Below are 144179 nucleotides of genomic sequence, written 5' to 3' on the forward strand. Positions count from 1 at the left end.
TTCATTAAAATATTTTTGGGGGATTAATAGAGCTATACACAATACCATAACTGGGATGATCAACAACATTCAACCAAAGTTACATTTTTACCTTCTGCTTCCTTCCTTTCTCTGTTAACATACCATTTCCCTACTAAGTCTGATAATTTGTCATATCATAGAATCATAGAATATCCTGAGTTGGAAGGGACCCTTAAGGATCATCAAGTCCAACTCTTGACACCGCACAGGTCTACCCAAAAGTTCAGACCATGTGACTAAGTGCACAGTCCAATCTCTTCTTAAATTCAGACAGGCTCGGTGCAGTGACCACTTCCCTGGGGAGCCTGTTCCAGTGTGCAACCACTCTCTCTGTGAAGAACCCCCTCCTGATGTCAAACCTAAATTTCCCCTGCCTCAGCTTAACCCCGTTCCCGCGGGTCCTGTCACTGGTGTTAATGGAGAAAAGGTCTCCTGCCTCTCGACACCCCCTTACGAGGAAGTTGTAGACTGCGATGAGGTCTCCCCTCAGCCTCCTCTTCTCCAGGCTGAACAGGCCCAGTGCCCTCAGCCGTTCCTCGTATGTCTTCCCCTCCAGGCCTTTCACCATCTTCGTAGCCCTCCTCTGGACACTCTCCAACAGTTTCATGTCCTTTTTATACTGTGGTGCCCAGAACTGCACACAGTACTCGAGGTGAGGCCTCACCAGCGCAGAGTAGAGCGGGACAATCACCTCCCTTGACCTACTAGCGATGCCGTGCTTGATGCACCCCAGGACACGGTTGGCCCTCCTGGCTGCCAGGGCACACTGCTGGCTCATATTCAACTTGCTGTCTACCACGACCCCCAGATCCCTCTCTTCTAGGCTGCTCTCCAGCGTCTCATCGCCCAGTCTGTACGTGCAGCCAGGGTTTCCCCGTCCCAGGTGCAGGACCCGGCACTTGCTCTTATTGAACTTCATGCGGTTGGTGATCGCCCAGCTCTCCAAGCTATCCAGATCCCTCTGCAAGGCCTTTCCACCCTCATTCGAGTCCACAACTCCTCCAAGTTTGGTGTCATCAGCAAGTATATCATTAAGTATTTCTCCTTTCCCCAGACACATGCATGAATGTCCGGCATGAGTTAAACTCTGGGATGGACTGTGTGCTATTTATTTGACAAGTACATTGTGAAGTTGTAGATAAGAAATTGGCATCCTAGAATGTGTATTTGGACAAATCTTAAAGTTTTCAGTGCTTCCACTAAATCTACTCTGTTGGGTATCCAAAGATGAAATCTCTTGTTAAAGTATTTGATAGTTATACTAATATTTTGAATAAAAAAATAGGAATGTTAATTGTGGCACACTCTAAATACCAAATTTGATCATTACATTTTAATTATTCTGTGAGACTTTCACAGATTTCCCTAAGCCGATGCCTAATTTTCATAAAATAACTACTACATGTGTATCTGTGTTAGTGTTTTGATTCACATCAGAAGTGAGTTTTAAAATGAAAGCCCTGATTTTCTCCACCTGCTGTATTTGGGCTCGTATCATGGAATGTCCCCTGAGACCATAAATTAGATTGTTTTTCATATAATAAAATCAGAGCATGCTTTTCAGGAGCGTACTTAATACCTCTTAACACCTTAGGGGCAATGAATCCATGGGACCAGTCTGGAGTTAGTCTGAAGTTAGTTCCCCTGAAATGTGCAGAACTGGTATTGCTTCACTCCCCAGATCCATCCAGCTAAACTTTGCAACTTGCTCATGCAGTCATGGGCAAGGTGCTAAAATGCAGCTGGGATAACTCTAGCTGGCTTTTGATTTTTCTTTCTCGGTTATTGAGGTAGCGGTATTAGCAACATAAATAACATCGTGCTCTTTAAATAATATTTTCATGTGTTGATCAAGACATCATTGCACCACAGCATTATTCTTATTACGTAGCTGGAAATCAATAGGATTAAGGGATGGAGTGATAAACTGATTTGTAGGCCATATAAAACTGGGAGTAAAAGTCAGGTGTCTTGTCATGCTGTTTAAAGCTGTAAGTGCTCAACCACATTTCATAATATCATAATGGATACCAGGGGATCTGTTAATGTCATCAGCTTCCAATTATTCTCTTGATTAACTGTTTATTTAGTCTCATTATACAGTTGGATGTTCTGTCTTGCTTTGCTGCTTACACATGGCATGGGTGTCCAATGATCACTTGCACCAGTAATCTCATCTCATACTAGAAAGGCATTTTAGGCAGTCATCTGTAGTTCCTACCAAAATAACTTCTTTCCATACCAGAAGCATGCCCAGCAAGAGGAAGCTAGCAGCTTTGGGTGGTTTCTGGTTATGGTTTTAATGTAGCTTGTACGTTACTAGTGGCAAACAATTTTCACAATACAATGAAGAATGAAAGTCTCTGTTGATATACCTTAGTCGCATAAAGTTAGCATTTTCTGTTTTCTGTTGTTACTCTTAATGCTTGCAGAACTCTTCTGCTGTTTGATTTAGGATTAACACCTAGTCATAATTTCACCTGCAAAGGTTCTCAGAACAGTTCTTACATGTCTAGAAAGACAGACTTATGTTGTAGAGTGAATATATCAATAAAATGCAGCTAAATGTGAAGGAAGCTGATATAAAATCTCTCTCTCTGTATGGATGTCAGTTAATAACACCTGAAACTTATCAGAGTCCTCTTAAGAAGGAACTTCAACACTCATGTAGTTTGGAGGATTTGATCTTTACCAGGTGAAGCTCTTAGTGCCATTATTATATTAATATATGTACAGAAAAATTGATCATTGCAAGGGGGAAAAAAACACACCTCAAAGCCATTATTTGACAGTGCTGAGTTTTGCTTCACCAGTCACTGTGATTTCAGCTTAACTTTTGATACAAAAATGCAGTCTTTTTAGGAAGTGAAAAGTTCCATCATAAAAATCAAGGTGTGTGTGAACCTGATATGAAAATGAATACAGGAACTAGATCAAGGATTCACTTAACCCAACATTTCATCTTCTTGTGTCCCAATGCAGATACTCCTGGAAGTAATACAGGAAAAATAATATATATATATATTTTTTTTTCTACAAAATATTTCTCTACCATCCAATAGTTAGCGCCTCAGGGATCTTCTGATCCAGAGGTGCATCTTCAGATCTGTGATTTTTTTATGTGATCCAGATTCCCATTTCTCTCCTTTTTTTTTTTTTTTTTTTTTTACCACTGTACCCTGCTGCAACAATGTCCACAGTTTAACTACATGCTGTGTTACTACACCTTTCTTTTCTTCTGTCTCCTTTTTTTTTTTTTTTCAGCCCTCTCCCTTTATTGAACTAAAACAAGTTTTTCTTATTTGCCCTTCCTATGTCACTCATGATTATACAGATATATGCTGTATCCTCTTCCAATTAGTCTTTCTAGCCTATTTTCTATTTTGGATGCTTGTAAAATTTAAACAATAAGTCATTATTCAATTGTGTAAAGGAACAAGGCTGTTTGGTGTCATAAGCAACCTATAGATTCAATTATTCCAAACATCCCTGCTAAAGATGCTGGTTATCTCAGTATTTGGTACTGCCAACAGGAAACAAACTCTAGAAGAAAGTACCAGCGTAATAAAAATATTCTCCAGACTTTTTGTAAATATGAAGATTTACTAATATTTATGTAAGAAAATGCATGAAAAAGTACCAGTAACATTGTTTAAGTTAGTGGCTGTTTGTGTTTTGCATGTGTATGGGATTAAAAGAATGCAGTGCAGAGAGGGAATAAAAGTCATGTTGTCTTCTAGACTTGTTCTCTTCTCAAGACAAGTTCCTCCATTCCTCTTTGTTTCTGTACAAAACTCCTCATTTTTTCCAAACCCAGGATTCTGTCAGATCATATATATGCACATATGAATACACATATGATCTTATATATATATACACTAATATATATATACTATAATATCTATATATACACACACACACACACACACACACACGTGTGTGTGTGTGTGTGTGTGTGTATAGATATTATTATTTTTTTTTTTTCCCAAAAGAGTTGAGGGGCTGGAGAGATTGAGGTAAATGTCACTTCTATAGCAGGGGAGATTTGCACAGATCTTCTCTTAAAAAAAAAATATATATATATATGTATATATATTTAATCTGAATGAACAAATTATTCAAATTATTCCTAGAAAGGGGGAAGACACTGAGATGCTATGATGTCAGAGCACTTCCATGTGTATAGGCAGTGTCGATGTGTTAAGTTCGAGACAATCAATTAGATCTGAGTGCTAAAACTACATTGCTCTTCAATTAGTCCAGAAAATAGAAGCCTAGAAAGGTCAGTTAAGAGGGGAAAAGAGGGGTAGAAAATGCACTGGCTAACTAAATAACTATGCATTCAATTATTTAATTTATATATAGAAATGTAACTTAATATATAGAAATTATTCTGGTATGAATCATTTTTAACAGGTTTATATATAAAATTTATCAAAAACTTTTTTCTTTTTTTTTTTGTTTAGTGACATAGATTGACCTATTGCTTCCTTCTATTTATACAGCATGAAGAAAATGAATGAGAAAGTTATCATTTATATGTAAATAGGAATTTTCAGCCATAGTAGTTTTTATTTGTGGGTAAGTTTTAATCACATTTTTCCCCAGAAGGATGAGAAGTGCAAATTCTACAGAAAAAGTGTAATTTGTGTTCTCATTGCAGTTTTGGTGAAATGATGAGACTTTAAAAATGTTACATTACCCATAGACTAAGGTACAAAAATGCTAATTTATTGCTAGACTGCAGTGTCCAATTTGCATTCCAAATCAGACTGCAGAGCTCCCCAAATGAGTAGGTGCCCTCACAGTGTATTTAACCTATGATTTTCCTGAGTAAATTCATAACTGTGCATATTTCTATGTGCTTCCTCATGTACACTCACACATGTGGTGCTTCACCATTTTAAGAAGGTTGAATTTTTTAACAGGGAATTCAAGTGTTCGGATAATTTTGGATATTAGCAATCAGAGAGAGAATTGGTGCAAGCGTTGTTTTAAATCTGAGCCACCGAATTCCTTTTTATTGCAACATTGATGACAAATAATATATGGAGTGCATATAATTTGCGGTGATTAATATTGTATTAAATTGTGCTTGCATGTGTGTATAAACACACACATGCATACAAAATGGTAGTCTTATAAAGAGGTTTTCTAGGATATTAAAATAAAAGTGTAATAGTGTACATTTGTTGTTAGTTCCAGATGATATCGATATGTGAGAAGGGGGAAATGAAGAGTCATATTATTCTTAAATGTGCTGATACGGGAGGGGAGAGGGAGGGAGGGAGAGAGAGAGAGAGAGAGAAAGACAGACAAGTAATACAGCATAAAGAACCCACAGGCATCTGGGCTTTCCCACTTCTGTAGCAAATAGGGGGAATTATGGGTTGGTGGTCTGCTTCACATTAAGAGGGCACCCCTCCATCTGTTCTCAGTACAGTCTGTTTCCAATTTAAAACACAGATTTCAATGCAAACCTCAATCTCTTTTCTCCATTTTATATGCAAAGTGAGGTTTACAAATCGGTGTCATTGCCATAAGGGCTCAGACCAAATTTCCCCCCAAAATTCACAGGCTGTTCATTTGAATACCTGCTTACAGTGGTACACAATGGGCAGCTTTGAGAAGAAAAATTGATAATCTTCACGGAAGAGTAATTTGAATGAAATTACACTTGACAGCCCGTCTCCAAGCAAACAAGGAGAGTGAGGGAGCCTTAGCTAAGCTCTGAGGACTTGCCTAAGCCTCTGCTGTTGGAGCTTCCCAGGGAAAAAAAAATCCACACTTTTTCCTACATCTGACTGAAGCTTTTGATTAATTCTGTGTAGCTGTTTCTAGTGAAGAAAGGTAGCCATGGAAGAGAATATGGAAGAGGGACAAACACAGAAAGGTATTGTGATAAAATTGCTTTCTGTTTGTGAGGAGATAATTATTTTGCAGTTCCTTGTTTGCTTTAGCAGCATGCTGTAAGGTTAGTGAATATCCTTATGTGGCAGATGGGGAAAGGTTGCCTTTTTTTTTTTTTCCCCTGTATCACTTACGTTCATTTATCTCTCTGCAGTAGCACCTAGCATTAATATAGTGATTGTCATCTTATATTTAATATTAAACAGATCTAAATATCAAATTTCACATTTATACTTATAATTTTGCAAGCATTTGGTGCAGACTGCCTGCCAGACCAGTCTTTGTTAACCTTCATTTATTTCATGTTTTCACGCTTGTCTGGCTGGGTCAAGGGAGCCTAGTGTGAACTATGAGAGAGCTACTCACACAATATTTGGAGCTAGTTGCTGTTGAATATCTAACAATGTAACCAGTATTTACACCTTGAATGAGAATCCAGTCTGAACAAAGACATGGGATATATGTTGTATATAGTTAGGCAGTACTGATATTTCTCTCTGCATTTTTTCCACTTTTGTTTTACTATGTGTTGAAGCAGCTTTGCTATTTACATTGTGCAAATTTGGATCTTGTTGAATTTCATTTTGCACATTGCAGCTGAAATTGCTTTAGCAAGATGTACGTAGCACATTCAGAGCATTTCTGTTCTAAGGTTTCTAGTCAAGTTGATAATAACTGAACACAAGGGGATGTTAGCACTTAAAGATGCAATTTAAGGTTATTGCTGATTGTTTATTAATTGGTGAATCTCTGAAAAACAGTGTTCATAATGTCACTATACTTAAATGCTATTCTGTACAAGAAGCATTACAGTCAAAGGAATCAAGATTTTTTTTTTCTCCTTTCACTTTAGTGCAAGCACAAAGGGTAATCCTGATGAATATTTGCTACATTAAATCATGTATGCTCTTCATTTTACATTTATTTCCATTTCTGAGAAGGATTTAAGAACTCACCAAGTTGGTTAATGTAAATTGCCTGCAAAGGCATATTTTTCTGAGCTGATGACATACTCTGTTTTCTGCTCCCTGATCAATCTGCTTGCTACATGTAAATGTCATGCTTTCTCATTATAAGTGACCCATTTATACAGAATACAGCTTTGGATTGTTTATGCTCTTAATTTTGTCTAGATGCACAGTACATATAAAGAGAACACTAAGGGTAAATCTGCACCCTTGGTGTATGCATACTTATATATAAATAGATTAGTATCTGCAGGTGATTTCAGCAGTTCCTTTGGTTAAATTTTATTTGCAAATAGCAGACTTAACAGGAAAATAAAACTTTTCTGCATATAAAATCGGTGCTTTCATTACATGTTTGAATTACTTAGGTTTTCATTTAGAAATTGAAGATATGCTTTTTTTTTTTTAAGTCTGAAAGACATTTTTTTTTTCTCTTTAGAACAAGTAAATCCAACTGTTTGATCACTGAATCAAAATGTTTCATTGTTATTGCCTGAATAAACGGTGTGAAATGCAAAATTTCTAAATCTTAATGGGGGGAAAAATCAGAGAAAAAAAATGAATCAATTTGTATATTAAAAGCACATGTTATTGATGAACTGTGTCCTCATTGTTCATATGGTAAGCAGTTGAATGACCAAATAGCCAGGCAAAATGGTGTGATTAATAGTGTGATTACAACAGCTAACACTACTTATTCTGCCTCCCCCCCCCCCTTCCCATTTACAAAGCCATGTGTTTTGCCTTTTTTCCCCTTTATTGGTACCCAGCTGTCATCATGGACAGTGACAAGAGAATGATAAGAGCTGACAAATTATATTTCTTCTTCCTTACTGGTGTGGAAGGGGGTACTGCTTAGTTGCTGTCACCATATTTGTGAACCTGTCATTTCAACCTGTCGTGTTCCTACTTTGGATTCTGATGACTTTTAAAATTTATTTAGAGTTTGAAGAAAATGTATGGTTTAGAATCAAAAAGAAAAATTCCTGAGAAATAAATTTTGGGGGATGCTTGAATGCAGATGTTGGAATTTTAGCAAAGTATAGGGGATGATCATGAAATCATGGATCCCTTTAAGGTTTGAACTTTTGTACTTGAAAAGTGTTGATTGTTGTTGACTACTTGATACTCCCCTCTCATAGTGCCTGTTTTCTGCTTTTACTTAGCCTAATCTATCTATTATGTGTTTTACTGATATCTTCAGTATAGTTCCAGACTAGTTCTTCTGACTATAGTGCCCTAAGAACTTTAATTCTTATGTTCTAATTTTCATCTTTCTGCCATTTTGAGTGGAACTGTTTGTTTCTTTCTTCCTCCTCTGCTTCCTACAAAATCAATGGGAGTGTAAATTGCCACTGCTTACTAACTCCTGTGCTCTTCACAGCAGATGTTTTGAACCTCCCACTGAACAGCATTACGTCTTCCTAGCAGCCATGATGAAAGTGAATAGTTTGATGCATTTCATAAATATGATAACGATAGTCCTAATAAGAGCCTTGCAGTTTCAGGAGTCTTGTTATTTTACAGTATGTTATGCAATAAGATATTGATATGTGAAAACATAATTCTTACCATAGTGATTCCAAATAATGATTTTCTGTCTTACACAATCTCTGTACATTCTAGCGTTTAACACTTACAATGTGTTTATGGCTTTAACTTGTAAAATTGTCAGCCGGGGAATGTATCACATCTTGTTTCTGTAAATAATGCACTACTGGAAATTATACAGTTCGAATAAGGATCAGAAATGAGAAACTGACCTATTTTTTTTCCACCGATATTTTCTTATATTGGCCTTGGAAAATGTTGTCTTTTTGCATCAGTATCCTTCATTTGGTAAATGGAAATAATGCTGAAATAATGCTGTTGTCCAGCAGTTTTCATGTGTGAGACTGTTAAAATCTAAACCACGTATAATCTGTATTTATACTTCTGCTTTAAAGTATTGGATTTTTTTTTTCCTTTCCTTTGTTGGTATCATGTTTTTTTGGTTTGTAAGACAGTGCAGGTCAGGGAGGACGTTTCAAATATATTTCCTAGTCAGCTATCTGTAGCTGTCCAAGAAATGAAGGTGCATAGAAAGTCTGGATGAACTGTGTGCTACAATATGCTAAAAATGCTAAAATATTCTAAGAAAGTAAAAAGTCACAACATCTCAGAAATATCAACTTGTTAACAATTTCCATAACACTGACATTATGCTTCATGCCTAGGAACTATAACTTTGATTGCAAATTTGCTGTCTGGATAATCCAAGATAACTAAAGCCTGTAATTTTGGTGACTGGCTTATTATTCAGAAATGATCAGGTCGACTTAGAAGCATAAGTTTAAGTCATGTCTTTAGGGATGCATGCTAATTTTGAAAATCTCATGCATAAATTAGCATGTGTGTTAGTGGTAGGTCTCAACTGCCAGTGTCTGAAAGACAATGACGTCAAACTGTCAGCTATGCTATGTGGAAAAAGCTCCAGCTCCTGCAGAACAGGTCCTCCCTCCACGAAAGCACTGAGTGCAATGATGTCCCCCACCCCAGTCATTCACCATGATAGAAAACTTCAGAGGGCAGGCACTGTAATTTTTGCATTGTGTGGGACTTAGCCGTGTGGAGTTTAGAGTTATTCTCACTACATATCTATTTCAGGAGAAAAAAAAATCTATAGCACAGCAAAATATACACCACTTGAAAACAAATATGCTTTTTATGGCTCATCCATAACTTTAGTAGTTTGAATTCCTTTATAAAATAAACTATTGGGAATGGACAGAGCATCTATGTTTGAATAGCAGCAAGCACAGGGAAGAGATGATTTTTTTTTTTAGCTCTCTTGGCTGTAGCATACCTGACAAAGATGGAAAAGGTTACACTGGTAGCATAGAGAAGAAGTACATAATCTTATTGTGACAGATAATGGTTGTATACTAGAATTAGTGAGTTAGCATTTGGTCTGAATTAGTGATCTCAGTGGATTTGTAGTCTATTACCAAAGCTCTTTTGGTTTGGTCCACAGCATGCCAGTGAAGGAGAGCTTTAAGCAGTTTCAGAAGAATGTCATGGAGTCTAGGGTGCTATCTCATTAGTGTGTACACACATACTCTGTTTCTTCAGTCATGAGAAAGAGGTTAACTGCTTCCTTTTACTCTGGTATATGGAGTGAATTGGTAGGATAATATAAACATGCTGAAAGTGACTTTTATTTCCTATTCAGAAATAAAATAACAGTAGAAATAGTCAAACCATTGCTGACATCCTTTGCAAGTTAGTCTTTTAAATCTTTTTACTTCTGAAAGAGAGTTGTCATCCAGTTTTTCATTTGACTACTGCTCTTAAATAGGTTAAAACAAAAATGAACAAATCACAATATTTGGCACTTAGATTTTTGTGGGTGCCTATATTTGTAAATAAAACCAGAGTTAATTTCCATCCTGTAATATAAATGCTAAACAAGTGTGAGCCACTCTTCTATCTTCAGTTAGATTCTTATGTTATTAGCACTCTGTTTGGCCTTCTAGGACCTTTGAACTATAATCAGTTTTACAAGTAATTTTGAAACTTTTATATATATATATTTTTTTAATTTGGTCTTATAAGTAGCAAGTACAAGAATTTTTCCAGGTGATGATTTCATTCAAAACGGGGATTTGCACTGCTTCTTGAAGAAAACCTGATGGGCAGAGGTCAATATCTCTTTCCTTTGGAATATGTTTTAAGATCTAAGCTTGTGTTCAGGCTGGATTTTTACAGGTTCCTTCAGAGTAGCATGGTCTAAACTTTCAACATATTTATTAACCTGCTCTTAAAAATATATGTGTGTGTATAGTAAGAGTCAGATAAAATACTCACTTGACAATTGCAAAGCCACTAACAGAGTAATTTTCCTTCTTAATCAATGTTAAATATAGAAGAAAATTTTAGCATCTGGCAAAGTCTCTCATTATATTTCTTGATTAATACTCCTTAGTGGTTAATCAATTATTTTTATTAAATAAAAATGCCATGACATCATTCAATATGAATTTGGAATTAATTGTTCTAAAATTGTACGTTATTCTCCTTTAATGTAATAACTACTGGATACATTACTTAAGATTCTTATGTTAGGAACTGTAATTTGAATATCTGTTGTTATTCAATAAATTGTGCTGTTATCCACAGATAATCAATGATGCAAATAAATTTAGTCTTCCTTGTTTATTTAATCTTTAACATTGAAGTGTCTCTCTTAATAGCAGAAAACAGTATTTCTTATTGACTTAATGTGATACTAGTCATAGACATGAAAATCCAGCATTAATATGACCTAATTGTACTTTTCTATGAATTCTTACAGGGCAAAAGTATTCAAATGAATCTTTCTTTCAATGTGTGAGAATTTAAGACTTCTTGGTAATTTTGACACTTATGTGTCAACTTCATAAATAAGCTATTTTAGAAGAAAGTTCTTTCATATGAAAGATATGCAAATGTTTAGAAAAAAGCGTCAAATGTATTCCAAATGTCTAATTTAAACCAATTGTTTAAAATATATGGTATCAAAATAGTACTATAAATCTGTGCAAAACTTTGCACGATTTTGCACCACAATTGGGGGAAAAACAGTATGCTCTTTTTCTAATTACTCTGAAAAAAATCAGCATTTAATTATGACAAAATTCTTCACATATACCAAAAATAAATTAGATTCAGTTTAGTGGTTAGGCGCTAAATGGAATTGATACATCTAAAATTATTTCTTTTATATTCTGACTATGCCTTCATTTCTGATCAGCACTTTAAACAATTTTGCCAATGTGATTTTTCAATCTGTCTTCTGCAACTGGTGAGAATCTGGTCTTTCCTGTTAGGCCTCATATGGTGTAGGAAGTAGAAAATCATCAGCTACTACTGAGTACAAGAATTTATTTTTCTGTTTGCATTTAAAATACTCCTGATATTTGCACTTGAACAGTTTCTGAAGAATTTTCATTTGGTTCACATTGTAGAGGTTTCTAGTAGTTTTGTTTTTTGTTCCCTGGTGGTGATAACAATACATCAGTGAAATAAATGAATTACTAAAGTCAGTATCAATTTTAGCAAAAATCTGTCATTTTAACTGGGGTGTGAGGGAAGCTATGCATTTGCTGCACTTGTGACTTCAGACTTTTTAGCAGAAGGTGCATTTGCTGAAGTTTTGGTATATACCTTTGCAGGAAGGTGCTACTGCTGGAGTATAAATAAAACTCAAAGTATAGTATTTGCAGCTCCAATAAGTATCCCTCACTTCTTAGTATCTTCCCATTTGTACCCCAAAGAATGTTTTGTTTTTCTTCTTCCTATTCATAAACAAAACCAAAACCAAAGATCTTTGAGGTTACTGTCCTGCTTTTCTGTTTCTGTGGAACCCTTTTCTTCTTACCATCTGGAATGCATGGAAATGAAATCCTACAGCGTCTTGTATTACATGTTCGCAGAAGAAATCAAAACAAGTACTATACGAAGGACTGAAGGAGAGGGTTATAATAAAGTACAAGAATCTTAGGTGATCTGGAGTTTTAATCTTTATTAAGCAAGTCATAGCTGCTCACATCCCACTCCTCTAACTGCAACAGGGTGATTTTTCCATAGGTAATTTATGAAGGTAATCACACATTATGGAGAAATATGAAGGAAGACAGTATAGTAGCATAGCAAAGTGATTTAGCAGGGATTGCTTTGTATTAAGGCACAGTGGGGAAAAAAGAAGAGGTAATTATGCTGGTAGAGGTTAAAGTGAGGCGGTATGATGGAAAAAGGGAAGGAAAAAGAGGTATGACTTGAAACACCTTTGAAGGGATTCAGAAGCTTGAAAATGCTATGGAAAGATTGGAAGACAGTATTTGACTAGAAAGAATGAAAGATACATTTAGTCTTTCAGACCAGATGTGTAGAAGACCATAATGGGAATTCTGGTACATTATGCACAGAACTTGTGTTTTGATGTGGTGTGTTTTTAAATGGCTTCCAAATCTTTACATTTTGTCTTTGAAGGAAAAAAAAAAAAAAAAAAAAAAAAAAAACAACAAACAAAAACCTGTTAAGGTGTTGATATCATATATCATATTCATTAATTTTTAGTACAAAACAACACAAACACAAGCATTCTGATCAGAGATTAGATTGACATTTGTGGATTAATGTTGGTAAATGAATCATTTGAGAAGTTTTACACACAAAAAAGTTAGAAGCATAAGTTCAGATTTTCTTTTTAAAATAGAGCATGTGTAGCTTAACAGTTTTTGTTTGCTTGTTTGTGTTTTCCTTCTGAGAGTAACCTGTAACATGCTACATTCATGGCAGCTGCATATATGAATAATATTGTGACAGTAAGCAATGTCTTAGTACTTTGAATTGATGCACAGGTAACGAAAAGAGGGAGAGCAAATTTGTTTTTACCTTAACTCAGAATTATGAGAGATAGGGAAGACTTTCTTGCTTGGAAAAGGAAGGTATATCACTTAACTTCCACAGTAATGTGATCACAGTTGACCTGTTGGCCTAGATTCTCTGGGGAAGGAAGCCAGCCTGCACACCCCGCCTAGCAAGGTGATGTAGCCAGTGTGGGAGGTTCCACACTGTAGTGGCACCATCTACTACAGGTGAATCAGCTTAAGCTTTTTGTGTGCAATTCATTAAAACTTGCCACCCCCTGATTTTCCACCAAATCTTCTCGGACTCTGTTAGGCTATATGCAATAGCAAGCAGCTGGCACAGTTTTAGATCAATTTAAAAGCCTTTAGAAATCTACCATGGGAAGAGTCTGGTGTCTCTTTACAACTCTTAAGTGAGCTGTACTGGAACATGTTTGGCTGTAGCTAAAAATTTAGGCTTCCAAATTTTTATACTGGAGGGAAATAGCAGAAGATCATGAGATCATGATGACATGGATCTGGTCTATCTCAGGGGATATATGAAGTCTAACAGAGCCAGGTCCTCATGCCAATATTTGGATGACACAGTGCTTCGATTCTTGCCTTTCCAGAACAAAATAGCTAATGCATACATCTTGTCATGTTCTGCTTCCACCTACCAAATCACTTGCTTTCCATCTTCTCTAACTTTCTACTAGAAATCTCATCTCAGACAACCCTTCACCTTCAAAAGCTCTTCTACTTTTATAAAGTGCAGGTTACCAACACTATGTTGGATGCTTTCGTTGTACTTAATATTTATAGGCTAGAATCTGCATGCAGAAGTTTGTAGTGGATGCTGTCATAAGTTTCTCTGTTACCACAAAGAGAATATGGACTGTGGTGGGCAAGACATTGTTGCAGCTACTCTGAGTGAATCCTCCAAGACTGTACTGGAGGTTATGGAAAGGCTATGGAAATCTGGCACTGTTGCTAGTTCTCTTACTTCTGTTCTGTCAGTAATTAAGTCCTGACTCTTAGGGATATTCCTTAACATTTCACATTAGTAAGCATCTGCAGTTTGGGGTGTTTTTATTTTCTTTCTGATGGTGTTTTTATTTCTTTGTGGAGGTTGAGTCTTTTCTCAGGGATGCTTACACCTGATATGCTCCCTTTTTAATAGGGAGACAGGGAACAACTGAGCAGAAGGTGCTACAGCTATTTTGAACAGACCCATGCTTCTAGACCTTACCTGAGTACAATGTTAAATACGGCAGATAGATGCTGTAGAAGAAAGGGGATGTAGTAGCTGCTACTGGGCCATTGGATTGGTCCATTCTGGAAAAACGTTTAACTGAGCAGACTTCCCTGAGCAGATCTTTATAGTTATTTTTACTGATAATAATAATGGTAAATAATACCATTTTGAATCCTACATGTGGCATAAAAGAACTGACAAACTTTTAAAGGATAGTGTTTAAATAAGGGTTATACCATTAACAAGCACATACATGTTGAATTTATGGGGATAGTAGTTTGCTAAGTTAATGTAAATAGTAACAGAATATGCATAGATGAGGATGGAAGTAAATGTTTGAAATTGCCTTGAGAAAAGGACCGCTGACTACTGGCTGCTGTTGTTCATAAAGATATTCATTTATATTATTGAATGGTGTATTATTGATTTTAAAACAGAGTAGCTTTAGCAGGAAATGCTTCCCACTATATGTGGTTTGCTTGCATTCATGACTTGCTGATTTTCCACAATATATAGATAAGGAAGCTTACATTTCTAGCTCAGTGGTACAATGATACAGTGATTTACTTTCTTGTGAAATAATCTGAGCGTGTTTGATTTATAAACTGTTTTTCCTATTTGTTGGGGTGCTTCAATATAGCAGTACATTTGTCTTCAGAGATTTCCCAGCCTTGTGATTTCTCATTGAGAGGTTATTGGCTACCTCTGATCAACCAGTCATTCTGATCCTTCTTAAACTCTTTCAAAATAATAAACAAGCATATCCATGATCTTTCCCTGCCTTTCCTCTTCATAGGTTGTATTTTGTTATAAACCTCTGCAGATTCTGTTTGTAGTTGTCATGCTCTTCAAAAGCATCTTAATACCATGTGGCCTAACAAGATTGCTGAACTAGACTGGAAGAGGGAACAATCTTTTGTCTTCCAAGTGTTCCTTCATAACTGGCTTGAGATCTTCTCCTTTTCAAGCCATAAAACGCTTCTTCCATTTTGTCTTGACTGCATTTGCTACATAATACTTCTCTTTTTGCTGGAAAATTCATGGTCCTAGTACATATTAAGGAACACTTGGATTCACACTACCCAGCACTGTTGTAAAAATGAGTACCATTTGATTGTAGATTCATATATTGCTCTTGATTTTAGTGTAATGTAATGACACTGAAATAATAGACCTAAGTACCTTCAGTATCTGGAAAATCAGTAACCAGGGCTCTGATCCTAAGACTTACATATATGTTTTTGCTGTCATGCACTGTCAGTAATCCCATAGTTTTTATGCAGATTATTCACTTATGCAAAAATGAAGCATGTGCACGGTTTTAAGATTAGGTCCTAACGTTGCCACAGAGTAATTTACATGTAGCTGTCAGGTTTTTGGCAGGAAATCTGTGAGAGGACATGGTGAAGCAATTAAATGGGGTCTGGGAGGAGACTGGAAGGAAGGCTGAATGGAATTTGAGATTTTAATATATATATATATATATTTTTTTTTTGCTTGTTTGCATGGTATTACAGTAAATTAATATGCTTTGAGGTCTACAGGGACCATCTGTAGGTTCCAAGAAATGCTATTCTTTTTCTCTGGCTGGTTTAATTTTTGTTTATGTTTTTCCTTTGAATTACTAGACGTTGGACACACTATTGGGCAGAGTAAAATGGACCTTCTAGCAATATTGAAATGTTTTGCTGGTGTATCTTGTTCACACACTTAGGCGAAGCTGATCATCAAATTTACCATGCAGATGGAATTCTGCCCAAGGCAGGCTGCTAGTGACCTTCTTTTTACCTTTCTCCTGTAATATGGGAATGGTCTGCTTTCTAAGATTATCTGGGAGCTTAATTTCATAAAGTTCATGCTGCTAGTGCAAGCACATGCAAAACTGGTGTTATACTTCTTATTATCCTGTAATGCATTATAAGTGAGACTTTCGGTCTTTCAATGCAGATCTGATGCAGCATGCTGGTTGGTTGCCTGTGCTTTGTGGGGAAGAGTGCAGTAGATCTTTGATTTTAAAGCCTTCTGAATTGAGTGTCTGTTACGTGGTTGCCTGTGATTAGTGGACTCTGACATCAATGTCTGATGTGAACACAGAAAATGGATATTTGAGATTTTTTTTTTTTTGCCATGTTAATTAACTGTCCTATTAAAATCTCAAAAAGAAAAAAAATATAACAAATTTCAACTATTTGTAGAAATAGCAATATAAAACTTCTAGTTTTATAATGCCATTCTATTATGCAGATAAAATTAATCAGCAAAAGATGCTTGTCAATGTGGCTAACCAAAGTTTAGTAAAACATGTATCTACAATCACACCCAGGGCGTGTAGTGCCAAGGCCAGAAAATAAAAGGAAATTTATTGCAGCTGTTCAACAAAATATGGAGGCTACCATTTCTCAAAGATGTCATCTTTCAAAATTATTATAGGTTTATGAACAGTGTTCACTAGTGAAAACACTGGAGTAATTATAACCTAGTGGTGAGTAGGCCTGTCAGGTCAGCTGTGTTTATGCTAATGGTTCAGACAAGATATGTTTTTTGCCTAACCCATCTGCTGCAGTCATTAAATATTTAAGACACAGGGGAACCTGTTATGTATGTTGGGGGTCCTTTATCGGTTTTGTGGACGTGTTTGCACATGGGGGACTTTTGCTGTTAATTTTTTTCTTCATTTTGACACACGTCCCATACCATCATCTGTACTGCCTGTGCTTCCAACAGATATCTTTCTGTTATTACCTGTCATACCCCATGCTACATGAAAACAGGTATTTTCTTAAATATTTATTAACAGCCTTGTTACTTTCAGAATCCAGCTCAAGCACCACTACCTTTCATGAATGCATCTGAAATATGCAGGTTTAAAGATTTTAAAGTACCTGTAGCTGTCTGTTGATGTATTTTGTGAATATTACAGATGTTCAGAGAGCTGAAATATTCTGTTCTCTATTCCTGAGAGAGGAATGCAGTTATGTACATGTTTGTGGAGTTCTCTTTTAACTTACGGTTATTCCTACTTGTCTTCCTTGATTTATTTCTCATATAGTTTTATTTTTATTATTATTACCTTTTAATGTAGACTCAACTAGATTTGACATAGCTTCTGCAGTTACTAAATCTTGTGATGTCCTCTGGGATCTCATTTTTCTATTTTGGTTGTTCTTGCCCTCGTAATTCCTGATTTGTTTTGAGTGTGTACAAACTCGGTACTTTAAGTTGGAAAGACTGTCTACTACTAGAGATCTGAAGGTACTGCCATTCAAAAATAGCTGATCTGTAATCATTCCTTTAATCTAATATCCTACCAATGCAATAGACTTCAGAGTTGCTGCAGAATGTGGTTGTTTTATTTCTAAAGGGATAATTTTACTAGGCTTTTTGTAGTCCTTCAGGGACAATGAGTTACACAGTGGTCCAGATGTAACAACCAATATAAGAGTAGCAGTCATTAAACTAAATTACTACAGTCAGCCTTACTGTCCTTAATTTTTATTTTTTATTTTTTATTTATTTTTTATTTTTTTTTGTTAAGAAAAATTGAGGAAACAGTGGTCTGTTTTCTAAGTGCCTTTGTGGTTGTTGGGATAGAATAGCAGTTGCTCTGTCAGTGTCACAGTGTTTATTTTAGTCTCTGAATTAATTTTCTTGGTTGCTAGGCAATTCTACTTCATAGTTTTAATGGAAATGACTAATTCATTCTCCCTCTTCTGCTCTCATTCCATAATCTGCAATGGTTTGAAACTAGATTTCTCTGGCATAATGCTTGGCAAATACTCCTGTCAATGTACAGTTTTAGGACTATAGTTAATAAAATATGTCCAGCCCTATATTTCTTGTATGTTCCAACAAAGCCATTATAAATCTAAGGTATTAAATAAAGAAAGAACTGGGCTTTTATGGGTAGAGGATAAATATCTGCCCTCATGTCTGATGTTTTAGAAAGTTCTAAGGGGTGGGTTGTGTTTGCAGCTGGTACCAGCTGGTCCTTTTTACCTCCAGTGGTGATGGTGTAATATCTGCAAGCTAAGGAACTGAGATGCTCAGCATTTATAATCAGCAGGTCTTGCTTATTACTTAGCAGTGCAGGAAGGTTCAAAAACAGGTATGAATATTCAAAGAACTGATAACCATATTATTAAAGAAAACCTCTAAACAGTTCACAGTTCCAGAGCTATTTTTTGTACTGGAAAATATAACACCTTAGGACAGTTTGTTTAAAATATTGTTTTCTGATTCTTTAATCCTATTCTTATTAACAGCAAATATGAAGGAAAAATAGCTTTAAATGAAACTTTAGGATAATGCAGAAGCTGGTAGACTGCAACTTTGAAATGATTGAAATCCACCTCACTCACCTGTAGCAGGACAAAAAGAATCCTGTGGCCCAGAATGTCAGTGGCATCTTCTGTTGGGCCCTGTGCTCCTGACATCGGTTCAAGGTCTGGCAGCTTGTCCAAAGTATGAAACCTCAGTAAGAGTAAACTATTAAAAACATTACAGCAATAATTTCCAGCGTGGTTGATAATACTCACTGAATGAAATCATTGCAGTAGTGATACAATAATACAATCAAAAATTGTATTATTGGATTAAAAAGTAAGCTAGTAACTTACACATTACTGTTTTAGAGATAATGGTGTCCTAAGAAATTTCACAAAATGTTAAGATACTGGATCAAGATATGAAAGATTTTGTTTGTATGGATTATGGCTTATGTATGTTCAGCATTCTTCAATTTGACCAATAGGAATTACTACAAAATTGTGTCTTTGAAAAAAATCTCACTGTGCCTTTGTTTCCCACCTGTCAAAAATAAACAGAATTTTTTTTTTTTTTCTTCCACCTCTTCTATGATTTGCTTATTGCTTTAGTAGGTCATAATCTTCCCACTTCTACAGTGGGACTCTCATTTTAGTTGAGGCCTCTACATACTACAGAAAGATAAAGTATGCAAGGGAGCACTTACTGATTTGTTTAAAAAAAGTACAGCCATTAATTAGTGTTCTTTTTGTATTAAAGGTGAAATAAAGGGTAACTGAAGTATCTTGTCTGGACTGTCCCACTTTAGAGTTTCTAACCAAATATTGTATTCAATTGAACAAAACTAAAGGAGTTGCAATCATTATGCACATGGCATATGTGTCGTTAAAATGAAGAGTGATAGACCTTGATTTTTAGCAGAGACATAATCTAAGCAGAATGGTGTGATATACATATGGCGGATGTCTGTTCAGTATGCCAAAAGAAGGAACAGTTCAGAAAGTTGTAACTTTCAGTTCCCTTTCAGTTCCCTTTCAGTAGAACTTTATTTCTTAGTGATAATAGACATGTGATATGAAAAGTCCAGAACAAATATGATCAGTGTATCTTTTTTCTCATTTCATGGAACTGATGCATGCCTAATGGTGACAAACGGGCCCATGTTGCTTGCTAGTTTGTTTAAATAATGCATTTTCTCAAGAATATTTTTCTCTTTACAAAGGTGATTATGTTTTTGTTTAATGATGGAGAAGTTTGTTTTGTCTTTAGCAGCTGAAAACATACATGTAGACTCTCTGTTAACACCATGGTTGAACTTAACATCAAATACAAAGAAAATTTCAGACTGAAGGAGATTAGCAGACCTAACTCATTAGAAATATCTTCAATAGACTGTTTCTTGTATTCAAAGAAAGTAGGTAAATCCATTTGGCACACTGCCCTCACCAGAAGGGACTCTTAAGCATCTTCCCCAGCTGGGTACAGGATGAGTGCCCCATCAGGCCGCCATGACGGCAGCCTCCACCCAGAACCCAAAACAATACCACCATCTAATTTATCTTAGTGGATATACTGTGTTGAGCTCTGTAGTGTTAGAGCAAGATTTGTTTTTGTTCTTTAAGCTATCTTGTTTAAAGGTTGTTTATACATCTTTCTTTAACACTGCTGTCTAACAAGATGTATGCCTAGATTAAGTGTTGAAATAAGCAGCCTTCTGCACGTCCTGCCCCTCGTTTTGTTGTAAGTCTGAAGTACTCTTAAATAGCAGCTCTTGAAGTCGCATGATACGAAGAAAATCTTGGCAATTTCATTTTAAAGGCAAATTTCTGCAGTTCAAGTGTGCACTTCAAGACTTCAAAGGAAAAGTTGTTCTTAAACTTATGTATGTACCTTATTCCATCCATGGGACACATTATGCAGAAGTTTTGACCATGCTGGTTAAGTGCATATGCCCTATACTTATGCTTCGAAATAACTTGAAATACTGTTTTTGTTTGTTTGTGATAAGTGTAGTTCTCAGGGTTTTGGATTTTAATTTAATTTTAGGGCCAAAGCACGTGATGGACCTAGCCTTTGCAGCTAAGACACTGTACAACAGTGACAAACAATTCTACCTTCCTTGGGGTCTGATTGCATACAGTAAGTGTCAAGAACAGAATGACTGAAAACAATGTCAAACTATTATCAATTTCCCTAAACACAGAAATAAGAAGGTAGGATTTATTACAAAGGAAACAGTAGAAATTAGGTCTCTGAAATTAGGATCTCTAGTATGAGGGAAAAGAGGATGGAACTTTGTTTCAATATCCAGTCAAGAATAATAAAAGCAGAGGAAACTTACTGGAGAATATTAACAATAATGCTAACCAGTCAGTCCACTAAATCACCAATTCATGTGCCACATCCCAGATGTGTATGTGAGGACTGTGTATGTGAGTCTTGTCTCAACACTATTTCCTTATGCTCTGGAAAACAAAAATGCTTTTTAAAGGTACATCTTTCAAGTGGGAGACAAGGGAGGGGAACAGCTGTGTGACTTTGTTTCTGCTGGTCAACTGTCTTAGAGTGTCAGTGGGAAGTGGCTTCCCGCTGTGATTTTCGCAGAAGGAGTTAGAATTCTTCTCCTTCTGCTGTTTGATGAGGACTGTGAATTTCCTACATTTGTAATTTTATTTAGTCCATAAGCATTTGTTTCCTTGCATGATGGGGAGGTAAATTTTAGGAAAAACAAACAAACAAAAGAAGTGAATGGCAGAGCTTTTATTATAATCCAATATCTGAATGTAGACTAGTCATAATATATTGGCGTATTTGCCACTGCTTGTAATGATTACCTGAAAGTTGATCCAATCACTTTCAGGATGAGCTCTTTGAATTAGTATTCTGGTGACAGTAGAAGGATGTGGCCTTTTTAAATCCTGTAAATCACAAGAAAACATGAAGAAATTGCTATGCCTGAAAGGCAGATTACCAAAAGCAAGCAAAAGGAAGCTTTTAAAGTTGTGAACTTGGAATGGTTCATTGCTCACAAACAGTAGAACCACAAGTAAGTTATTTGGTCATGCTAGATCATTTTGAGTAATGAAGTGATATTCATCAGCATGTTATTCGTCAGCAAATACTTGTTGATAATCTTGCGGAATTGTCTCCTTTCTGCAAAGCCAGCTTTTTTCTTTATCGATACATTTTGTTTTGCTATATGTTCAACATCTTAGACATCTTAGATTACAGAGATAATAAACATTTCCTTAAGGGGTCTAAAAAGGAGGTTTTGTAACACATAAATTGCAGTGGCCTTTAAATGTCAGTACCCTGAAATACTGTACAACTAAGTACTTGATTCTGCTAGAAATGTGAAGGAGGAGAATGGGAGTGGCAAAAGGACAAAGCAAGTGGAAAAATTGTTTTTCCAAGTATTTCCATTTTTTTTTTTTTCCTCAAGAACTCAAAGGAAAGCTTTGCATGAATTTCATATAATTTTGACACAAACCTACAGACTTGTGTAATTTGAATTACTTTTCGTAATTCAAAAATTTTGGAAAAACACAATTCTCTTAGAAATTCTATCTAATCTTATGGCAGTTTCTTGGGAAGGCTGAAAGTTTTATTTTATTTTTATTTTTATTTTTATTTTTATTTTTATTTTTATTTTTATTTTTATTTTTATTTTTATTTTTATTTTTATTTTTTCCTGCTGTAAGTTCTGTCTTTATATTTTCACACACACAAACTGTTATTTGTCCATAAGTAAACACTGCCATTCCTGAGAGACAGATACATTGCAGAAAGGGGCAGTAAATATACAGCAGATTGGCTTAGTCATAAAAAAAACCAACAAACAAACCAAGAATGCTTTTCTGAGCAGAGGTATATATGAAGGTTTTCAGAATAGAAATGTAATATGGGCCTGCGGTCTTTCACCTAGATATGCTAGGTGAGTGGGAAGTCATGGCAATTTTATTTTTCATGCACCTTCTGTCTCCCAACCAGTAATATATAAACATGAAATAAATTTTCCTGGCTATATCAAAACTAAGCAAGGATGCACCCCTCATTTCCTCAAATGCCTTATAGGAAGCTAAGGGCCCCATCCATAAAAGTTACCATATTTAACAGGGCTGTGGAACAGGTGTAATGTAGCTGAGGTCGAACCTCCTCATTTCTGTTCTCTGAAGGCAATGCTTTCTAGAGAGTAGCAGCTTTGCACACTCACTGGATAGCAAGTTTAAAGACAGGTTGTTTCCGGCTGAGGCACAGTGGGGGTGGCTTAGCTGGAGCTTCTCATGAATGATCTGGAGATCACAGAAAGAAAGCAGCTGAAGGGGATATGAAAGAAGGAGGATGGAAAATGAGGAAGAAAGGTGGCTGTATGTGATGGTAGGCAACAGAGTTTAATTGGTAATTGGGAGATGAGATGAGATGAAGGCTCTGTTCAAAAGAGACAGAAAATGTACTTGCTAATAAAGATCTGGGAAGGGTTTCTTATCTGCTCTGAAAGAAATAGCAGAAAAACAACAACAACAACAACAAAACCCACAACCCTTTGTCTTATGCCTCATAATTTTGAGGTTTTGGGGATTTCAGTATTTTGTGAGACTTTGTTCATATCTATCAACAAGGAGAAACTGTGGTTTAGTAGATCCAAATAGTACTTACTAGTACTATACAACTAGTACTATTAGGCCCTATTTTTTTTTTTTTCTATTTCTCTGACAGATTTTATACTATGTGGGACAGGGATTACATTAATGTCCTGACTTATTTTACACACAGATTGTTATCTGAAATTGTTTAGAGGTGACTACATGTTTATTACATGTCATGGCCTGGATTTCTGTTTACTAATACATTTTTTTCATTAAAGGAAACATTCTGTACCTCCTTGGTGATAAAATTACTTGGTGACACATCTCTTGAGTCATAGTACATGTTAGGTTGTACTAGGTATGCAGTAACTATTGTATACCATTTTGTAAATACTGCAGTTGCCAGAAAAGCAGCATGCACAAGTTTTTGCAGAATATTTTTTTTTTCTAGATTCTGTGGTACCAACTAAGTCCTATAAATGACGATGAATACACCTTTAAAAAAATATTTGGAGGAAAAAGTGCATTTTGTAGAGTACCTGCCTTTCTTGTGAACCAAGTGTTACATGTTTCAGAGTTGTGATATCGAAGAGACCAATAAGTCTTTCTCTACTAGCAGCATGCATAGAGCACAATTGATTGTTGGTATTTCTTGCCAAATTAAATTAGGAGAGAGGAAAATGGAAAGTGATCACAGCTTTCCCATGCTCTACTGTTCAGCAAAGCCAAGTAGGTCTGGGGGTGAGCTAATCTGGAAGAAAGAAATGATTGCCATTATTCATTGCCACTTGAGAACAAAAAACCCAGAGTGAATAGGACTTCCATCATGAGGAAATTTTGAGCAGCTATGCAGCACACAAGGTGGCCGCTGCCTGGAGTTGTACGGCATGGCTGCTTAAGTTTTCAAAATTTCCAAGTAATAAGGATTAAATGCAAATATCAGTCTTATTTTCAAGATGTTTTCTACATTTATGACATTATGAAGCAGATGGATTCTGAAGGCTCAGGAATCAGAAAACAAAGAGTACAAGTAACCTTTTCTTTCATTTTCAATTAAAAAAATGTTTTGTTTTAAGTATTCAGCATCCACTTTGGGGATCTGGGATATGGAGCCCTGGTATCTTTACAGTTTATGGCAATTAATGTAGTCTTACACAGATAATTAGTCTACAACAGCAAAGCTTGTGACCCTGCTGCTGCTGCTTGGGTGAGAGCTGTCCTTCACTTGTTCCTTTCACTGAGACACGGACTTTCTGGCTCCTAAAGCAGGTAATAACAGATCTACTCAGAGGCTGTGTGTCTGTGGGAGCTGTAAAATGCAGTGGGTGGATAGATACTGAGCGTATAACGTTAGGTCATTATATCTGTTCAGTGAAGACCTTGCAGCCGCTGGAAAATGAAGCATGTCTGACAGCTCAGAGACTGCCAGGGTTGTATGGTGTTATATGGTTGAGAGGGAGCTGCTGGAGTTTCTGACATAAATAGATGGCTTAGAAGTGTTTAATGTAAAAATAGAGCCATTAAATTAGAGGGTCTCTTGTCTTTTATTCTGTGTCTAGGGGATGTGATAGGATATCTACATGATATTTTACTCTTGCTATTTGCTATCAAAGCACGAAGCTGAGAGAAGAAAGCCAGAATCCCTCTTCAGCTAGAAGGCGTTTCTGTAGCAGTTATGCTGAATCTGTGCAAAGCTGTGTCGGGGGCGGCACTGGCACTGTGACTTTAGCCAGAGAGGAAGCCTTGAGGACTTTAGCATTTCCCCTGGGCAACAACAGAAGAGAGAGAGAAAATGCTACGTCTGCTTCTAGCTGAAGAGTTCCCATGAACTCTTGGCCCTGTATCACTAGTTACCTTGTAGTGCTGTGTAGGATGTGCACATTAATTTTTATAAAAGCATTGCTTTGCTTTGAGCAATAAGTCTTAAACATAGTCCAATGATAAAGCTGTTCTTTGGTGATACTTGCCAAAAGCTGAGTGCAGCATGTGCAATCAATCATAAAGTGTTCCTCTAGTACAAAAGAGTAAATTATCTCATTTTTACTGCCCTCAGCCTTTGGCTTTGGGAAATGCAGCACAGTGTCAGAAAGCATTTGTTACTGGTGAATGTATTTTCTGTGGTTTCTCATGGAGATTGGAGGCATTGGATTGGGATCTGCTGGGATTTCTCCCTGAGCGGCTAACTAGGAAGACGGGTCAGAGTTGCATAGGGGAGAGGAGAAAGCTACTTAACAGTGAAAGCAGACAGAGTCTGATTTTCCCTTCTACATGGGGTTTCAGAAGTGGAAAGAAAGCTGTAGTACCTTCTTCCCTTCCCAAGTGCTTCTGTGAACATCAATGCCAAGCAAAATTTGTGAAGCTTTGTTTCCATGGAGGCAATCAAAAATTCTGAAATCATTCTCTCACACTGATTCTCATTTAGCGATATGTTGAAGGGAAACCAAGGTACTGGCTTTTAGTCAATGGCAAATTAAAGTAAGGTGATCTTATGGAAATATGTAGAAGCTTCACATGCAGTCAAGGACAGCAGACTGTGCTGCACAAATTCTTACCGAATCAACAAGAATTGGAAATCATGGTGATTTTTTTTTATTTTTTATTTTTTAATATAAACTAGCAGATACTCCCTCTTTACCAGGGCACCATAGGCTTTGAACATGATGCAGTCAGTTCAGGTAATTCTTCCAGTGCCCAGTTTTGCAGAGATGCAGGAGAAACCATGCTGTGCCCCATCTGACATGGACTGGACTCCTGACAGAATTTGCACAGACACAGCAAATCACTGCTGGATATTTGTGTGTGTGTACCACAAATTTCATGGACCAATTCCAAGGCGGTATTTAGGAATGCTTCAAAGAACAAATTAAGTCTGTCCTATTGCTATTTTCAAGTCCCTCCTGTTATTTTTTTTTCCTTTCAAAACTAAAGGAAGTCCTAAAGTTTTGAAAGAAAAGCTTGCTAGGCTTCCCACCCCGAGGGCAAATTAACGTGTTTTCCTTTAACTTCACTCTTTGGAATAGCAGGAGGTTTTTTGGCTGAAACTTTAAAGACTTTAGCCTAGGGGGATACCCTACATAAACAGTTTCATCCTAAATAATTGATTTAGAAAAACGACTAAATAAACTCAAGTGTTTTACCATGGAAAATATTGGCAGAATGATGGAAGTCCCTAATTCTGAGAGAAGTTGAGCATAAAGAAGCGGGCAAAAGGCATGGGAATAGCAAATTAACATAGGTATGTATCTGTATTGCTGGTGTGGAATATCTGTGAAGAATGAGAGGTTATGGGTTTGATAAAATATATGTTGTGTAAACTATTAATGTGTATAATGTTATAAAGCACTATAATATTTTGATGTTCTGAACAGCAAATATGGAGATGAATACGCTGTGTAGGGAACAAGGCAAGACTGTAGACAAAAATAATCCTCCTGGAAGCCAGAAAGGAGAGCCCATGTCTTAATTTTGCATGGCATAGTAACATGGGCCTAGGGAGTGTTTTCAAGATGTAACAGTGTGGATTTAATTCTGGAGGAAAAAAAAAAAAAAGAAAGGAAGGAAGTCAGAAGCACAGAGGAAGGACTAAATGCTCACTAGTGTTGGATCCAAAGAAAGGTGGCTGGAAGTGAAAGGATTGTGAGTGGCTTGCCGTCTATGTCAACTAACTGAACTGTTAGTGCTGCAGGAAGATTATGTAATTGTGGTAACATCAGATTGCTGCAGTATGCGTTCATGTTGTCAGGCAACTACGACGTATATGCAAAATATTAGGAATAAATATGTAAATAAACCCTCAGTGGTTTAAAAAATAGCATGCTCTACAGAGACTGCAGAAGGCTGCAGCTCTGTTTTGCTCTCTGCACGGCTCCTCAGATGCCACCAGTTACTATACGGAATTAAATGCCTCCAAAACAAAACAAGAAATTGCTGATTTTCATTTAAAGTGCCGGGGCAATATTGCTAAGAAACTAAAGAATGTAGGTAAATATATATTAAATATGTATCTTTGCATTTGGCAATATGCCATTATGTACATTTCTTTCTCTTGATGGTTGCCAGTTTCATAAAGCAAATTATTTAAATTGAACAATCTGGATGCGGAGAATGGAAGTAGCAGAAGGCAACAGGGAAACGATGGGGGAAGCTTTAAAGCCTAAACACGCCTGTGGTAACGTGCCTGTGAAGGTGCAGCACACCATGGGGAACACGTAGCTAACCCGCTAACCACAGATCGTTTTGAAATGTGAATTCAGGGCGCAGTATTTGTGCAGTTTTTGAGGCCCCAGTACTGTCGTCCCCACCCGCTGCAGGGGCCGGGCCGAGCCGGGCCGAAACTGGGTCAGGGCGCTGCGGCCGGGCCCTCCTCGCCGCCCGTTGCCGCGGCAACCGCAGCGCCCCGCCGCGCATGCGCGCAGGCGGCCTGTCCGTCCGTCTGTCAGGCTGTGCGCGTGTTTATCCTTCCCTTCTTATGTTTACATCAATATATGCTATTGAAATGGTATTCCAGAATAAAACTGAAAACACGCCATAAAGCTAGGACTGGTTTCATCTTCAGTGTTTGTAGTAGTGTGTTCTTGATATCCTTAGAGACAGCAGCTAAAACACCAGTTAAATAAAAATCACTTGTGTAAAGCCACCTTTAGTAAGAGGCAGCACAAGGTGGACGCTACGTGTCTGCATGGTGAAATATAAAGACGGGAGCTATGTAGTATCTTTGCTTAACTGAAATAGGTTTGGAATCTGTGGCTCCAAAAATCTCAAGCAAGGAGAGAAATTCCTTTGTATCTTACTGAAGAGGAATCCTCTGTCCCAGCAACATATCCAAAATTAGTTAAATATTTCAGAACCATAATAGATAAAATACTTACCTTCCTGAAAATTGCAGGTTTGTCAGTATTTTCAGAGTCTCTTGTACCAGTTTAGAACTTAAATGGGCAGAAATGCATGGGAAATGCTCTTAAACTGCACAGTGCAGATCACAGACTCACAGAATTGTAGGGGTTGGAAGGGACCTCAAGAGATGCATCGGGTCCAACTCCCCTGCCAAAGCAGGTTCCTTAGAGCAGATTGCCTGGGTAGGCGTCCAGACAGGCCTTGAATATCTCCAGAGAAGGAGACTCCATAACCTCCTTGGGCAGCCAGTTCCAGTGCTCCATCACCCTCACCATGAAGAAGTTCTTTTGCACGTTGGTGCGGAACTTCCTGTGCGCCAGTGCCGCTTGTCCTGTCCCCACAAACCACTGAAAAGAGGTTGGCTATATCCCTCTATCTCCCACACTTCAGGTATTTATAAACATTAATAAGATTCCCTCACAGTCTTTTCTCGAGGCTGAACAGACCCAGGTCTCTCAGCCTTTCTTCATAGGGAAGATGCTCCAGGGCCTGTATCATCTTTGTGGCCCTCCTCTGGACTCCGCTGGAAAAGAGACACTTGTCTTTTTTTGTACCGCAGATGCTTATCTCTCCATAGGTTAAGCATCTTCACTTGCAAGTGAAGATGAGAATTAGTAGTGTTGTTCATTGCTGTTCTAGTTGCTTTTCTCAAATGGGTAGAAAATTGCAAAATTCTGCAAAGGTAATATAAGTTGCTAGCACTTTCTATTTATTATTAGCATATTTATTAATACTATAAGCTGAATATTTTGATTTAGCTGGAAAAGCCCAGTGTAGAAAGAACTGCCATTTATCGTAATCTTTAATATAAGATAATTTAAACAAGGCATCCAACGTTCAAAAGCAATTGGCAATAATTGAATTCATACCAGTTTCCTAAAAGTAGTTCAAGTACAGAGGAAACTGATTTCAACATCCATAAGTTCATAGCTGATCAAATTAACTGATTTCTACAGTTGAAGATTAAACTTGAATATTACCACTAAAATACTTTGCAAGAGAAGGGCTGTGAATGGAAGCAGAAGGAGGTTTGTAATTGAATGGAGATTGAAATCTTTCCCTTGACCAATTCAAGGCATCAATGAAACTCTCACATCTACAGGAAGCTGGCTTTGTTAATGACATTGCTCCATGGACTATGTGTTCATCTGCTTCAGTCGAGTTGCTGGTAACTGGAGGAGCGGGTATTACTGTTAATTTGACAGGCATTGGTAAAATCAACTTAAAAGTATTGTACTAAGCTGAGGGGCATATCAGGTTCTGTAGTTATATATTTTTTTTAATTTTTATTTTTTCTTACTTGTTTATTTAAAAAAATAAAAAGGAATTGCCACTATTAGTTTTGCACTGGTTACAGTAGCAGCAGCTTGCAGCTCTATTTTATCATTACTACTGGCGTACGGACCCAGGCTTTCCTATACCTTTTGCATAAATCAGCTAGTCCAAGCCACTGGGAAATACAGTGTGGTAATGTTGCATGTCTGGACCTTACAGAGCATGTAACTCTTGTCGCCTTCGCAGTGCTTCCTTTTTCTATCAGCTTATCCAATATCACTTATTTTTGCTGAAGAGGTAACCAGCATTCTTGACCCTTCACACCTGCAGATGTTTTGGAACTAGCATAAAAAATACAGTTTGGAACCCTGTTTTATATAAACAAAAGTTGAAACTACTGGGGATTTTAGAAGGGTTTTAAAATATTTCAAAACATCCATGCTTATAAACAAAGAGCACACTGGACAGCCAAGAAGTAGGTAAGCTCCAATTCAAAATATCTGAAAATTGAGAGTGAGAAAGATATTTATAAAACTTAAGAACTGAGGGTGGATGAACACCAAGTCAATGCCACTGGTGCAATGCCACTTCATGCTCTGCATATACTTTAGGCAAAAGGGAATGTGGAGTTAACAAGTTTTGGGCCACTCAATACTTTTTTTTAGGTTCTCTCTCTTTTATTTTCTCAGAAACTATCCCTGTCTGACTTGGTTCTTGCTCTGCATAGTTAAATAAACCCACCTTTTAATAAAATAATTTTAAAATTAGTTGAATTTTTTTTTTTTTTTTTTTTAGTAATAGACAAGGTTTAGGGAGAAGAACAGGGCATTCAGATTATTATTATTATTTTTTTTTTTTAACGTTATTACGGTTTCTAAAGTAGTTAAATTGTCTATTTTAACCTTTCACCTTTATTGCCTAACTACTACCTAGCCTATTTAAAACTTCTTAATTAAAAAAAAAAAAAGTATAAACAACAATATATAAGCATTTTTATACCAGTATAAAAAGGCCAGTATACACATATTAACTAGTCTATTTGTTTTCCTTAGTCAAAAGATCAAAGAAAATTCTTCTCATTCATTTTGGGTGCATGTTTGGAGGAACTCCATGTCATTTGAAATAATTACGTATTCCTTGAATAAGTGGGCGGAAATCTCTTCTAAAAACATTTTCAGCTTTTGACTACCACTTTTTTTTTCTCTTTTTTTTTCTTTTCTTTTTTTTTTTTTTTTTTCCCACTATTATGTAGTCAGACCTTAAATAATATGCCTCTGCAGTGCTTTGAATTTCTTTAAGGCCAGGAATAAGTACATTTTATTTCATTGGAACAAGTTAAAGAATGGGAGGGACAGAGCTGCAAAAATGACAGGGTCAGTAAATAAAACAAGCCACAATTCCAGTTGTTTGCAGGAGGGCCTCAGATTTCTGGAGGCCATGCTTAAGGAGTTTATGTTCAAGTGGGTGCACAGGATAGCACAGGACATACGGCACAGTCTTAAATCTCACAGCTTCTCTCCCTTTTATTTCCTGTTTGTAGCTTCATAACTTCCAATGCGTTATGTACTTCCAAAATGAACTTTTGATTTACAGAAGATTTGGGAATTTGATCTTGTTCACCTATAGTGATGCATTGTCCTCCTTCAGTTAGCATATTTAGAGATGACTAGTACCTGTAGCAAGATGTATATTCAGTACTCACTGAATATCTTGTTTTAACAGATGGACAACAGTGAGCATACATGAAGGTGATACCAGCTCCCAGCTAGCAAAGTGTCTTAGGGACAAGGATATCATTAAGAGGTTAAGGAAAATAACTTTCTTCTTCAATAAAAATGCCCAGGCCCCCAAACAAAATAAGCCTAAAAATCCTAGCACTTTCAATTTTGATGAGTGATTTGCTGTATATTTAAAATAATGCATTCATTTTTTCAGGAAAAAAAGGTATTTTCAAATTAAAATTATATTTTTTGTTAAATATTATTATTAATATAATTTTATTTATTTTTTTTCTCCTGGGGCTGGTTGTAATGCCTGTTGAATAGCTTACTGGAAGTGAAAGTTAAACCAGAAAGAAATTTAAGGCACTCTAGAAGAGATGTGAAGACCCTTTTTTCCCTGTAGAGCCTGAGATCCCGTAAGGCAGAACTTCTTACAGTGTATTTTCCAGTTATGTTTAGTTGGATTGGTGGTTTTGAAAGTGTTAGATATGACTTCTGCTGTATTCTTGGAGAAAGAGCCCATAGCCTAATGGATTTAAATATCACAGGGTCTGTTTACGTTTTTCTGTATTTTGAGATATTACTGAAGTTAATGGAAAGCCAGTAATCATTTGTTTCCTCATTTCCCATTTTCACGGTAGATATATTATTGGAACATATCCTACAGTAGTCTTCTATTTTTCAAGTTTTCTTGGAAACTCGAAGTTCCTCTTTTCATTTCGCTTCTGTATCAGGACAGAATTAAAAATGAAGTAAAAAATATGAATGGAATAAGAGGAAGAGTAGTTTTTCTTTTTGAGATAGCTTTCTGAAATACAGATGCTGGGTTTTGACCATAGTTTTGTCACAGTTCATATGAAAGTAGAAATATATTTGCATGTATGCAGCTTTAAACCACAAATATATTAGTTGTAAATCTTGACGTTTTCTTCCACAAGTTACTCAACTCTGCTCCTCAGTGGTTTACATCAAGTGTTTGCATGTTTGACTTCCAAACAGTCTAATTTTAAAGCATATCTATGATTTAGGATAAATGAAAGCTATTTCTACTCTATGCAAATGTGTGAATATAAGCTATCTAATACCAACAAGAAGATTTAAAACCATTTGATTTATTCTTTTCCTTCTTCATCTTCTCCAAAGGCTCCAAGGTGCTTGTCCACAGAGTGGTATCTGTGGCAGTGGTTCGTGTGGCTATGGTGGACAGTAGCTCTGTATTTTCAGGTTCTCAGCTCAATCTCTTGCAGTTGTTCATGTAAAACACGTGGACAATTCAGGACCCATTCAAATGGAGTTAGAATTTAGGTTATGTGCATTTTAAACTTCTCAATAAAGCTCACAAAGTTTTGCCTAATCCTGGAGGCTTCTAAAATCTGTATGTACCAAAATATTTAAGCTACATTAGAGACATCCTAGAGGTGGAACTGCCAGTAACTAGCTTAGCAGGTTTCACATCTTTAGGCAGTTCATCTGTGTGCAGGGTGTTGCTTTGCCTGTGCTCACTTACAGGTTTTAGCCTGTGAAGTGTGATCCAAAAATACATTGGGGATGGGGAGTGCTAAGTTAATGGCTACAGAATGTGCTTTACATGTCTTTCTCACCCGCATGTTCCCTGTCCCTGAGTATGTTCTAACAATCTAGCTGTAGGTCAGCTTGCAGTGGGACTCCTTCCATCTCTACTGATGTTGGATTCTACTGAAAAGGACTGTATGTAGATTCAGTGGATTAAATAAAATAAAATAAAATAAAATAAAGAGTATGGAGCTGTAGAGAGCATTATTATGAAGCCTAGTGTTTGCATGCATGTTTTAAATAAACTGTCCCTAAATTAATTTATTGAAATAAGAATTTCAAAGTTTGCTTATTGTGCTGGGCTCTCCGATGGTGATATCCCACTTCTGATGCTTGTAATTCTTGCCCTAGCCCTCTGTAGGGAAACTGTATCTTCTGAGGATTTCAGGGGTACTGTAAAAGAGATGAGATACCAAGGTTCACTTTGGACGTGTATCTAGGTATATCTAAAACAAAAGAATCTGTCAAGTTCACTTGTAATGTAGAAATAGTAGTCACTGTGTATCATAATAAGTGTGTCTTGAGGGTTGTGTTTTGTTGTTTTGTTTTTTGGAAATGTAATATGATAAATGTGAAGCCCTCTAAAAATACAGCTAATTACTCTCAGATACTCAGCTTCTGTGGTTGTTACTCTTTTAAAATCTTTAAAATGGGGTTCAATTAGCATGCACACCTAGTTTCAGTCTTTTCCATCACATTAGAATACACTGGACAAAGCACTCAAGATCTTAATGGGTGCATTTTGTATATATTATTAAAGCACTTTCACTCTGGCTAAATATATAATAAAACATAACCTCTTGCCTAAACAGCTTAAATCTTAAATGATACTGTAAATGAAATATGTACTCATCTTGTTGACACTTTCCCCATGCAAATATTAGGCATTTTAATATTTAATGTATTTTTTCCTTTGAGATGCAGAAAAATAAAAGTAGTAGTTCATAGTAGTTAATGGAAGATATTTTAAGGTGAATATGCTGGGGGAAAAACAAAGTTCATATAACGAGTGAGACATAACAAAGGAAACTGAAAAACATTTTTTTCTGACATCTTCCATATGAAGTTGGTTTATTTATAGCTCATTGTTAAATGAAGTATTCATAAATGAGGCTTGAATAATTCTGTGAAATGTGATAAAGTAACAAAGTTCTGTAAAGTTTAAATTGTTGTTTGTTCTGTCATTTTCTCTTTTCTTTTTATGTAAATGCATTCCAAATCACTTTAAGATTCTTTTTTTCAGTGACTGGTATTAAATAGGATGAGGAGACTGGAAGAGAATGGCTTTGTTAACATCCAAAATAACTCATATTGAGCTTAAAAAGAAAGCAAACCAACATGGAAGAAGGAAAATAAATATTTTTTGTTTGTTTGTTTTTAAATGATTACTATTACAGCTATACTTACCAGTCTTCTTATGGTCTGAGTAGCTAGTTCATTCCAATGTAGTCCTCACTGGGGTTCATACCACTGTTCATGACTTTCCTGTGGTCAGAATTTATTTTCTGTCTGTCTGGATAAGTTCAGCTACACTGATCACAATTGATCATTATTTTCATCAGTAATAGTAAAAATAAAGCCTAATTTTACTGACTGTCCAGAAAATATGAAGCAGTACTTTATGTTAATTGAACTGAAGGTGCTTAGTTTGCCAGTAAAAAATACATTATTATGATTGCATAGAACAATTCTTTCCAAGTGCAGAAAGATTTAATATGCACTGAAGACAACTTATTCATACCTTAGCCTAACGTAGCAAGAGAAATATTAAATCAGAGTAACAATCCTTTATGTGCCTAGGGTGGCTGCCAGGCTGTGTGTGTATATATATATATACACACGCACATATACACACACATGTAAATCTGTAAACAAACTGTGCAAAAGCAGTATCTGCTATAACACCAGCATAATCAACAGTAGTTGTGACTGTCATTATTATGTCCAGATTTCTTATTAAATTCTGTTGTTATGAGTAGTTGCACCTCTGTTCTATACAATACTTCATTACAAGTTTTCCTCCTTGTTCTAGCATTATCTGAATTTGCTGATGTAAGCATGCTGCAAGATGCAGCTTGCTGCAGTGAACTTTGATAGCTGGAAATAAAAGCTTAATTCTGTGCACAATCTGGGTGTCCTCAGTTATTTGCTAGTCGTATCTTTGCAACCTTCACAAATTTTCAAAATATTTTAGTTTTCCATCATTAAATTTTATAGAGTTAGTTTTAATATAGAAGATTGTAGAAATGTCATGATAATAAAAAGACTTTAAATCACCTTCAAATCACACATACCCTTCAAAAATAGGCTATGTATATGTATATTGCTTTGCTTCATTTGTATATATGTTGCTGTTATTAAAAGTTTGTGTAAATAAAACAGGGATCAGTAAAGTCTGCCTAGAAGTTGGCCTTTTAAGCAAACAAAAAACTACTAGAAACGATCAAAACTGGATTAAGAACCAGTCTTGTATATACTTATATTTTATGTTATTACATGAAAATTTACAAGAATGTAAGATAAATACTGATTAGATTGCTCCAAATACATTCAATATTATTTAACTGGTTAGGTCTACTTAGGTTTCAATGGTTTGAGCCAAAGTTATGCAAGTATATGACTGTGCCTCTCCCAGACTGTTGAGTAATCTGTAATTTTAATTCCTTCACTGGTTGATTTGTTCATCCAGCATTAGCGTTGCAGTGGTGTTATGTTTACTGGCATGCTTTATGGAGCTGGGCTGCCAAAGCAGATAAGTTTCTCAGGAATTTATTCAGGACAGTAGCTAGCGTGGTGGATTTTTTTTTTTCTTCTTCATTTAAAATTCATTTCTGAGTTTCAGTTTCTTGACCTAAGTGTCAACTGATACAAGAAGCTAGTGCAGAAAAGCATATTGCCCTTCACCTCCTGTAGAGTCCATTGTTGCACTCTCTTTGGTGATTTAATTTCTGCTGCATCAGAATATGAAAGTCCCCAAACTGTTCCTTAATCCAGCCTTAATAGGAGAGCCTCTGGTGAGAGCCATGCCACTGATCTAAGAAGGAGATCTCTCCTTTTCTTTACTAACTTAACGTGGATTTCTGCTTTTCTTTACTAACTTAAAAAAACCACAAGGCAAATAACCTTAAGCTTTGGACATAATCAAGCTGTGGACCTAGACTTAAATTAGTCTGAAGCTGGCTAATAGAGATACTGGGTAGCTCTTTTTATTTTTTATTTTATTTTATTTTATTATTTTATTTTATTTTATTTTATTTTATTTTATTTTATTTTATTTTATTTTATTTTATTTTATTTTATTTTATTTTTATTTTTATTTTTTTTTAAATTTTGGCCAGTACACGTGGAAATAGTAATAACTGCTCAAAAATACTGTGGTTGTCCATCTGCAATCTGGACCTGGAACTCTCTCCGTAATTGTATTGATTTCTTTTTCTTAAGTATTTTTAGTACTTGGTATTCAGTATTTTTCATCCAAGTATATGATTCAATTTAATTCTCTGTAAATATGCTCGCAGTGCAGAGCTGTGATAGACATATTGACATGTAGATTGACGTGCTTGCATGCTGCTTGTTGAGCTGTCTTACTGACTTCCGGGTTTGCATCTTTTTTTTTTTTCTTTTTCCTAAGAAGCTTGGATTGTCTTTTTGACAACTGACACTCCTCTTGTGCTTGCCATTGTAAAACTACTGCATGTGATGGTGACACTGCTGGTTTGTACTTCCAGAGGAAGAACCAAATACAGTTCTTCAAGTTGTTTTTCTTGTTGAAGAAGCACAAAATACAAAAACAAAATAATGTTTATGAAATTGTTAGTTACAGGTACCTAACATTTGTCTTTCCCAATTAACTCTGTTTATCCACTGTCTTCCTCCTAGAAATCTTGTAGTTAACAGTGATGATGACAGGCTCATCTGGTGATGAACCTATCAGTCTGCCATTTTAATGACAATAAAGCAAACATTTAGTGCATGTATATTAGCGTTAGACATTTATTTCAGCTTTTGGTTGGGATGTCCATTCTATCTATTTATCAATTGCTGGTGTTTTGTGTCGATCTCATAATCAAATAATCAAATATTGTTTTTCTATGAGTTGTGGTTTGATATACATATATGTAGTAGTTACTTACAGCAGACAGTGATGTACTTATCACTTTCAAAACACTACACGTTAAATTTTTTAGGTATGCAGCACTTACTAAAAATTTCAGAAGTAACACGAAGTTGCTCAGCATGTGCATTCTACGTTTATTGTTTTGAAATGCTGGCCTGATAAATTATTGAATATATTTATCTGGATTAACTCTTTAGGGATTACTAGTAAAATAAAGTATTTTTTTACCTTAAAGTTGCTTCACACTTGTCTTGCTTTTCTAGGGAGGTTTTGAAGGCATTCTGTATGCACAAAATACTTGTGATATAATCCATTTAAGTCCTGTCTATTTAATTTAAACTGTAAAGTCAAGTGCTAGTCTGCTCTTCCTCTGCATTAGCATGTCTGGTATTCTATCTGCATTAGCATATGGTAAAGCTCCTATTTTGCATAGATATCAGAAGCGTATGGGCAGCAGCTCATTCAAGACCAAATCAATTTGCATTTATGGCTGACTTTTTAAGAGCTACCTCTTCATGTTTTGTTCATGTCAATAATCCTTACACCGATTCTTCTAAGACCCATAAAGAAGACTTGTCTTTGTAAATACCACCACTGGTGCCATGCAGCTGCCGTCCTAGTTGTTGGCTGCGTTCTTGGTCACCTTTTTTAAACACACATAGAACATTTTTGGTCATCTGGCAGGTATTATTAATGCAGTACTCACTAGTGATTATTTGCTAGAATCACCTTTTATATGAGTCTATGAATTTTAGAATATATTAGCATCCTGACTGGATGGTGTGCCAATGTTAACTAAGTGACCTGAATAAATTATGTTGAACTCCCCACCCCAGGCATGAATTCTTAGCATGTGAAAAAGATAGGTCTAAATAAATTGTGAAAGGTGATGGTTTTGGGAAAATCTGTCTTTCACTTCACAGATGATAGAGATGAACATATCAGTAATTAACTCAGCTGTGATTACCATGTCGTGCTAGGACACTAAATGTTATAGCATATATAGTTCTTGTCTAAAGAGGATGAAAACATGAAAACACCAAATTACAATTGAATACTAATACTCCTCTTCTAGTAGCACTCTTGTACTACTCTGATGTTGCCCATCTCAGAGATTTCCAGGATGAAAAGCAGTAGGTAGAATAGTCAATGTATTCATACTTTGCCCTTGAAGGAAAGGCTGTCTGTAGACTAATAAAGAGGATATTTTATTCGAGGACACTTATTTAATTTTATTTTTTAAAGCCCATCTTTGTAATGTTCCTAGGGTCAGTATCTGAATAAGCTATACATAAACTAAATTAAGGCATCACAGAGAGATTTTTTCACATCTGACTCTCTTTGGAACCAATCCAAAATTTGGTTTTCTGAACTGTGCTAATTAGTCTAAATTCCACTTTTTTTTTTTTTTCAGCTGCATCTGGATTCACCTCTTTTGTGCTCTCAAGTAGCTGAGTCACTGTCTGTATGCCAAATGTTATGATAAATACCCACTTTGAATGAGTTATATGAAAAAAGACTTGACATGATTTTTTTCATTTTTCTTTTGAAATTAACTACTAGTTAATATGCAAAAAAGTCATTTTCTTGCCTTCTGTTACATACAATTGAATTATCATTAATACAACTAAACATTTGCCACAGAAAATAGAAGTCATTTAGAATATGGAAAGAGTATTTTTGTACTTTCTTAAAGATACATGAGTTCACGAAGATACAGACAAGCATACCTAGATTTGCATTTGCATTCCAACAGAACAGATACATGGCCTTAAAATTAAGATCTTCTGTCTTTCTAAAAAGACTTGGATACCGTTATTGTGGCTTTCAAGGTTTTGCATCATGGTAGCTTTGAATTTTGGAAATGAATCTGTTCAGTGCTTTAATATAGCTTAAGTATGCCTTCTTGAATAAGAAGCTTTAGACGTTTTATATCTTATAAGTGTGTAAGCAGTTCCTAAAATACACAATAGTAGGTGATAGGGAATTTCGCTGTTCAGTGGTATTCCAGGAAACAATACCATCTGTGCTTCTCTCTGGATTTTGCTAAGGGAGTTCAGATTGCAAAACTTGCTCATATTCTGGCCATCTTCAGAGAGGCCAGCTTCAACAAGTCAAAATGTTTTTTATAAGAAAAAAATTCAGTATATTTTAGCTGAAAAGTATACAATTCCCCGTGTTTGTTTATTTTATTTTATTTTATTTTTTCACCAGCAGATGAAATTACTTCTGGATATTTAACTAACCTAAGCATAAAAGTCCAAGCTATATTTTCAAGCATTCAGATTATTTTCTTGGTTTTCTCTGCTTTCCACAAATAATTACTAACCAGTGAGTGTACCATTTAAAAAGATCTCTGAGCTTTTTAAAGCAACCAGGTTAAAAGGTCTTAAAAAGTGTTGGGCAAGTGTTCTTGATAAACTGTCATCCTGTGTACAGCATTCCTGTAATAACAGTTATTGGGACAGAGACCACATAGTACACATGTTCTCTGATAAAGACATTACAGCATAGTAACATCTCCACCATTTCTCTCCCTTTCTTAATTGTTCTGTTCCATCCAAGATTTTTCTCCTTGCAGCTTGTATAACAATATCACTTCCTTTACCTTGCCTATTTTATGGGTTTGTTACTGCTGCAGTTTCATGTTTTAGATAGGTGTTTGTATTGGAAAACCATCATCTTGGAAATTAAAACTAAAAAAAAATACATAAAATCATTGCTAGATTATGTGCCAGGACCCCAAGGCTGGGAGATCTGTCTAATGAAGATTACATTTTCAACCTATGTGGAACAGTTTCTTTCTGAACTAAAATGTAGTCATTACTAAAACAAAAAAAGGCTTTTGCCAGCACTTAACAACTGAGTAATATCTAAGATGTGCTGGTTTTATACCTCGTTTTGAAGTTGGGAAACAATTTTTTATTTTTTTTCCTGCTTAAAAAATAAGCTCAGAAAAGACACAGATGTAGACATAAAATCCAAGTACAAGCAGCAATAAAAGTACAAGTGCATGTTTGTTTCTTGTTGTCCAATACTTCCAGAAGTACTATTAAAACAAAACAAAACAAAACAAAACAAAACAAAACAAAGCCTTATTGTACCGTATTATTTTAGTTTTTTTTTTTTTTTAATTTAAATTTACTTTTAGCCCTAAATCATAAATAATACATAGTGAGTAACCTGTGATTCTAAAATTCTCCTAGGGTATACAATTTGCACTACTTTCTCACTGATATTGCTTGTAAAATAAGACACTACATTATTATTTACTCAGCTTATAGTTGTTATCAATTGGCTGACTGCAGCAAAAAACTGGTCGATTTTTCCTTGAAGAATGCCATGAAGTATTATACTTATTTAAATATATTTGCTATTACCAAACTTATTTTGATGTCTATTTAAGATATTTAGTGGCAGTAACTCTCTCTTTCCTAGTTGTAATATAGTATACCAGAAGTAAAGTGTCAGCTCTTAATGAGACACTGATTTGTATGTAAGAGGAAGAGATGATAAGGCAAAGTACAAATGCATATATGACCAACACATGGATGTAAATGTTTATTTCAATAAGCTGCAATACCTGTGTTAATGTAGTAAGCTGTTTTAAAATAATTTGGAAGTCTTTGCACATGTGCTTTTAAACTTTAACTTATTTTTTATTTAGCTTTTTCTGGAAAATCTTCATATTTCTATGTATTAGAATATTCTATTCCTTTAAGTAATAAATATTAAGACAGTGTCTTTGAGATACGTATTAGCTAGTTACAGCTCTTAAAGCTTTGTGTTTGTGATATTAATTGCCATTAATTTGATCATATTTTGAAAATTAGAAGAACGGACATTAGGTGGCTGAAATGTGGCCAATTCTCAGGGAGTACCAGTTTTCTGGCACTTGAATTTCATTTATGATAAGTGTAAATTGCTCAGAAGAAAAGACTTTAGACCTACTATTTAATATATTCATAGCTTAGAAACAGTAAAATTTAAAAATATTTCTTTTGTTGCTATTTCTTCTTGTGTACTTAACCACACAACAGTCATCTGCATTGTCAGCAAATAGAGGAATGGCATTAGCAAGATGTGCTCCAGCCGTAGTTTTGTTGCTATAGAAACTGTTGCCTCTTTCTCCTATATCTAACAGCATTCTAAGCTATGTAGGCAGAATGGTCCAGTCAAATCAATGTAGTGATTTTGTACGAATACCATTAATTTTAAACTCATTCTTATGGACAAATTACGGACAAATTCTTCTGAACTGTAGTTACAAACACACTGTTTGACTGGAGAGAGTTAACAGAGAGGACAGAGGGGAAAAGGGGCAGGACTGCTCTAGTGAGATTTCCATTACCTTGCGCAAAGCATAGAAAACTAGGGAAAGGAAAGACCAGAAAACCCTTACCTTGTTTCCAAAATGTTTATTTTGGAAACAGGTGCCAACAGCAGGTTGTAGAGGTCATGCCATAGGGTCTCTGGCCTGAACTAAACATGGACATTCATAAAATTATCTTGAATAAAAAGGTTTACTTTGATTTCTGTGCAAATAATCCAGAATGTTTAAAAAGCGTAATCCAGTGTTTAAAAAGTGGATATTCTGATCTAAAACCTTTGGGAGAAAGGGGTTTATTTCAGGTTCTATTTTAATAACTTTAACATAAACAATAATTGGGATATACCTCATGTTTATAAGCAATTTGTAAATTGCCTCAAGTGCTTTAGAAATGAACTGCATGGCAATGAAATTTTATTGCCAAATAACTAAAGGCACTTGCCCTTTGAAAAATAATCTTGGCATATGTTGTTTAAGGAAATTGCATTTTGTTTCCTTTGAATCTTTCTAAAGGTACATGATTTTTCACTCAGAAAATAACATTCTTGCTTTAGTTAAATGTCTGAGCATTCGTGTAGGTAAGAGACATAAGATTCTTTTTTTTTTTTTTTTTTGGATGTATTTAGTAAAGGTGTCATATGCCTAGTATGCCTAGTTGTTGAAAAATCTTGATTTTTCATAAAAGTTTTATGCATTTATTTATTTATTTATTTTTGGTAATACTATTTTAGCCTTGTAAATGAAGTTGTGGAAAAAAATATTTCATTGAACTATATATTTCAGGTTGCTTCAACCTTCCTGTACAAACAATATCTTTCATAGTGGTCACTTTTCTCACACTGGGTGTCAAAAGTTTAGGATATTGAGATTTGTAGAAAAACCTTTATTGCAACATAGGTCCTTATTGTACAGTTCTATACTGCCTTGTAGCCATTAGAGAAGTAGTTCCCAAAGTTTGTCTTTTGGGGACATTGTTTTCTTTGTCACATGTTATGGTCCATGATGGATCTCCCTGAGTCATCTTGGCTGTGTTGGAAACCAAGACAGCAGCTGAGCCTGGTTTAGATGACACCATCTTTTAAAGCTGCCTGGAAATTTTCAAATGTATGGATTTTAAATCCGTGTTGAAGTGAATACCTTGTATCTTCTGTTGGATCTTCCCCATAACCTCATATTTCAAGTACAATTGGCAGTTATTGACAGCTTCTCTTTTCAAACTGGTTTATTGCACATTTCCTTATAGGCACGCCGACCAGGCTTATTTCACAATGAATTTCAGGATAATAATAGACCAAAGGTGATAAAGCTACTGAACCTCTTCAGGGATCTTCATTCATTCTTCAGGGATGTTCACTTTGAACACTTTCTTTAATGTGCTATACAAGCATTGTAACTCAAATTGAGAAAAATAAAATTCATGTCTAAAAAATGTTTATTCTGAATTTTGGAATTTGTTAATTTAATTTACTATTACAATAATGGATAATTAATTTTCTGTATGTGCAGTATAATTCCTCTCAATGAGACTTCTTTCCATATGTTAACTTCATGGAGACTTAGAGGAAGCTTTTATGACAGGTACCTATTTTTCTGTTTTCTATGCTCTTCATGTTCATAGGAGATACAATATATGCTGGAATAGTGTGTTTATCAACAACAAGTTATACTAATTGGACTCTAGAAGTTTTGAATTTAAACAGAAAGTTGATGATTGAAGCTTTTTTTTTTTTTTTTTTTCTTTCTTCTGCCTGCTGTATACTGCATGAAATAGTGATATGCAAAGGAGGCAGTAAGGCTGTTTGTTGTAATGAGTTTATGGATTTCTCTGGAAATTTGCTCAGTGACTGAGTTGTTGTATAAGAACTCTCCAAATTTTGCATGTTTTGGTTCTGTACTGTGAGTACAGTTTCTTGCTAAGAGAGAATTGGTAAGGTATAAGCTTCATTTAATGGCCTGAGGCATCAAGTTTATTCTCTCTGTGGAGCATAAGCCGTTGCTTCAAGGTCATTTGTATGCTCTTGATTTTGAGATGAGTTTGGGTACATGCAGTACCCATTGTTTTTTTCCTCGGTGCTCTGAAAGAAAAGCAAGTAACAAAAGCTGCATATTGAATCCAAGTATCTTAAAAACAGTATTTTCACTTAACTGGCTTTCACATAGGACCACTTATGAGAAAGGCATTTTATTCTTACAGGAGATGTGAAATGGGTACCTGGGGAAATAGCTAACAGAAGCCTACAGAAGTAATGAAAACCAAAGAATTCAGAATGAATTCAAAAGGTGATGATGCAGAGCAAAAAACCTGTGATAATAAAAAGTCTGCAGTGGGGGTGGCTCTATTAAATGATTTTAGTTTTTCAAAAGCTATTTACCAATTTCGTGTATAGCTCTTCTGAACAGGAAAGGATTTGATGACTATACTGAAAGAGTTTACAGGACACTGTTAAGAGTTAGATGGCCATCTGGGGACTAATAATGTCTCTTTGTGAGCAGTGAGATCCACATGTGCTATAGGGTTCCTACTTCTGCATCCTCTAAGAGCATACAGTGGCTTCTAAGTAAAAACACATTTATTAATGTTTTCCAAAACAGTTTTATATGCTGTGCCACTGAATCCTGGTATAGAGGTTTGACCTATTGACTAAAGATTTGACCTACTGGTTAAGGAGGGAAATCTGTGTGTATCATCTAGAAGTGGCACAATTGAATCAGATTGAAATCTGGTTTTGTCCTAATGGGAGTTCTGTGTATTACTGCAATAGAAATGTCCCACAGGAAATTATGGTGTTTTTTACTGTGAAATTTTTACAGGTTTACACACAGATTTCTAAATGCTTTTAAAGGATTACACATATTTAAATCATATTTAAGTCATAATTACACATATTTAAACTTTTAGGTAGAGGGTTTAGTGTACTACACATGTTTAAACAGATTTTTATTTTTATTTTTTTTGTCCCAGGCTATTTTGTTTGCTTATTTTACTTTTAGTTTAGAATTGTCACTACCTTCACGTAGGCTGAAAATCCCAGCTGCATTGTTGCATGTGATGTTGGCATGCTTAGATTTTGTTTCACCTAGTAAAACAACACGCTGCTGGAAGTGTATTATTTTATTTTATTTTATTTTATTTTATTTTATTTTATTTTATTTTATTTTATTTTATGTTATTTTATTTTTTTAGAGAGGAAGAGAAAAATATGGGGTAAAAAAGACCTTTTTTATTTTTTTAAACAGTGTATAGGCTTAACAGCATGTTTAATACATCCTCTTAAGAATAAGATAGTTCCTTTTTAGGATTTCTTTCAGCTTTTGCACTGAAAAACAGGGGCTGGAAATTTTGATAAGTATCTTCATACAATACAGGCATGTTCTTTTCAGCCTTATGACAGTTGGTGAATGTGCATTAAGAGATCATCTTCCTGTCCCCCACAGGAGATCACCTCCACACAACATATGCAGCATTTATCTGCCAAAATTCAGAAGTCTTTTGAATCAAGCTTTTCAAAAAATTCTTCCATCTGGAGCTCTTAGTGTTTTCAAGAGACTTCATAAATACTACCAAAAGAAATTCCAGAATGTTTCAGATCCTATAGTTAAGCCGAAATATATTTTTAAAGGAGAACATCCTCTGAGCATTGTAAGATAAGAAGCACATAATTTTAAAGCTCTGTATATATGTGTGTGTGTGTATTTCTGTGTTTTTATACATCAAATGATCTTTACATTTAAAAGAGGTCAGCGTCATGAACTAGCATCAAAAAATAAATAAAAATAAAAATAAAAAATGCTATATATTCCCTTGGATATTTAGTTTGTGATGATCTCAGTACATCATTCTATTTATTGATAGCAATACTGATTCCAAATTTATAGTATTGGCAAGTTACAACTTTATGCTGATTTTAGATGTGAAAATTTGAAAAAGACAAGCAAAAATAGGATGACAAAATTGCAAGCCCTTTATATTTCTTAGCCTATTCTCTCTGGCTTACATATACACGATCAAAGTCCCTAGCTGCCTGGACAGGGTAAGGAAGGAGAAGAAGTGATATTATGAATACTAAACAATCTCTTCAGTTCAGCTTTCTGGCTGGGAAAATTGTAACCTTTTTTTTTTCTTCTAGCTCTGCAAAAGCATGCTTTCAGTTGTGGTGCTCAGCACTGAAAATTAGTATTGAAGAAGAGTGGGAAGGAAAAAGGAATAGCTGAACTGCTGTGATTTTATAAATTCCCTAGAGTTTGGACTATTTACGTTCAATGCTAATAATTTGGAGAATGACAGTTGTGGACTGTGATAATGGTCAGCACTCGCAGACTTGAAGTAGCTTTAAATGAAATTGTGAAATAATTTGAGAGTTACATCATATCAGCTGACTTCTTTTAGCCAAAGGCTCATTTTATAGAGTTCTTCTTTCCTAACAGGTTTTGACAATCTGATTTTTACAAATGGTTGTCTTGGTAACCCATTCATTTTGCTTACATCTATGAAAAAGCAAATGAGAAAACGGTAACCTGACTAGAATGGTTTCTTAAATCTTCAATGATTTACTTGTTTTTATGTTCACGCCAGATAACACAAAACCTGGAACCCAAAGTAATATAAATATGTAATATGTAACACTGAATAATGCTGTCTGTGTAGCTCACAGGCAGATAGATGCTCTACCCTCACTTACTCAGTATATAACTCACAGGGGTTTTAATTATAAGCTCTTCAAGGCAGTGACCTCATTTTCAAAGACATCTGTAAAGTGCCAAGCACAGTAATGGTGCTATCTGAATAATAACAGAAAAAATCTACAAAAGTAGTTTGTGAAGTAGAAATTGAATTCTTTTATTTTTATTTTTTAAACAAACCTTTCCTTTATTTACGTACTATTTAAATTGTTGTCAAATTTGTTTGAATTTTTATTTTTATATCATGTTTTAAGTTTATGACATCATGTTCTCAGCATATGGTAGTAGGACTGAATATTTGTAGTATGATTGAACATTTGTTTTTTTACTCTTTCTTTATTTTAAGTTACAATACTCTAGAGGGGAAGGGGAGATTAAACTTCACAGGAAAATTTTATTACAAAATATGTAAATAACAGGCAAACTATTGAAAATGATCATAAAATAAATTCTTATGGATTACTTAAACAACATGAAATTAGGACATCTCTTAGCTTTTACAGTCATCTTGGATTCAACCTAAAAGCAATTGCTATAATAACAAATAGTCACACATAGAATCTGGGAAGCAAATATGAAAGGCATTGAGGAATTCAGTTAGTAAAGTGAAAAATGAGAAAGAAAATTCTGCCAAAATGGAACACAGTTGAGCAGTCTTAAAAAGCACACTGGTTAAGGCATGACTGATCACATCTCTAAGTGAACAGAATGAAAGAAACAGGAAAAAAGCCAAGTGCCTTCATGATACACTGTTAGAGATCTAAGGCTGAGAAAAAAATAGCTCCTGAAAGAAAAGGAAAGCAAGCAACAATAAAAATAATATCAGCATGAGTTAAACTGGAAAAGAAAAAAATATCAGGAGAGCATAAAAGCAAAATGAATTCATTTTAGTGAAATGATAAGGGGAAAGGTAAGGGAAATAAAAGCTTTTAGTTAATTATGAAGAGATAAAGAGAAATTAGAACTGATATTAAATAGGTAAGATTAATGATGTTTAAAAAAAAAAGGATGAGAGCCAAATCCTAAGGTGTTAATCACTTGAATTTTGCATTGTCTTTTTCTTGTGGAAAATTGAAACAAAATTTGGTCTTGAATTTTCTCTCCCTTTTCTCTCTCTTTTCTCCACCAACTCCCACAGGGATGATAACTCTTAAAATTAAAAAAGAAAAAGCTTTTACATGTGAGTGAAAGATTTGCTTTTGGTTTTATTTTGGGAGATGCAGGGTTTCATGGGTTTCATTTTCCACACCTTGTTTCCTGACATGTTATTTGAGTGAGTTGCTCTAAAAGCTTGTTGCAGAGCAAGAGTTCAGGATATGCTTTTATTAACAGTCATGTATTACATCTTACCTCAGATTTCTTTATTATTTTTTCTTCGTCCTTTTTATTTTATTATTTTATTTATATTTTATTTTATTTTATTTTTTCTAATAGAATGGACTGAGATTTTTTTTTTTTAATATACCAGTATTCACCTTCCAGTTCCAAACTACTGGAAACCAGCAGAAATTGAGAAAATGGGAAAGTCTTGAAGAAATACAATTTGAACCAATTTAGTCTATTTTTTGTTAGTTATATTATTAACTTATAATATGCTTTCTCTTATTCTGGATATGGCATGCTGATGTCCAGAAGACACAAATTCTGCAATTCATTGCTGGAAAATCTGTGGTAGTGACCTTCTGTGTAGTTCAACTCATTGCAGTGGTTTGTGGACCGCTTACCCCTTACCCCCATTCTGTTTCTGTTGTACTTGAGATTCAAGGATTTATCTGAGCATTTTATTGAATGCCAGTGTGTCTCAAACCTTACCCAAGTCTCTTTTACTTTTGACCACTGCTATATCAGCTTTTACATGGCCTGTGCAGCTCCAGTGGGGACCTGCATTGTTACCTAATTGATACTGTGGAGGATGTGCTGAGGATATGAGGGATATATTAATGTTTTCCAATATCAAGCTTATAAGCTTATATCCAAACATCCAAACTCTTTTGTGTGAATTTCCTTGCTATTATCTATTCCCTGAAATCATATTTTACTCAAACCAAAGTAAATAAAAAGGCAAGTATAAGCATTTATTTATACAAACTTAAAACAGGCAGAAAAAATGATGCTTGTGTACAGAATCATAACAAAAATTGCTCTTAATCTATTACTGTAATGGTATATATGACTCTTCCTCTTCATTTTTCATCTTGCTTTGTTTCCCTCCTGACTGTTAGCAGATGTTTTGGCGTTTTTTCCATGCATTTTTATTTCTTGAAGTGTTTAGATTTTATAGCCAATCACTTTCAAGTCTTCTCAGGGATTTTGACTGATTTAATCTTTTTTTCCTGAAATTCTTTCATGTGTTTCCTTCAGGAGGAGACAGTTGCCATTTAACATGACAAGAAGTTTGAGTTGCTTTCCCAAATTCTTCCTTTGTTGAAAAACTCCTTCCACTAGTGAAAAACTTACTGCCAGTAGCATTGTCACAGGAGGGAATTTGTATACCCTCCCTGTTTTGGTATGTCCCCAGAAGGCATCAGCACTTAGATTGCTGTGGGCATACAAGTCATGCATGAATGCTGAGTGCCTGAAGTCATTGGTCAGTGGATTTGCTGAACAGAAGGTCCTGGTGCCTGGGCACATGGCTGTACATTGCATTTTGGGTAGGCAAGACCTTGACTTTACACACACAGAGTAATGTGAACACATACATTTTATATTTTAGTATTCATAAAATAATTTTAAATCATAAAATAATTTGAAAACATGGGACATAAAATAGAAGGTGACATGCAGTGGGTTAAACATATGTATTTAGAAAGATCATTAGTGCTTTGTAAGAGAGCATGCTGACAGTTTTTACATCACTACCTCATGCATATATTATCTCTTTCCTCCCCTTAATGGAACAGATTTTCCAATGGAACATTATTTTTGTGAGTAATTTGAAATGGAACTGTAATTCCTCTCTGCTATGTAATTTTTGTTCTAGAAGGCTTTTTTGGCATGAGTTTATGTAAGACATCTTGAAAGTAAGCCTTTACTTTCTTGCTTGCCTTGTAACTATACAAAGATCATGAGATATGAGTATTTGTGTTCTTCCCCCCTCCCCCCCACTTTTTTTTTCTCTATTGTAAATTCACTTGGCAGATCAGAAAAAATATCTTTATGAGAGAGATTAATTGCTGAATGGGGAAGTCAAAGATACCTATACATTCCTGACACTCTCCTAATGTTTTGCAAGAGTTAAAGTTGAGTTGAAATGCTATCTGATTCCAATGATTTGCGATGAAGAAATTTGATGGGAGCAAACTCAAGTTTAAGTTAGGTAGATATGGACGATGCAGGCAACCTCAGGCAGATTTTGCTGTGTGTGTATCTAATAGCTTAAACTTTGTATATACTGAAATGCTACTGTGGACTGTTTATGGTTTCAGGTGGTCTTTTGTGGGGAAAAATAAATAAATCTTGCAACTTCCATTTAAATAAGCTTTATGCAAGGCAGAATGAGTTTCCAGCCTAGTCCAACATTATAATGCATCACTGTTGGCTCTCAATTACATGGCTGTCATCTGTTGAGAATATAGAATCGCAGCATAGTGGATGCATCAACACTCTCCCTTAGCTGGCATACACTTCACATGCAGAGGGGCCTCCAGGGATGCCTCAAGGACAAAATAGTTGCCTTTCTGTAATATCTGCCCTTGAAAATGCATCCTGAACTGGCTCTCTATTATTTGATTGAAATTTCTCTTTACAAAGGTCTGCTGTTTACTGGATTGGGTGGACTTCTCTGCCATGCCCATATGTCCAGGAAGCCACCAGCCTCACAGGGCTGACATTTACAAAAGGGTGCCCTGCATCCTTTCCAAGAGATTCAAGATACCTACCACTGATTTTGTAGGCAGTCCGAGCTTACTCAGAACGACATGGAAACTAAGCACTAGCCCCAGGGGTACACACACAGCACAGCTGGTTTCTGGAAAAGGGCTGGCAAATATGATTGCCCACATCACCTTACTGATTAAACTGAATCTTAGTGTGAGACCTAGAAATGAAACTTTGCTTCTGAAAATTTGCCTCTATTCTCAGAGGCAGATTTGCCTTTCACTCAAAATGAACAAAGGAACTAAGGAACTAATCTGTTCATTTTGTTGAAGGTTCACAACATGGAAGAGTTTGACCAAAGTGTTTTTTTTTTTTTCTTTTTTTTTTTTTGTAGACCTAAGCAAAATTAATGTTGGTCCAGGCTTTTAGGTCAGAATTTATAAACTGTTTTTTAACCAAACACTTCTCTGTATGTTTAGATGGTGCTCACAATCTTTTATAATCTTAATTGTTGTAAGTTTGCTCCATCTAAATCATCTAAAGGCAATGAGAAAGTTATTTTAATTGCAGTGAGAGTGTCACTCACTCATATTTTATTACAAATCCAGTACATGCTGGATTTCACAAATTCTGATGTGCGTTGAAACTGAAGGTCTTTGGAATTGAAATGAGATTCTTGTGACAGTGAGCTTATATAGTATAACATAATGAAGCATGATGCAACTGTGATACTTTATTTAAATATTGTGTCTTTGATATTTAATTCTGTATTCGAGTAATACATGGCTCTATCGGTGTTTTTGGGTGTGACATTAGTTACGCTTTTCAAGGAACATTTTAAAGGGTCAGCTATGCAGGCATTTAGAGGTGGGCAAGGCATCTCTTGCACATGTTTTTTAACAAAGCCCATCATTTCAGATACCTGCTGTCATAAGTCCCTATTATATTTGCTGTTGTTTGAGCTGAATGAGACAGTGGTGACTGATCAGAATAAAAAGTAAAGTGAACAGATTGATATCTACCAGCTCACTTAGCTGGCATACATTTTGTCCCCAGGCTCATCCAGTAAAAGTATTCCCCAAAGTAAGCACATCATTTATATGAAATAATGAAATTTATATGAAATATGAATTTGTCTGTTTCTTCTGTTTGAAAAGAGATATTTTTTGTTGGTTGCTTGTGTTTGGTTTTGTTGTTGCTGTTTGTTTTGAGTGCCTGTAGATATGCAGTAGAAAGAAAAGCGTTCATCTGAGATATAGATGTCACTGTCCCCAGATTAGTCAGGAGCCATTTAGATATTTTGAACACCATTAATCACCAGCCTTGAAAGCAAAGTCAATTGTAGTACCAGAAATATCTTCCTCCCAGTAGCCAAAATCACTGGAAATAAAAATATCTTTCCTGACCATGATCTCAGGAAGCCTGAGCCAGTTTTTTCCAGAAGGCTTTCAGTATACTCTGGTTGTACATTGTGAATTCCTGTGCTCTTCTAAGCTCCTGCAGCTGTGAAAATCTGCAAATGAGGAGCAGGAGGGCAGAGCAGCAATTGTTGTACCTGACTAGAATCCTGATAAGGCTTGGATTTTAATTTTCCCTGAATTTCTCTTGTTTTTGTCTTGTTTCAGGATGAAATGTATATATAAAGGGAAAATTGGTAAAGAAAGTATAATTAATATAGTATGGGACTAAAATGCATTTCAATATTTACTTTAGTAGAATTCCCTGGTTGGTAAGGCAGAAAAACCCTATGAAAAACCCTTTATTTTATGTCATTTTACAGTTCTGGTTATGTCCATTTGTAATTCATATCAGAGTACATGCTTTGTGTTTTTGAAATTACTTGCATTTAAAAAAAAATCCATAGATTTATACTCATGTTACTTGAAATTGATATATGAGTATATGTTACTGGTATAAAGACAGCTCATAGTGGATCTGAGTACCAGGATTTATTTAAGAAACAGCAGGACTAGAGCTTTTCCCATGCTTTATTATCTCACACTCTCACTCAGTAATGTGTCCACCCAGTAATGAGGTCCACCCCACCACCTCCCAGCACAATTTTCAGTAAATCTCAATTTCCTTGTTCAAAGGTTGCTGCTGGCCCATCATGGTTGGGCAGAAAGTTGTGCTGGTGTCTGTGTTGCCTGCACATATATATATTGGGCATCATAGACTGAGGACCCTGAAAGTACCCCAGCATTTGCCTTCATCCAGTTTGCTGATCTCCTGTATCTTCTCCTATTTCCAGTATCTTTCCTTCAGCCAGAATCTTCATCTTTTCCAGACTTCCTTTTTCTTTTTGACCTCCTTTTCTACCCACAATCCCAGGACCCCAGATTTCCCAGTCTAAGCAGCCATTGTGCAAAAACCCATGGTGCATGGGGTCAACCTCCTAATTTGTGATAGTCTCATATGTGTAAACACTGGAGGATTTGGGACATGCCACTTTTAGTCCAGGTGTTATCAAAATTTACAATCAGCTGGTACTGACAGCAGCTGGCAAGTTGCAAGCTTCTGCCTAATAGTTCAAAAATTCAGTTTTGGACATTGAACCCTCCCACACAGATACACCCAATTACGTGCCACCTGTTAGTGTTCAGTTTAAGCAGAAGGATTTTTTTATTATTATTTTTTTTCCACCTAGGACTGGTAGTGGTACTGCTAAGATTGTACCACCTGCAGTCTGGCCTAGACTCGCACTGATTGCTGAACCACTGCTCCACATTTTTCCCTAGAGTTTCGTGGTGCAGACTCTCTCAGGGCTCTCTGCTTATGTCATGGTCAGGGTGGTGTGGTGTTGGCCATACACTCACCTTTTGCCTATAGATCAAAACAAATCTCAGTACCCTTCTGAACAGCGTGTCCAGCATACAGATGGATAAATACAACATATGATGGGTGAAGAGTTAAGTGATGGATCCATGTGTATGGTCCCCGTGTCCCAGAAAGGAACACTGAATGTAGAGCAGTGACTTGCTAGAAGTCTGTGTTTCCCTCAAGGGGAACTAAGCTGGGGTAGGCAGACTTGTAATCCTGCAGAGCCTGGAGTGAGGAGGAAGTGTTGTATACACATTGTATAATCTTGGAACTATCAAGCCCCTTAGTGAAGAAATACAAATGTTCACACACCTCTGGCCCTAGAATATATGGGTAGGACAGTTCACAGTGTTATCACTGTAAGATTTTTTTTTCTTCTTTTTTCACCTTGTTAAATGGTAGTTGATGAAGCAAGAAAACATTTACATATTTTGTAATGATAATCAAAACAATTAAGACTATTTTTTCTAGTTTCTTATAAGTGCAAAAATGTGCTTGGAAATAAAATGTTGCAGTTTCTCTTTTCATGTTGCGTGAGAAATACGAATATTTAATAAAATACTGGTTGTATATCAATGTCTTCCATTGAGAGTTACCAATCTGCATTTATCTCAGATACAGTCTTTGTAAGGTACAAATATCCTTTGTATCTTATAACTGCACATGCTTGTGTATTTGACAATGTGCATTTATAACCTTTTTATAGACGCTTTGGTGCATTAAAAAGATATCTGATGTCCAAAGAATTACGCAGAAAAGCCTACTGACATCGAGTGAGTGTATAAGGATCTTTGCCACCATTTTTGGCAGTCAATTAGCAATCTCTTGTTTATTTATAAACCTTTATTTTTTTATTACTATTTTTAATTTTGTTTGTTTATTTATTTTACCACTGTTCTATAATACACTTCCAAATTCTAATTTTTAAGAAAAAGTACTCCTACAGGAAAAATTCATACAAGTAGGTTGTGTTAGAGAGAATTAATATTCTGGTCATATCCCCAGTGGCAGCTGAAATGAATCCAGTCAAATAATTTCAGGCATAAAGCTGTGTTACTTGCAGCTTGTCCATGATTTTAGCCATTAAGTAATTATGTATAAAGAAGAGTATCTACTGCTTTCGATTTTTTATATATCAAGCATTAGAGGATGATGTATTTCAATAAATGAGCATGAAAAAATAAATTTATTTATTTATTTATTTATTTATGATTAACCAGAATTCTTCCAAACTCTGCCTAGGTTAGTGAACACTGACTAAAAGTCTGATGCTTGTCTTGTCTTCTGCCTTCACTGATATGAATAAAAACTTGAATGTTTTTCTATGGAATTTATATTTCATAAATTGATTACAATATCAGTATAGTACATAATCAAGTTTCTAATATTTCTTTTTTTTTTCTCTCTTTTTTTTTTTTTCTCCTTAATGCTGAATGTAAAAAACAGATTCTGTTTTCAGGATTTCCATCATAGCTTGCTATTTGCAAAGACAATTGAATTTGCATGCATATTATCATGAGTAATTTTTGTAAACATCATGACTGTTCAGGTTTTTTTATGCATGATAATAAAACTACCACCATTACTAGGCCAACTCCTGAATTAAAAAAAAAAAAAACAAACAAAACAAAACACAACCAAGTATGTTGATTTCAATTTTGTTCTTCCTCATTGCCACTATTTCTGAAGGTTCCTAGTGAACACAAATCTTTATGAACACTTTGGGAGGTTTATTTTGGGTTGAGGGATTTTATTTTGTTTTCTACAGATTTCCTTGGATACACTGCATATCAGATAGGCACAAGCAAGGAACAAACATATTCAGGGAAAGTTATAGCAGTATCTGGGATTATGATTGGATATTTTTGAAGTTTCTTTAAAGCTGTATTTCCAAAAAAAGCTAGTTGCAGAAATATATTGATGCTAGATATGTGAATGATTTGGTGACTTGATGCAGTGAAGGACATTAAAACAGCTGGTAACAAAGTATTCTGGTTGTGTTGGATGCCAGGTTCCATCAGTATAACAAAAATAAAACTGGCTGTTGTAACTCTGAGCATTCAATGATTTTAGATAGAAATGATTGGGGCAGAAAATGAAGGAGTCTGATAAATGAATGGATTTTGCAGCAAAAGCTGTTTAAATATCCTCAAACTAAAATATCTGAAGTTTGAAATACTGCAGTGTTCCTGACAGTTGAGAAAATACCTAGAGGTTTTTCTGACTCTTCAGGAACTGTTTACTTAAGTTCTGCAGTGTATTTGTAGTAAAGTAGGTAGCATTGTGGTTTATTATATTTTACAGAGTGCAGCCTGAAGTCTTCAGCTTCCAGAAATATACATTTTTTTTTCTAGTTTGTACTTCTCCTGCTAAAGAATTATTTTTATTTTATATGATTTAAATACCCTGAAGTACAAATAAGCCTTCTGTACTCTATACATACTATTATGGGCTTGATAGAGTTCTAAACTTCCTAGAAGGACAGTAAATTACTGAACTGTGCATATTGCCAACTTGCAAAAATCCAACCCACATTATCCCTTCCTCTTGAAGAATTATTTCTCTCCTAACAATAGATGTTTAGGAGTTCTCATTCAGCATTTTACAAAGCATTTTCACATTATTCTGCTAGCAGATTTCCCTGTAAGTGAGTGAACAGCTGGAACAGAATTGTCCTGTCTATTAAAGCCTTTTTCTTTCTAGGTTGCAGCTGTAGAGACCTTAATAAAACAGCTCTTCCACTGCCCCATTTCATTGGACTGTGCAAGTGAAAATATCTGCACTCTGTGACCTTCTGGAAATGAATGTAGGTTCCAGATCTTGCCTTGCAATTAATGTGTACTTTTTGCAGGCAAAGCTATTGCTAAAATTTCAGTTGTTGCATCCTGTATCTTACAGGACAGAGTAGTGCTTATACCACCCTTGATATCATCTAATAGGATATATCTTAAATGGCATCTAATGCAGAAGGAGAGCTTTGACGTATCTAGAATTTAGGTGTCAGGAGGTTGTTTATTTATAACATTTCAGCTGAGAAAAGCACAAGAGCTTTCCATTCTGTTACTCTCCAAAGTACATTCAAAGCCTTCATGTATTTTTGTTGTAATAATGACACACTAGTAAAGAGTGATAGAATAACATTGACCTTCAAAGAATTATCTTAATTCTTGCTTATCTAAAGTTAAGTTGTATTCCTACAGAACATTCTTTATCATTTCAAAATCAGGAAGGTGTGTCACTGTTATGTTCATCTGTGATGAAGAACCAGTTATTTAACTGTTCTAGATGTATAAATATCCATGAAAATATTCACATGAAAATATTTTATTGAATTTCAAGGTGTGTGTTTGTTATTAGTTTCCACAAATGTATTTCATTGTTGATTTGTAAGATCTTGGACATTCAATTTTCCACACCAGGAACATCCTTAAATTAGTGGATGTATAAATGCTGACAATGAAATATTTGCATGCTTACAGAAATTGTTTTAAACATGAAAACTTGTTTAGTGACTTATTTAATCAGGAAATGGTCTAGATGGCTTCTGGAGGTGTATTCTTTCTCATTTTCTATCTTATGATAGAGTGAAAATCTCCACATCCCAAATATTACTATACTTAGTGTAGATGTTCCAGACAGCTCTGTTGTTCCCTTCAAGGTTAGGGAGTAAAGAGAGAATCAGCATATTTTACTCCTTTTATACCTTTCTCATGACATCTAGTAGAGCTTTACAACTCTGTGTCATCAGAATGCTAGCACTGGAAATAACCTATATCCCATACAAGCTTGGTAGGTCACTATGCTTCTTTTAACTGTGTGAAAAAGTAAAAAGCTAGTACAAAATCTGCTCTTCACAGTTTGTGAAGTGCCAGGAATCTCTTTGTTTTTATAGCTGCCATAGCTGAGAAAGCAAAAAAAACCATCTATTCAGACATAGCTGTGTAGTCCATGCTCTGACCAATAGAACTGTTTTGAATGATAAAGCTGTTAAATCCTTTGAACAAGAAGAAAATTAAAGAAAAAATATTCAAAACTAAAGTTTGATATAATGATAGTGTAGAGGTTAGAATGAAATCAGATTTACAAGTAAGAGGCAAGATTGCCACAACTAGGAATCCATAAGGGTTAGAGTTTGAGCTAATTACTCAATTGGAAGCCCTGAGATACCTTTAAGCTATTACCTGTGAAATCAACATCTATCATACTGATCTTTGATGGTCAGTGAGAAATGTAGTGTTCTTCTGTGGTAGAAGATGTGTAATTAATTGTCCCAAGGCAAATAGTATGTCGACTAGATTAAGGGAAGGAAATAATTAGTATAGCAAACAAATCTGACAAACACTAACATTTCTAATAAGCTCCTTTACTTGTAGGAGAGCACACCCATACTCCTCCCCCCCCCCCTCCCGAAATGATGGAGATGGACTGTCATTCAGGTTCTTTTCTTGTACATGTCTTTGTGCTCTCTTTAAAGTTTTGTATAGACTACCAGAGGTTTATATGACAATGATGTCAATGATGTGTCTTACAGTTAGCCAAACTCTGCAATGACCTGGTTTTGCAGTCATCAAGACATAGACGTTTTGTGGAAAAAAAAAATCAGTAGATAAGGAGCTCTCAGATTCAAAAAAAAAAGTTGGTGGAATTTTGCTAAAGCATTAGTGTCAGACCATTGGCTGAAGACTGGAAATAATGCTCAGCTAAGCCAGCTCATCACTTAATCTTGAATACAGCAAATGCTTTTATCAAGATCAAAAACAAAAACCCTTAACTGTCTTCTTTCTTCAGCTAAGGAAGAGAAGTTACTGTTATCATCTTTAGAATAAAGTTACTGTTTTATTTAATACTGTTCTTTTTAAAACAGGGAGAAAAATGCTTATGCTTTTGATGTCTTCAAAATAAGATTTAAGATTCTGTATCACATTTATGGATGCCAAATAGGTCCTGGAAAGTTGTATTCTTTGCAAACTTCCAAGACAACTAGATTTATGAAAGATACTGACAGAGCAGACTCTATCTTTAAAGAAATACTAAGCCAGAAGAAATTTGATAATGATCCATGAACATAATTTACCTGTTAATACAGAAGTATCATCCTGTTAGCATGAATCTGTTACCCTTGCCTAATGAATCCCTTAGCTGAATATTGATAATTTTGATAATAAGTATACAAAAATTTGTCTTTCCCTTTACTCCTTGAAAGTTGCTTTGTAAATTGTTCCTTAGGGTACCTGGTTTTGCTCTACTTACTCTTAGAGTTTCCATTAGGAATGTTTTCAATATTTTTGTAAGGTAATGGTCAATTTATTTTGACCATTGCTATGATCAAAATAAATTATAAATATGGAGTGCTATGAGATGCACAATTATTTTCTGAATAAACATCCATAGGAAAAGAAGTTCTTATATTAAATTTTTGATATATTTGACTAAATTAATCTGCTTGAATGAATAATCAGAACAGACAAGGAAGACTGCATGTCTCATTACTAGAACAAAACAGGTAATTAAAATAAACTTTATATACATATTTTTAACTGCAAATTAAGGGAGATGTTGTACCACTTTTTTTTTGCTATCAAAGGTTGTTTCTTTTATTTTTTTATTTTTTTATTTTTTAATAAAGTAATTTCATTTTTCCTTCCCCAAGGAGAATAATGAACTCATGACTCAGTTCTGACATAATCATTACTCGGTGTGTCAATGAAAATACGCTATTTCCTATCTGTTTAGTGTTAGTAGGAGTGAAGGATCTCAGATCTTTCTATTAATTTATTTGCACAAATGTATATGCACTCACTTTGGCTGGTTTCTACTTGATTCTTTGTCTTATAAAGACAAATTATTGACAGCAATTTTGACCTGTGCTTCGTTGGGAACAAATGTTTTGGCAACTGGCCATTGTAACAGATTTTCTGGGTGATAATGCACATTCTACAGTGATCATGCCAAAGCCTGGCATTTCAGATAGCTTCCTTTTCAAGAGCAGGTGTTCATTTATTCCACATCATTCTGCAACCTTGGCAGATGAGCAAAAAAAATAAAAATAAAAAAAGTAGCTTTGATCCAGCTCCATAGAAAGAAAAGCCGAATGCTTAGGATAGTGGGGGAATAGGGAAGGATGGGAAATTATACATAAATGTACTACTTCATTAACTTGTCTGGGTTCTGCAAGTTTTAAATATTGTAATATTTTGCCTACTTAATTACTTATTTAAATCATTTATGTACTGATGAGGCTTGTCTGGACAGGAATCTTAAAGTATCACTAAAATTCACTTTACAATTCCTCCAACCTTAACAACACTGATCGAATAGTTTTTTTTTTTTTTTTTTTTTTCCCTAATTGCATTAGAGTTCTTTTCTTTGTTACAAATAACATTTACTAGTTCTGTTCTCTTAGGAAGTACAGTTTTTGAATATCTGGACTTTGTCAACATTGTTTTAATTACATATAGTGTAAACTGTCAAAATTCATCATTAATGCAAAACATAACACATGTAAATGTATGAGGCCTGCTAGGAAATCTATGCTTGAGAACTGAACATACAATAAAAAATACCTACACTGTATCAATAGAGAACATTCTCAGGCTGTGCAGTTCCATGTCTATCATACACTTGAGGATGATAAATATTTGATGAGTTTAATTCTGTACTATATTATTTTCTACTTATTTAGATTGCAACCATCTCTGATCCTTTGCATACAAAATAGTATATATTTTATCTTTATAGCATTCCTTCACCTTTGTACAGATGTTTTCTGATACAGATGTTTTCTGATGTATTTAGAAAATACCAAAATTAATACCAGACTGGCAGGATGATGGAGAATAAACTTAGATTTATTGAATTTGTCAAAATAAATTTTAAATGATATGGAAAATTCAGCAATGTCAAATGTAAGGCAGCACTACTGACCATGCAAATACACGGTATTAAGCAACTGACTAGAATAACAGAGTTCTGTTAATTTGTATGTGCTTGTGGGTCACTAAACAAATACGAATTTTTGCTATCATGTTCTCTGGGGAAAAAAAAAAAAAAACAACAAACAAACAAACAAACAAAAAAAAAACCAACACAAAAAATAGGTAAACTCCAGAGTACTAAAGTACAAAAGAAGAACATATAAGGTAAATAACTGTCACAAGTTATCTTTGAGAATCTGAGAATGGACTTAGTCACTTCACAAGATCCTTCCTAGAGTGGTGATTGCACTTTAGGTAGTTCATGACTTCTACATAAAATACATATATATAAACTTATATATATACATACATATTTATTTCTGCTAAATGTTTTGTGACACAGTCATCACTGACTCTTTAAGGAAAAAGCATAATTTGCAATATCTTACCCTACTCAGCATATTTTGACTGTTTATTAAAAATCTGATTTTCATGAACCTGTCTTTAAAAACAAAATGAAACAACGGACACAAAATTATTTTCCCATAATTGTAAATAATTGGGCATATAGCTGAGTCCACTGCTAGTGGCCTAAATTTTCAGATTTCAAAGTCTGATGAAAAAAACTGGTGCTTTTTCATACATGGAAAAGCAAATATATATATATATATATATATATATTTTTTTATCTTTGTATCTTTAGCTGTATAAACCTCCTGGCATGAAATGTTGAAACAAGGATAAGCAAAGGCATGCGAGAAATTATGTAACCATGAAATATATTGCTTCCAGCTTCCCTAAGTGTTTGTGTGTTCAGTATGGAAACTAGTTGGTAGTGTCTGTTTGGAGACTTTATCTGGGATGTTATTTTTAAGGTAAACTTGTAGCATTGCTGTTTCTCTAAATATTTTCCCTTTAAAAATTCTGTGCATATGTAGCTGCCTCCCTGACCATATGTTCTGCAGCCACACTGAGACTTGCCCACCAGGAATTGTGTAGCTATTCAAAAAGTGACTCTGCTCTGGGTGTTCAGTGATGGAATCGTTTACCACAAATTGACTTTTTTTTTCCCCATCATCTCTTTGGGTGAATTCTGCTAGGTCAGGAAACTGATGAAATCCTTGGAGGCAGCTGAATTCTTGTCCCCGGTGTGCCTGTGGCTGTAACCAAGCCCAATTACAATTAATGCATGATTGAAAAGCAATTTGCAAAAACCTTTCTGCTACTGCATATAACTTACTGGATATGCTCCCTGAATTAAAATAAAATTGAATATCAGATTCTAATTTTTATAAAAATGTAGTGGAATGACTAGCAGTGATCTGAGCATAATTTTGAAAATTTCCAATGATGTTTATCTGCAGCATGTGGAATTATAGTCAACTCCACTTGTTACAATAGTAGTTAGAGCACTTTTCATAGTACTCCCTGGTGATGTTTGCCGGCAGCACATGCAAATCTGAAATCCTTGCTTAGGGAGAGAGATCACTGACTTTGGAGAGAACTTGCATGCATTCTTCAGCACTCAGGTGCTCTTAGATTTGGCTGTCTGTAATGAAAAAGACATTGTCTTTAGTAAACTGTGGAAACAAACTTGTAAGTCACTGAAAGTCGTTGTTATCAGCAAAGAATGTACAATTCAAATATTCTTTATCATAACACTTAAAGCATGAGCTGTTTGCAATTTGCTTGTGTTTTGTGTATCTTAGCAAACAGACATTTGCAGCTTTCAATATTGGATAATATCCTGTTCATACAATGTAAATTCTCAAATCAACAGTGTTTCAAAAAAAAAAAAAAAAAGTAGAAAATGTGTGTACTGGTTTCTGTTGTCTTCTCAGATGTCTTGTTGTAAACTGTCAGTCAGAACATGAATGCCATTAACTTGTCTTTTTCTCTTATGCATATTTAGTATTCTGCTTGTTGGCATGCTCTCAGCGTTGTTGATATCTAATCAGAATAACTACAGTTCACTGAAAATTCAAGACTGTGTTACCTTTAAAGAACCATTCCCTAGACAAATCGACAAAATACTGATAGTTGACTTACCAGCAATTTCTTGAAGGTGACATCTAACATGATGAAAACTATTAGCTCTTTTCAAAGGTGAAAATTCTTTTCATCATTGGAGAAGATGAGGACTAAATTTCAGATGTTGTATTGTTGCCCTGCTTGAGCACAGTCTCTGCTTTTTCATTGCATCTGGGGCTTAGCTTTGTATGTCATTTATAAAATGAGACCTGATTTTATTTGTTTCCTTCCACTTGCAATCATTTCCCTTTAGCTAAAGGGATAAGAATTTGACTGCAGAGCACGAGAAAGAAGGAGTTGCCTGTCCTGGGAAATATGTTTGTAGGTGTTAGCAAAATGAAGAAAAATAATGAGTTGTGTTCTGAAATAGCATGAATGACAATGGCACCGATAAATTTAATAAGAAAGATTTCTACAAATTCTGTTTCATTTCCCATGTGTATAGGATTTTATCTGCCAGACAACCCTCTTCCAACTTCTTAAGTACCTCCCAATGTGAAGTTTAGGGCTCTGTTCTGTGTTGCCCATTCATGGAAGATGGAGTCCAAGTATTAGCAAGTAAACTAGAACAAGCTTTTCTGAGATCCAGCTAATGTGTGTAATTACAAATGAGAAGTTCAATACCCTTCAAGTATCTTCACACAGAACAGGTAATGGAAGAGGCAAAGTAGCAAGGTTATCTTAATTTTAATACTTTGTTTTATAAATCATCAGAGAAAACCAATAATACATACTTTCATAATGTCCCAAAATCTGTTCCCATAGTGTTTTCTCAGTGTCTTAAAATAAAAGGAACAGGAGAACAGGAGTTGTACACCTCATATAAAAATTGTATGTCCTGAAAGACAAAAGGTCTGAAAAACATCTTAACATCATATTTTTCCCTTCAAACTTTTTTGTTTGTTTGTTTGTTTGTTTGTTTTTTAATATTTTCTGGAGTTTTAAGGGGTGGGGGAAGGTATTGAAATATCATTAAATATGGACAGAATTCCTTCTTGCCAGACTGTATGGCATTATGAATATCCCCTCACTTAAAAAAAAAAAAATGTCTAGAGGCAGTCAGGATAAGAATATTCTCTAATTTTGGTGTGTGGGGATGATATTAGGCAGAAAAGCCTTCCATTTGCATTTTTCTATTTGCAAATGTGGGTGCCCTGACTGTATCCTCTTGGCACACTGCAGGCAGTGCAACATAGTTCTTTTCTTGTGCACGATGAGTTTCCCATTCCCACAAAAGGTGTGTGCCTGCAGTAATGAAGAGGCATACTCATAATCCCTGGAGGTAGGATTCATCCTTGTGTTCCCAAATCTAGACCTAACAATTGTGAAGTCTTCTTGCTATTTTTCCTTGAACAGCAGTGACTGTACTGTGACCTTTTATGAACAGATTTTTCAAGAGTGTTTGCACCAAACCTGCATAGGATTTTACAGTTTCTATCCATTACTTTAAGGAACAAGGATGCAGAACTTGGCTTCTTTCCTTTTCTTCTGTATTTACAGTGAAAAAAAATACAGATCAGTAAATTAAGGGCCACATTTTGCATAGATGTTTATCTAAGTCAAAACACCAAAGTCAGTTAAGGACAGAATTTGACCTTTGCATTTTATAAGAATCCTGTGGTATTATGAGCACTATGTCTCTGCTTTGTTATTAAATATAAAGGCAGTTTAATTGCTAATTATAAATAATGCATTTTAATGGAAGAATTTCATATGGAAGTTTTAAAAAAATTAACATGAACAGGAGGTGAAGAGGTTAGCCATAGAAAAAGCTGAAAAAGAAATAAGGAGGAAAAAATGAAGCTAAAAGGACTGCCGCAAAGGAAGTCCTGATGAAAATATATTCTGTTTATCATCAATGGTAAAATGGCAGTACTCTTTGTAGAAGAAATACATAAATAAACAATCTGTAAAATACGTAGTAATTGAGTTGGCATGGAGAATTTGACAAAGTTATATAACTGATGCCTCATTAATATTAGTTAGAAAAAAATCTATGGAATTAATAAATTAAAATTTTGTTTGAGTCTTAAAAAAATAATTAAAAAGTTTTTCCTGTGATTAAACTTTTATATCCTGTCTTCGATAGGTCAGTATTTTGGATTACTTAGTTTCATTAGAGCACAAAAATGCTACAGCATAAAAGACACACATTCTCTTTGTTAAAAATACAATTTAAATTATGTAGATATAGGTAAGTACGATAGTAACAGATATATATCTTTTACTTTAAGAATTTTTTTTTCAAATATGCTTATCTTTTCATATTTTTCAAACCTTTCTGTCTCATGACCTTTTCACTTTTTTAATTTTCCAGAAAAATTTTCCAGTAGTAAAATATACTACTATTAGAATGGTGTTGAAGAGACTATAATACATGATCTCAGTAACACTTGAAGTTTTTTGTTTGTTTGTTTGTTTTTTCTTTTAAAATTGTTTTTACATAGTGACTTATACATTTTTAATTTTAGGTTAGAGAATTATATATTTTCCTTTCCACTAAACAATTAGTCTTTTCAGGAAATATGTATACATATATATGCCATTGATTTTTAAAATTTTAAAGTTTCTGTTTCATTTGTCTGCTTTAATTAAGCTATACATAATATTAAAATTATATTTTAAATAGGAGTTCACATTATTCAGTTTGTGATTTCTGAATAAGTAAAGACTTATAAAATGTAGATAATACAAATGTAATACTCATCAAGTACTGGTTGACCGTATTCACCGTGGGGCTTGCAAAAACATTGTTAGGTAAAAATCACTGCTGTAAGAAAGAGAAATGTCTGTTATTTTTTTTATGGATGATAAAAGCTATGTATTCCTAAAGCAGCTGTTCACTTTCTGTAGTGACCTTATTTTAAATCACCAGTGTGTTTGATGGGATAATATATTACATTAGAAATCTTTTAAGCTCAAACCTTTTGAGAGAATAAGCAAAAGTCATCTGTACCTCAAAGGCAGACTGGCACACTACCTGGAAATTTTCTTTGGTTTACAAATAAATAAATAAAAACTTTAAAAAAACTGAAAATGTTTTAAATAAGGGAAATCTAATGCAGATATTACACATTATTAACAGAATTTAAGACTGCCTCTGCTCAAGTCCTAATATTTGTTTCATTATACCCCTGGTTTTATTTTGCATATGTCTTGATTTTTGCTTAATTTCTTTTTCTGGAATTACTTCAATGAAATAATTTACAGGAAGGTAGGTATGTTTGGCTGTGAAAAGTGAGATTAGAGAGCGTCCCATAGCAGTGGAATAACTGTGAAGATCTACAGAGGAAATATGCTGTATAGCACATCAGTGGAACAAGAGATACATGGTAAATGAGAGCTTATGCATCTAGTTATAATCTAGGGTTATTTTCCTTGATACAGATTTTTATACACTTACTCTTTAAAAAATGTCCCTTCACTGAGTACTTGCTGAAATTACTGTTCCTGCTGGAGTCAGTAATAGATGCTGTTTAACTCTAGTGAGATCTGGCTTAGGTTTTATATGTATTGTCTGTTTTGAAGCCAGACTTAACTTATTTCAAGATCTTGGTAGAGGAATTGGTCAATAATGACTCAATTCAAGTGATTTTTTTTTGAGGTTAATATGATCATTAGAGACTTTGGTTATGACCTGTATGGTTATAGTTGTTATCACTGAAAAAAAGTGAATGGATAAATTTGTATTGAGTAAATCATACCTTTAAGTTGTTTATTCTAAATTCATTGCACTTTGATTTCTGTGTTTTACTTGTCTGCAAAACTGTTTATTGATAGATCCAAAGGTTTGTGTTAAATGGGATTAAAGAATTATTTGCCATATAGAGAAATGTAACACACATTCAAAGTTTCACACATTTTCACATACTTATTCTGAAAAATAGACAAAGTGGCATTCATTAGTTTTATGGAACTGTTGTCCTTAAAACTGGTCAGGTCATGACTGGATTATTCAGACAACACAGAAGGTTGACAGTTGTCAGTCCCATCATTGTCTATTCCTTCATCTTTTTTTTTTTTTATTATTATTTTTTTTTCTTGAGGTGTTGAAATGACAGTCATATATAAAGTTACTTAATGCTTCCATTAAAAGACTATAGTTTTATTGCCAGACCTAAATGTTCAGAATATTCAAAATTTCAGACAGGAGCTTTCTATGCTACTACTTTTTTTTTTTTTTTTTTTTTTTTTCTTCTTTCTGTTTTAGTTGACATTATTCTGTGCTTTTGGATAATAAATAAAAACTGTGTGCATGTTTCATTGAGGAGTATCTCAGTGCTTCGGAGAGGAGTGATGGAATTAGGTAGGTAGAACAAAGGCTGGGGGAAAAGAGGGAGATGAAGCTGCATTTCCACCACTCATCCCACAGAGCAGATGATCCTGCTCTCTCTCAGCTTTGCAGAGAATGAGCACGATTATCTGTTATGGTTGTTTCTCAGGCAAATATGTGTTCAAAGGGATGAAAGTAGGGTGGAGACAGTCTGCAGGTAAAGGGAGCAGATAAAGTCAAAGAGATGATTTTGAGATAAGAACAATGGAAAATAGGAGGATATAGGATCAGAAATTGCCCATGATGTGGAATAAAAAGCAAGGTCTATGTGATACCAGATGAAAGAAATTCTCACTCACTACCACATCCAAGAGCTCAGTATTTCTGAGATGCAGCATTTCACTGCTATCAGCTAACAACTGCAAAACCTACGTGCACTATCAGATTTAGTAGTGGAAAAGTTTATAAAGAATTAGAGATCATTTAAAGCAGCTGAATATTTGGTATTGTCCTTATATACTTATTTCCTCTATGTCCTGAACAGCTGCTGAGAACAAAGTACTCACAAATCCTCTAATTGCATTTTCATTATTTCTGAATGTTAAGCATGTACAACTGTAAATGACATCAGTAAAGTGTGATTTGATCACATAAAGGTCTTATATAAATGTAAGTACTGTGAAAAATCATATTCAAGCTATCCCCATCCCTGGACAGGCTGGATGGGGATCTGACCTAGTGGGTGGCATCCCTTCCTATGGCAGCGTGGTTGGAGTTAGATGATCTTTAAGGTCTCTTCAAACTCAGAGCCATTCTATGATACTATCATGAGGACTACCATGAAAAGTCATTTGCTAAATACCCTATTTGTTCCTCTATTCCACCACCTGAAAGAAAGGGGAAGTTACCTTCTCTAAAAGTTGTAATTTATGAATACCACTGAAAGTTTATAGAATTTTCTACTTAAACAGATAAATGCACAGAAAATTCATGGAAGAATGTTCTCTGGATTGCAAGATCTGAATAATGAGCTAAAAAAAAAAAAAAAAAAAGTTGCTTAAAGCCCAGTGGAACTCAGCCTGTTTGTGAATGAGGAAAAAATAGTGCAGAATCACACATTTCAGTACATGCTACATAGTAGTTTTCCATTTGGGAGAAATAGCTTTGTTCAGGGATGAGGAGGTGGAATTAGTTCTATGAACTCTAAGTGAGAGGGATGAAAAGAATACTTATTTTCTAGTTTTGTGTTCCATAACATTGCCATTCACTTTATAATGAGAATACAATTCTTAATGTTATATAAAATTAGTTCTCTTACAAATCGTTATTGTTTCCAGCGGATCAAAAACATGGTTATAGGCATCTACAATAGTTTCAGTCATCATCTATGCATTACTGATACATATAACAAGTTTTTAACTTATTTATTAATAACAAATTGCCAATTTATTCACCACACAAATCTAAATTACATGATATAAAATGTAAATGTAATGGGCAAAGCATTTTAATTGCAATATTTTGTTAGTGTGAAACTTTGTTAGTGTGAAAATTGGACCAAATTGTTTGTATCGCATTTTGAGGAATTACTTTCCTTCATTCCCTTTAGCTTTAGAGTGATTTTGAAGCTGACAATTGTTGTGTGTTAACTCAAGCAGTAGTATTTTTTAAAAATAACATAGATTGACCATGTTATAACCTATGGGCTTGTGTGTCAGGAGGGGACTGCTCTGTGTCCCTACCTTGAATGCTTATGAACTGTTAGTTTAAGATTTGACTCATTAAACAGCAATAAACCTAATGTACTGAAGAGTATATAACAGCTAATCACAATCCATTTTTTTGTATATTGTCACAATTGTCAGTGTCCCATAAATATGAGTCTTCATTTATGTTCATAGATTAATTCAAAGGTGTGAGTGAATACGTTTTTATATGTATTTACATCAAAGATTTGAATTAGTACTTTCTCTGGAAATTTTGCATTAATTCACACTGCAAAATATATTTGTCCAGGTATAAAAAAAATAATGAAAAAAAGAAAAAAAAAATCTGAAGCATGTACAGATCCCTACGTCACTCTGCTAAACCATCAGCAGTCAACATTAAGAATAAATTCTGTTGAGCTGTGATTTCAACATCATTAATATTGTCACTATAAAACAGTATCATTCTAGAACCATTCCATCATTCAAATACATATTGTCCCTCAAACAAAAAGTCTACCATAGAGCCACCACTGAAATTGCCTGTAGTCTTCAAGGCATTATTAAAACTTGAGCTGACTGCCTGAAAAATCTGGAAGGAAACAGAGGCAGAGACTTGATTTTGATATTTTGGAAAAACAAAATTAGGGTTACAGTTTTTTAGGCCTCAATTTTTTCAATTACAACTCCAGGCACTGAATAAAGAATGGGAGTCACTCCTGTTCCTTCTCTGAAAAATAGAAACAAGACAATTTCAAAGCACAGTTCAGATCATAGGTGAGCTCTGAGCTACACAACAGTTTTCATTAGCTGGTAAGTACCTGGTAATAATGGAAGCGTCCTAATGTGTTAAATATGTTAGGAAAAGTCCAGATTGTGTCCACTTTTATAATTATTCTTTATATTTTATTTATATTCTTTATATTTATTCTTTATTCAGGTTCTCATTCTTATTAGATTTTGCAGCTACTTATACAATAAAACTGTCAAATAATATAAATAGGCTTAAGGAAAAGCAGCTAAGATGGTGGCAGTTGGATAAAAGGACAAGGAGATAGGAAGTGTTTTATAGGGGCTTTTCATTCCAATAAGTTTAAAAAGAAAGAAAAAAAAAGTTATTGGCATAAAAACACTTACAAACTAGTACTGTTTATTGTCACTTATATTTGTGGACTTTAAGTGTTTTCATAGGTGATTACTAAAAAGAACAATTTATTCAAGGATGAGGTCATACTATTTGGACATAGTTGTGATATATATCTGTCTGTCTCCTATTCTGATATCTGTCAGATATTTGTCTCCTATTCTGTCTTTTATTGAAGTTATAGTGTTAATTTGATTTTAAGTTGATGAGACAGGCCACATGTTTGCAGTCAAGCTCATTCTCAATACCTTACCAAATGGAGGTTTGTGTAGTCACCTAAATGGTAACTGAGCCAATTTCCTTGACAAGCTGTGAGATGTGCAGCCAGGAGCTTTCACTTATTTAAGTTCTTTGTTACAATTACAAATGACAGGGTTGGGAAAGGTGGCACTGGTACCTTAAAGGAAGCATACAGCATGTAGGATGATCATTTACCTGTCAAATAATATGAAAAAAAAAAGTGATGAAAAGAAAGGCTAAATTCCAGTTTGACTAGAAAGGTTGATAAGGCATTTTGCTTTAAACATGTAGTTCCAGTCAATTCAAGACAGCTTTCCCATGTTGCCAAGACTTGTGTAGTAGAAGAGGTGCAGAGAGTGGCTCTTTGTGATGTTACCCAGCTAAAGCTTCAAATGCATCTTCACTACATGAAATCTAGGCCTTTGGTCATGACTCATGATGAACCTCTACTGCCAAATCATTGATTCTCTGCTATCACAATAGCTTAGATCTGTGTTCTGCTAAGAAGGGCAAATCATGTAGCCTTCTCTTTTGTTGACATTTTGGTATCTAGTAATTCTTATCATTTTTTAGAAAGATGTCCAAGTACAAAGAATACTTTATCAGAGTACTTTGGTGCCACAGAGGAAGCCAGCAAGGTATTTATTCTTAAAACATCTGGCCTGATGAAGGAGTACAGGCTAGTGTGACAGAGTATGAATTTTTGTATTCCCAACATTGATTATTGCTGGAATATGGCTAAGATGAAAGATCCAGTGAAACTGTTGTATCATAAAATGGCTTGCGTTGGAAGGGACCTTAAAGGTTCAAACTTTTAAGGTCCCAACCAGTTCCAACACCCTGATATAGGCAGGGACACCTCCCACTAGATCAGGTTGCCCAAAGTCCCATCCAACTTGGCCTTGAACGCCTCCAGGGATGGGTCATCCACAGCTTCTCTAGGCAACCTGTTCCAGTGCCTCACCACCCTCATAGTAAAGATTTTTTTCCTTATACCTAATCTAAATCTACCTTCTTTCAGTTTAAAGCCATTACCCTTTGTCCCACCACTACCCTCTTTGACAAAGTGTCCCTCTCCAGCCTTCCTGTAGGCCCCCTTTAGGTACTGGAAGGCTGCTCTAAGGTCTCTCTGGAGCCTTCTCTTCTCCAGGCTGTATAACACCAACTCTATCAGCCTGTTTTTGCAGGAGAGGTTCTCCAGCCCCTTGATCATCTTTGTGGCTCTCCTCTGAACTCATTCTAATACTTCCATGTCCTTCCTGTGTCAGGGGCCCCAGAACTGAACACAGTCCTCTGGGAGGGGGTTGAGAGGTGGGGGGGCTCAGTATGTACTTGTTAATCCCTATTTACTTTTGTAGATATATTCAATTCAATGTGTGTGTATGTATATATATATATATATATATATAAATTTATTACTATTCCATGTTGAAAATTATGATAGAACTATGTATATATATTACCCATATCCAAATCTGTATCAGTTTCCCAGGAAGAGAGACAGTCATTTTTTTTCAGATTTCAGTATAGTTCAGGAGGATGGAACACAACAGAAACATGTTTGTTATCTCTGGGAGAAGTAAAGGCATATACGTCACTCCCAATGTAGGAGAAAGAAAGTACCTTTTATTACTTGCTGTGTAAATTGCCATGCTGTGTGCTTGGTAAGAATTAAAACCATGTTTACTAAATTTAGGTGTGTCTTTAATATTAGTTGAAAACTGTCTTTTAAATATCTTTTAGCCCAATTATACATCTTTAATTTGTCTTTGGAAGTTTGTTATATCAAATGATGGTAACACAGAAATTATAGATCTCTCTGACAGGTGGATTTGCTAAATATAGTTGTTTGAACAGCACAGTTATTCTATTGTGGGCTTCTTGAAATAATATTTCTTCTTTTTGACTGGGAAGCATATTTCATATTAGTACCACTGTGCATTAAAACTGAATTATTTGGAACCCATTTAAGCAATCCATTTGAGATTTAATTACCCTGAATATAATTGAACAAATATGTTGAAGGCATCTGATGAAAATGCAATTCTAATTTATACTTCTGATATAGAATGTACTGTGATAGATTATTAATGATCTTACTGGTCTGGGTTTTTTTCTCTAGCAAATACTTTTTTTTTTTTTTTTTTTTTTTTCCAATGTGTAATTGTAACTGGAATTTTGAATAGTTAATAAAAACAAGGGACAGTTCTGGATGAAATTATAGCTAATTTTAAGTAGTGTACAAAAATAACAAAGTCTGTTGCCCTTCTTACGTTTTAGCTGCCATTGTTATCCATGTCTAAGAAAAAGAGACTATCAATATGAGTTGAGGGAGTGCACTGGTTTGTTTGTTTGTTTTGTTTTGTAATAATTACACTATTAAAATGCTCTATAACCTACAGTTTCCCACACTTTTCAATGAAAATAATAGTGAACAGAAATAATGTCACAATCTGTACATGCACTTAGAATTAAAAAGGTAGTCTTAAATTGGTTTGCAAAGTAATTCTTTGAAGGTTGTGGTGATGACTGTGCTACTGTTTTCCCATAGAAAAAAAATGCTTTCCAATATATTTTTCCCTTTTAACTATTGTTGGCACTTTCACAAGGAGGTTTTGCAAACGTAAAAGAAAATTTAGGAGAATTAGAAATAGAAAGAAGAATAGAAAGAAGAATTAGAAATAGAAAGAAAATTATTTGTCGGTTATATATCCTGCACTGAGGAGAAAGAGTTCACATATCACTCAAGCACAAGAAAGGAAATGATTGTGATGATGCGATTTGTGTGGATAATTAGCAAATCACAATCACAGCTTCTGCTTCTGCTCAAGGTCTGAATAATTTCTTTCCTTAATGTAGAAAAAAGATCACATAAACAGATGAGGTCAAATTAAGTTTGGCTGGTGCGCTTGGAGGTACGTTAGAATACTTGCACACATACACACAAAAAGTGTAAACTAGTAGCATAGTGCACAGATTTGTCTAGGCAAAGACTGTGTAAAGAACACTTTACAAGCCTTTTAAAACAGAAGTTTATATACCTATACCAAGAGTATTACTAACAACAGACAGTAAAGATTCTACTAAGAGGAGCTGAGGTAGCTGCCTATGAGATCTTCTCTGACTGGATAATGGATGTATGCAATGAAACATTAATTTTGGTAGCTAAATATAGCCAGTATTTGGAGTTCAACATTATCCACTTAAAATAAAATTCCTTGTCTTGTCAAAAACTATGTATTTCGCTATTACATTTTCTCTGTGGAATGACATAAAAAAAATGATCAATGCAGTTCTTCCTGTTTCAAGTACCAAAGAAGAATGGTACTTTGAATTACTTCCTATCATTTGTGTAGAAATACACAGTCCCAGCAGATCTAGATTTTTGCCTGAGGAAAAATACTGGTAAATTTAAGAATAATAAGTATAAATGCTGAACTGTATGAGGTTAAATAGGCTCATTTTGCAGAGTAAAAAGTTTGAAAGTACTAGTGCCAGAGGAAAACAAGCATCAAAACCCTATACAATTTTAAAAATCTTTTCTAGCAATTATTTCTGTGTGTTGTAGCTACCTTGTGAATATGGTGTTCAGAGCTCTGAATGGCTGTCACTGTCGTACAGACATATACATACATGGTACAGCTGAGTCACATTCTGTACTGGTGGTTCAAAAGCATTTTGCTAGTTAAAATAGCATTTCTTTTGTTCTGTTATTAAACAGCTATTTTCCCATTCTGAACAGCTTAAAGAAAAGAATTGGAGCAAATGTTACCTACGGCTCATTACCTTTTGTGGTTTATGAATGATACGTGATATCCATTTTAAAATCTGATTTGTAAGATTCATTGCTTTTCTTTAGTTTTGTGTTGGTTTGACAACACTGAAAACTCTAGAATTACTCATTAAGTAAGTAGTCAGTAGGCCTGTGGAAGAACTAAATAAATGATAAACGAGTATTTACTCAATGCTGTCTGCTCTACCTCTGCCACAGGTTCCTTTTTGTCTTTTCTGTCCTTCCAGAAGGTAATAAGAAGGGCTCTACAGGATGTAAAAGTTGTTATGGAACTGGAGAGATTTGGTAGAGATTTGGTAGAGTGCCAGAAACCTGAGCATGCATGCTGGGGAGAGGGTTTGTTGTGGAACTAAGCATCAATTTAGAGATCGATGGCTGGAGGAAGGGTTGTCCTGGTCTAAATCAAGAGCAATTGCCCTCACTTAGTAAGGTAAATGAGTGGCAAGAAAATTCAGCTTCTACAACTGTTTCTTAATCTGTGCCATTTGAGTGCATATCTTCATCTATTATTGTGAGGTATTCCAGAAAGTGAACACTTAGTTACACCCTCAAAATGGTACTATGGGGTGGAGAAATTCTGTTGTCGGTATTTGCAAATGAAAGACATGGAGTGAATCTATGGTGATGGAAGGAATTGGATAGGATACTCTCTGTGGTTCCCTATTATTGAGGAACCTCCTCAGTAATCCAACAGCTGTATTGTGAATATTGGAATAGCCTGGAACTGACACTAATCTGCTCTGAGAAAAAACATGAAACTGTACAAGGAACTCACTATTTAAAATTTCATGTTAATCAGCTGGTCTTCTACATTTAATAGGTCAAGTATCAACTGAGAAAACTCAGAAGTTCAATTAACATTTGTCCTCTCACAGATTTTTCTGAAATGATGGATTATTATACCTGATCAAAACTCTCTTCACTTTTCAGAAGCATTTCTCAAAACAAAAAGGTTTTTTCTTTTCTTTGTCTTTATTTTTTTTCCTTCCTTGTTATAATATGTTAACGTACAACTTTCTTTTCATGTAGGGTGCTTTGAATGTTGCATCAAATGCCTGGGAGGTATTCCCTATGCATCTTTGATTGCTACCATCTTGCTGTATGCTGGCGTTGCGCTGTTCTGTGGTTGTGGACATGAAGCACTTTCAGGAACTGTCAACATTCTGCAAACCTACTTTGAGATGACAAGAGTTGCAGGAGATGTTATTGATGTCTTTACCATGTAAGTTAATACTTTATTTTATTTTTTTCCTTTTCTGTGAAAACTGCTGAAAAATTCCATGTGGCATATAAATTTAACTCAAGAAATTTTGTTGTAATGAAAATTGTAGTATTATTTAATGTTGGATAAGCTCAGATGAAGTTTTGATAGAGCTGATTTTTATTTTTTTTTTGCTAATTACAAGCAATTTTTAATGCAATTTACTATCATTTAATACTAAGAGTACTTCATATATTGACAGACCTGTTCCATACAACATGTTTGTTTTTATCCTGTGATAATTATTTGCTGAAACGCGTAAAATTTTCTACTCTGCAGTCCAAGAAAATGAAGCAGGAGTGTATAACAAGTAACAGATCAGTTTTGGGAATAAATGCAACAGGGAAGTGACTGAAGTGTTGTGCAGAACCTTACTGCTTGTAGTGTCAAACTTTTGTTGCCTCTGGTTTTCCTAGAATTCATCTGTTTTGAAGCTTTCATGCTTTTCTACTCTTGAAACTTATTTATGGAAGGCCTTTGTGAAAATTTTTCAATGTTACTTTTGTTGGGAGTCTCCTTCACTTAAGTAAATTAATAGCATTTAATAAAGAAGTTTACTCTAAACATTATCATCGTATTGTCTCGCTCAAATGTGATTTTCCTGTGTATTTGAAATCCAAATTCCTATCTGGCTGCTAGTATTCCTAACTAAAGTGGAAGAATCCTACCCACACTTTTGTAAGCATTTTCCTTATATGGTTTTTGGAGAAGTGATTTGATCATCCATCAAAACATTGATATCTTGCAATGGATACTTCCATATAATCTCAGGGCTTAGCTGTTGTCAAAAGTCAAATCAAATACAAGAATTACTGGGAAAGTCATAGAGAAACAGAATTTTATAATGGTAAATGTATGGTATAAATCCATCTTTCATCCATATCCTGAATACTGTGCACAGTTCTTGTCCCCCCAAATCTGATACACCACAGAAAGCAAAAAAGAATGATTAGAGTTCTGTAATAGAGGCTATATGGTTAAACATTAATTACACTAGAGCTAGAGAAAAGGTGAGTAAGAGGTCTGTAAATGTCCTGAAGGAAGTAAGGATGTATTGTCTCTCTTCCAGTACAAGAAGTAGGAGGTATCGGAGGAAACTAGCAGGTGTCAGGATCAAAAGGCAGAAGAAGTGATGTTTTTTCAATTGTATAGCAGACCTGTGGAACTAACTGGGTACTGTGGATGCCAAAATCTTATATGGTTTCAAGGGAAATCTTGGAAATAATGGATAATATTGGAAAACAAATCCATTGACAGTTTCTAATGGCATATAGACTTATCCAGCTCAGGAAGTCCCAGATGCTGAAAGAGCAATGCGGAATTATCCTATTGTCTTGCCAGTTCTCACTCTTTTATATCCGTTGTTTCAGATAGGAAATTGAATAAGAGATGTGTACAGTCTGACCTGGTTCCACTGTTTTCATGATGTATCACATTTCATGAATCTGAAATCTCTTGACTTGTGCAGTGCTATGTCAACATCCTTCACAAAGCTTCTTTGTGAACCCTAGCAATATTTGTGGAACTAGTAGCCAGAAGGAGGGATTTACTAAATAAGTACATGACTGCTTCACCACATGCAAATTTCTTCTGTCTAGGACTGAGGAATTTAAATGTTCTTGTATGATAATATATCAGGTTGATGGGAAGTATGTGACTTCTGCTTTGAGCTTGTCATTTAAAATAATGGGTCTGACTTGACTTGGCAGCTAAGGTTCATTGTTATCCTGAATGAAAGATCAATCTTCTTACTAGGCTCTACCTTATTTTATTAGTCCCTAGGAAGCCATTAGTGCAGAACAGCCACAAATTGATGCTTTCTCTTTACAGCAAGTTTTCTAGCTTCCCTCTATCAAATAATGAAAATATCAAACTGGAGATATTGTTCAAATTTCACTGGAAATGATTAACAGAGCGTAAAGGTGATTTTTTTTTTTTTCCTTATCATTTAGTTATTTGGCATTTCCAGGAGCTTTTTGGTTTGTCCATTTGTTTACTTAAAGACTTACTAAAACAAAATATTTATTTGAAAGATATACTGGGATCAAAAGATCAGTTTATTCATTTGTGAAAGATATCTCTAAAATTGTCTTAAAGGGAGGAGAAGGTAGTATTTTTAAAAGCAGATGAGCCATTTTTGGTAACTGGATAAACTCTAGGAAATATGCAATTGTCAAATTTTTACCGGCTTAAACAGATAGTACTCTGCTTTATAAATAGTACTGTAGGGTGATGCAGTGCTTGGTATTTTGTCATAACTCTTGATTAACAGTTGGCAATGCAAAAGCCCTGCAGTAACTCTATTCTTTTGAAAGGCCGAAAAGTAGAAACAAGTGGTGCAGTTTCTACATTCTTAAAACTATGCATACTTAAATGGAAAAGCAACATTTTTTTTTATTTTTTTTTCTGTTTACAAATAATAGGAATAAAAAGATCTAACAGGTTGTGATATTAAATTACACTTAGGTTATGTAAGCCATTTTGTCTCTTAATGTTTCTGCTGCTCTGAACTGTGTCAGGCTGACCTGAAGCCCGTCCCTCAGTGATAAACGTGTGAGAGAAATGCTGCAGTGGAGTGAAGCGTGTTAGATTCTGTTTCATCATGCTGATGGTTGCTGTCTATATATATTTATTAGCATGGTGGATTTCAAATGTCATTCAGTATAAAAATCAATCCATATCTGAGAACTACTTGTGCAGGTGGTAAGAGATAAGGGCTTTTTTTAGCTGTGACCACAACTGTGTTTGTTCTGAGCTCAATAACAGCTCACAAAGCATCCTTTATCTTTGTCAATATAGTTACTCATTGCAATTTAAAAGAAGGAGCAGAACCCTATAGAGAATGGAGCTTCTCTCTAGAGAATAAGCAAAGGAGGTCTGAAGCACACTTTATGTGCCTGGAAAGAAAAGCCAAAGTACAACAAAGCATTCAGAAAGGTCAGTGTCACAGTAACAGCAGCAAAAACTCAGTGTCAGGGCCATGAGGGCCCAGCCTCCCTGTACCCTACCCATTTCAACACAGCCCTTGGTGCCTCACAGGGACACTTGGTGATGGGGCTAGGGCTGCCCCCAGGAGGGGTGCTGGGATGGGCCTTGGCCACAATCCTGCCCTACCAGCCCCATGAGAAGCAGCTCATGGCCCCCATCCCACATAGTATTCTGATGCTTGGGGAGGGTGGAATTGATTTAAAACCTATAATGAGGCCTTCAAGTCCCCTTGGAGGGACCTGCCCTTGAGGCTTCAGCCAATAGCAGCAGCCCTGTGAGGCAAAAGAGGCAGTCTGAGCACTAGCTCAGCAGAGCATACATGTTTTTTCCTTCCAGATTCATGAACCCTCAGTCAGGTTGTACATATCAGCTGCATTTCATATTTGCTTTGAAAATATTAATGAGCAGCATATATTCATAATTTTGAAAGATTAAGAGTGGGTTTTCCAGGTGGTTTTAAAATTCCTTAAATACCAGACAGTTAAACTGATTTCCTCAAGTTGATGATTTCGCAAGTTAAATTATGGAGTAATCATTGTTAATACTTTAAGATACTGGAAACATCCTGCAGAGATGCTGGGTAGGGTAGAAATAGTGCTTTTATAGCAATGGGTTACAGTAATGAACTCCCTTTTGAACACTTGTTTGGAAAACAAACAAAAAACCAGTCTTGGTCTATAATATGGTTCTAAAACCAATAGGTTCTAAAAAGTAACAAGGATTTTGTAAAAGCAATTTTGTCTCAGAGTACTGGATTACAGACTGATTTGAAATTCTTCAAAGTGGTGTGGGTAAATCAAATATTCTAAACTCTTGGAAATTAAGAGAAATCAGAAGTATTAAAATACATGTACATATTGTACAAACAGGTAGTCCTTACAGATAGAGAATATCTTCAAAAATCACAGAGCTGAGGGTAGATCTTCACTCTTTACAGTCATTTCTAAATCTGTGGACCTTTAATAAATTGGATGTTTACTTTATTGGATGAAAATCAGAACAAAACACTTTGAATTGTCAGTGAGTGGACTTTTGATAAGGACTACCTTCTATTACATCGCTTCATTGGTTTCTGAATCATTTTTGTGAAACTTCATTCCCAGACTTCTTCACTATCAACTTTATTATTTTTTTAGGGGATACATTATTTTTTTTTTTCCTCTTTTTTTAATTTATTTTTTCCTCCAACTGAAGAAGTTCAGGGAATTAAAATACAGAAGTCACAAGCTGTGTTTGGGACGCAAATTCCTTCAAGTGAAAGTAGAGTGGATATTTTAGCTCCTTGTAATTCAGAGGGATTCTAAGAACATAAGTATGGTGGTTCAATTTACCCTTAAAACTGCCTGTAAAATATTTTAACTCTAAGATCAATGCTTTATGTTGCCTGCTCTGGAATTTAACAACTCTGTAGGCTTCACTGAAACTGGAAAATCTGCTTCAGGCAGATGTGGTGTTCAGTCATTTCTCTGCTGGCTTAAAAAACTGCATTGAACAATGTATCTGTGAAGTAATGGATGCTAGGTTCACTTAATAGCTGACTTAGATAAGATTCCAAAGTCAGGAGAAATTGATGGACAATTGTCCAAAACTATATTGTATGAACTCAATTGTCATGTTTTTCTGGTGTTTGGAGCAAATTTCAGAAGATAGTTTTAGGCAATAAGCAGCACAAGGTATGTTTGTTGTATATCCCAATAGCAACTTTTCACAGCTCTTTCTTTTTAGTGTACAGGGCCAGCTGGTGCCATCTGTCACGTCTGTGATATATAGACCATGAAACAAGGGAATCATGCTCTTAGAGTAGAAAATGAAGAAACCTTCCTGACAGTATCATTAGCAACATTTTCCTACTACAAGTAGAACTAATTCAGGTCATTGTAAATTCACTTCCTTTTAAAGGTGCAATACCAAACAGTATATTAAATGAAGTTACTATATGAAAATCTGTATTCACTATTCTCACTATTGGAACTGCTATAGATACTCCACAGGAGCCATCTTCTTACAGCTAAAAATTTCCTTCTTTTCAAAATGCAGAAGCCCCAGATTTGGTTGTCGAAGTGTCCAGGTTTGATGGTTGTTAATAACTAGCTGGTGTATAGTCATCGTTTATTAAAAGGATATTGCCTAGTAAAATAGTGTTTGCAGCTGTTTTGATTTGAGGAAGAATAAGAGCACTCATGGAAGCTTTTATATCTACCCCTTACTGTTTGAAAACAGTGTTTTTTCAGGTAGATGTAGGAATGCTAATCTGATCTTCTCTTTGTTTGTGTTGGTTTTGCAGTTATCACAAGTTAAATATTGGTACCACTAAAAGTAGTCTTTTTGTCATTAATATTGCCTTAATATTAATGGAATACTGTAAAAAATATTACAGAGAGATCTGCAGTAAAGATTAGCTGATATGAAATATGTTTATAAATATTTGCATTAGATCATATGATATTTCTGTTTTAGTCATCTATTTAGCATGCAGTAATACTGTTTTTCCCTATACATGTTTATTCTGTTACAAAAGTCCAGTGCTTAAATTTGTTATAAGCTTGTTATATATAATATATGTATATATTATATATTTATATTATATTTATGTATATATTGTATTTATTCATATATATGTATATTATATCTACATAATGGAGTTGTAAGTAGTATCAGCCCTACCGAAACTGATGGGTAGACCATGCTTGGTGCTAATGTCTTGTTTGTACTATACTCATTTCATTTATTTTGGATGAAGTCATGTCTTATACAATGCACTGAACATCCATTAGCAGCTGGAGTTCAGAAGGAGCACTCCTGGAGCATATATCCTATTTAGTTTCATTACAGAGGAATCTATACTGTACACTCTAAAACACAATGAAAATCATATCCCAAGAAGTGGGGACATCTGAGGGACTCACAGTAAAAAGGAAAAAAAAAAAAATCAATTTCTGAGCCAAAACATTAGTGGGGGTGAGCTCATAATCCCTACTGCTGAAAGTCTGAAGGTTGACCTTCACTCAGGTCAGCAGTAAAAATGCTAATAAGGCTGATAAGAATTCCCACTAACAGCACTGTGTGAGGTCTTGTGTCTGGATTCTGACTGTGTGTAGGAGAATGCAATTGTTTCTGGAAGGAAGGCCTATCTTTGACCTATGTACCTTGTTAGTTTTTTATAATTTGGAACCACCAATGAGAGCACAATATCATTGAAGGTTGCATTTTCCATTCAAAAGAATGCAGTTTACTTTACTTAGGAGGACACTATTTCCCTGGAATAGTTCAGTCACATGTAGAAAGTAAAACAGCGTATTAAGGGTTAGATGCAAAACATAGCAGTCCAGATCTGGTATCATTTAGTAGATGTGCCAAATATGACAAAACACACCAGCACTTGAGAATATGACCTTCTCAATCAGTGATTAAAAGTAATGTTTGCTACATATGCATCTATATTGTGTAGCCTAATGTTCTGTTAAAAGCAAAATCAGTAGCTATGTAAATAAAGTGTGGTATTTGGAAGGTACCTGAAAAAATGCGCTTCTCATTTCATCAGACAGTTGAATAATGGAATTCTTAGCAGCACATGTTAATAACAGCAGCAAATACACAAAGAATGTTTTAGTCTTCATCGGTGCCAATACAGTCCACTGCTTTAAGCAGTCAGATGTATTATTTAATTTTTGTTAAGCAGATTTTTTACTTGGTTGTCTTGAATTTAGATTGACTGTTATCACTGGGTGCCTGTGATTTGAAGCATTTGCAATAGGCCTTTCTGAGCAGGCAGTTCATCTCCATATGACTTTTTAAAGCAATTTTATTTCCATTTAGTCCTAATTTACTTTATCCAATTAATCTTACAGACATAAAATGGAAAATGTATATACCTATGTAATGTGCATATTGTTATATCCTTTATGTGCCATGAAAAACTAAGACAACTGGTCTTTGTGCAGAAGATTTGAAAAGAGTAGAATTAACCATTACCATGCCAATCTAGAGTTTTAGTATCAAGTTATTGGTTTTATCCTATTACTATTTACTGCACATGACTCCAAATTTACATTTGTCATAATGAAACAGAAATCCTGTGTTAGGATTTGCTATGTCTTTTTGTGCTATGTTCCTATGGAAAGCTGAATGGGAATTCAATATCCACAGTGTACAACACCATATAATCATAGAATCATATTCAATTCTTCTGGAAGTCTGCATGTTGCTGTGCACTGATTCCAATCTATTTTTGTCCTTCTTCAGGCAAAGAGGGTTCCAGATTTCCTCTGTAGTAATCATCTTTAAAATTTTTTCCAAGTAGTTTTGCTAGAGGTGAGAAGATGGAACAAGCCTTGATTATCAGAAACAACTTTGACACCCATTCTAATCCACGTTATAGTCAAGACTTTGTGTTTTAGTCTCAAACAGTTAGTGTTCATTGAAATTCTTAAATAAACATTTAAAGATCCTTTCTTGTTCCAAGAACATTACAGTATTCAAAGGGCAGAAATATGGTTTGTGCTGCTATTACTCCTCTTCCATTAGGCTGTGAATTCTGCTGCTTTTGGAAGTGTTCCTTGAAATCTCAGCTCAACTGTCCATTTCCTATTAAGGAAGCAACCAACAAAATTTTAGAGTAGAATGACTTTGTGTAGGAATGCAGAATTCTACCCTGAGTTGTACACACACAACATATATTCACAAATTAATCTGTTAAAAACAGTGGCACATGGCTGCTATTCAGAGTAAAATAACAAAATTTGACATTTGCAGAATGCAAGTGTCTTGCATATTCTAAAATTATGGTCTTTTCCTTATGTAGTCCTAACAATGTGCTTTATCTTTGAGCAAATTTGCATATGATATTATGCAGAAGTTCTTCCAGAAATACAGAACTAGAAGACATACTACTCAACCTGTTTTCTTTTTAGTGAATGTTATTTCTTCCTTAAACAAAAATAAATACTCTTAGGCCTTCATTGCTCTTATCTTTTGTCTGCTCTTAATTCTTTCTACTTCTATCATTTTCCTACAAACTCTAATTGAACATCTTATATTCCAATTTTCTTCTCTTCCCACCTGTATTTTAGAAGTTTAGATTTTTTATTAACCTAATCTCTGAAAAATCCCTTAAGGAGCTGTGCTGACATTTTCTTACCAGTTTCATTTTTCTGTTCTCCATACTGAGGATATTTTAGTCTCTTACTTCATTTATAGTGAGTTTTTTAGTCTTACTCTGCACGTAGTACATGACTATTAACCCTTCTTTCTCCCTGCTGACTGTATATTTTTATTCAAAAAAGGAAAAAATTTCTGCTTGTCTCCTCCCTTTGCTAACAATTCCCCTGTGCTTCATGGTACTATCTTGTTTGCTTAAACTGTTTAAGTGAATAGTATCTTAAATTTATGTTAAGAAATTAAAAACTTCTATGAGCCATGACTTCTGCAGATCTGGTACAAACATTGCTTACCCTTTATATCTTTTATATTTTCAAAAAACACATTTGCAAAACTGATTCTAAAAGCTGGAGATAGCCTGAGGAAGCAGGTTGCTATCTCAGTCTCTCAGCCTTTTAGGATCAGTATGTCTGGGGGCAAAAGGATCATCACAAAGGCCAGTTTTTCTTTCTTACAGAGTAACAGAGATTAGTGCGCATTCTAGGTGTGAAGATTAAAGTTCCTTGTGATGGGAAAAAATAATAATAAAAAATAGGAAAACTGACTGACACTAGTGGTGATAATTACAATCAGTACTCATCTTTCTAAACTGTCTAGTCCAGCTATAAAAAAAGCTGCAATGTTAAATTAGAAATTTTATTGTGATAATTTAACTAGCTTTTTAGTGTCTTTGATAGCTTTGGTACTTTTCTTATTTTAAAATTATTATATTGAAAATATGTATAATTGTCTGAATGTACTTGCATTCACTGAATATACATACAGTTTGGTGTCAATTACATGCACCTGTGGAATCTGAATGACATTATCTATATTTGGAGAATTTGTTATAGATTCAGGAAGAGAAATATGAAGCAGAATTCTAAATGCTAAAAATCTGCTTCCACAGTAATATCTGGTATACTGGTGGGCTAGACCATTCAAAACTTCTGATACATTCCAGCTGAAATGTACACATACATTGTTCAAATAAAAAGGTTTTCTGGGCAGCAGGAGCATCACGTGTCATAGATCAATTTTGGTGGTTGTTGTTGCTCTTAATTGAAAATAAGTGTCTGGAATGTGTTCATATTTTAACTAAATTAGAGAAAAGTGTCCCTAGATAATATGTTGATTGTTCCAAAACAATATTAAATAATTTTGATACAAAAGTATATAGTGGTGTGCAGTAGTTAAGTGCCAATCTTTAGCACTGAGGGTGTAAAATGTACCATGATTAGACTGAATAGTGTAAAGGCTTCAGGGTTCTTAAAATTGTAATACATTTTGGAATTAAAGGTCAATGTTAACTGTTCTTCTTGGCTTATCTGTTGGGGTAGTAAACACATTTATTATAGTGGAGCAGTACTGATTTACTCCAGTGAAGCAACAAGTTTCTCAAGCTCAAAACATTACTTCTAGACATAGTTAACATGAGCTAGTTTTGAATATTGAAATGCACTTATAACAAGATGGAATAATTACTTATGTGTTCATTTGATTAAAGGAGTCTCAACAACAAAATAACTATTTTTGTTTAGCACTCTCCACAAAAAAGTCTTCTACTCAAAGACAAGATCATTCATCAATTAATCTTATTGCTTGCTGATATCTTTTTCAATCTTGTATTTGTCAAAGCGCCACAAAAATACTCAGTAGGAAATTTGTCACATTCATCTCTCTGAGAATGTTTTTACTCACCTCTGACTTGTCTCTGCTGGGATAGTCTACTATGTACTCAGTGACAACCTGTTCATTAAGATATTAGCACTTATGGCTGCCATCAGTGACTACAGTTGAGGAATAAATATATCATTATTTAATAACCACAGGACTCCAGCATTTAGTGAATAAGTATGCAAGATTTCTTATTGTTCTTCTCAGATTATCCTTAGTATTCACCTGATGTATGTCTTTCCAATACTATCAGAAGCACAGAATTTACCTCTATAATTTTGTCTCTGCTTTCTTTGCTTGTTATATACCTCTTTCCTTCCACTCCAGCCTGCACAATTGTGAGCTGTGCTTGTCCTTCTGCTTTGCCCTTGTCCATCTCACCCACTGGCTTCTGTTCATCATTCATTCTGCCCTTTACCTCCCTGGTTACTCTGGGGCTGCATCTGCAGCATTTGGGGCTTTACTAAAACATAGATGGCAATTAATCTCCCTGAGTTCATTCACAAAGAATTACATTTTATAAACTATTATAATTTCACTGGAAGATCAAAGTTTATGTGAACTTATGTGCAGCATTAATATAAATGCTGCAGAATACTTTAATACCAACACTGTCTTCAAAACTAATATGTGATTAACTTGTTACTGTTTTAATATATTTTCTTTAAATATAGCATTCTTAGTAGTTATGTTGCAATGCAATTCTATCTGACTTCTTAAAAGGTAGTGGAGTGAATATTTCACTCCTGTTGTTTATTTTTTTCTCTTTACATCATGTGAGATCCTTTCTCCTTGCAGTAAGTCTGGCTGTTTCATCTCGTGTAGCCTGATCAGTGGAGATTTTCCTACTTGTCTCTGTAGAGAGTATATCAGGAAGAAATTGATTTCTATATTTGGTTAGTGTGTAGCTAATTATATTTTCCTTGTAGAAGGCTTAAATGAAAGTTATTCCTTTAGTTGCACATAAGGCTGAGGAAAAAGCAGAGATCTTTTGGTACCCTTTTTGTTATGAGCAGCTCAGTGGGAGGCTCAGCACAGATGGTTTAAAGAGCTGCTGCAAGGACTGTGAAATAGTCTCTGGACTTCTCCAAAGCCTTAATCCTGTTAAGGCAATGTTGGCTTGTATTTTCTACAGCACTGAGCACGCTGAGGTCTGTGAGGAGCTGTTTGTGGCATAACCCCCATACTTCAGCCTCTGATGGAGGTCATGCTTTATAAGGAGTATAATATAAGAGTTGGAAGAGATCCTATGGCATAGTCACAAAGTTGCTGTCGGTTTCCTACAGTAACTTAACTTTTGTCAGTAATGGGAAGATAGGCTCAAAACATAATTTCACTATTAAAACAGTGTTATACCAGCTGAATTAATATCATCTTTGCATCATCTAATACTGTCAACAGTGCTAAATTTATTCCACCATCTTGAATAGTTTCTGTATCTATTCCATACAAATATCAACTTACCCTGGTTTTCACTTGTCTATAAAATGAAGAGTGATGTGGAAAGAAGCTGAGAGGACTTTGTTATTGGGAAATAAAAGAAAAAAAACGTATTCTTTCTTATTCCTAGAACCTGTCTGTTATTGCCCTGTGAAAAATGCTAAAACAGATGCTAACAGCATTCATTTATTATACATTCCATCCCACCCCTCACCAGCTAGGTCATAAGTTTAACTGAGTTTTTATGACAATAAAGCAAGCTTAAGATGCATTCATTGAAACTTTTGTCACACTTCTACATCTGAAATATCAACTGAAAACTTGAATCTGACTTTGAATCTCTTGAAAACCATTCAAATTCAAAGATATGTTAATGGGCTGTCCAGCCTTGTTACTGTAAATTGTGTGTTGAGAGTTATCTCTCTCAATACAGTAGTAAAAGGAATACTAGAGAAAATGTGGGCCCACTTTACCTTAGTTGAGGAGGACTGGATTAGAGGTCATTTAGGCAAACTTGATGTGCACAAATCCATGGTCACTGATGGGATGTACCCATGAGTGCTGTGGGAGCTGGCAGATATTATTGCTAAACCACTCTTCATCATCTTTGAAAGGTTATGAAGGGGTGCCTGAGAACTGTAAAAACAAAACAACAACAAAAAACAACAGTCCCACTCCAGTCTTCAAAAAAAGGCAAGGAAAAGGATCCAGTCAGCCATCCCTGGAAGGGTGATGGAACAGCTCATCCTGGATGTCACCTCTAAGCATGTGAAGGAAAGGAAGGACTAGTCAGCATGGATTCATCACGGGAAAATCATGTTTAACCAACCTGATAGCCTCTATGATGGGATGACTGGCTGGGTATATGAGGGGAGAGCAGTGGATGTTTTCTACCTGGACTTCAGCAAAGCTTTCACTACTGTATTCCACAACATTCTCATATGAAAGCTCAGGAAGTATGGGTTAGATGAGTGGACAGTTAGGAAGATTGAGAACTGGCTGAATGGCAGAGCTCAGAGGGTTGTGATCTAGTCTAGTCTAGTTGGAATGCCTGTAGCTGGTGGTGTCCCCCAGCAGTCAGTACTTGGTTCAGTCTTGTTCCATCTATTCATCTATTACCTGGATGAAGAGTCGGAGTGCACCATTGGCAAGTTTGCTGATAATACAAAACTAGGAGGAGTGGCTGATACCCCAGAGGGATGTGCTGCCATTGAGAGGGACCTGGACAGGCTGGAGAGATCGTCAGAGAACAGCCTCAAAGGCAAATACAGGGTCCAGCACCTAGGGAGGAATAAGCCCATGAACCAGTACAGATTGGGGGCTGACCTGATGGAAAGCAGCTCTGTGGAGAAGGACCTGGGAGTTCTGGTGGACAGCAGGTTATCCATGAGCCAGCATTGTGCCCGTGTGGCCATGGCCATTGGTATCCTGGAGTGCTTTAGGAAGAGTGTTGTCAGCAAGTCAAGAGAACTGCCCCTCTCCTCAGCCTCAGTGAGGCCACACCTGGAGTACTGCATTCATTTTTGGGCTCTCCAGTACAAGAGAGACATAGAGACTAGAGAAGGTCCAGCAGCAGACTATGAAGATGAGTGGGGGGACTGGAGCATCTCTTTTATGAGAAAAGACCAAGAGAGCTGGGTCTATTTAGCCTGGAGAAGAGAAGACTAAGAATGGTTCTTATCAATGTATACCAATATGCTATGGGAGGGTGTCAAGAGTATTGGGCCAGATTTTTTCAGGGGTGCTCAGCAACAAGATAACAGACAAAGGGCACAAACTGAAACAGAGGAAGTTCCATCTGATATGAGGAAAAATATCTTTACTGTGAGGGGGAGAGAGTGCTGGAACAGCCCAGAGAGATTGTGGAGTCTTTTTCTCTGAAGGTATTCAAAACCTGTCTGGACATGATACTGTGCAATGTGCTCCAGGAGACCCTGTTTGTCAGGGGGTTTGGACTAGATAGATCCTGAGGTATCTGTCAACCTCAACCACTCTGTGACTCTGTATCTTTTGGGTGACAATTAAAAGTGTGATTCTAAAGAACTGTTATTAAATAATTCTTTTCATAACAGCAAAGATATTGATCTTTATGTCTTGAGAAACTCAGTTTGGGTAGTTGTTTGAAGCATGTCAAAATTCATCTTGTAGGTCTCTGGCTTTTTTTGCATCATACTTGTAAATAAGCTGTTTTATCTTGACCTGGACCATATGACTGCAATTACTAACACCTTAAGCCTGCACATTACTGCTGCCATATCATGTGGATAAACCAAAAACTCACCTTGGCTAGTTTTTTAGAGAAATCCAAGCATGAAATATTGAAAACTGGTGATCCAAGGCAAAGGTCACAGATTTTTTCCAAGCTTGGAAAATACACTTAGAGAAGAGAGGTCCTTTCAAGTATCTCTTCACAAATCTTTGTCATGAGAGAACATTTAGTAGGCAGCATCTCCTTGTAGGAGTCATGAACTTCTGGACAGTGCTAGGCAGGACAATCAGCACAGCCCAATTAATTTTCTTTTTAATATCTTTAGCCTTCTGGGCTCTGAATGCCGTTCTTCCATTTCTTGACCTTTGGGTCCATGAAATAATGTTTTTAAAGCCTCATTGTATGAGAATGTCAGATGATCTGACCTTACTGATTTTGAGAAATATGTTTCTGGTTTGAAGTTAGGGATCTCTTTTAAAGACTTCATTATTATGTGTCAGACACTTTGTCTGTTGGGTAATAAGCAGAAAAATAATAATGAGGAGAAGATAGCAGTGATTGGCATTGCAACTTGAGAACTACCTGTACACATAGTAAGATTTATTGAAGACTGTGACAAAATACCTTGTCTATAATGAAGTCAGACCTCAGTGCTAGGTGCACTGTGTGACTCAACGGATGTGCCAGGTACTTGTTTCCTTTTTCTTTTGTTTTAACTTTGCCACTTTATCTGATGAAAAATATATTTTTTTCAAATTATTCTGACAAATTGGTCTCTAACCTACACAAATCATCTTTTAACTTTTTAAATTAAATGTCCCATTTTTTTTTTCTATCAATGTTATTTTATTCCAAAGCTCACTCCTGCCCTCAGCTTCAGCTGTTATTATAGGAAATCAGTGCTTAGGCTGACTCCAGAGTAGAAACGTTGCTGCTTAGAATCTGATTAATTCACCCTGAAATTTCAGAGTCAGCTTTAAACAGTTATGCAGATAAATAACTTTTGCTGTTCCTATACAGGATTGACATCTTCAAGTATGTGATATATGGTGTAGCAGCTGCATTCTTTGTATATGGCATATTGCTGATGGTGGAGGGATTCTTTACAACTGGTGCCATCAAGGATCTCTATGGGGATTTCAAAATCACCACTTGTGGCAGATGTGTCAGTGCCTGGGTAAGTGGATAAGACAACTTTTGTACTTACAACAATTTCATCATGATTTGTATGTTTGTAGTGCATTGTGATGTTATTCATTTTTATTTCTTTAATATTTTCTGATACTTCAGTGGTAGCAGCACATTGCTATGAAGAATCATAGCAATGGATAATAGAGTATTAGAAGTGCTCTCTATACTGGTTAATCAGAAAGTAACTATAGTTACTTAGGAATAAATTAATTCTAACATCTGATTAGGAAAATGCGTTCTCAGCAATATAAGCTTGTTGGGCCACAACCAAAAAGTTTATGATGCCTTCATCTGTAGTAGGCAAGAAATATTTTTCTTACTAATATTTTCACTTTTAGTTTAGAAATCTTGCCCATTCCTCTTTAGGACGAGTTGAGTCCTGTCATCAAGTTTTGTTTTGTTTTTAAGTGAGAAAGAGCCTATTATTTCCTCCTATATTATCTCTGGTTTGAAGATACCATTCACTTATGACACTGGAATACTTCATTCCAAAAATTCTAATTTGAACTTAAACGAAGGTTTCTCAAAGTGAAATGGCTGACTATTTGGGCCTGGGATTATTTTAAGATCTCCAGGTGGGCCTGTAGAAAATCAGGTAAGTTATTACAAAATTATTTATTTATTTATTTATTTATTTGGTGTTTGAGTATTCTGCATCTCAGGTGAGAGGCCTGGACACTTGCTAGCTGTTGGAGCTGGATATTTCTGCAAAAAACATCAGTATCATTACATCATATGTTCTGATGCAAGATAAATGGTTAAATGTAGCCAGCTAGCTCTGGGTGTTAAGGTACACTGGACAGCATGCTATAATAACAATAACAATACATAAAATAATAGAGTTTATTATCATGCCCTTCCAGAATTGTCAGAATTTATGTTATGAAAATGTAATGTTTTGAAATGTGAAAGCATTTCTTTTTATCTCGTCAAAAATGTTGGGTTAAAGTTTCATCCTGGCAGTTGTATTTCTACTTTTTATTTATTTATATATGTATTTTTTTGTATCTTAGCTTTCAAAAGATGTACGTTAAGTCTCTACATAAAGATGTTTAATCTTGTGAGTTGCACTCACTAGTGCTATCTTCTGTATATTAGTGTTTAGGAACCTTGTATTTAAATGTGTGAAAGGGATTTTTCTGCCATTGAAAATTATATTGGCTACCTAAATGTCTGTGTGCTTTTTTGTCCAGTTTTTTCAAATGTTTAAACTAAAATTTGAAATTTCTGAAATATTTACAGATTTTGCTTTGCAAGGAAAACCATGAGAGATTCACAAATGTTTTGAAAAAACACCTCTGAGGGATGTGAATGTGTCATTTCATCTTGTCCTAACCAGACAAGTTATTCTAGAGGCAGTGAAACTGCACCATATTGACATTTGATTCTTTGTGTAACAGAAGGAATGCATTTCAGTGCAGGCTCAGCTGGTTTTCCCACCCAGAATAGTTGCATCATTTCTGAATGCTAGAAATGAAGCTCATTTCTCAAAATCAGATACCATATCTGGGTATTCTCATGGCAAAATACCGACTTGTCAGACAGATGCATCTTCCTTCTGATTGAATACTACTGTATCTGATGCAGAATGCTTCTTCATACAGAATGCTCCTTCATTTATAGCAATAGAAAAGCTCTCTCTAATAAAGCAGATATATTTATGGGTCTGAACTCCCTTAATCCAGTCTTCATTATGGAAAGCGTTTAACAGCAACAACAACAGAAACTCCTATTCACATAGATGCTAATGAATGCTTTAAATAGCTCAGCCACTGACAAGAAATGGTTAAGGTGAGCTTCATATGTTGACCTGACCTTTCAAATTGCATAGTTCAAAACCAAAATCACAAATTATTGTCACAAATGATCCAGAAACTAGCAGAAAAGTCATTTTCAGAGGGAATATGTTATGACACAGATGTATCCCCCCTCACTTGGAATGCCTCTGAGGTTGCGAAGATAAGGGCCTATGCTTCTTCAGTAGTTATAGAATCATAGAATGATTTGGGTTGGAAGGGACCTTAAAAACCACCCTGCCATGAGCAGAGACGCCTTCCACTAGACCAAGTTGCTCAAAGCCCCATCCAACCTGACCTTGAAGGCCAGGGAGCCTTCCAGAATGGGCATCTCCAACTTCTCTGTACAACCTATACCAGTGCCTCACAACCTTAGAGTAATTTTTTTTTTTCCTAATGTCTTATCTAAATCTATCCTGTTTTAGTTTAAAGCTAAGTGACTCCCCCCCTTTTTTTTGCAAGTGACTATATATATATATATAATTTTTTTTTATTTTTTTTATTTTTTTTATTTTTTTATTTTTTTATTTTTTTTTCAGCAAAGATAATGGCCTTTAATTCTTATCAGTTAGTTCTTTTAAATTAAGCACTTCAGTCTACTGTCTGAATTTTGGTAGGATATATCCCACTTTACCCCTCTAATTTAAGTTTAGGTAAATAATGCTTGCTATCTAAACACTTCTAGAATTAGTAAAAATAAAATGTATTGTTGGTTTTATGTTTTCTGGAAGCCTTGTTAGTTCTGGATACTAGAACAGTGTTATAATTTCTTTAGAAGACTGGCTTCCTTGTAATCTTCTGTTCTTATTCTTGAAATAGGAAGGAAAAGCCCTAGCAATAATTCAGGACAAGGCTGAGTGGTTATTAAGTGTCTCTCTCATTTTTATGCCATTACTTTTCCAACTTCTTTGTTAATACAGATATGATTTCTTAAAAATAAGTGAATGTAAGTTTTTTCTTTTTATTTCTCTGTCTGACATACTTTGTAGAAATCTTCTGCAATGAGCTCCAAAAATTGTTATATGTTTATAGATGGCTTCAGTCTGTCTTATTTCTGTATTTTTTTATGTTTTTTTTTTTTTTTTTTTTTTTAATGATTATTTTTTCTTTATTTTATATTTCCAGTTTTTTACAGTCAGGGATATCACACTTAAAATCATATTTTTTTTGATCATTCCTTTTGTCACATAACTAACTGTGTATTTTATACAGAGATCGTTTATTGCCTGTAGGCTTCATTGCTTCCTTCAATAGAGTGTCTGAGGCAACATAACATACCTTGCTAGCAGCTTGTCCGATTCTCTTGTGCTTGTTGCTCGCTGACAGAATTTGTATTGTTGGTGATAAACTGGACAAAATTGTTTTAGCATTAAACTGTGCTCTAAGTACATCTTTCACTTTGAAGACAGCATTTTTCCTTGGCATGTAAGCCCAGTCAATAAGCAATTTTTGTTAATGGAACTGTTTCCTGAAAAAGTGCTGTCATATGTTTCCAAAGTCTGCTTGACTGTGGTACCTGTCTGCACAGGTACCTGTCTGGTACCTTTCTGCACAGGCGCTGTCTTTCTATTATGAGACATCAAAAACTAGTCAAGCTGTTAGTTTTATTTCCACCAGGTTTAGATTATCTTTCTCAGTTTTAACTTGAATACTTCATTAGATGATCATCACTGAACCTTGTTCGCACCTGGCTGCCTTTGTCTTTTTCACTCCATGTAGACATCTTACTCTTTTTATAGTTCTTTAAACATGTGAATGTCAGTGGCATTATCATAAATTCACACTTCAGTGGTCAAAGGTGCATTCTTTATACACTCTCTGTGCTTTCTGGCCTGTTTGTTTCTCAGTTCTCCCACAGAAAACTGCTATCACCAAAATCTGCCAAAACCATATTCAGCTTTTTGTTCTTCATATGAATTGCATCTTGCTATTGGTGTCTCATAAATTTATAGGTGTGTTTTCTTGGTAATAACTGAGAAATGTTTTCTGGGCCTGCATGCCCAGAAAAGGAAGAAGGGGGTAACCTGTAGTATTTTGTGGACTAAATTTATTCCCTCACTGCTTGTATCCTTTTAGTCATGTGCAATGATTAGCAGTCAGGTTAAGCTGGTTAGGCCAAGTCAGCAACACCAAGTATTTTTAACAATATACTTCTTTCATCTGAAGAGCTTTAACAATTTCTAAACATCGACTAATAAGTTCCATCATACTGTGGTTATGAATAAAATCTTAGTAGCATGAGCATCAATAAAAAGATCCTGCAGTCTCAGGAAGGTAATACTTCTCAAAAGTGTGAATGGTCACACTTTTAGAATCTTCTGGCTGATTAAAAGCTCAGTCACTGACTTTCACTGCTTGGGAAGCCAGCAAACAAAAAAAGGGAAGGTCCATAGCCCTTGATTCTCTGATAGGCTTCTCCAGTCTCAAGCTGATCACTGAAAAGAAGAAAAAGAAGAGGAAAACTTTGAGAATGTGAAAATGTAAGCATACACATTTTGAGAAAAAGTCATTACAAATGTCAAACAAATTATGAGAAAGAAGTGTTTTGAAACCATCACTGTGTTAGAAAAAAAATCCTATCTGGAAGATTGCAAAACTAGACATGAAATTCTACTGTTGTTAAACAGCAGATAAGGTCCAATGCTCTATGTAGGACTTCAGAAATCTATCAGACTACAAAAAATGACATGCTTAATGTCATTTTAGCTAATGCTAAAATTTTTAAGTAGCATGCTACAAAATGCTACAAAACTATCAACATAATAAAGAAATTTCAGAAATAATAAAATCAAATATATTGTTTACAAGAAAGTAGCACAGGGATAAATCATAAAATCTTCAGGGAAAACCTAGTCATCCATCATTGCAGATCGATCTTTTTAAAACTGAATGCATTCTCATGGTTTTGTAGTTATGTTTATTTACAAAGCAAAATTTCAATAACATGAAAGAAATTATTAGAAAATCTTCTTTTTATATTTGTGATGCAGCTGTGGAATTTTTCTCCCCCACTTCTACCAGTAAATAAATTCAGAGTACATCAGAAATTTAAACATTTTTATAGGTACTAACTCATTTCAAAGCATCAGACATCATGTCTGGAATATTTTAACCTTTAAGGGAAGGAATTTAAAGGAATTATAGAAAAAAAAATATTCATGCAGCCAAAAAGAGGAAAGTAATGGTGATAATTGACTTTAATTTTATCATGATCAGTTTTTCATCCATTTGAAATATTTATGAAACATAAGTGTTTAAAAAACAGTCCCATTAAATGCATGCTTCAAAAGTTTAAATTTCAAGGATTTGATTATTTACAGGTAACAGATTTTAGCAATCTAGAGAATGTCACATTGGCAACTCTTTACTATGTAAATGAACTGCAATTAAGCAAACCCGAGAAGTTATTTTGGCTGTTACAGTCTGCCCCACTATTAAAAGAAATTTGGACTAATATTGCAATATTACTGGCTTTTTTTTTTTTTTTTTCTTTTTCTTTTTCCCTTCTTGAAACAATTGACTTGAATGCCAGCCAAGAAGAATCAACTACACAAGAGTAATAACATAGCATGAAATGTAACCATGTTTCAACAAGAATCTTGGAGCTTTGCCTAGGAATATAACATGTCAGAGATAGAGAGGATGAACATGTTTTGTAGAGGCAATAATAAAAGACCAACAAGTGAGTGTTAGGAGTAGTGAGTGTGATATTCTAGAACAAGCAGAAAAGACTTTGCAAGTGTGTATGTTCTGTGATTTATAGCACATTTAGCAGTACTATCAAAACATCCGTCTCTTTATTCCAGTAGCATTATATGTAAAATGAGATAAGTGGAAATATTCGTGTTTCATCTTTTACTGCTATTCAGGAATGAGGCATGAGGCATGAATATAGGAAATGCTAGTTAGCACAGAATGAAGAATACTAGGGGAGTCCATTTGGTTGTCAGATCCTTAACAGTCCTTAAACATATTTAGATTTCTTAAGAAGAAAGCATTTGAATGCCAAGGGAGGATGGCTAGGATGACAAGCAATGATCTGTAACATCTTAAACATTGATATATCAGTGAGTTTAAAGATATCTGTATAATTAGGTTTTTATTAGCATTGAAATCAAACCTATAGATGATTGAATGCAAGTGTGACATTAGAGAGACAGAGCAATTTAGAAAGAAATTGAAAAGATCTTCCTGATAACGCTTATGGTTTGCCATCTGCAAACTGCAGAAGAGAATTTCTAAGCCTTTGAAGAGTTTTGGAAGGAACATCTTAGATCATCAAGCTGAAAATAAACAAGAACATTTTATAGGTGTATCACAGTAGATAATAAGTCTAAATGAGATATAAACACAGCAAGGCATCCATCTTTTCACAACTCTTTGGGTTTAGAGCTCATGTCAGGGAGTTCATATAAAATTAGAGTATGACTAAATTAAGAGCAAGTATAAACGTTAGTACTGAGTGGTTTGCAACAGATGAAATTACATAGTAACAGGTTTTTAGAGTTGAGCAATTTTTCAGGCACTTCTGAATTTGTTGCTATGTTTCTGTATATATAGATCGATTCATTTATTTTGTAGTGAGCAGCAATGTCTTCATACAGTAAAATGTCTAGAGTAACAACTGAAGTTTACTTTGTTTGCATTTCAATCCATCTCTTTGTAGTCTCCAGAATTTTTAAACATTTTGTAATCTCTGTCCATAGTGACTGAAGCAATCATAAAATTTTTCTTTAGGGAGTATTAAAATATTTTTAACAAAACTAAAATAAGAACAGTATTAGAAAGTGAATCAATATGCTTTTCATGGGACCGGTATCCATAGATTTTAAAAAGAAAGGAGTACCTGAAATCAGGTTATTAAAACTGACAGGGTTTTGTTAATGTTTTTGGTGGAAACAGGATTCCACCCAGCTGTGACTGCCATGAAAGTTGTGCTGTATACATATCATTTCAGAATGTACTATGAAATCTCCACTTATCTGTGGAGGTTTTATAATAAAATATTTCCAAAAGGGTTGATGACTTGCTTGCTTTGATGACAGCTGTTATTAGCAATGGAAAGCTTGTAAAACCTGGTAGGAGGGTTTTACCAGCCATGAAGGTGATACAAGAATAACTGCTTCAAAGGGTAAAGATTTGTTTCATTAGCATGATTATCTACTTCAGTTATTCTTGTTTGTAAAATGAATTTCTCTTTTGTTTCCACTTTATTTTGTGTGTTTGGCTTCTTACACTGAAAACTGAGCTGACCAGAGAAAGTCATTTTCACTACAAATGAAATACACAGAGTAGAAAAGAACAAACTGTGGTACCTCTTAAAGATAACGTACTACTATTTCATGAGTCTTTGGCTTGTCACATGTTAGAATGCTGCTTCAAAGGAGAATGATCCCTATGAATCTCAGAGACTGAGTTCTGAATTTAATTCCTAGAATGAAAAGGCTCCTGAAGTATTTCTCATATGCCTTCTGGAGCAAAGAGAGTAGATTAAAAAGGAAATTATTAAAAAATATATATGTTTTTGTCCTTCACCTGTGATTTTTAAACAAAAATATTCACAATTTCATTCAACTATAACAAGAATTTACAAGCTAACTTCCGTTGCTAGAATATAATAACTTGTGCAAGGTAAACCTTTTGTTTCTGCTCCTACAGCAGAAAGTGTTCTAGAACAGAAAATGTGTTATTGCCCGGATCACTGATAGCATTGCTTCACTAATTACTGTTTCACTGATAGCAGTAGTAGCAGCTTCCAAGGAAAGCTACTAACTTCCAATAGATTTAATATGGAGTTTTGCACTTTAGATATGTGAAAAGAAGGAAATTTCTCTATTTTATTATGACATGGATTTGAGTGCATAATTGGCCACCATCTCATTAGTAAAAAATGGCTAAAGGAGGGAAAAATGAAGTAAATGAAGTTCTTCTTCTTTTTTTTTTTTTTTTTTTTTTTAATTAAACCAACATTTGATCCCCTTTTTCTGAGCCACTAAACCAAAGATTCATATTTTTAAAGGAAAATAAACATGCATTTCTACGTAGGCAGTTCCTGTGACTCCCAGCAGTGATCATCTGACAGGTTTCTGTTGTTCTTATTCTATGCCCCAGGGAAGTGTTTTTTTTTGTTTGTTTTGTTTTGTTTTGTTTTGTTTTGTTTTCTTTTAAGGCTAATGAGCCCTGTTTTTTCCTCTTTGTTATACTAATGCTTTGCATTATGTCAGTACAGATTTTTCTTCCTGTTCTAGACTATGGAGAGATAGAGAGAACTACCAATATTAAACTGGAATTGTTACTTTCATATTAAGCTTCATCTTTTTATTCCTTTTGGTGGTAATCACAGACTGGGAAGATTCCTGAACTTGTGTGGATCCTAGTCTTATAAACAGTAATAACGATTCAGTAATAAAACTAATATAAAGGATTTATTTCTGCTTGTTAAATCATCATACAAGTTCTACACTAAGTACTGTACTAAATTTCTTAAATGTTATTCCAAAATTTTAGAAAAAGGCTCAAAAATAAGGCCTCAGATTTACCTGCTTTTGACAAACTCATAGCATATGAACTAAGGAAGCTGTCTTTACCTTTAAAATACTGCTAGAAAACAGTAAACTGAGAACATAAAATAGTAAACTGAGAATTTATAGTTTGTTCTGAGAACACATGGAGAACATTCTTTCTTATTTGTTGCTTCTACTTTAGAAAAGCTATATGCAACTCTTTAGCTTGATAATAAATTAAGATCAGACATAACATTTCAGTTGAGAATTCATAGCCCTTAAGTGAATCTATATTTCCAAGTGAATCTATAAGTGAATCTATATTTCCAAGTAATTTTCCAAGTAATTACTTGTAAATGAGTGTCTGGGTTGAACTAGATGTTGGCTCATCAGCTGTAACATGGAGAGAAGAAAAAATGCTTCTCTTCTTTATTCACCTTCATCATTTACTTTCTTGCATCCTTCTGATAGTTACTTTTAGTGCTGTAAATTCACTAGCTTTTCAAACTACTGCTGAAAGTCTCATCTACCTAGGGACAATCAAGAAAATTAATCTGAATCGAATTTGGAAATGTATTAATTAAACTACATTAAAACCCTAGGTAAATACACTTCCTCAGAATTAAAATGGCTTTTAGTTAATATTCTTTGGAAGTGAGTTAAGATAAATCAAATTAAGGTCTCTTTAATAATGCTTGACAATGCCCATCACATATCATCAAAGTAATAAAACTTCCTCACCTAAAATTCAAACCTTTTGTTGCTTTGGATTGTTTTGCCTGAACAGGTCCAGATGGACAAACTATGCTTCTAATGATTTTCACTACTGTTTACAGCACTTTGCATCTGAAATTATTTGGTTTCAGTAACTAAAATCTGCATTTATATTAGGCTTTTCCCTTTCTCACCTGATGTGAGAGATCTTGCTTTAGACAGAAATACAAAGTGGTTTCTATTTTCCCTTTATTTACTGTTTAAGGTTTAATTTTAAGCAGATTGTGGACTGGCTTATTCTGCTTTCAAAAATAGACCTTATTTCCTATTCTCGGAGTCAATGTTTTTCTGTGGCAAGCAGTTACAAAAAAGTCAGTGTGCTGATTTTTTTGTTTCAGCAGTCTGTTTAGATTCATCAGCATTTCTGAAGCCATCAAATCTTGGTGCTATTTGGATTCAACATTTAGAAGTTGACTTACCTTCCACGTTTAACCATGTAGCATCTTCGTATGCTTTCCACAGTATAAAATGAGAAGGTAATTTGTTACTGATGAATGTGTCTGGTAGTTGTCTCAGGTTAGCAGCAGAGTAGTAATGTAGCATGCTTACACATTTACAGAGGCAGGGTGTGCCAGCAACTACCAGCCCAGAAGGCAAAGAGAGTTCAATGCTTCCTACAGGCAGATTGCTATACATGCAGATTGCTATACTCTGGAGGCTTATAGCTAAAAAAAGAAAATGTGTAGCCTTTGGAGAATATGTGTTAAAAAGCATATAATTTAATGTATTCCTTACTAACAGCAGTAAGCACCCTAGTTTGTTCAATGTGATTAATTCTCTTGTATTTCTTTCTTTCCCACATATGTCTAAATATAGTAACAAAGTGACAAATAGATGGTCTCACTGATTCAATGCTAGTGAGATTCTGTGATATCCATGGATGACTCATTTTTGTTAAGACTCAGATTTTAATAGTGAAAACAAGCACAGTGTATAGTATTTCATTATTTCATTATTTTGTATCATGAAAGATTGCAGTAAAACCAATCACAGTAGTCTCTTATCTTAAAGAAGTAATGATGGGAGAGATGTAAAGTTATGCTTCACAAAGCATGCAATACTGTCAGTACTTTAGGTGTGGTGCTTTGCATCGATCATAGATCCAAGAATGACAGGATGTGGAATAAGCTTGCATTTCTGGAAGTATCACTGCTTTGTTCTTCAGAAACATCATGTTAGTGCTCTGTCATTCACTTTGATCACATCATGATTTGATTATCAGACCCAAACCATAATGTAAACAAAGAAAAAGATGAAAACAATCAGAAATGCCTTTTTTTCTTTTTGATTTATTTTTTTTTAATTGTGTCAGTTAAATTTTGACTTACCACTAGTTTTGTTTTTCCCTCTTTTTCTGCAGTTTATTATGCTGACATACATCTTTATGTTGGCCTGGCTTGGCGTTACGGCTTTCACTTCTCTGCCTGTTTACATGTACTTCAATCTGTGGACCATTTGCCGAAATGCCACTTTAGTGGATGGAGCTAATCTCTGCTTGGATCTTCGCCAGTATGGTACGTGCAAGATTTCACAATAGAAAATGTCATGTTGTTTTATTCCCAAGTATCTGAAATGATCCGCTTCAATTTTTCCAAAATGCCTGTTTCTACCATTTTACCCACAAATCAAGGCACTATATCAGCCACTGCACTTCCAGGCCTGATGAAGATGAAGAACAATACATATAGTAACTCTCTGTGATGCTACTGGAGGAAGAAAGTGTGGCTACAGGATGAGCTACAGAGTTTAAAAAAAATTTGCAATATAGGCATTTGTGTGTTTGTGAAGGATGGGGAATTTGGACAAAAGGGGGTTTGGAATCTTAAAAAGTCTGAGAATTCTTGGGGTGGTGATGATAACTCAGTTCTGTTCTGCCACAAGACTGACTTAAGTCTAGATATTCTAGTCTTGATGGTTTCTCAGCCCACAAAGCTTTGTTGAATCTTATTCTTGTCAGACACTTCTGTGAGTCTCGTTCCTTTTTCTCCTTCACCTAATATAAATGTGTGGTATGTTTTTAATTGCTCTCAAGATAGAAAACTGCTGGATTGCTTAAGAATGAAGGAGTTTGGTTCATGCTGAATATTTTACTTACCCTGACACAAAATAGTTCAAAATTATTGTTTTCTTGATGTTTTCTTGAGGAATTTTTTAGATTTATTTATACTTGCCTGCCCCCTCCCACACCTCGATATGACAGGTGACTTGAAAAAGCAATTGTCCACACAGATCTCATCAAAAGTATTTGTACTTCTCTCTGAGCTTTTGTTTTGCTATTTTTTAAAAACTAATTTTATTGAAAATTAACATATGTATACTTACATGTAAAATGTAAGTTCTGTGAATATATCTGTTTCCTATAAATTCAGCGTAAAATTTGCTCATTCCTAACAAGAAATAAAAATACCATATTCCATGATTGACCAGTTACAGCAATTTTTTTTCATGCTTTGATTTTGTACATGGACATTAGCTGAAGTAAGCAGTAAAAATTCTGTTTATTCTATCTGATACAAACTGTTATTAAACTAAAGTATGTGTTTGGGTAGTGCTGTTTTTTTTTTATAACTTTTGAAAGCTTTGTACCAGATCAACGCATCTGAATACAATATACAGCACATTTCCCAACATGAGGGTAGAGAATATTTATGGATATACTGGCATGGTAAGTGTTTACACTGGCTGCAGATTATTTTCTGGTGTTTTGATTATTGTGCTGATTAAAATCTAGAATAAAGGAATAAAGGAATAAAGGAATAAAGGTGCTTTTTTATATATATATATATATATATATATATATATATATATATATATATATATATTGGCCAATAAATTATTGCCTATATGTTTCCTAATAAGCTTTTACTAAATAGATGATGTGTTAATTTTATGATGACTGATTTTCGGAAAATTTTATTTTGTTGTTAAATAATTTCTGTGTAGGAGCCAGGAATTTATATTTCTTAGCAACATACTTCAAAGCCAAGAAAGCTATGCGCTAGGAACACTAAATGCCGTGAATATCTATTCTGCTCCAGGTATTGTCACAATTGGAGAGGAAAAGAAGGTTTGCACCACATCAGAAAGTTTTATCAAGATGTGTGACTCTAATGAGGTGAGTAAATGTGATGATGCTTTTGTCAAACCTGTATAGGAAATAACTGATATTTATGTCTTCTCACTTTTTATATTCCAGTTCTTCCTAGAACAATAAAAAATTCCCAGTGGAAAATATAGTCATCAAGTACTTCTCCTGCTCTTTTTCTATGTACTGGATTTGTTCAGTGTTGTTTCTCCAGCCGTTAGTTTTCTAAATACCTTTTTTTTTTTTAAGAATTCCATTGTCATGTATATTTTTACTGTGATGTTTTTGAAAGCTAATGCGCTTGCTGCACGATGAAGAGGTCTATATATGGAATCTCTATTTGAAGATCTTGATTACCGTTGTGACAAGAGAATAATGTTTTCAAACGGATTTGACCAAATTTTGAAGTGTGTTAGGATAATAACTCCTCATACATTTTTCTTTGTAGTTTATCCTTTAGGCAAAGGCCTCCCATTTCATTGCAGCAGGGTTTTTTGGTTTTGTTTTTATATGATCAGGATGAAGATAGGACAGACAAAATAATGCCTATATAAAACAAAAGGAGAAATTAAAATCTCAATCCCTCTGAAGTGAGAAGGTGCTTCACTAAATGTTTCACTGGGTCTTACTCTGAATAAATATTCCTAGCACGAAGTTACACAATAAGCCTTCTTTTATACCAAAAACATCTCTGTAACCCTGGCTGTTCAGTCAACACTCACTATGTTGACTTCTGAGTAAACCAGATCACTGAAATGAAAAAGAGATGTAATTATTTAGTTTGAGATGGGATGGGGAAGGTGGTCAACTTTGATTACTTAAGTAAATTGGTTTCTACTAAAGCACCGTGCACAAATTTTACTGGAAAAATTGGGAGGGAATTAAATCAGTATATGAGACTAGAAAACTACAATGACTGAACTGTGGCTTTAGTGGCTGTCATTGCCACTAAAGAAACTATAGTACTGCAAAAATATTTGTTTTTTTAAAGTGGCTCTGTTTATTTTTAAATAATATACTCTTAAAATGTTCTATGACATTTTTTCCTTGATATGAGTATTGTAACAACACAGGCATGTGTACAATGTCATGTAGTAATGTCAATCTTTTGGAAAAAGTATTAGCAATCATTATTTTTGTAGTAGCAGGAAGGTAGTTATTTGCTCTACGTTATTCAGACTTTTTGTTCAGTTTTCGTTTAATGTTACCACCATAAAAGTTCCTTTCTTTGTCCCCCTCTGCAGCTAAACATGACATTCCACTTGTTCATTGTGGCACTTGCTGGAGCTGGAGCAGCAGTCATTGCTATGGTAAGCTTCCCAAAACCACTTATTTCCTTTGTCATCTGAATCACTAATACATTCTGATTATTGCTTAGTATCAGTTACTCAATTTACCTGCTATTAGTATAATATATTTCTGTAATTCAATACTACCTCTTATATTTTATTATTTTTTTTTAATTTATATGGTTGGATTCCCTTTGAAGTAGAATACCATTACTACCTCTTTCAATACAAAACACTGTCAAGTACCTGCTAAGAATTTTTACCTCTCTGTTGCTGTATTCAAACAGGTGTCTGAAACCCTGTGTCTCTCTCATGACTATAATAATATCCTTTTATGATCTATACTTTCTGGGTATTCATAGGATTACCACGCTGTTATTTTAAGAGCAGGGTCTTTTTATCTGTAATGTACATGCATGTGAATGTATCATCTTTTCTTTCAGGACTAATTTCTGCCATTTTATAACAAAGATTGCCTTGGATTTGACAACACTCTTGCCAATGAGAATATTACAGTGAGAAAAAAAGTCTGTGAGCTAGTGCCCTGATCTTCTGTCTTTGTCTGCTTTGTAAGCCCAAACGTCAAGATAATTTTAGAGTCGGTACTGTATGGTCTAGGTTGCTACGGTACATGTTGGTACATGGAAGGAAAAAGTACTATTACTCTGCACAGATGCGTTTCATAAGAGAACCTTTAGTGGTGGTGATTGCTGTTACTATTGCTATTGGTATTTTTTCATTGAACCCTAAAGCCATACATTTTTTGTTCTCCCTAGAATTACATGTATAAAAAGAGACAGCCAGACAATATTCAATGAAGCTAGTATTCCTGTTGCATTACTGATTTTTTTTGGCTTTCCCTGCCGTATTTTCAACGTTACATGGCACCCTGAAAACAAAGCAGAGAGAGCTGAAGGAAGAATACATATTTTAAAAATGTTGTTGTTGTTGTTTGTTTCAAATCATAAATAATATGTACAATAGTGTAATGAGCCACTTGGTGAGGCTATTGGCTCTTGGACAGACACGTTCTGCAGTGGAGCGGGGGATCGGATAGGCAGGGCTAACTTTTCCGGCACCGAGCCCACTCGAGGGAGCTGCCAGGACATGGCAGCCCTCGTGAGAGGGGTGAACGAGGCAAGAAGGAGGCGTAGGTGGAGCCAGCAGCACCCTCTCCCCGGCTGTTCATAAGCTGCCTGTAGGGAGCGTGAGCGACCAGCAGCGTGGCGACCAGGATGGGCAAACAGGGCATGGCATGGCAGAAGGGTGAGGCGCGGCAGTTTGCGCAGGCAGGGTGAGCAGGAAGGGCAGAGCGCTCCCCCCAGCCCACACGAACACTTCCTCTAATGGCGGTCTACTGCTAACTCAGCTGCAATGGTGTACACCAGGCACAGTGTGCTCTCCAGGAAGTCTGTACACACCCAGACCGACTGCCCGCTCAAAACTGCGGAAGTTCAGGTCTCCGGGTGCAGGGAGTGCCTGAGCCTTTTGCTACCACCTGCAGGGGGCAAAGAGACTGTGTGCATGAGGTGCGAGCAGGTGGATGACCTGGTCCGCATGGTGGCAGAGCTAAAGGAGGAGGTGGAGAGGCTGAGTGATATCAGGGAGTGTGAGAGGGAGATAGACTGGTGGAGCAACTCCCTGCACGGCGTGAAGGACAGGCCCCGGGGTGAGACACCCCAATTGGGGGTGGACCCCCTGCCCTGTTGCTGTCGGGCAGAGGCAGGGGACCTAGGAGTTGAGGAGGAATGGAGACAGGTTCCTGCTCGACATCACAGGCGATGCCCTCCCCCACCAGCCCCACCTTCCCAGGTGCCCTTACGCAACAGGTTTGAGACCCTGGAGCTTGAGAGACCTGTAGCTGAGGAAGAGGTAGAAAGTCTACCCAGGAGGATGCCTTCAGCGAGGAAGTTGACTCTATGCCTCAGGACTGCCTCCACCAGGACAGAAAGAAGGGTGATTGTTGTGGGCGACTCCCTTCTCAGGGGAACAGAGGGACCTATTTGTCGGCCTGACCCTACCCATAGGGAAGTCTGCTGCCTCCCTGGGGCCAGGGTCAGGGACATTGCCAGAAAGCTTCCCAACCTGGTTTGCCCCTCTGACTATTATGCTCTTTTAATAGTCCAGGCTGGCAGTGATGACATTGAATAGAGAAGCCTGAAGACCATCAAACGGGACTTTAGGGGACTGGGACGGTTAGTGGATGGAGTGGGAGTACAGGTGGTGTTTTTGTCCATCCCTGCGGTGGCAGGGAGGGGTACAGACAGGACACGGAAAGCCCACCTGATAAAGACATGGCTCAGGGGCTGGTGCCAACACAAAATTTTGTTTTTTTTTTGACCACGGGGCACTTTACTTGGCACCCGGCCTGATGGCCATAGATGGGTCCCTATCTCTAAGGGGAAAACTGATCCTGGGCCAGGAGCTGGTGGGGCTCATTGAGAGGACTTTAAATAGGTGAGAAGGGGGATGGGGCTGAAACAAAGCTTGTTAGAGCTGTGCCAGGGGTAACAATGGCAAGGCTGGGAGAGAAGGCAATGGCCCAGTTGAAGTGCATCTACACTAATGCACGCAGCATGGGTAACAAACAGGAGGAGCTGGAAGGCATTGTGCGGCAGGCAGGCTACGACTTGGTTGCCATCACGGAAACGTGGTGGGACCACTCTCATGACTGGAGTGCTGCAATGTCTGGCTATAGGCTCTTCAGAAGGGACAGGCAGCATGGAAGGGGTGGTGGTGTGGCTCTCTATATCAGAGAGAGTTTTGATGTGGAACTTGAGGCTGGGAATGATAAGGTTGAGTCCCTATGGGTTAGGATCAGCGGGAAGGCCAACAAGGCAAGCATCCTGGTGGGGGTCTTTTATAGACTGCCAAACCAGGATGAGGAGACTGATGAGGAGTTCTACAGGCAGCTGACAAAAGTTGTGAAATCATCAGCGGTTTTTCTTGTGGGGGACTTCAACTATCCTGGAAGCACAACACAGCCCAGAGAAAGCAGTCTAGGAGGTTTCTGGAGAGTGTGGAAGATAGCTTCCTGACACAGCTGGCTCCTCCCTAACAGGGAAGGTGCCCTGCTAGACCTGCTCTTCACAAACAGAGAAGGACTGGTGGGAGATGTGGTGGTTGGAAACTGTCTTGGGCAGAGTGACCATGAAATGGTGGAGTTCTCCATTCTTGGAGAAGCCAGGAAGGGGACCAGTAAAACCGCTGTATTGGACTTCTGGAGGGCCGACTTTGAACTATTCAGGACACTGGTTGGTAGAGTCCCTTGGGAGGTGGTCTGTCCCCACGTGCCCAAAGACGATCCGTCAGGGAAGAAGACCAGCCTGGCTGAACAGAGAGTTGTGTCTTGAGCTTAGCAGGAAAAAGAGGGTTTACAATCTTTGGAAAAGAGGGCGGGCCACTCGGGAGGTCTATAAGGGACTGAGGGAGCTGGGTTTGTTCAGCCTGGACAAAAGGAAGCTCAGGGGCAACCTTATCGCTCTTTATAAGTACATTAGAGGCTGTAGAGAGGTGGGGGTTGGTCTATTCTCCCATGTGCCTGGTGACATTTGTGCCAGGGGTGTTTTAGGTTGGATATTAGGAAGAACTTCTTTACTGAGAGGGTTGTGAGGCATTGGAATGGGCTGCCCAGGGAAGTGGTGGAGTCACCATCCCTGGAGGTCTTTAAAAGATGTTTAGATGTTGAACTTAGCGATATGGTTTAGTGGAGGACTTGTTAGTGTTAGGTCAGAGGTTGGACTCGATGATCTTGAGGTCTCTTCCAACCTAGATAATTCTGTGATTCTGTAATAGTGTTTTATACTAATAATTTCATCAAGTTTCCTAAATCTGTTTTTTTTTTTCTGCTTCCAACTGAAGAAAATGAAGACTAAATAGTAATGATTGTAATATATATATTAGTATTATGAAAATATGTCCAAGAAAATATTATTTCTCTGGTGCTGCATTATTGTTTTGAACTATATTCACTAGTAATTATTAAATGCTAATTTGTTCAGATAGCAATTATGTATTTCAAATAAGATTTTTGAATCAGTACAGCTACCAAAAGATTTTCAGTGAAAACGAACTGAATATACCTTCTTTCAATAGAAACAAGTTTAGTATGTACATTGAGCCATGTAAGTTCAAATACATGATACTTTCAATAAAACTTTAAAAAAGCTCACAGTACCATATCAAAAATACCCTAGATGTGCTACACCAAGCACTGATCCACTAGGAATTCATTTTGATGGCTCCCGTCTATTATCATATTTTTAAGGGTTACCCCTATCCAAATATGCTTTTTATTGGATTCTGTGACTGCACGGAGCAAGCATGAGAACACTCTGATGATTTCAACAGAAATATAAGTTAAGAAGAAGAAATACAAGTTAAGGACATAAGTGCTAGTAAAGTTCAAATGCTAGTAAAGTTCAAATGCTGATAAAAGCTTGTTTAGCAAGATTTATGTCTTTTTACCCTTCGTTATGTTTGAAGCTGTGTTTTAAGTATTTTTATTTGTTCATGAATTTGTTACCTTGTTTTTGATGCTCAAAGTAAAGACTAGCACATTCTACTTTTCAATGGTCATAATTTTAAAACAAGACCGCTTCTATAGATTGGGCAGTGTGCTTCACCCTCTATGGTAGCCCAAAGACTGGGGACAAAACAAGAGGGAAAGCTCAGAATCTAGTTGGATAAGCAGGTATTAACAGGTTCCCTTTCTTTAAGGGAAGTTTAATTTCTCAAGAGAGAAGTAATTTAGGGCAGTGTCCTGGTTTCATCTGGGACAGAATTAATTTCCTTCCTAGTAGCTTATATGATGTTGTGTTTTGGATTTTTTATTAAAATAGTGGTGATGACACACTAGTGGTTTTAGTTATTGCACAGCAGTGCTTGCACAGAGCCAAGGCCTTTCCAGCTCATCATGCTGCCCTGCCAGCACCAGGAACTGGAAGGAGATGCAGCCAGGGCAGCTGGCCCCAGCTGCCCAAAGTGATGTCCCACACCATGTGGTGGCATGCTCAGCAATAACAGCTGGAGATGTTAGCAGGGGGGCTGCTCTTGCTCAGTGGACTGGCTGAGCATTGGTCAGCAGGTGGTGAGAAATTGCACTGTGCATCATTTTCTTTCTTTTTAAAAAATATTTTATTATTATTATTACTTTTTTTTTGTTTGTTTGTTTTGTTTGTTTGTTTGTTTGTTTGTTTTTTGCTTTCATTTCTTTTTCTTTAAGCTATTCTTACCTCAACCCATGGTTATTATCCTCCCTTTCCCCACAGTTCTCTTCCCCCTTTATCTGGAGGGGACTGAGCAAATGGCTGCCCACCAGTCTAAACCACAACAAGCAGCTGAATGTATTTTGTGTCCTAAATGCCTCATATAGCAAGGAGAAAGATCCTGTGCTCAAATCAGCAGAAGGTGTCAACAGTTGGTTAGGGTAAGAAACAAAGTGTGCAGAGGCCATTTAAGTCACTGGAGAAACAAAATCCTTCCCTGTATGTGCTATTGCAGAAATAAACACGAATATATTAAGTTGATGAAGTTAGTTTAGTGTCTTTGTATATATTCACAAAAGTAGCAAGTCTCCATGTCTGTGAATTTTAATGAGATTTCTTAACAGAAAATTGAAATTAAAATACCTGTCCTTTACAAAAGGAAAGCATGTGAATTTATTGCAACTTGAAAATATTTCTTACAGACATTTTCTTTAAACAAGAACAGCCCATCTGACTGAAGTAGTAAGCATTTTGTATCTGTTATCAACCAGCAGTAATACTGCACCATCTATGAAACTGCTGAATAACTGAAATGGTAAAATCACCATGTTATGTCTTTTAAATGGCATTTGGTCATTACATTGATATACTTCACTCTATCATCAGTTCTGGAGATATGGACATCATAAAATTTACCAAAGAAATCAGTTTGCTCATACACATTAAGACCATCTATCAGCAAGATACTTTTCATTAGTCTGTATTTTTAAAATACAACATATTAGAAAAAGTTTATTGCAAAAACAACCAAAAAATTGTTAGAATTTGCAGACATTTAGTTATAAGTAACAATTTTTGCATAGCTATTACTTTAAACCTTTTTGATCTCAGGTTTGTATAGGAATGTTGTTTTATTTATTTATTTTTTGGACAGTTAATTGGAGACCTGTTTAGTCTCCAAGAGACAATGCTATTTTAGGTTCAAAAAGAGAACTGGTCTATAAATTAGTTGAAGTATAGAAAAATTCATACTTTCAAGATTATATGGCAGGGGAAACTTGTTTTTGCAGAGAAGGAAAATATCAACTATTTTATTTTGAAAAATTATCATTCTTAGACTTCAGCAGGACATGAAAAAAAATCCTTAAAAGTGTTCTTTATGTTGTAGGTGCTATATGTGAGTCTTGAGCACAGAAAAGTTAGTCAGGATTTTGAACCATACTAAATTTGGGTTATGTATGATTATGAACATTACTATTTTTACTTGTGTCTGAATAGAAATAACAGGATACACAAATGATCATTGAAGTAATGCATATTAGTTTTATTGTTCTCAATGTTGTGCCAGATAGAAACCAGACGGTTTAAAGTTGTTTAAACGTAAACATTGCCATCTCAAAGGGTTGCTTGGCTATTAAGTATCCCACCTGTGATATACTACACCACTACACCAAAACTGAATTATAACATATACATTTTTCCTTCTCAAGGAAGGGAAAGTTTGTATCTGAGCAGTATTCTTCTGCCTAAAATTCCACATAAACTGAGTTTAGTTATGTCCTCTAGAGGTTCTCTGAAGAGGTGATCAATTATCCCGAAAAAAAGAAGCAGGGAAATGTATAAGCGGGCTAGTTCCTCCCCACCAGGTGTAACTGTGTTCTTTTGAAAGATATTAACTGCAGGTAAGAGGAAAAGAAGTTCTTCAGACTTTTGCCCTGCTGAGGAAAGGAAGAAACAAAGCAAAACAAGAACCCGAGCCAACCCAACGCAACCCTAAAAAAAAAAAAAAAAAGGAAAAAAAAAAAGGAAAAACACAAACAAATCCTTCCTAGACTGGGTGCAAATTCTACAGATTTGAAAAGTTGAAGCATACCTTATCTTCAGGAAGAAGTCTAAGCAGGAACATTTCATAGAGTATGGAAGGACCCTGTGTTGTCTTTTGTATGTCTGTAATTGAACATCCCGAGGCAGACTGTGGAAGCTGCCCTGCTTCAATTTGAATAAGCCTTGACAGGGCCCCGCTAGCTTCAGGCTAGTCAGGTCAGGGAAGTGTGAAATGCAATTAGACAGCCACTTAGAGATGACCTCCTTTGTGTGATAATGTTATCTAGGAACTTGGTGTTTAACAGTGTGACCAGCAGGGCTAGGGAGGTGATCGTCCCCCTGTACTCAGCTCTGGTGAGGCCGCACCTTGAGTACTGTGTTCAGTTTTGGGCCCCTCGCTACAAGATGAACATCGAGGTGCTTGAGCGGGTCCAGAGAAGGGTGACGAAGCTGGTGAGGGGCCTGGAGAACAAGTCCTACGAGGAGTGGCTGAGGGAGCTGGGCTTGTTCAGCCTGGAGAAGTGGAGGCTCAGGGGCGACCTTATTGCTCTTTACAGATACCTCAAAGGAGGCTGTAGTGAGGTGGGGGTTGGCCTGTTCTCCCACGTGCCTGGTGACAGGACGAGGGGGAATGGGCTTAAGTTGCACCAGGGGAGCTTTAGGTTAGATGTTAGGAAGAACTTCTTTACTGAAAGGGTTGTTAGACACTGGAACAGGCTGCCCAGGGAAGTGGTGCAGTCACCATCCCTGGGTGTCTTTAAAAGACGTTTAGATGTAGAGCTTAGGGATATGATTTAGTGGGGACTGTTAGCGTTAGGTCAGAGGTTGGACTCGATGATCTTGAGGTCTCTTCCAACCTAGAAATTCTGTGATTCTGTGAAATAAAAAAAAAAAAAGAAAAAAAAAAAAAAGTGGTGGGGTTCTTTAATATATAGGTAATCATAAATATGTATTTGAGATTATCATCATTATATAGGCTAAGATAGTTGTTTCCAACAACTCCAACAAAATGGGAGTTTTGATCAATGGGCAATGTACTTTCAATGTACTTGTGTTTTTTTTTATTTTATTTTATTTTTTTTTAAGAAAAATGCCAAGTGAAAATACAAGACATTTGTTTTAAATTTGACTCATACTGGGATATTACCAAATATTTTGAGTCTACAAGAATTTTTCCCCACATGGGGCCTACATGCCATTTTCATCATAATCTTCAGCTGCAAAGTTTTGTGGTTTATATATTTTAAAAAGTCAGGACGATGTAAGTGCACTGCTCAGATACCCTCCACTTCTAGGATTCTTATCTGTGTACTTAGATGTTATTTTTGAGAGGTTCATATTTTATTTTCAGTTGAAATCTTGCCCTCAAAAAAATAGCATCTGTTTTCATCCGTTGCAAATTGTAATTCTCTGAGAATACAAAATGATTAGGATTACCAGCCAGTTCCTTTGAGTTTTGGAATTTTGTCAAGAGTTTTACTGGGGAGGGGGGAGGGGAAGTAGCAGTGGGTAAGGTAAGGATTTCATTCATCTTAATGGGGATTTGACAACAGTGTCTCTTGTTTGATTTAGAACCCAGATACTAGTCATGGTGATAACTTTTGCAATAGTTCAATACTTTAGCTTGATACAAAGCATTTCTTTTTCCCGTGCACTAAATGATGACCAGAAACACAGCATACACTGCCATCTCCAGCACTTGCACTATCGTCACGTTTTGCTGCTTGTATTGTTCTATAGATATTAAGAAGCTTTGAAAGATACACAAAAATACTGATGTGTACTTTTTTTTTTTTTTTTTTTTTTTTTTTTTCCTAGAGGACAGATTCTCTGAACAGTTGTTTCTATTTTATGACACTGCAACTCAGATCATTTTCCTCGGATAGGTGTCAAATGAAGAACAGGAGAGCAGCTTGCTGCTCAAACAGATAGCTGGAGTAGATTTAAACTGTAGATTTAAACTGTAGACAGCCACAGCTATGAAGACTAAGAAAACTACAAAAGGGACTGAATGCAGATAGCTTCTGAAGGAGAAACTTCAAAAAAAGTATTTTTGGCAGCAGTTCCTTGAAGACCACAGCTTCAGCCTTTTTAGTGACTTCATGTTAGATTTTTTCACTCATTTGTTTATTAATTGCCACTGTTCAGAAGACTGGACATCATCAGGTCATTAAGCTCTAACATCCATACTGTGTGATTTTTAAAACAACTAAGCTCCATCTCAAAAGGAATTGGCTATTTTACATCCTCTATTTGTAATGGAAAACAAGAGCACAATGTAGTTTTTCTACTGCTAAAATACCTTTCACTAACTCTCAGATTAAATTTACTCAAAGCTGAGTGAAAACATTTATTGATGTGACATAATTGCCAATATCCTTTAACTGGTGTTTAATCCTGAAAAGTATTCATAGACATCCTGTCCTCCCTGTTTGCTAGTATAAATAAACCAAGATTTTCGTGAATATATCATTGTAGCTCATCTAGTGATTCGTGATGGCTGCAAGCAAGTCAGATCCAATCTCCAATACCCACCAGAAGAAGGGGAAGTTTTCCCTTTCTTTTCAGATCTTTTTGTATTTAGTTTTTGGATGGAACACTTGGAAAACTCCCCAGAAAAATAAATAAATACATAAATAAATAAAGGTTGATGAAATAACTAGAGCTATAGGTGGAAGAAAGAAATTGTGGCTAAATGGAAAGGCAATGCTAACTTTAAGAAAAATGCAGATATCTCCATAATTGTATTGGTTATGTAGTCATAAGGCTGCAGAATATCTATGGCAAGTTTCAGTCTTAAGCAACTGCTTTAACAAATAGTAATTCAGTAGGTAAAACTCTGAAAGAAATTACCAGAATGCATTTTTCCACATAGATTTACAGACTTACTAAGTTGGTGAAATTTGTTGAATTACAATTCTTTTAAATTTTTACACTCATTGCTACCAACTGCTAGTCACACTAACAGTAACTCAGCTATGAGCTAAGTAATTTGAGGATTAACAAACCTCAGGTTTGAACTTTGTGTCATATTGCTGTACTACTAGGTCTTGACTTAGCAATGCCTCCCTTCTGATAAAATCCCAAACTCGATCCTCTAGTTTTTGAAGCATGAACATGTATTCTGTTGGTGCCTAACTCCATGTTACCTTTCTTACAGGTCCATTATCTCATGGTCTTGTCTGCCAACTGGGCCTATGTGAAAGATGCTTGCAGAATGCAAAAATATGAGGATATTAAGTCAAAGGAAGAGCAAGAGCTTCATGATATTCATTCTACTCGCTCTAAAGAGAGGCTCAATGCTTACACATAAAAGAAACATTCTCTTACTTTCTAACATGTGAATGCTTTGTTGTTTAACTAAAGGTCATCCAACCATTTTAAAAACAATTGAAAGTGCTTCTCACAAAAGATCGTCTGGGTGATATATCACCCATATACAATTCTTGGTTGTCTAGCACTTGGTTTCTTAATTAGTTCTTACTTTGTGTGACCATACTCTACCACAGAGCTCCTAAATAGCCTTTCCTGAATCCTTTTAAGCTAATTAGTTCTGCTAGATGAAGGATACTAAACTACTGTCAAATACAAATATGTGTTTGATTTTTTTAATCACTTTGTATGTGTTATGCATAACACCTTTTGCATTGTTTCTTATATGTTTTTGAAAAAAAAAAAAAGATAGCTTTTTATACTTTTTAGTTTTGAGTTCAATAACTACTTTAACTACAGGTATACTTCAAAGGGACCATTGTACATGATGTACAATATATAAAGAAAACACTAATGACTTTCCTTTATATTTGGAAATCTTGCCAGGTGGACCCTGATCAACGTGAATGAAGGTCCTAAGAAAGTTTTAAACAATCAAAGGTGCAATTTCTAAATTTGTAATAGTGGGTAAAAAATTGAAAAAAAAAAGGAAAAAGACAAAAAAAGAAAAAAAAAAAAAGAAAAAAGTGCTTCTTATCTTTGTTAACATTGTATTATTATTGATGTTTTTAAAGAATATTCTCTTGTTCCAAGTTCCATGGGTGATAATTCCTGTTTGTATTGTGAGCATGCAGACCGTGGTGCTAACAATGCATGGCCACTTGCCTTTTGAAGGAATTCAATACCACGGTTACCTGTTAAAGAGTTATGGTATATAGACAATTGTTAATTAAGTGATATAGTTATCCATAGTTTTTTACAGAATGATCTCTCTTTAATTAATTCAATGATGGTTATGCTAAATTGGAGCTGTTCATGTGATGATGTGAGAAATTACTGCTTAGCTACATTTATGAAAGTAATATATCAAAAATACAGTGACCATAGGAGTCAGAAGTCTTTTTACCTGCTTTAAAAATTTAAATGGATTGCACCTGTCTGAGCTGTACAAGATATATTAAAGAATACTTCCATAAATGTTATAGCTTGGCTTCTAGCTTTCCTACACATATTTGTTTACCTGTATTATGTTAAAGTAAGGTGAAAGACCACTACAGAGCTTATTATTTGAAAGTGTAGTAATATATTTGAACATTTATTTTGATAGGAAAATGGTATCAGAAAGATAGGTCATCTTAATTTGAAAGAATTACCTGTATCAAAAACGAAACAAAACCCCCTATTTAAACAAAATCTGTATTATTGGACCAAATTTGGTGGATTTTTTTTTATTATTTTTTTATTATTATTTTTTGGCCTATTTCTAATGCTACAAGAATGCTGTAAAGTGTCTTTTAAAGTGATGTAGCCTGACAAGACATTTTTGTCAGTGTTAAAAATCTTAGGTAGTTTTGTGCACTTATTGGACCATTGTGAATTCTCTCTCAGTGTAAGTGCATTTCTAATAAAATTTCTTGAGTAAAACTCTTCTTTGTACTATTACTAGTCATGCATCATCAGTAATTTTTAACAATTCTTGTAGTAAGTGGAGGGTAATACTATAGTTATTTGTGGCATGATAATGCAATAAGTAGTATTAGTTGATTGAATTTTTTTCTTCTTTTTTTTTTAATATATATTTTATTTTATTTTCTTTCTTTTTTTTCTTTTTTTTTTTTTTTTTTTTTTTTTTGTCAACTGGGGTCAGCAGTTTTCTGATAATGTGCAGTACCAGTATTACAGTTCTGCAAAAAGTATTAGGAACCTCTCTTTTGGATTCTATATTGTAGTGTTTCAGTTTTGTGTCTTAAAACGTTTGTGCTGATTTTTAAAACTATGTCTTTTAAACTCATGTAATGATGTTAATGCTTTTGGCTCTTCTCTGGTATTAGAGTTTGTATTTTCACAAAGAATGCTTTGTAGCAGGCATTACAATTAATCTGTTTTGTACATAAATGTGCCAACAGCTTGATGGTGGCGTTTTTGAAATGTAGAACAAAGTGCTTGCAAAAATGTAATAAACACACTTGTGTACTTTGTGTACTTATTAATTGTTCGTGTTGTGTAATTTTTTTCTTTGCCTATACTTACCGAATCACTGTAACCAAAAGTGGAAGAAGCCAGTTCCTTCTGTTGCCCTTGCTACAGTGGAACAGTGTTCTCAGTTGTATATATTTTTTGTACAGTCCACTTTCAGATGTTGCAGGATATAGATCCTCTGGCAGAAATTATGAGAGCAAAAAATAAAATTAGAAAAAAAAAAAAATTAGAAAAAATGATCTGGAGATGTCGCATGTGTTATAGAACATGTCTCTGTCAAATTTATGATTAAAAAAAAATAATTTCAATGGAAGAAAATCCAAAACCAAGAGTGATATTTTCATACCTTTCTTGACTCTACATTCTCTCTGGACTGTACCTCTGTCTAATCACATACAGTAAAAATAAAATATGCAACTTTCCCATGATGTGAAATTCAGTTATAGGTAATATGGGTACTTCATTAAAATTCCTGACCATTCCCAATGTGTAAATTTCTTCAAATGTCTTAAAGAACATTTAAGATCAGAAATGATATATACTAAGAATAAGAGAGTAATATATATGTATATATAAAAGAGCAGAATACCATAGTCTAGAAAGAGTAAGGTTGCACGGGCATACTTGTAATTTTAACCTGTCAGTCATGAGAACTGCACAAGATTGACATTACTGAGGTCTCATTTGGAACAGCTTACAAGAAGCTGGTCTGGCATCAACATGGAGAGTACTGAAGATACTGGTACCTGGAAGTTACAGTAGCTAATACTTTAAAACCTTGATAACACTTCTGCATTACTTGTGTGCATGTAATGTAATTTAAGAAAATGTTAAGAAAATGTTGTCTCTGTCTGTGTCAATTAACATGATAACAAGGAAAAGTAATTATGATATAAATCCCAAATGTGTTTACTTCTCATTTAACTAGCTGTTATTTAGCTCTTTTTGTGCTCTTGATGAGAGCGTGTTCCATAATAGCAATTTTTCATCAGTAGCACAGGCCAAGGAAGCAGCAGAACTTCCCATAACACAGCACATCAGTCATAATTGATTCACTTCAAAGTGTACACATATTTGGTTTATTCCGGACTCTTTTCTGCTTCCTGGCAGCTAAGGCTAACTTATCTTGTGGTGGGTTTCGTGGGTCTTGATTTCTATAGACACTTCTGTGCTTAGTCAAACTGTGGCTATTGTGCTTTTCATAAATGAGGAAATCAATTGTAGATAAATGTTTGGTACAGTAATATTTTATTTGATTTATTATATTTTATTTGCTGCAGAAAAGGATGTACTTCAATGAAGGCTCCAGTTTAAGAATTTCCCAACCCTAGGTCCTCAGTTTCTTATTTTCTTCATAGTTTGCCATTAGTGTTATTAGTACCATTGCTAATCAATTATTAACATACTAGCACTATTGATTATTAATAGCATGTTAAAAAATAGATGCAAAAACTGCTTGATTTACAAAACCTTCCCACCTGTTTATCTCTATCCCTATCACTCCCTTCCCTTCCCTTCCCTTCCCTTCCCTTCCCTTCCCTTCCCTTCCCTTCCCTTCCCTTCCCTTCCCTTCCCTTCCCTTCCCTTCCCTTCCCTTCCCTTCCCTTCCCTTCCCTTCCCTTCCCTTCCCTTCCCTTCCCTTCCCTTCCCTTCCCTTCCCTTCCCTTCCCTTCCCTTCCCTTCCCTTCCCTTCCCAGAAGGGAAGAATACCTTCCAAGGTATTTTATATATCAACAGGATCATATCAGTGTTTCTGTTTTCAGCAAAGTCACAGAAATCTACATCATCATGATTTTGGCAATGATGAAATTCGCCACAGATGCAGGGATGAATGTCCACAACAAGCATGGAGAGAATGGTGATTTTTAAGCCAGCCTTACAATGTATCATGTAGTTTGTCTATATAGTTAAAAACAAGAGACACTGAAATTTGCTAATTTCATGTTAGCAAAAGTAGAAATGGTGAATGACTCCCCACCCCCTCAAAAAAAAAAAAAAAGCAAAAAGAAATCAAACAAACAAAAAACCACATGCAAACAAAAAAACAACTCTAGCCTTATCCCACAGATTTGAATGTACATATTTATCCTTAAAAGATATAATACATATTTATCCTTAAAAGAACAGACGGCTGAGAGAAACCTGTAGCTGAAAGTTGTAGCTTTAATTGTCACAGTAGGACCAAGTAGCTGGTGGTGTGGCCATGGTTTCCCCTGTGGTGGAGCTTGTGACATTTAAAGCAGATCAGTGGATGATGCAGAAGAGGGCTACTACTGCACAGACATAATCCTGCTCCCACTGTGGCAAGGGTCCATTTTATGAACAGAAATGAATAAAGTCAGAGTTTCAGGGTCAGCAGTCTGGGAGGTCTGTTTTTTATATCATTTGCTGAAAAACAAATATTAGGATTTTTGCAGTGTAATAGTTAAAAGTTAAGTGATTACGTATTCATATCATTTACATAGACACACAATACATGGTCTGATAAAACATGTCTGTTTGATTTGTTTTTAATATGCAATTAACCAGTGGTCAGTTATCAGTTTGTTTGTTTGTTTGTTTGTTTTCCTTTTCTTCTAGAAACTACAGCAAAAAATGGGTACAATTAATGGGTACCTGAATAAATCAGGTACCTGAGAAAATACAGCTTTTTTTTTTTTTTTTTTTTTTTTTTTTTTTTTTTTTATAAATTGAAGTCTATTAACAAACCTATTGGAGTCCCTTGAAGGTGTCAGCAACCATGTGGATATCAACAGTCTGATTAATTCCCAATTTATTTAAACATCATTTTCACATGGTTTCTTGTCAAAAGTACTTTAATATTAATTATCCATAGGAAAGTTCTCATACATGTTAAAAAAAAAATAAATGTTAACAGGTAATAAATCAGACAGTTCTTAAATGAGAGGAAGATCATTTTTGGACTTCAGTTTCTGGATTCATCATTGAGGATTGTTATTCCTGCAGCTGCATGGACAAATTCCTCTCTCTCAGAAGGAGTATTCATTTCTGTTTTACAATGATGTTTGTTTTGGACTTCTCAGTCTTTTGGGTAGTGTGGTTCTCTTTTCGTAGTTCCTAGTTTGAATTTGTCTTATCTTTATCATTCTTGATCTCTTTGTGTTATGGGTGGTGAGCAGCAACCAGATTCATCACTGAAGACCCACCATTTCTATTGCCATAGAAAATTCAATGATAAGGTGAACTTTTTTTCTTATTAAAAATAGCATTTACTCTATTATAATCATCAGATATTTGTGCAAATGATATGATCATCTATAAAAATAATAGCAGCTTTGGCTCTCTATGGGTCTATTCGGCTTGATTTGATTCCTGCTAATAGCAGGCCTCTAGACCTTAATCCTTCATGCTTTTTTGTTTTTCTTTTTTCTTTTTTCTTTTTTCCCCCTTTAGCTCTTCCAAACCACCTGACAGTTATGTTAAGCATGCCACTACTTAGGATTTCTCCCAGAATTTAATGTGTATGTGCAAGAGCAAAATTTTTTTTTTTTTCTGTCTTAATTTAACCAGCTAAATGTTGTTCTTCCCCTTCCCTTACAGTCTCTGGGGGGTAACCCTGGGTGCTGGAACTTCATGCTTACTTGCGTCCAGTCCTTTTCCTGGTAGCTCCTTCACCAAACCATCACTGTCCTCAGACAAACCATTGCTGTGCCTGTCTGTCACCTTCATTTGTGCAAGTAAGGGCTGCCCCAGGTACCTGAAAATGGTATCAAGACTGATGTTACCTGACTGAGCAAATGTGAAGCTGTGCCCAGTTAAGACCCTGCCATAATCATTCATCATATTTTTTTCCTGAATGTTCTCATCCTGACTGTTTAGATTTGGGGAATATGCTCAGTATGGTAAGGTTGTTACCCTGTGAATGCTATGGAGAACCTGTTAACTAAGGAGAAAAAGCTGAACCTCTTAAAGCAATTTCTATTGTCCTTCATTATTCTTAAGGTAAAAACATGGGAAAATCAGGAAGGAGGGGAATAGAGAAACCTTAGATACTATGCAAATCTGTGCTATGCAATAATTTTCAAACAATACTCAACATTTATTGTTGCTTTTCTTTCTAACATTGTTAGGTCATTATTAGGTATGATTTTGTTTGATTTGAAAATAGATTATTTTCATAAAACTGGGTGGAGAGTTACACTGGGACAAAGCAACTGATAATCAAAACAACAAAACTTTTTTTCATGAAAAAAATACACTAGTTGAAAGTAACAATGTGAGTTTATACCACAAGATATAAGATACAATATAGTGATATATGATACAATTAAGTGAACAGTAGTAGATATTCATTGTTTTATCTCAGAAAAATGTTTATATAAAAGGAAAAAAAAAAAAAAAAAGAAGAAAATCTCCCTGTTTAAAATACAGAACTGGATAACAGTGTTCAGGAATTACACACATTGTAATGTTTTGATAAATTGTGTAGGAGATGATATTTTTGCATTTTAACAATAAATACACAGAGTCATACATCCATTTCTATTTCCTTTCATTAAAATAGAATAGAGAACCATATGCATTGAAGGAGCCATCAAACTTCGTGAAAGTCATCTCCTCTTACCTAAGGTTTCTTTGTGTTTCATGGAGAGGTTTTTATCTGTGTTAATCTCTTTACAGGGTTTAGTTCTTGATAAACAACTCTACTCAGCTCCTGGACTAGGATATGGGCCAGATCTGTAAAACAGGTATTTATGAATAGACATGCAGACAGTTTGATTGTTTATGGTCCAGAACTTGAGACTGTGTGCAAATAAAAAGTTGCAGTAAAATTATTGTCAAATTCAGCAGTACAGGTTTTCCCAGGAGGTTTAACTCCACGGTCATCCATTCTTTGTAGTCATGCTTTTTCCTAAAAAAAAATGAATATATAAATAAATTATAGAGAGTCTTCTGAGTGAAAACAAATTTGTTTTCAGAAAAAAATACACAAAAAATACATAACCTCATATTACAATTCATTTTGTATGTTTAAATGTTTTGGAGATTATTCTTCGTCATTATGAAGCAAAGACCATGTTCAACCAGAATAAAAAACTATATTGCCTTGAAAATATGGTGTCAGAAATCTCATTTTCCTGCAAGAAGGTATCTTCCCTTATTTTATATTTTTCATTTTGACAGTTGCAGTTCTGATTTCATATACTGACCTGATTTAATTTATTTTGGGTTGTAAGGAGACTTTTTCAGTGGGATTCCATTTGTTTGATACTGAAGTTTCTCATCATTTAAAACCATTGTTGATTATTTTTGAAATAGATTTTTTTTCTACATGAAATTTTTGAAAAATCAAGAGTCTCAGGTCTATTTCTTTCAAGGAATTTGTTCTGAGAAATCTAACTAAATGTGCTTACCATTTCCTTTTAAAGCATTACAATTTTCAGGTGTCTGAAGTTCAAAATGAATCTTTTACCTAAATGATTTAATTTACACAAAAACGGATGCAATCAAGTAAAAGTACAGTGGCAGTACAGAAATTCTAGACATATAAGTTTGTTCTGAGCTACATGTCAGTGTTTGGTGCAGCTGCCCTGTGGAACAATATGCTGTTTAAACAACCTTCCTATGAAATTCAGGCAGTTTCTCCCTTGATGACCACTCTGTTTGATGTAAGTTAAATAACCATCAATTAATTCCTTAAAAGCAGTAAAAATATTATGGAATTAATATATTTATTTTTTTGTCCTTATGACAGATGAGTGTTCCAGTAAAAGCAATAAAAGACACTCTTGTAGAAGTCTTTGATCTTCATGCTTATTCAATAATAAATTTACGTATGATTTACATAAAAAACGCAGCACAAGGAGATTATCCATGCAAGGTAATATTTTGCAACTTAATGATAATGAAGAGGCTGAATGGGAGACTATTAAATCTCAATAAAATTTGTAAAATACTGACATCTGGTGGAAGAAAACACCTAAAGCAGAAAGCTGTGTTTGAAGATTTAGTCACTTTCAGAGTATGACTTGGAATAATGACTCTCAGTAGATTATTATAATCTGTTCCTTTTCTAGTTCTGTATATTTGGAATTTGGAATAACTGTCAAAACAGTATTTCTTTCTACAAGTATATAGGTAGAATTATCTTTAAGTCTTAGTCATAATTGGTAAATTTTCAGGAAATGAATAATAAAAGAATTTCAGTGGTGAACTTCACTTCTTGTCATTTCTTATTATTCTATTTTTTTATTTTTTGTTTTTTAGCATTTTTTTCCCACCTACTTTAAAAATAACAATTGTTAATAGTTATTGTTGCAGGAAAATTATCTGAATAATAATAAAAAGTATTAATTTATATGTTGTTTTTTATTTAAAAAATTGTATTTATGATGATTACTTATGTTAGCTGATGGGAAGCAAGGATGATAGCTTTTGAAAAATTATTTTATCACTTTCTGGAATAAACATACATTTAATTTAAATCAATGTGTGGCACTATCCACTATTTTATGTAACCTTATTTGCTATTAAAACAACAATCAAAAATCTAGACTCACTTGAAGCAGTGGGTGTGGTTGGTTCACAAAAGTGATGAGATTGTGACATCCCATGAGAAAACTCTGCTTCATAAGAATTGCAGTAAGTGGTGTTACCTTCACAGACATGGAAGTTAATTACATGTTACCTCGACAGCTAGGTAGTCAAACAGTTGTTCAAAACCAAGTTGAGTTATAACTAGAAACTTAAACATTAAGGGGACTAGACCAGATGATGCCTATGGTCATTTTGGATGCCCTAGGCTCTCTCTTCTGGTCTTCAGCTGCCACTCTAGATAGGGTTTCAGACAGGATATATCTTCCACCTGTTAGCACTGTGAAGGGTATCAGATATGCTAAAATATGCGCAATGACACTAAGTTACTAGATTTAGGTAATTGACTCTTACATCTTTTGATCCCCAGTGTTTTGGCTCTGGCTTCTCAGCACAGGAAAGGCTGTAGAGCCAACCTTGCTGCTGCTGTCTCTGGCTCAGCCCTCTAGTCTGGGCTCCTTGTCAAGACAACAAAAGCAAACCCATCTGTGGCTCTTCCAGCTCTCACAGGATCCCAGCCAGAGGAACAGCGTGTACATACATTGCACATATAGCACTGCTCTTGATAGAACATTTCCCCTTAACAGATGATTAAAGTACAAATATGAAGTAATAAAATTTTAATTAGTGGCTATGACTATTACAAATATGAACAAAATTAATTACTAAAATAATAATTGAGGGTTATTAATAAAGGGTTGCTCTTTAGGGCAGATGAGAACCTTAACCCTTCATTGTCTGGTACCTTTGTAAAGGCATACTTAGTGACTGAAATGGAAAATTTTAATTAAATTTAATATCAAGAAAAAATACTAAAAAACAACAACAACAGCAACAAACACATGAATTCAGTTCACCTATGTTATTTTCAAGTAAACGGAAGCTTTTCAGAAATTAAATCAGAATAACATTTTGGAAAGAGGAGAAAAACCTTTGGAAATAAAATAAATAATTTAGCTGAATGTCTTGCCAAACATGTAATTTTCTTAGCTTTTCCCTAGTTCAGTTTAACAGTGAATAGTTACTTCCAGGAAGCAACTATTCACTGTTACTTCACCAGACTCAGGCATACATTCTTCCAGCAAATGTGATGGGGCTGTATTTTTAAGGTTTTATAATGAAGCCTAAAGGCCAGAACTGAAAGGAAAAGTTACACTATGAAATAAAAACAAGTCCAAAGATAAACTCCATAACATAATTTTCATGCACAGAGCACAGGGAAGAGGAGTTTTCCTGAGAGCAGCACATGACAAAGTGGCAATTCATACAAGCAAAAAGAAAGAGGCAAAAAGGCTGAAGTTTAGGTACCTTATATTAGAGAAAATAAGTTATTGGAATATGAGCACATGAAGCAGAGCAGTAGGACTGCAGTACAGAATTTGGATCTGTATAGTTTAATCAGAAAAGATGGTTAGGGAGAGAAATCAGTGAATGTGAGATGAGAAGGGATCCTGACTGGGTTCCTGAACCCTGGATTTCCTTTCTGAAGTTTGTTAGACATATGCTTCTTGGCAAATATTTTATGTTAAAGGTAATTAAAAGCTGGCTGCAAAGAAAGTCAGCCTTCTATGTACAGGATAAGGCACCAGAATAAAGGACTACATAAACTTAAATGGCAAAATATCTCCAGTTGGATTTCTAGTTAAAGTGGAAATGTTGGCAGAGTTTAAAGCATGTTAACTGTGAAAGCCTGACATTAATGTCATAAAAAATGTGTGAAACATCTTCTTGCTCTCCTCTCAATGTTACTTCTGTCAGACTCTGTAGTCTGGAAAGAGACCTGGAACTGAGCTTAAATGCAGATAAAGGGACTGTCGGCACTTAATTTTAAAATATATTTATCTGAGCTTTTTTTTTTTTTTTTTTTTCCTCTGGTTCATTGCACTTTCCACATGTTAATACTTATGCTGATGGTGACAGTGTCTCTCTTTAGCTGCCACATAACCACCAGTGCTTCCATACGTGATGCGTGACATTGATGTTTTGCTGATTTGTGTAGGCCTATGCCAGAGAGAGACAGGAGCTGGTGGAAAGCAAACAATTCTGATGAATTGGGGTAGATGAATTGATATGCAAATTAATTGAGGGAAAAATGGGAAAATGGCAAATGGGTATTGCTACCAGGATAAAGAGGATGTGTTTAAAAAACAAAAAACAAAAAAACAAAAACCAAAAAACAAACAAACAAAAAAATAAACAATGGAAAGACAAGACAAAATGAAAGATGGCAGGGTAAAAAAAAACTAAAGGCCTTAAAGGGATGAAAATGAATCAGAAATTGATGCAGTGTAGCAGGGAGCCTTGAGAATAAACACAGAGCAGGGACAAGTCATGCCAGGAAGAAGGGATGGAGTGATAACCCAGCCAAGGAGGTGATAATCACATTCTGATAGGAGACTGGAGGGCAGAGCTGAATGAGTGGGAAATGGGGGGGAGGAGGGGGGGACAACACATGGAAGGAGAAGTTTAGATGAGATGTGAAACTATTTAGCAGTGTTTGTAGATCCCAGATACAAGTCCTGAGAGAAAAAAGCTGTGGACAATTTACAAGTAAGAAATAAAGAGTTCATTTTTAGTGATAATAATATCCCTTGACAGTACAACGTCTGGGAATATCTAAAAGAAATACAAAGCTAAAAGAAAGCTGAAAGATCTAGGAGTCTGTGAGTCACTGCAAAGTGATTCAGTCATTGACACCGTGTAAGAGGATCACATAGAAGTGGTGAATGGAATGAAAAAAGAATTTCAAATTTATTTATAATACCAGAATTATAACAAGCAGCAGAAAGGTTTTATATTGTGTTGGGTCTGTCTGAGCTGGAGTCACCTTTTCACTGCAGCAGCCCACACAGTGCTGTGCTCTGCACTTGTAGCTGGAACAGCACTGATACCACTCAAGTGTTGTGTCTATTGCTGCATAGTGCTGGCACAGCATCAGGACTCCTTCCAAGCCCCCAAGAGCCAGCAGGCTGGGGGTGGGCAAGTGATGGGGAGGAGACATTGCCAGGGCAGCTGACCTAAATCAACCAAAGGGATATTCCATAACACCTGATGTCACACTCAGCAATAAAAAGGGGGGCTCTCGTGGGGGAGGGGGCTGTTCCTCCTGAACAACCACTATGAGTTTTGAGGCCCTGCAGGATGTGACCAAACATTGCTTGTTGATGGGAAGTAGAGAATAATTTTTTCCCTTCTCTCTGTGTTTCCATGCGGACTTACTCTTTCTTTTGTTTCTTTTTCTTCCCTTTAATTAAACCTTTCTCATCTCAAGCCTTGAGTTCTCTGTGTTGTATTTTCTCCCCCTTCCTCTTTGAGGAGAGGGGGAGTGAGAGAACGGTTGTGGTGGGGTGTGGCTGCCCACCTGAGTAAAACCACCAAATATATGTGGAATTTCTCTGTTGTGTTCTAGAAAAGATGGGTAGAGTATTAAGAATTTATACAGCTTATAATTAGAGCAAATAAAACAAGCAAGTTCTTTCCTTAAGAATGCAAATTTACTTGATTCTATTGTTTAATCAGTCTCCTGTAGTTTGCATTTCTACCCAATGACTTCAGAAATTGAAAAAGTCTTATAGAGACTGAGTATTCACATTTCCAAAACCTACTAATGTACCACTGAACACTAAGAGCTATACAGACTGTCTGATTAGGCTGGTACCACTTGCTGATTATTTTTCTTTACAAAAGTAGTGGTCATAATGGAAAAGATTAGCCCAACAAAACCAAGGAAATTAAAAATAGTGCAAATGCCTGCTTTCAGGTTCAGAAGGTGTTATATTTTCACATTACCAGCAAGATATATCCTTTATGGCAAATGAATTTGCATATAACACTGCCCAGGCAGGACTAACTGCTCTCCCAAGAAACATACAGCTTGTCCAGCTTTCAAAAAGCTTATCCAGTTGCTGTTATTATTATTATTTATTATTATTATTATTTATTTTTTGGCTATTTTCAAAACCTTCTAAATTCACTTGAGAAATTTCTTTGATAAGAGGTGAAAGACAAGGCAGCACAAATATTTTTCTTCTAATATCTGCTTGTTTTGTTATCTAATCATTCTAGTTGTCCTAATCTGACTCTCTATTTCATGTTTTTATAATTATTTGGGGTGATAAGAATTGTATGTTCCCTGACTTGAATATTTAATTCAAAGGGTGGGATTCTCTGACTAATGTAGGTGGTAAAGTGTCCACAGCTTTTTTTGTTAGCTAGTCTTATCTCCTAGTTTCCTTCTGTTTGCTGCATCTTTTACACAAGTTTCCAGCTCTCAGAAATGCTTTTTTTTTTTTTAATCCTATATTTGTCTAGCAATAAGCACAAAAATATGCTGGCCTGAGAATGCTACATGATAGCAAACAAAGTTATGAAAGATTGCTTAGTGTCATACAGGTTTTTCTGGCCCATCCTTTAATGGTTTACTCAAATTAGCTGGAGGATACTAAAATAAGTGGAGGGAAGTGGCAGTCAGAACTTAGTAAAATGCAGAAATATTACTGTTTCAGTGTGCGTAAATGAAATGAATATGTTGAGAAAGAGAGAAAACCCTAAAAGTGTATTGAGTGTCCTGGTTTCAGTTAGAACAGAATTAATTTTCTTCCTAGTAGCTGGTGGAATGCTGTGTTTTGGCTTAGGATGAGAAGAGTGCTGATAACACCCGGATGCTTTAATTGTTGCAGAGCAGTGCTTATACTAAGCCAAGGACATCTCAGCCTTTTGCTCTGTCCTGCCAACGGGCAGGCTGGGGGTGCAGTAAAAGCTGGGAGGGGACAGACCCAGGACAGCTGACCCAAACTAGCCAAAGGGGTATTCCATACCGCATGGGGTCATGCTAAACAATATATAGGGGTGGCTAGCTGGGGGGAGGGAGCCGGACTGCTCGGGGTTAGGCTGGGCATCGGTCAGCGGGTGGTGAGCAATTGCATTGTGCATCACTTGTTTGTAGATACTATTATTACTTACCTATTATCACCATTGTATTATTATTATTATTGTTGTTGTTGTTGTTGTTATTTTTGTTATTATTATTTTCCTGTCTTATTAAACTGTCTTTATCTCAACTCACGGGCTTCACTTTCCATTTCTCTCCCCCGTCCCAGAGAGGGAGGGGGGAGGGTGAGCGAACGGCTGCGTGGTGTTTAGCTGCCGGCCGGGTTAAACCACGACATTTCTGTATTGTGTGAACACATCCTTTTGTATTTTTATTACCTTCTATTTCTGAAACTGAAATGTTTTGTTTATTCAATAAATTATTTTGCTGTGCCTCACATGAATGAGAATTGTGGTGGTTTTACTGTTCTAGGCAGCTAAACACCACAACTGCTCTCTCACTCCCCCTCCCTAGATGAAGAAGTAAAGAACTCATAGGTTGAGATAAGGATAGTTTAATTAAGATCTATTACAAAAACAAAACAAACAAACAAACATCCATAAGAGTTCTAGTACAGAAACCAAAAACCCAAACAAGGTTGATTACTGGCATTCTGACGCAATGCAGGATTACTGCTGCCCCAAGCTTCTAAAGTTCTTTTTGTCATCAGGCCTGCACCCAACACAATTTGTCAAGCTTTGAGACACATTGAAACACATCAATTAAAAATTTAATTTCCTTATTCAAAAGTATTAATTAAAACATCCTGCAGGAAGCCAGTTTATATGTTTTGCACTTAAGATTGCATTCTGATTGAGGTGAAAGGTGAATTTACACATTGAAAATCTGGTTGCTTCTTTTATTTTTTTCTTTTCTTTTATTTATTTATTTATTTTTAATGATAGCAAAGAACCGAATGCAGTGATCCCTTTAGGGATGCAGGGATCTCTTTAGGTCTGCTTTTCTGCCTTCATTTCCAATACCAGAGGAATAATGCATTTTCAGTGCCAGAAGAGAAACAGGAGATGAGGATTTTACAGGGGAACTGTCAGTTAAACAAGTTTTACACAGCTGTTCTCTCATCTTCAGATCAAGGTAAGTTTTTTGTTGTTGCTTTTTTTTTTTTTTTTTAAGTATAATTTATCGATGTCTCTTTCCACTTAAATGAGATACTCAGTGCTTCACTGAATTGTTTTGAGTATGGATAAGATTAATGCTCAGAAATATAGTGGTATTTTGCAACATCCTATGATATCTATTCACTATGTTTCAACTCTTAGTAGCTGTGTCTCAGATTTAGCTTTCCATTCAATAACGTGGGTATGAATTTTGATCTGCTGCAGTACTGTCATCTCCCCTCCTCACCTCTTATCCCCTCATTTGGTGATTTTGGTGATGAGCTTAGACTCATCTAACTAAGATTTCACTTTTGGATCTGTAAAGTCCATAATAGGACAAATTTAAGAGGATTTCTTTGAATGTACTAAATATTACAGATACATTTTTGACATAGTTTAGATCATGTCAAGAAATTCATTTTTATACTAAAAACAGTGTATGCAGAAGATTTCCACAAGGTGGGGATGAAGTGATGTTTCTTATCAAGGTTTGCTTTTTACAGGATTTAGGTTATAGTTTGTACTCTGCAAAATTTATGAAACAGATATTTCAATTCAATCAGGGATTCAAATAAAATAGTCATGAAAACACTATCTTTTCAAAGTGAGGTATGATATAGGACAGACTTCTTTTAATAACTTGAATAACTTAATCCCAAGGGTTAGTAAGCATGGGTCAATATTTTTTACTTTGTTAGACTTAAAACTGATCTTATGCTTCCTTTGTCTAACGTTATATTACCCTAGATTTAAATTCTAACTTCCTAGTTTTCTAATTATGGAAAAACATGTTGCCTTATAAATTCATCTTGTAATGCTGAATCCAAATAAGAATGGCTGTTGCAGAATAATATGAGAGAAAATTAAATGCAAAACAAACAAAACAAAAAAAAATGTTAATCAGAACTAAGGAAATTATGAACTCAGTACAATAGGAATAAAAGATTTTACATATTCATGGTTTAATGAATTCTCTTACTAGAATGTTGTGCCTAGTTATTACATTTGTGTAGTAATCTTATTTCAAAAGGGACACAACAAATTTCAGAGCGGGTCCACTTACATATTTGAAAGAGACTTTAAAAACTTTTGTTTATTAAAGAGTAAGATAAGCATTGGCTTGATCAAGAGATAGATGTAATTATACAGGAAGTAGACAATGCATGGTATTAGGACCTGAGCCCTAATAAATCTTGTTAATTTAACTATGTGCTGTATTTACACACCATCTAGACATGGAAAAAATACTGAATATGACTCAAATCAAGAAGAGGCATATGCCTCAATCAAGTAAAGAAGAGGCTTGCATACATTTGCTTGCTTGCAAGCTAAGCACATGTACATCCAATTTCAATGATTTCTACATAACCATGCAAGGTTATATCAGTGCCCAATCCCCTCTGCTGTGATTCTGTTAGATTTTCCACACATGGAGGGATTAATGCTTTAATACTCAATTTACTTAATCAAAGTTGTTTGACTCCACAAAGGATTTTGAATTAGCAGAATACAGCAATGTATTGAAAACAGAGTACAAGCACAATATAGAAATTGTATCACAATAAAAGCTTGTTTTCTATTACCAATCTCTGCTCACTGTCACAACACTGGACATCCTGATCAGTTGGGAGGAATACATAGGTTGAAGATAGGTCAAGCCCCTAGCCTTCTTCTAAGTTAATTTTGTTGGTTGCTCAGTTCTTATTCACTTTGTTGAGCTGAGACACATATGTTTCTCCCTTGCTAGCCTGCCTATCTCATGAAGACACTCACATCTATTTTTTTTTTTTAAACACAGGGAAGGCCATTTACACACCCAGTTGATCCATTCAACTGGTACAGACATTTATCTAAAACAAAGGCCACACACCAGTTTGTTTTTTTTTTTTTTTCCCTAAGGGAAGTAATTGTAGTCACTCCCTGTGTTCTTCCATGAACTTCATGAGCACATCACCTGTGCCAGCTTACTCGAGGCTTCTTCTATTTGTTAAAACCAGTTCTGAGTTCATTATTTCAGCTCTTGATGCTACTAACCTGCTGTGTTTCTGTTCACAGATCTCAGCTACCTAGCTAAAAAGATCTCAGCTACCTCAGCTAAAATCTAAAAACAAACAAACACACACACAAAATGTTTTGATGTTCTCAGTCTTTTATTTCTTCCTGTCTTGCTACTTGGTGGTAACTTAGCCAAGTAATGGAGGGAGCAAGAAATTAACAAAGAAAAGGCAACTCTGAAGCAGACCTGGATTCTTAAGGTTTCCAAACCTTGATTAATGAAATAAAGTAATTTAAATAAGATGTGAGTTTGACTTCAGACTCAGAGTCTCCAAGTTGAGGACTACCTTGGGAAGAATATAAACCTATTGGCTAAATTTATTTGCTCCTGGGTCGGCTCTAATTTTGACTTCTCAGAAGGTCAGAGTGTTTTGACAGCTAAACTCTGCCTGACTGTTGCCATCCCCTATTTTGCAGTAGGATATCAGAATAGGTAAGAAGTGTACTGACTGGTGTGTGCACTGGTGACCAATTAACCAGCCATCCAGCATCCTGGATCTGAGCTATGGATTCTAAATAAAGGACATTTCATTTCCTACATCTATTTCCTCATCTAATTATGAGCCTGTATTATCATGTCTCTATCATGCCATTTCTACTGGTTTTATGCTTCTTATCTGGATGCTAAGAAGATACTCAAATTCCAGTCAAAACCAACACCATGTTTAATTAAGGCCATATAGATACACATATGACATTTGTTTTTATATACTTTTCCATGTAACACTGCATGTGTCCATTGCATACTTACATAAGTTTTGGGGCCAATAAATATCCTTCTCATTAGTGTTATCTGAAGCTGTTTATAAATTACATACTCAAGACTGAATCAATAACATGACTCCAGTAACAAGTTCACACTTTTCAGGCCTTGTTTTAGCTTACATGCTCGCTTTTGAAAGTATTGCTCTTGATCCTCTGAAACATGGTCTATGTTGGACAATTTCTATTACTAAAAAGATACATTATTATACAATCTCAGCAATTCTTACTCTTCAGTGTAGATGGCAGAGTACTTTTATTAACAGTAAGACAAACACATTAATTAAAGCTATTTAATTGCACACATAACAAAACTTTTATTAGCTTGTAGCACTTCCATTAACTCTATTGGTTCATTAACTTTGATACAACAGAAGTGCAATTTAGTTGTAAGCAAGAAAGTAATAAAGGGATAGTTCGTGCGCTACAGGACAATTTACAAAAGCAATAAAGTTTAATGTTATTCAATTTTTCTTTTAAAGGTTCACTTTAGATTATGATATCAAACATCTGGGTAGTGAAGAGGGGTCATTCTGTCCTAGTATGGCATTTATAGTTTGCGCTCAAAAGATTAGAAGGAACATATAGAAAATAAACAGTTTGCCATAGGTGATGTAGATGTGGTTCTGGGGCAGTGATATTTTGAACCTCTGCAGAAGCCTAGATTGTCCCATCAATGAAACATTGAAATGAGTTGAATAGGACTTGGACAGGACATCCATTACAATGAACAGATACAAGACTGCTTTAAAAGGACTTGCCTGTTTTAAGGCTGAAGAGAGGACCTGAATTCTAGAATATAGGGAGGCCTCCTAGGGAGGATATAATGATTTTGAAAATAACAGAAAATTGTGTTTTGTAAGAAATCTTGTCAAGGGTTGGGCAAGAAACAGAGGTGGGTTCAAGCTATGTTCTGTTTTTGATTTTAGGATTATACATGATTCTATCTAACTAAAAGAAAACAAAAAACAAACAAACAAAAAAAAAAAAAAAACAAAATCTAATGTGAACAAACGTTAGAAATGCAGAAATAGGCTCTATTTTTCTGTCTTCTCAGGTAAGTGCTGTAGAGGTGTCTAAGGTCATCATGCTTAGGCCTGTGACTCTCATATTCCTGGCTGCACTTCTGTCTAGATTCAACAGGAAGCACAGAAAGAATGCTTTCCACTGTAGAAATGACTTGGTGGCTAGGAGAATCCCATTTTTTTTAATTTATTTTTTTTCTCTCTCTTTTTTTTTTTTTTTTTTAATTTTTAGTGAGGAAAAGGTTGATAAGATATAGTGAAATGCAATTTATCTTGGAGTTTGTGTACATGATGCTAGTCACCCTCTCTAACAGTGACAATAATCCAATTCCATGCTCCTTCCTGGCTCCTCACTCCTGTTATTCTTGACTGCACTGGATCCCAAACCACGCCTTCATCTAAATCTCTCTTGTAACTTTTATCACCTCACCATCACTGTACTGGCTCCCTTAGTCCTGTTCTGGTGTCCTGAGTGGGGTCCTAAGTCCAGAACTGTCTGCATTTTTTAGCCAGACCTTGTGAGAAGCATGTCTGGGAGAGACAGGAGCTTCTGATGAGTTGGTTGATGTTACCTGCCAGTCTACAGCCAGTAACAATCTATTGTCCAGCAAACCAAAACATATGCAGAATTGCTGTCAAGACCTGCCTGTGACTGTTTGAGTATGTCTAGAGGTGGGTTGCACATGTCTAGTTTGCAAAATTTGCATTAGGCTCTTCTGCAAATGTGGCCTTTTTCTGCCTAATCAGGCAATTTGAAATGAATTTCTTGCTGTATGTCAGTGTACCAAGCATGCATATTGGTTCATTTTCCTTAGGGAACTGAGGTGTGACACTGTTCATTTCCTGAATTTCAAAGTGCCTGAGGCAACTGGATTCCTACCTCTGCCAAGAAAGTGGCACCTTCTGGCATATACAGTAGCAGAATTTCAGGTGTCTTGGTGAAGGGTGCCAGCGGATGTCTAAGGCATCTCCCAGTGTAGAGTTGGACAAAATTGCTCTACCCTCATTCTGTTTTGGATGTTAGTTTACATAAATGAACAAGCAATACTGTAATTGTAATCTGCTGTAAAAAGATCTACGTGTGCCTTCTCATTTCTTGACTTATGGGCTACCATATTTTAGCAGTAATAAATTGAGAAAACAAAGTTAACTTCATGGCCACTATGCTTTTCTCAAATTATTAGCAAGTGAATTTTTGTGGGAAAAAATGCAACTGTCACTGAAATTGTTCACTTGAAAGTTAGAAGCCACTGAAGATATAGAAATGGAGTGAAATATGTATGAGGAGTCAGATAAATTTCTCATCAGAAAACATAGTCATACAAATGTCAACATTCAGTCTATATCTCTAGGTTAAAACATAACCCAACATATTTATTGCAATACATATATGCAGAAAGGAAAGTGAATGAGAATGGATACTAGATCAAATATCTGAGGACTGTCAGAAAACTAAAAAGTGCAAACAGCTGAAGAGTATAGCAGTCGTGTATCTCAAAACACAGAAAGAATAAAATGGAGGAACTTTCCAAAGATTGTGCAAGGCATTATTTTGATCCCAACTTTGTAAATCACTCTCTCATGTTCAGTTTCCATTTATCTACAGTTCTTTTAAAAATGTTGCAGGTTTAAACTCATCTATCAGCTATGTCAGTCAGCCATCACTCACTCAGTGTAGTGCCACTTTCACAGAAGGTGGTTTATGTGAAAAGTTAATTAGTCTTAAAAAGTTAAAAGTTAATTAGTCACTGTGAGAAAAATTGGAGAGCTGGAATGGTTGCTCATGAATTAGATGGACCAGGACCTGCTGTCATAGGCAGATGGTTTGTACAGACTCTTTGCCAAGTTTTACTTGTTATTTTTTTTAAATTATTATTATTATTATTATTATTATTTATGCAAGGAAGATTTCTAGGAAATCCAGTAGAAATTTTCACCATATAAAACACTGCAATACTGGCTCAAAGTAGCCACAAGATGTCATTGTGGTACTGCTCAGATAACCCCTGTTAGGGCTGTAAAAATCATATATCTTAACGAAAGTTAGAAAGCAAAGCTAGTTTGCTCTTCCATAAACTCATCTAAAATAATATATATATGTGTATATATATATATATATATATAAAGACTTATGTTATCATGTATTTAAAAACATACTTTGGAATACTTTAATATATTTATTTTTTTCTAACCACTTTGGAATACAGAAAATCTAAATACTCAAGTTGTGTATATCAGCATTTCAAGACTGTTAGCCTTCTTTAAGCCATTCATGGCTAGAGTAAAAACAGTTTTGGATGAGATGAAACAAATGATAATATGAGGAAAACCAACAAATAATAAAAAAAATAAAATTCAAAGAAAACAATAAGAAAATTAATGAAATTCTACAAATGTTTAGGAGTGTTAAATCATTTTTTCAATATGGTCTTCAATCTTAATTATCCCTTCTAGAAGGAATCCTGATCTTAGAAAAATAAGATTTTTTTTTTAATATTGTACACAGTTCTTGAAAACAGAAATTTACATCCCTCATGAATATGATGATGTAATAAAGATATTTTTTTATGACTGGTTCATGATTTTTATTTTTATTTTCTCCAATATATGAATATTAGAAATTTAAAGGATATTACCAACATTATTTTCTGGTACAATAAGCTATAAGTTTCAGACCTGGCTGCTTTTAGTTGAATTCCCAAGATCAAGATAATTATGAGCCAGAAGACTTACAGAGAAGCTTAGGCATGATAGATTTTGAATAGGTCATAATATAAGTTAGACAATGCAATATTTAAATTAACCTATTAGCCATTTTGTCAGTTGGAAAAATTCCAAGAAACAGTCCTTGGGAATGCTAGGTGTATTGGCCAAAGATTCACACTAAATGGCGAATTACTGAAGCACATATTAAAATGGCAACAAGTAAGGCTTACTTAATCTTGCACCTTGCAGAAAGTAAGGTACACTGTTCCCTGAGTCAGGAAGGTGCCTTCACTCTTCAGAGGTTCATAATTCTTAGCCATTTCGGAAGGTTAGTGTCCTCCAAAGTATTATATGAAGTTCTCTGTTGAGAAGTGAAATGTAATTAATGCTGGAGAGAAAGAAAGAAAAAAAGAGATTTATACATTTACAAGGGCTGTACTTAATATGTATACTTAAAAAGGAATATCGGCAACACACTGACCTCAGTGACCTGTGCTCAATATCAACACCTAGAACTGAGATACATAGAACAGAGATTTCTCTGGTGAAATTGCAATATTGTTCTACTAAGAATTTTGACTCTATGAGAAATTATGACATTTCAAAATGTCTTACTCAACAATGAAAAATTCAATCACTCCTATTAAAAAATGAATGCAGTGTAAAGGTGCCTTTTTGTTCTGGTATCACAGATGCTTCTGATCTAATTAAGGTTTTTATTTAATAAGGTTTAAACACCCTGGAGCTGGTGTTTTTTCTAAGTCAATCCATGTTTATTCGTGAGTGACATGGGCTGAATAGAAGCTATTGCTCAGTCTTGCAATTGGCAATATTGAATGCCAGTTCACATTTTGTAATCTGACTCCCAATACAATGATTAGGAAATATTCAGAGGTGCCTTTATTTTGAAAAATGAGGCTTTTTTTTTTTTTTTTGATTAAATAATTGTACATTTGCTCAACATCTCTTAGCCATTTTATGAACTTCAAACAGGATTAGTTTGTCTATGTGAAAAAGAAATGTTACTGTGAAAGGAAAAATGCAAGTAATGTTTTTTGTTACATACAATAACACAATTTCCTTGGCATTGGTAGGATTAAGATATGGTTATTGTTTCTTCCTGAAAAAAAAAAAAAAGTTATCAAAAAAGTGACAAATGATTTTAGCATTAAATAAAGAATATCTCTGATTCCAGTATAATGTGTTTTTTTGGGGCAAACATTTTGCAAGAGCTAATTATTTTTATGTATGCCAAACCTCACTTTTTTGTTTAACTTATAGTAATCTGGAAACAAACAAACAAAATATATATAAAGAATGTGGATTAAAGCTATAGCCATAGGACACTTCATAAAAATTTACAGCTAGTATGCAAAATACATAAATATATTTATTATTATGTCAAACAGAAAGTATCAATTGAATATTTTTATTAAATTTTCTTAGACATCTTTTAGGCTTCAGTGGAAAAATGTTATCTAAATTTATCAACAGAATGTTTGTGGGAATACAGACGAGGTCTTAGAGAAAAATCTTTGCTAAGTTTTGGACTAGGTGATAAGGATTTGTAAATCTATGCATGTTCATAATATATTAGATAGAAGAATAATGAGCCCTCAGCAGACAGTAGTAATTTTACGGAAGATTATTCAGTAAAAATATCTGAGAAAACTATATGGGGAAGAATGTTCAAACAACAACATCAAAGGGTCTATTGTCATGGTAGGAACTCCTGTTGCTAAGATGATGAGATACACAATGGTGGTGGACACTCCTGTTGTGACAGCTGAGATATTTAAAGCAGTGATGTTGAGGGAATTGCTGTGATGACAGACTGCCTCAGCATAATGCTCTTCACTAGAAAAACATGCAATGAATAATAAAGGCAGATGATAGAGTCTTCAGAATATCTTTCAATGTGAAGGCAATAGTCGTAAAGCTTAATAATAAATCATAGGATGGAACAGGGAAAGGAAATTATGAGAAAAAGGCTTTCTGAGGACCTGAACTACTGGTAAAGTAAGTAGTGCAAATAAAGGAGATGGACTTTTTTCCTGTTTGTTGTGAAAATCTGCATGAGGTCATGTGATCATCAACATTGGAAGAAAGAGAACGAAACTTTTCTGTGTGAAATAATATGGCAAATGATTCTGACTGGTCGTCCATTCATGGGATTAATAATATTAATTGTTGGGGAATCTTGATAATGACCTTCAGCTACCAACATGAGGATATTCTTGAGTATGGAAGGAACCAGGGGAACAGCTACTGACAAGCTCAGTTTTGTTGAAAATGTAGCAAATGGTGCTCAGTTACATCAAATGAATCTTCTGCTCATCAGGAAATTTCAAACTTTTTTCTGCTACAAAATCGAACAATTTCTCCCATCCTTCCTGTTCTGTTCCCAACAGAATGGAAATTCTGATATTCTGTCTGCTGTAATCAGAAATTGCTGCTCAGGCAAGGAAGACCAGCTTGGATGTATTATGCTGCAGTGAACTTGCAAAATAATTGAAATCCGTATCCATGAACTGGGAATCTAGAATATCTATTCATATTCACCCTCCTTCTGATTTGACTTAATTTGACACAAAAACTATATGGCATAGTGGGGTCTATGTGCTGTATCAATTCATTATGTTTTGTCACTAAATACTAATTTGTCATGGGTACTACTGACATCTAAATTATTGTGTTTTTGTTTTCTCTATCGTTATTATCTAAAATAATTCATATTGCACTTACCTGAAGCAAATTTCAACCCAGAATATTTCATCTTCTTTCCTTTTGTGCATATTTTGCTTCCTTTCCTCCAACTATGAATTAGTAACTTTATCTGAAAAATATATCTGTAGTGAAATAGTTATATGCATATATAATTGCATATCCAAATAGCAAAATACTATTGTCAGTATTTTAACACATGGAACCACTCTCCATTGTTTCAACTGTATTTACATAGGGGTACAAAGCAGTATGAAGTCTCTAGGTTTTTCTCTATATGATTTAGAGTAAAATTGAGGCAGAGATCAAAAAGAATTTTCCACCTTAGAGTTATCTGTTAAAGACAGATCAATTTGTGTCCTGGCTCCCTGGCTTAATTTGTTTCTTTTCCTCTCTCCTGTATTCAACTTATCAGTCTCGGCCTTTCTCAGGTAAACATACTTTTACAATAAGAATGACGACTGATTCAAACCAAAAAAAAATTAGGGCTAGTAGCATTATTTTGAAAATATGCAAGGAACACCAGATCTTCCTTGTGGAAACATCTTTCCAAATGAAACTCCATTGCTCACAAAAGATACATTGATATTGTGTTTTGTGCTTTCTACCAAAGTCACAACATCTTTCTGAACATCAGGGATAGTCTCCTTCTCTGATCCACTGTGTAAAATTAATCTCCACTGCTCATATAACATTCATACATTTATTGGAAATGTAAGGAGTGGAATTGGATTAAAAAAAAACAAAACAAAACATACTTAACAACCATGGAAATCGTGGATATAGAATTAATACTGAAGTGTTTAAGAAAGGAATATTTTTCCCTAATTGTTCAGTTGCAGTAGCAATAGCAAATAACAATAGTAATAACATAAAATACTGTATTTGTTGTTTGAGAGTTACATAACATTGAAAAAAGTATATCTGACATACAGATGGCTGTTTTTCACCATCAAGTACCCTAAAAGACAACATTTTCATTTTTCCTTGACTCTAGTGTGGAATTTTAGTTTCGTACATATTATTGGGTGAAGAATCTGCAGTGAGGAGCATCAGAGAGAAAGGGAGAAAAGCCTGGAATATAGAAGGGAGCTCAAGCAGTTACAAACAGGTACTTTTTATTGAAAATAAAGTAGTTAAGGTAAAAATTGTTGCTCTGAAAGTGGTCGTTCTCCCTCCTTAACCCATTCTGAAAATGAGCTTTAAGCTCATTCTCACCATCACATTGTTTTGCACTTGACTACACTGTGTAGCTCAGTTAAATAAGCTACTATTACTAACAGAAATATTATGCTAATCCCTAATGACATTCAGTATGAGTGTCTGTATATTTAATGTGAAAATTTATCCTCTGCAAAATATATATACTAAACATTTGTGTCAGTTCAAGAGCTCATGTTCTAGTCCCATAATCTAAGCTATAGATAGTCCTCCATCTCTCTGAATAAAATATAGGTTACGTGAAAATCTTATGATCTTCTTTTACATAATGGTACCAGTTAGAATCTGCATTCTTTAAATTAAAAAAAAAAAAAAAAAAAAAAAAGGGCTTTTCTTCACCCAGAGATCAAAAAGAAACAAGTCCAACAGAGATAAAAATAGAAAAAACAATATTACAGAAGACATGTTTTGAACTTCTATGTCTCATAATTTATGTAAAAGCTAGTCAACTAAAGAAGAACACTTTCAGTTGGGAAAATTTGTGATAGTATATTTGGCTTCAAAAGTGGCAGAAAAATTGCACAGGACTACAGCAGCAGTTAATGTAGCAAAGATACTCTAGTTTGAAAGATTGCAGGGGTGTAAATCACCAGGGCTGTAATGATGAGTTCTTTCTCATTCTGTAATATCGAGTTATTTTCTCATTCTTTTCTAAATGTCTATACTTCTGATTTTCCAGAATTCTATACGTCTTTACTAAAGCTGAACTGGGAGTAGTGTCAGAAAATAGATAGTGACAAAAAAAGTAAGAGGGGAAATGAAGAGCAAGATATATGAGGTGAGTGACTGGAGGTAAAAAAAGTTTGTTTTTTTTTTTTTTTTCCTTTTTTTTTTTTAATGACTTTCTTTTTAGTTTCTGGAGTTTGTTGGTATGATGAGGATTTTGCTAGTGTTTGTAACTAGACTGTTGCTAGAAAGCAACAGTCTGGATGTTCTTATTTATGCACTAAGCAGAAATGATGCAAAAAAGCACTAGATGAAGGGAGTAGAATAGAAAATAAAAGTGACTCATGGAAGGTCAATAGTTCAGTCATGAACAGGGTTAAGGTTTGTGCCTCTCTGCGGTGGCCTTTCCGCTGAACTATACTGTTTTTGACTGTTCTTACATTACATTGTTTAGAAGAAACATGTAGAGGTTAGAGAGAGAAATCAGAAGACCCAAGAAAGCTACTTGACTTATTAGTTCACTATCTGCATCATTTTCAATATAATTTGTCATGTGAAAGGATTTTTTTTTCATTTTCTGTATTTTATTTTTTTTTTCACGCATGTTCCTTTCAGAGAGTATAATATATGAGCTGGTTAGGAAACTATGAGGGAAACATTAGTTGTAGTCTTAATGAGCAGAGAAAACTACTGATGGAACGTTACGCAGACTTTTGGAAAAAAAAAAAAAAAAAGAACTTTAGGAGAAGAGAATATCACTAAAATATTCTATTTAGACTTCCAGTGCTTTTGGAAGTAGACATGTATACATCAGTAACAGAAAGAGAAAAGAAACTATCATACATAGAGTGAACTACAAGCATTTGATAAATAAAAATTAAGGTACTTTATTTAGCACTTATAAAGTAAAGAATACACATTTCCTTCAGCATTGAAATATCTGAAATAGCTAGAGATATAGCATTATACATGGAGATTAGGCTAGACCTGAATTCAACAGAAATGGAAAAGGAAGTTACAGAATTTTAAGCAGTTCTGCAATACTGCAGCCTATGTGGCTACTGTGAAGATTTGTTATCCCTAATGAATAATGCATAAAGTACAATTTATTTCAAGGGAATAATAGGCTACCTAATGAAAACTTTGAAGGAGGTTACAATGTACCTGTCTAAAGTGAACAAAAAAAAAAAAAGAAAAGAAAAGAAAACAAAGGAAAAACTAGCTATCTCATTATTAAACTAAATTGTAACAACCCTAGCAAAAAGAAGCAGCTTATTGCCCATTCTCTTAGTTTCCAGTTATTCTATCCCTTCTTTCTGAAGATGCTGAAGATGCATTAAAAATATGACATTTTCCATGTTAAAAAAAATAAGTCAATTTGCACCTTACTAGGTGCCAATATATATTTTTTTCTTATGATATGGAAGTAAAAAAATGAATGACAAGATGTCATAATATGCCACTGAAAGCTAAATTCAGTATGCTACCCACCAAGAATACAAGGATATGGAATATTGACTTTGTGACATTTTTTCCTCTGTCTTTTTTTCTTCATTAGTTTTAAAATCAGAGAAGAATTTGCTTGAGTGTGTTTATTGTTGCTTATTACAGTTGACACTTGTAATTTTGTTTGGAATGCATGGATGACATGCGTTCTCGGCAAAATTACAAAGTGTCAGGAAAGTAAAACAAAGAAGAATCAATATGTCTGTTGAGTTTAATGTGAAGACTTTTATTCATCTGTAAAGAGCTGAAGGCTCTTCAGTAACTTCATTGCGTGTGTGTGTCCTGTTGCAGTAAAGAAGGGAATGCAATCTATGGTATCATTCTGTAAAGATTCCCAAACATACTAGCATATTTTCTGAGTGGTCTAGAAGGCTGAAAGACTGTCTGCTTGTGTGGGGTTGACATAAATACCACATAATTCGGAGTGAATAAGTAGAACTAAACGTTAGGTACTTTAATATAAAAATTATGAATTTCTTTTGTTTTGTAACTCACCTGATAAGAAGCAAGTGGGCAGTGCCTTGAAATGACATCAGAAATCTATGCTAAATAATTGTTAGGTAAGTGGCCAAAAGCCAAATTTTATGCCCCCTTTTCCTTTGCGCAAGTGCAATTGCTTGATGTGATTCTGCTACCAGCTAGATTCATTCAGCTAGATTGATGTACAGCAAACATGCTCATGGAAACCACTCTGCAACTTTTAAATTTTAAATAGGGATCAAAATGATAATATAGTAGATATTACACATTTTTTCTTTCCAAAGCACATGTTTGTTTTTTAAAGTATTTTTATTATTTCCTTCTTTTAAGTTGTGGCTATTTCTATAAATATAAATACAACATATTATCAGTAATTACATAAATGTACACATTGGAATTAATACCTTTTGCCTGCTTTTTAAGCCACTTAAAACATTAAGTTCAGAATTTGTATTGAATTTGTATTGAATAATGTTAACTTTTTATTTTCCATTTATATATAATATAATAATATATTATATATAATATTCATTATATTATATAATAATATAATATAATATATATAATATATTATATAATATTATTATACAATATAATATATAATATATAACATATATAATATTATATAATAATATAATATTATATATATTATATGTAATATATATAATATATTACATATATATAATATACATATATATTATATGTAATATAATAACTATTAATAATGATGTTTTTTTATTCAAGAATCACTACGTTTGTTTTGTTTGTTTGTTTTGTTTGTTTGTTTGCTTTCTATCTTTGTGCTGCCTTTCCATGAAATGTTAATGCAGGGTAAAAAAAAAATTGAAAATGTGGCATGGCTTTGCAGGAGTTTATATGAATGCAAGCTATTTTTTTCTTCTGATTAGATGAGTTGCTCTCAGCATTCACATCATGTCTCTTTCCATTTTGAAAGCATAACCAATGTGTGGGACTTCAGAGACAGCAATATTGTTGGTATACAGCATGAAAAAAATATTGATTACTGCTCTTCAAAAAGGTATCAAAAAAACATTGTAATGTGGTGTTTTAAACAGTCAAATTGCAAGTATAAAATACTCATAGCAGCACTATAGCAGGCATATAATTCTAGATTGCTAATCTTGCTTTCAGAACACCATTAAACATTTTACCTGTCTGGGCCTTTATTGTATTCACTTAATTCAACTAACAGCTCAGACACAGACTGAGTCTCAAGTATTTCAACTGAAGGGAAACAGTTTACTACCTGTAAAATTAAGATATTGTATGGCTTTCCTTACTTAGTTATTCTCTGTATTTCCTATTTTAATTTATTCTTCTTGTTTGTGTTGCAGCTGACTTAACCAGTCTCCTCATAGGTATCTATGTGTTATAAAAATAAGAAAAGAAAGCAGTCTCATCTTACTAAGATGTGACAGTATTTCTTTATTTCCTGAAAATAATAGCATAATATTTTGAAGTGAATTGTGCAAATGGTGCAAAATTTTGCAAAAATAGAAAAATATGTTGGATACATGATAGTCAGAGATAGTCTAAGAATTTGCTACTGTGCTGATACCCAAAGCCACGTGAAATGGTTTTGTTCAAATATTTTATTGGCCAAAAATGTTTTCATGTTGACTAGGAGCATTAGCAAATATGAGTTGATATTGTTGCGTGATTTTGAGTGAGTTCTCCTTGCCTTCCTTCCTCAAGGAAACAATTTTATTGAAATGCTGTTCTAGGTTCACATTCATAAAGAGCAAGATATTAGTTTTCTACTATGATTTTTTTTTTTAAAGAAGAAAGATATCTACATTCCATACAAAGAAATTAGAAAAAAAAAAATCAAAAAGGAAATTAAACACTTGTCTGGATCAGAGGCAACTTTTGGCCATCCTCCCCTCCCCCTTCCATCATTATTTAAGAAGATCGAAGCACTTCTCTTCGTTTTGTGACAAATTTCTACTTGATAAGTGAAATGGACAGCCAGACTTTTGCACAGCACACTTTAATGCCAGGTGTCAATTTGCCAGTATGGCTTAGTACTGTTTGAACAAAGTGGATTTAGTTTCATTGTCGGCAGCTGAGTCATTGAATTGTAATGAAGGGAATTTGAATTGCCTATTCTGTGGAAAACACAACAGAATTGTTCTGAACTGGGTCTTAGTTAACTACATAAATGTGTCACATTTGCATCATGAATTTTTAAGGCAAACACTATGCAGCATTTTAGATAAAAATTTGTTATTTCTATGACTCATGAATAAAACTTTATGGCTAGTTTAACTGTGGTCAGCAAGAAACTGTTCTTCCCTGTATAACAAATAGTGAACATGAATACATAGTTAAAGACAGCTTATGGTACTGTGATTTTATAGAAAAGAGGCTAGACTGGTATAGCTGCCAGTGAGTGACAAGCTCTTTTTATTTCATTTATTAAGCTTTTAGCTGTTCAATCAGGCCAAGCCTTACAAAACACTGAACTTTGCCAGACATATTTCTTAATCATAAAGACAGAAACTCTGGGATTACTCTCACTTACAGTTTTCTAATTAGATAGTGAGTAACCAAGCAGATGGGATCCATGTCCTAGTTGCACAGTGTGGTAGATAAGGATGAAGTTGGAGTTGAAGTTCATAACTATGAAGTTGGATATAAAACTAGTGCAGTGACTTCAAAAACATAACCATGAGCAATTCTTCTGAAGGAGATGACACTGAGAATGGCTAAACAGCATAATCTCTGTTTCTTCTTCAAGCTTCAGATTTGGTATTACGTGCAGCTACAACTAGCTGGTAAATATTTACTTCTGGTGGAGCTTATTTGGGTTAAATGTCTTTATACCTGACAACTGCTAATTGAAAACAGCTTGGGATGCCCCCAATTCACTCTTAACTACTCTAATGTAATTATAAAAGTCTATAACACTGTCAGCTGATATATAGGGCAATTCAAGGAAGATTCATAGATATCTTAAAGATGGGTGCAATAAAGGAGGGTCTTAGGAGTTTGTATCTGATGAGGTGACTGGAGTAGTCTAGTCCTGGTGGATGGCTTTTATCTGAATACTCAGGGGAACCTTTCAGGCTTCAAGCTGGCACAAATGACAGAAGTAGTGAGAGACAGTTTTGCAACCTCTATTTTTAATATGTAGAGTAAGCTGTATTTTTGAATGTGTTATGAAGAAAACAGAGCCTGTAATTTTCTTATGAACTTCTTATAGTGATGTCTGGTAGAAGATGGGCCTTCTTACCTGCTGTTTATATGAAAAACCTGTTATACCTCTATTTATTCCTATTGTCTATTTTTTCCCAGTTCTGTTACATTTTCACTTGGAATAAGGGACCAAAACTTCATGCTCAATAAGTAATTGTGTCACGGTTGTATACCTTTGCAAAATTTTTTCCTGTTTTCTGTTTTTTCCCTCTGTGATTCCACACATTTTGTTTCCCTGAAGGAAAATAAAACTTGCAGTTGGTTCTATCTTTTATCTGTGAGTTATATAATTTTTTGCTTTTTCTTGATATTAAATAATCAAAAGGTGAGGAAACAAAGATGTCCTTAAAACAGGAAGTGTACAAATATTTCTTTGTGCATATGTTATGCACATATAATTCCAGTAAAAAAAAAAAAAAAGTATGGGTATTTCCATACTAGAGAAGATTCATAGACACTTTAGTTTCTTATTCTAAAATTGATTTACTTTTTTTTTTTTTTTTTTTTGAATGGTCAATTACATCCTGTAATGGCCATTTCTGGAGTGTCCTTTGCAACATTTGACGAGAAGTGGCCTACAGATACATTAAGGAATACACCTTACCTCCTTTTATTACTTTGATTAATATAACTGCACAGGTTCTCTTCATTTTATTTTAGTGTTACTAAGCACTTAATCTCAGTGGCATCTCCTGGCAGTTAAATCCTCAAGACAGCCCTACCTTGCAAAAATCAAAATTTTATATCCCCCAATATGTTTAAATATGTTGTATTCAAAGGT

The 144179-nt window shown here is 35.2% G+C and overlaps 1 protein-coding gene across 1 annotated transcript; it reads left to right on the top strand.

Annotated features, from left to right (window-relative positions):
• The first annotated feature begins 5376 nt into the window (after positions 1 to 5376).
• Positions 5377 to 114502, top strand: GPM6A (glycoprotein M6A). Its single transcript, XM_027456384.3, has 7 exons — positions 5377 to 5914; positions 73729 to 73921; positions 88431 to 88587; positions 99035 to 99188; positions 100713 to 100789; positions 102004 to 102069; positions 112240 to 114502. Exons 1-7 carry the CDS (start codon positions 5878 to 5880, stop codon positions 112390 to 112392), a joined length of 837 nt encoding a protein of 278 aa, XP_027312185.1. The 5' UTR covers positions 5377 to 5877; the 3' UTR covers positions 112393 to 114502.
• Positions 114503 to 144179: the final 29677 nt, after the last annotated feature.

The sequence above is a fragment of the Anas platyrhynchos genome, chromosome 4 (genome assembly GCF_047663525.1).
Source record: "Anas platyrhynchos isolate ZD024472 breed Pekin duck chromosome 4, IASCAAS_PekinDuck_T2T, whole genome shotgun sequence".
Lineage (NCBI taxonomy): Eukaryota > Metazoa > Chordata > Aves > Anseriformes > Anatidae > Anas > Anas platyrhynchos.

Coding starts and splice junctions, on each gene's coding strand:
- GPM6A (XM_027456384.3), top strand. CDS start 5,878: ATGGAAGAGAATATGGAAGAGGGACAAACACAGAAAG. Junction 88,588..99,034: donor GCAGATGTGTCAGTGCCTGG/GTAAGTGGATAA, acceptor CTTTTTCTGCAG/TTTATTATGCTGACATACAT. Junction 99,189..100,712: donor CTTGGATCTTCGCCAGTATG/GTACGTGCAAGA, acceptor ATTCTGCTCCAG/GTATTGTCACAATTGGAGAG.